General features: G+C 41.8%; 2 protein-coding genes across 8 annotated transcripts; one reads left to right on the top strand and one right to left on the bottom strand.

Moving 5' to 3' along the window:
* Nucleotides 1–394: 394 nt before the first annotated feature.
* Nucleotides 395–45835, top strand: DZIP1 (DAZ interacting zinc finger protein 1). 6 transcript variants are annotated; one of them, XR_005256684.1, is made up of 22 exons: nucleotides 395–528; nucleotides 2175–2246; nucleotides 3613–3682; nucleotides 3755–4249; nucleotides 8923–9007; nucleotides 10535–10659; nucleotides 12795–12956; nucleotides 13633–13770; nucleotides 14780–14842; nucleotides 16077–16217; nucleotides 18486–18534; nucleotides 19857–19916; nucleotides 28868–29013; nucleotides 29301–29496; nucleotides 32052–32181; nucleotides 32369–32419; nucleotides 33233–33435; nucleotides 33778–33908; nucleotides 37416–37587; nucleotides 38312–38452; nucleotides 42441–42588; nucleotides 42767–45835. XR_005256684.1 is itself a non-coding variant. In XM_038134697.1 (20 exons), the coding sequence occupies exons 3-20, from the start codon at nucleotides 3680–3682 to the stop codon at nucleotides 38392–38394; spliced, it is 2433 nt and encodes an 810-aa protein (XP_037990625.1). In that variant the 5' UTR covers nucleotides 395–528; nucleotides 2175–2246; nucleotides 3613–3679; the 3' UTR covers nucleotides 38395–40263. The 6 variants fall into 6 exon arrangements, 4 of the variants coding, with proteins under 4 accessions (XP_037990625.1, XP_037990651.1, XP_037990641.1 ...); XR_005256682.1 differs by having other exon boundaries at nucleotides 42441–45835; XM_038134697.1 differs by lacking the exons at nucleotides 42441–42588; nucleotides 42767–45835 and having other exon boundaries at nucleotides 38312–40263.
* On the bottom strand, nucleotides 40137–96476 carry CLDN10 (claudin 10). Of its 2 annotated transcripts, none has more exons than XM_038134746.1 (5): nucleotides 96209–96476; nucleotides 46093–46254; nucleotides 45847–45928; nucleotides 41209–41316; nucleotides 40137–40508 (listed from the first exon to the last, which is right to left on the bottom strand). In XM_038134746.1, the coding sequence occupies exons 1-5, from the start codon at nucleotides 96420–96422 to the stop codon at nucleotides 40394–40396; spliced, it is 681 nt and encodes a 226-aa protein (XP_037990674.1). In that variant the 5' UTR covers nucleotides 96423–96476; the 3' UTR covers nucleotides 40137–40393. The 2 variants fall into 2 exon arrangements, with proteins under 2 accessions (XP_037990674.1, XP_037990665.1); XM_038134737.1 differs by lacking the exon at nucleotides 96209–96476 and adding an exon at nucleotides 52982–53326.
* Nucleotides 96477–103851: the final 7375 nt, after the last annotated feature.

The raw sequence follows: 103851 nt of genomic DNA, 5'->3' as shown, positions 1-103851 counted from the left end.
CTGCCCCCGCCCCACCGCTGCCCTGGCCCTGCGGCGCCGCCCGCCCCGCGCCGGCGGGGACTCCCCATCGCGCTGAGAAGTTCGCTGCTCCACAGGTTTAAACGTGTCGTGTTCGGCGACTGCGTGGCAAAACGTGCCTTGAATTTCCAAAGACAGCTTTTCCAAAGCTTCTTGTAACTTCCCTTACACTTTACAAAAAGGGAGAGAAAAGGCTGCTTGTCGGTCGGAGAGGCTCGAGACCAAGACAAAGCACATCCCGCCTGGGCATCAACATCTGCCGGGCAGGTTTTCAAGGAGCGAGAGTCGGCGGGCAGCGGGGGAGCCCTCGCCTGCCTCGGCCGCCGACCCCTCCGCAGCCGCCCCCCGCGAGCGGCCTTGGGGCCGCGGGCCGGCGCGGGACGGGCCCGGCGGAGGCCGGGGGGCGCAGCCGCGGCACCGCCGGTAACGGCCGGGGCGGGAGCGGCCGCAGCCCCGCCGCCCCTCCGCGCCCTGCGGCGCCCCCCGAGACCCGCGGAGCTGCAGCCGGAGGTGAGCGCGGGGCTCTCTCTTTCTGCCCCCCACCCCGGGCGCGGGAGGGTGGCGGGAGGCAGAGTCGAGAGGGGCTTCTCTCCTGGGGCAGGCGGGAGGGAGCGGCGAGGCGGCCGCGCTCCGAAGCGGAGCCGGAGGTTTTGGCAGGCAGATGGAGCCCGGCTCAGGGCCTCCCGCAGGCCCGACCGTGCTCGGCCGCCTCCCGAAGCGCCGGATCCGGGCCTGGCCCGCGGACACCGCCGCGGGGAAGCGCCGCTTTTCCCCCGTGCCGCCCGTCCCGGAGAGGAGGGGTGGCCGGGGGCGCAAGCGGTGCCACCCTTGACAGAAGAGGCCTCGAGGGTGGGTGATGACCCTAAATTCCTCATGGGCACAACTCCCAGAACAGAGTGAATCCGGCAGAAAGAAAAGGGAAAAAAGATCGAAAAGGACCGGCTCCGTCTTTCTGTCTCCATCGAGATGCCTGGGCGGCTTGTGCCTCTTTTCAACTTCGTGGTGCCCCTCCCATCCCTGGCAGTGTTCGAGGCCGGGTTACATGGAGCTCCGAGTGACCTGGTCTACTAGAAGGTGACCCTGCCCATGGCAGCTGGTTGGAACTAGATGGTCTTTAAGGTGCATTCCAGTAAAGACCATTATATGATGGACAGATGATGTACCACTGCAAGGTCACATTCAGTTAAAGACATGCATCTGTCAGTGAAAGGCCCTTATTTAATGTGTGCTTTTTCGGGCTGCTTCTGCTTGACACACGAAGTGGTAGCTTTCAAAATTCACATTTTTTTTATGTGAAGAAATTTCTCCTATGTCAAATAGATGGAGCACATATTGGGCTTAGATCTTTGGGAGTTAGATTTCATTATATGTAATATGGCAGATCTATATTTGATATATATAAAAAAAGTTAAATATATTTCTTTGAAGATTTGCTGGAGACTCTGCTAGTGGAAAAGGAGGTGGCAAAAATGTCATTCTTGCAGGAGAAGACTGCAATGTTGCAAACACACAGTATCTTTTCTAAATTAAAAACAAGTGGCGTGGTAAGTGATGGAAGAATCTAAATGGAACTGAACCTTGGGTGTAAGTGTGACCAGTAGGCTTAAGGTTCAAGGTCCAAAAAGCAACAACCAACATAGAAATCTACATTAAACGAAGAGCTTGTAATTTGTGAGGGTGCTTGTGTTGGTGCATGTAACAACATTGCTGGTATTTTTGTGGAAGTAGTTCTATATTGTGATAACTGGTAGACATGTTACTGTTTATATTGGAGAGGGCAATATCAAAGTGCAGATGAGAGGTGCGGTTCATTACAAGTCCCTAGGAGGCAAATACTAAGAGGGAGTATGACAATGTGGAGGAGCTGAAAGGGAACAGAAGAGGCCTAACATAATTAGGGTCTACATGGTCTGTGAAAAGAAGGTGAGGGAACTGGGCTTATTTAGTGTGGTGAAGAGAAGGAAAAGGGGCCCTCTAGTAGTGGCCTACAGTTACTTGAACAATAGTGGCAAAAATATTCAAACCATTTTTAATCTTGGTAATAGCAGATACTCGGCGAGACATTAAGAAAAATGTTTTCATCGGGAGGAGAGCACAGACATGCAACAGGTTGTACAGGGAGGTCATGGATTATCTGTTCATCTTAAATGCTACAGGTGATGTGAACTAGTGTGCGGCAGAAATTTGGACTGGACGATGATCACCAGAGGTCCCTTGAGAACATCTCTGTGAGTCTATAATGCATGGTGGAGAGGAATCTATGAATGGACTGTATGATCAGATATATATATTGTGTGGCTGTTCTTGGAGAGGTATGTATCTAGGAATGACCAAGAGGATGAAAAACTAAAATATGTGTGGAAGGGATGGAAAAGTTAGGGAGATATAAATGTGGAACATGGCAGTAAGGCAGATGTAGCTAGGGCACTGAAATATTAAGAAATGGTAACTGGAAGAGCAGGTTTTTGGAGAAGAGTGGAATAGGGAATTTTGTGTGATGGAGGAGAAAGATGCTGCTGCTTAGAAACAGTGTTTGAAGCAACTGAGTAGGAGCAAGGGAAACACCAAACTGGGGAGCACTGGGGATTGAGGTGGGGCAGGGATATAGGCAGAAGGTGTTGGTTGCATTGAAGAAAACTATTTTACCATATGGATGGTAAAATAGGTGATGTACGCAAGGCATGAGGTGCTTCACAGGGCTGAAGTGTTTGGGCTCAGTAGAATGAGACAGGAACGACAGATGTGGTGAGGTTGTAGGGTTGTGTGGTTGCAGGAGTGGGTCTGGTGTGTGCTGATACCAGGCAGAGGTGTGTTGATGTGATGAATGACAAAAGAGGGTGGAAGCAGCCTGCAAAGTGTGTGACCGTGTTAAGGTGAGGAAGGTGTTTGAAAAGCACCCGACAGGTGTGTGGGCATTGGGAGGGGTATGGAGTTGCACTGGGCAGATTGCATAGAGCTACCAGCTGAGGCAGATGAGGGTGCAGCAGCATGAAGATGTACAGAGAAACGACATATCTATGAATGCTGATGGTGGGGAGGTGACAGGTGTTGTCACATCTGGGAGAAGGTTGAGTAGGCGAGGCTGGAGAAGGGCACAGGACAGCACAGGGGTAGAGGAGTGTAAGTCGGGACAGCACAGGGGTGGAGGAGTGACAAGGGTTGGAGTCAGGAGCGGCACGGAGAAGGCACAGGATAGGGAGGCACGTTGATGCAGTGAACGTGCGAGAAGGGTGGCATGTACAGACTTCAAAGAAGTGAAGGGAATGTGGAGGGAGAAAGCGTATGCTGTGTAGCTGTGTCAAAGATGCATAAACATAAGAGCGGAGCCGAGGATACATTTGTTGATGCGAGTAGCGTGTGAAGATGGTAAAGGATGCGCTGCGTGCGGGGCAGCGGGAGCACCGGGACCCGCGGGAGAGAGCCCCCTAGCGCGGCGCTGCCAGGAGGCTGTGGAGGCGTCGCGGGAGGAGGATGCCGGGAGGGAGAAGGATGGGGTTTGTACCGAGCACGGAGACGGAGGGCCGTGGGGCGGGGAGCGGCGGGGCGGGCGGGAGGTGGCGCAGCCCGGCGTCACTGCCGCCTCCCTTCGAGCAGGCCGGGGCTGCTATAGCGACGCGGAGGACGCCGGCGCCGAGCGGAGCCGCAGGGACGGAGCCCGGACATGGTGAGCGCCGGGACGGGCGGGCGGAGGGGCGGGGAGCGCCGGCCGGGGCTGAGCCGTGTCTCTCTCCCGCAGCCCTTCTCCCAGCGTACCTATCACCCGCCGGGAACCGGGCCCGGCGCGGGGCCGGCGGCGTTTCCCGCATTCCAGTTCCGCGCGCGGCACGAGAACCCGGACTGGCGGCGGCTGAGCACCGTGGACGTGGAGCGGGTGTCGCGGGAGGGGGACGTGGCGGTCCTGCAGGCGCACCTGGAGCATGTCACCTTCTGCAACGCCGAGCGGGAGTGCTGCCCGCACTGCCAGGGCCCCGCAGACCCGCTGCTGCTGAAGCTGCTGCGCCTGGCGCAGCTCTCTACCGAGTACCTGCTGCACTCCCAGGAGTACCTCAGCGCCCAGCTCGGCAGCCTGGAGGAGGCCTTGAGAGAGACACAGGCCCAGCGTGACCAGCTGAGCAAGGAGGTGGCCCAGCGCTTGCATGAGATCCAGGGGCTTAAGGAGGAATGCCGGCGGAGGAAGAAGATGATCAGCACCCAGCAGATGATGCTGGAGGCACGAGCCAACTACCACCAGGTGAGAGGAGGGGGCCTGGTGGCCCAGTCACCCCCACCTTGTCAGCTCTGAGCCTGCTGGGATGGGCGACAGAGCTGCCCCACTCTGCTGGCGTGCAGTTGCTTGCTGGGTGAAAGGCTGGAACTGCAAGGACCAGTGCCCTTGCAAAAGGAAGTGCATTGCTGGCACTTGTTTTCCACCTGTGTTTCAAAGACTCTTGGGAGAATGCTACATCATCTTTAACAAATCCTCTTTTTACTAACAGGTGCTCTTTACTCTTGGATTCACTTTAGATGCATTTGAAATGTCAGATACACACACATACAAAACCTATGATAAACATGTTACTGCTTTGTTGTGTTGCTGTCTTTCCTTGTCTGTCAGCTGCATGGTCAGAAAACACCCAGGGCAAATGCATTGGAACTGATGCTGAGCAGTAATGCACTCTCTGCGAGAAGTCACTGTCCTGCACTGATGTTCTCCAGGCACAAAGTTTCTGCTTGTGTGTGTGACTCAGAGGTGACTCAGGCAAGATGGTAAAGAGCTTCAGTGAGTTAGCTCAGTCTGATTCCACAACAATCTGTTCCTAAAGGGTCTTCCTTAAGAACCTTAATACACAGCTGTTGTGACTGACAGTGTCATGGCGCTCTGTTTATATTGGGAGGGGTTTTCTGTCTCACTACAATGGTGTGGTAGTTTGATCTAAGTATTTTTCAGTGTCAGCATTTTCAGGTTTCAGGAATGCAAATTTTGGCTTCAAATGTAATCTGAAGTCTAAAGGGTACACTGGACACAGACTTGACATGATTTCAGACTAGCCCTGTATGTTTAAAGTTACAGGCAAAGTTCAATATTTAAGACATCAACTAAGTTGGCTCGAATGTTTCTGTAAGGGAAAAGGTACCTTATGCCCCAAGAGTAGAACTATACATGAGGCAAGGTTCATGCATTCAAGTGTTAGTCTCGAGGACAAGCTGCTGATATGGTATTATTTAAAAAAAACCTTTGTACAACTCACAAAGGAATTTGTCCTGTGTTGCAAAAGAGAAATGTGTCATTTTATGTGTAAACTTTAATAGTTCTCATACTATTTTTAGTATGAACTTTAATAGTTCTCATACTGTGATTGCCAAATATTATCAAAATTTCTGGAAATATTTGTAGTGTGCACCTGTCTCTGTGGAAGCTGAAAAACGTGGTAGTGAACTTGTCTCATTGCTAATCTGTTCAATGACATTTGCAGTAAAACAGAGATGGAAATCTATTTCCCATTTGTAATTTGATTTCATATGAAGTAAACTTCTGATCTCACCTCCCCCCTTTCATTCTTCTATTTCTTTTGTCTAGAAGTTTTTTAAGTTCACATGAGAAAAATGAGTTTAGGGAATGATGTTGAACAATACCTGAAGTTCCTACAGTGTTTTCAGGATTCTGAGTTTGAATGCCAAAATAAATTATACTCTTCCCAGTTTTTGCAAATGCGGGGTAGCAGTGTGATCAGTAAACAATAGCTCTGTGATATTTATCTGTGCCATGATCTTCGTTGCCAGATAATAGGGGCTTTTCTGAGAGGTGTTCCTGAGAGGGTGTTCCTGAAAGGGTAGTTCAGATTCCATCCCCTCAAAATCTTGGATGTTTTGCAAATAAGCCTGTTACTTGTTTACAAATAAGGCTTTTCTAGTGGAGGTGCACTTTAGAGCTAATGTAAATGTTTTGGAATTCAAATGTAATGCCTTTAATCCAAGATCAATGTAAGTTTAACCATAAAATGCTACTATAAAATGGTACTGATACCTACAAGTCATAAATTTAAGTCTTGTTGGTCAGTACCTTCATGTGAGTAATATAAATTTAATTTTAAATAATATTTTTCACTTTTTTGATACTTTTTTCAGAAATCTTGCATTCTCATGTACAATGTGGGCATAAAGTGCATGTTGTAGTTAACACTGAAAAGTAGTTGCAAGAAAAGTGTTGCATAATTCAAAACCTAACTATCCCCTGTGTTAATCCTGTCTCCTGCAGTAAGAGCTTTCTTTCACTACTAGCAAGTCAAACTGACATGAAGTTTGTGCTTGAATGGATAACATTATTTCACAGCCAATTTAGTTCTGTAAATCATGTGCAATCTGTTACACTGTAAGCTCCCTCTTGGTTGGCAGTAATGCTTTGCTGCCATATTATATCACTTTATTTTGGTTTTATATTAGGTCTTGCATTTGCTCAACAAAACTTGTCTCAATTATTCATGACTTTAGTGTTTGCTGAAAAGTGTATTTTATAGGATACCCGACTACCAGTGGCAGCATTTTAAATATAATATGAAATTTAGGAATCTCACATAATCATAGCATCATTTAGCTTGGAAAAGACCTCTGAGATCATCAAGTCCAACCTTTGACTGATCAACATCTTGTTAACTAGACCATGGCACTAAGTGTAGTGTTCATTAATTTCTTGAACACCTCCAGGGTGGTGACTCCACCACCTCCCTTGGCAGTCCATGCCAATGTTTAACCACCCTTTTAATGAAGAAATTCCTTCTGATGTGCAGCCTGAACCTTTCCTGTCACAGCTTGAGGCTAAGTCCTCTTGTCCTGTCATTTGTTGCCTGGGAGGAGGCTGACCCCTATGTAATTACACCCTCCTTTCAGGCAGTTGCAAAGAGTGATAAGAACTGAGCTTCCTTCTCTGCAGGCTGAACACCTCCAGCCCCCTCAGCTGTTCCTGGTAGGTCTTACCCTCCAGACCTTTCACCAGTTCCATTGCCCTTCTCTGGACATGCTCCAGCAGCCTAATGTCCTTCTTGTAGTGAGGGGCCCAGAGCTGGACGCAGGATTTGACGTGTGGCCTCACCAAGGCTGGGTATAGAGGGACAATCAGTGCTCTGCTCCTGCTGGCCACACTACTGCTGATACAAGCCAGTATGACACCGGCCTTCTTGGCCACCTGGGCACACACTGGCTCACGTTCAGCAGCTGTTGACCAGCAGCACCCTGTGGTCCTTTTCCACTGAGCAGCTTTACAGACACTGTCCCAAGCCTGTAATGCTGCAGGGGGTTTTGTTGTTGAAGTGAAGGACCGGGTGCTTGGTCTCGCTGTACCTCATAAAGCTGGCCTCTGTCCGTCAATCCATCCTATCCAGATCCTTCTGCAGAGCATTCCTACCCTCCAGCAGATCAACATTCCTGTTCAATAGGTATTGTCTGCAAAAGTACTTAAGGTGCACTCAGTCCCCTCATCCAAATCATCAATAAACATATTAAACTGGGCTGTCCTCAGCACTGATCCCTGGGGACATGACAGGGACCAGATGCCAACTGGATGTGACACCACCGCACTCTCTGGGCCTGGACATCCAGCCAGTTCTTAACCCAGAGAACAGTGCACCTGTCCAAGCCATGAGCTGCCAGCTTTTCCAGGAGAATGCTGTGGTAGATGGTGCCGAAGACTTTGCTGAAGTCCAGTAGGCAATATCCACAGCCTTTCCCTCACCCACTAGGCAGGTCACCTGGTAATAAAAGGATCAGGTTAGTCAGGCAGGACCTGCCTTTCCTAAACCCGTGCTGGCTGGGTCTGATTGTCTGGTTGTCCTGTATGTGATCACTCTGAAAATGATCTCTTCCAGAACATTGCCAGGCACCAAGGCTGGGCTCACACGCTTGTAGCTCCCCAGATCCTCCTTCTGGCATTGATTATGGTGACAAGATCTTGAACCTGTTAAGCTGGTTTCTTAGTGTTATATCACACTGATAAGTAAAAATGACTTTTTTGAGTGTCTGTGGTTTGTTAAAATGTATTTATTTGAAAAAAAGTATGAGACAGAGGTAATGAATGACCCTAAAGTGATGAGGGGCCCTCATGCATAGTCCTAAAGTATGTTACAGCTTCTGTCCTTGTACTACCCATCTATTTTTACTATATTCTGAACATTAGTAGAATGTATTTTGAAGGTGAACAAAAAGGATATTTCAAAAAGGGTGGGATCCAAATTTGACTTCAAGTTTATACTCAGAACTAGTAGGTTAATTATAGAAACAGTAATTGAAAGAACTTGGTGCTTCAGAAGGATTCTAGGTGGCATACTAATGTAGTTACATACCTTTTCTTACAAAATTGTGCACAGCTACTTTACCTTGGTTGAAATGTCTGAGTATTTTACATGTCCTTTGAGTAGTGCCATCTTACAACTCATATAGTCAAACCCATCTTTATTGTTTTTTCCAGCTGTGTGGTGCTCTACTTTGTGATGTTGCATGAATCTTAACATCTGAGCTACTAGTTGGCTGGAGTCGGTGTATTGTGTTGAAGAGGGTTGCCATGCCTTTTCTTTGTAGTTCTCTACGTACATATATATGAATCATTATCTCTGATTTATACCTGAATTTGAACTTGCTTGGCCAGAGTCTGTTCTGTTCAGTTTATACAGTGCCTAGGACAATCAGATTCTTGCTCATGACCGTCACTGTGAAATGTTAAATAGCATTAATATATACTAATGACTTTACAGTAATTTGGTACCATGAGAATTTTTGTTCTTATTTCTTGTTAGATGGAACTTGTTAACGTTACCTTTTTTATGCATATGAACAAAATGTAATAACCTGTTAAAAACCTTTACCACTGTATTTACCAAAAAGATGTTACTAATGTGTTTTGAACTGTTTGTTTGTTTTGTTTTGTTTTTTTTGTAGTGTCCATTTTGTGAAAAGGCTTTTATGACCTATTCCTTTTTACAAAGTCACATTCAAAGGCGTCACCCAGGAGAGTCTGAGATTGGTATGTACTTTAATGTTATCAAAAAAATTGAGAGAGGTGGTTTAGAGAAGTGTAAATACAGTGAGGATGTGCAGTCCATGATTTTGTGTAACTTGGAAGAAAAGTTTTTACTTTTCATTTCTGAGTGGCAGATCCCAGTTTGTGTGAATGCAAGTACCACTGACTGTTACAATGTATTGGGCAACGTATGTTTCAGTCTCTGGAAAAGAGTTAACAAAAACCTGTGTGCCGTTTCTGCAGCATCTTTTCAAACTAGCATTTCTGTTGAATATTTTAGCCAGTAGCACATTTCAGAACACAGTTTCTCTTTAAGTATGTGTGTTATGAAGGTGTGGGTAAAATGTACAAGCTGCATTAAGGAAAATAAATTTTGTAAATATATAATAATTGTTAATACAAAAATAGTCCACTCCACCTGAAATCAGTTTGAATAGGATCAGGCTCTCCTGAAATAAACTGACTGTAAAATGTAGTGAGAAAGAGAAACTGTTAAGAACAGTCTAACTTCATCTATCTGTGATACTTAAGGTTGCGTTACCATTAACTTGCATACTTTTTTCTCTCTTCACTAAAAGATGTTTAGTTTGAAAAACAATGATCTCAAAGTTTCCTTCATTCATATCTAATTCCTCTCCTTCCTGATAGGCTGCATGCTTATGGTTTATTACTAAGGTCTAACAAGTATTGACAAGTAACAGTGATTAGAAACAAGTTAGGAAAAAAGGAGCATTTCGGAGGAGAAAAAGTGGAAAGAGTATAATGAGGTCTGAAGTGTAGCTTGTCAGGCAAATGAAATTGCAGCAAGAGTGAGAGGGGTCTGAATAAGCAGCTGAGGAAATGTGAATATATTGGAAGAAGAAAGAAGCTCTTGTGCGCCTTACGCTTGATAAAAATGATAGTGTAAGTTGCTGTGGAAACAGTTGAAGTAATTGTTGTATAAAATCCTGAAGTGGCTCTCTAGGGAATATATCCCATTCAGTTATTTCTGAAATAATATTCCAATTCCCAGATGATGAGCAAGTAAATAATTGGTAAATTGATAAAATGTTTCACAGTTGAAGATTGCTGTGATTTTTGCACATTTTAACATTTTTTGTTTGATATTCCCCCAATTCTTTCCACATAAATAATTTGCTGTGTTCCAACTGGACTCCTTACAAAAGTTATTTAGAATAAACTTAACCTAAGTGATTGAATAACTGAGGATCACTTAGTCCTTTGTACATCCTTTTTACGAGTCTGTGTTGCTTAGATTCCTTTGAAATAAGGTTATAGAATACTTTTTCATGTAAATGTTTCATAAACTATTTCACATGTCAGTGGTACAAGTATTTGAGGATAAGTTAGCAGTCCAGAGAACAGATGTATTTAAAAGCATCTATGAAAAATCGTGATAGTGGGAGGGGAAATGGTCTAAGGCACACTTTGTGAAAATGTTACTGAAACACTAGAAATGTATTTGCAGTAAGTATTACAGTTCCAGAAATTGCAACAAACTTTCTTAAAATCTGTGTTTCTTTTAAACAGAACAGAAGAAGAAAGGGAATATAGAAAAATTGCAGGATGAGATTGAAAAACTGAAGGAGCAGTTGCAGCTCACCAAGTCCCAGTTAGAGTTTGAACAAAAGGCTAATTTGGCCAGGTTGTCTAAGGTAATACTTACTAAGTAATGTGAATGTCTGAAAAGAATTAGCACTTTGAACTGTGTTCACTCAATCCACAGAAGTACTGGATTTCCCAAAGTTGAATACTTTCAACATTCAGCTGGCCAAGGTCCTGGGCCACCTTGTCTAGTTTGTGCTGTTGTTAAGAAAGGCTGGATCAGATTATCCTAGAGGATAATCCAATTTGATCCTTCCAACCTGATAGTCTACGATGGATGATTATTTTCTTCCTTGTTTTCAGAGGAAACCCTGATCTTCTGTAAAACATGGAGTGTTGCTTTCCATGAACTCAGCTTCAGACTTCTCTTTTTTCAGTCCTTTTGTTTCCCCTTTCTTGGAAGTGTTCAGCTTCCATTTTCAAAAGTCCTGAACGACCAAATCAAAAGCTGCTAGAGTTTCACTTAGGAGTGCAGGCACTGCCAGAATAATGGGTCTTGGCCCTATGTGGACATGTGGAAGGTATTCTACTCATTCATTCTGTGCCTAGCTTTTGAGAAATACATCTATAACATATTTCTCCTGCCCCCGAAGCATTGTTTTGTTTATGAGATATTCATAACAGTGCAATGGAGATTTTTTGGTGCCTTAGGGGCCTCTTTTTAAGTCACTTCTCTTAGCTGAGACTCCTAACTGCAAGGGGACTACCTGAAATGTCCTGAAGCTACAGTCTGCAGTGTTACACAACAAGAAGCTTTCAAAACTTCTCTGTTTTTCTGGGATGTCAGGGAAGATAGAAATGTGTGATGTGACTGGTTACAGTTTGTCTGCCATGACTGACATCCACTGTCAATTCAGGTGGCACAATGTTACTGTCTTTTGATTGAAAGAGCAGAAGATCTTATCCTTGATTGAAGGACACAGATGATCCCATTCTTCCTAGTTGTACGATGATTGCATGTTACAGAGAACAAATTCAGAGTGAATGCTGTGATGGAAAAATGTTGGTGTTTCCTAAAAGATATATATGTCCTGGGCAGTGAAATTCAGGACTTTAGGCAATTTGAGAACTATACATAAATTCATCACTGTGTAGTGGAATGGTTGAAGTAATCTGATGGATGAAGTGGGGTAAAGGCATATAGGGATAAAATAGTTCTAATTTCATCTATGAAACAGTGGATTCTGAGCTGAGTGCTGTTACTGAAGGGCAAGATCTTAAGCTTGTGATACATAGCCCTGGGGAAACGTTAGTAGCAGCTAGCAAAGAAAATCAAATATTACCAATTATTTGAAAAAAATCACTGTGCAAACCACAGCCTAAATATGTTGTGTGAGTCTAGTCCCTTCATCTCAAAAAGGGTAGGATAGAGCTATAAAAGTTATGGAGATGGGCTACAAAGATGATCAGTCAGTATTTAGAATGACTGAGCATGCCGAGAGTTGTCAGTCTGAAAAAGAGACAAATGCCTGATGAAGATGGAGGGTAAGATAATGATACCTGTGAAGTCATGAGTTACACAGTGGGAATAGTGATGAACCATTTTCTCTGTTCTCCAGTTCAGGGCTCAGAATCCATCAAATGTACCTAGCAGGAGCCAGATCCAAACTTAACTACAAAAAGAAAAGTGCAGGGCTCTTCATGCAGCTTGTGGAGCTCATTGGCAAAAGGCGTTGCAGTTGCTAAAGCTGATGCAGCCACAGGGGATGACTGCAAAGTGTATGAGGAGAAACATATTGAAGTTTATGCAGTTAATGAAGTTCACAGGACTGTATCAGGCTCCAGAAGTCCTCTGAGCTGAAAACAGCTGGCAACTTAGAGAATGTGAAGGAGAACATGCATGTTTGCTTGCCCCAGTATTAGCCTTTCTTACTTACATGCTTTGTGAGAAACAGGATGCTGAACTAAGTGGATCTTTGATATGACCAAGTAAGGTAATTTGTGTGTTTTTCAGTGAAAAATAATGAACTGCCAAAATGAACTGTTTTGAAGCATACTTGTTTAGCTGGCAAAATGTATAGTTTGCTACCCTAAAATTCTTAAAAAAACCCTGATGTTATGTTTTTTGATGTCACAGGATTTCCCAAATGTTGAAAGTGACTGCATTCCACATGTAGCTTGGGAGCTTGAATTTGTATTGAACGTGAGGAAAAATCACCAATAATTTTTTTTTTTTTAATTTCAGGAATGCGAGCAGCAAAAATCGAAAGAAGAAGAGTTTCTACAATCATTTCATAAATGGAAAGACGAGGAAAGAGAGAAATTTGCTGATCAAATAGAAAAAGTGAAAGATATGTTTACAAAAGAGCTTAAGGATTTACATTCAAGAAATTCAACCTTAGAAAATGTAGGCAATTTAAATTTTCGAACATTTTAAAGCATGAAGCATCCCTTACAGTAGATAGCAGTGAATTTCACATATTTGAAATGTGATATAGTCATTGTAAAGCTCTTCCTACAGAACTCTTAAAAATAATGATTGAATGGTAGCTATAATTGTATCTTTGTATACAGGTATTTTATTACCATAATTTCAGGTTACAGGTTTTTTATTTTAAGGATTGCTTTGTATGAATGAATGATCCATTCAGCAGTTATGTCAGTTTTTTTTTCTGTACTCCTCAGCCTTTGAATGCCTGTTTATAGGTTAGTAGATATTGTTGTGGATGCTACATTTTAAGTATCCTTATGTTAATATTTCCATAAGTGGTGTGAAGGACACTAACCTTTGCATTACAGTCCTGACAGAATTCATTTGTTTTCAATGCATGCTTTGGAAAGCCATAAAAGTATGGCTGGGTCGGAAATCAAATCTGCATGGCATTAGCAGAGCAGCTTACATTTTGTAGCTGCTAGGTCCTGTGTACTTTTACAAGTCATATTTATTTTAGATGTAGATATTATTGATGACGTGAAATTTGATAAATGCTGACCTCACGAGAAATGGGAGAAGTATCTGATGCAATAACTCTCTGCATAACTGTGTTTAAAGAAAATTTTGTATTCCTCCTCCCTCCTATTAGCAACTGTTAGAATTACAAAAGTCCAATATGCAGCAAAAATCCAATTTAGGAGTACTGAAAGACAGCCATGAGTTTACAGAGGAGACACCTCATCATCTTCGGGATCATCCATATGTGGTTAGACTTCTGGAAAAACAGGTAACACTGTAACTTAATGTATTGCTTTTGACAGATTACTTGCTTTCTTTTTATCTTTCTTCATCTTTGAGTAGGATATGAAATACCTAAGTAAAATTTTCATTATTTTTAATGCCAAAACCAGCTGGTTTAAAAGATTTAATATATTTAATACTATCCATATAATGGCAAACAAGGATTTATTTTCTTTGTCTTTTATAAATGAAGTAATTCTTGCTTATTTATTGATATTCTCTTATTCTTTATGATTAAGTATATCTGTCTTTGCCAAGTGTGGTGGCAGTTCAATTCCAGAAGGCTCTAATAAAGCATTTATGTTTTCTCATCCATGAGGCCACTTACAGAAAAATTGGAATATTCCATTTCCCAAAATGAAAAAGAAAATTAGGAAACTTTCTGACAGGATTTTCCAACCTGTGCCTTTTGTTTTCATTCATGGTTTTTGGGATGTAAAGAGCTTTGTTTACTGCTGGTATTACACAGAAGTTTGATCACTTCTGTGCAAAGATGTGCAAAACTTAGTTTTGCTTTATGGAGTTTTTTTTTTATTTCATCAAAGAAAATTGGCTTCAGTCTAAAACTCATATGTTAATTCTTTGGTTTTGTCATTTTTATGCAAAATACAATGTTAATGAGTGCTCAAAATTACATTCTTTAGAGGGAAACCCCCCTACTCTTACTACTCTTTTTGTTAATACACAGAGATGTATCAAAATGCTTGTGTATTTCTCACTCACAGTGACTGCATATACAAATCAGAGAGGAAATACAGTTTCTGGAGTGATTGATAAGAAAACCACACTCAGATGTATAAATCAGCTGTTCTAGGCATTAAATACTGGGTTACTCAATTTTCATCAAATCTGTCATCTTTTTGGTATTTATGCTTTTTTTAGAAAAATGAAGCTGCATGTATCAAACTAAATGCTCGTGTGCTATTAACAAGAAACAAAGCTGCATATTTCAAACTAAATGTTTGCACGAATTAACATGGATTTCCTCTATGCAGGAAAAGAAGTGGGTGTCTTGTATGCAAGCCAAGTGTCAGGACCATGAGACAGAAACATCCCTGGTAAGTGGCACAGCAGACCACTTACACCTAAAGGAGACTTTTTTTTAAAAATTTTCTCTTTCAGTAGGTCTTGAAATGCTCTAGTAATCTGCCAATATCAAGAGTTAATAGGAGCGTGTCCTCTTAGCTGTGTTTATCTCTGTGTTTCTGTTATGGTAGGATCTTAGTGTTTCAGTTAAGGCAAGGGTTGAAAATGAATTTATCATTTCAGAGTCTGACAGAAAACTGAAATTGTATCTGTCTTTTGAAGTGCTTACAGCTGGTTCTGTGAGCACTGCATTATACAGTATTTTCTATGTTATGTGGCTGAATAGTTGAGGTATGACTTGCCAACATGTAGCTTTCATCTACCCTGTACCTGCTGCTACCATGGACCTGTGGCATATGTCTCAGTCTTTTTTTTCTCCTTCCTATCACTTCTCTATTGCTTTTTCTGTTGTAGCTTTCTAATTCAGAATCTGTTCAGCTTTTCCAGGAGAAAACACCATGGGATTTTATTTTGCATCAGTTTATATATTTTACTATACAAAGCTTTTTTCCCCTCAGATTTCTTTTTACATCTGCATTTCTTTTTAATATCTTTGCTGCTTTGTTTCTCTTGCTTCTTTTCCTTTCGTTTTCCTTTCATCTGCGTGACCATGTAAGAACTGAGCAGATCATAGTGGTCTGACCAATGCTTCTCCTCTGGCAAGAAAACATTGGGGATGAACCATGGAACAGTCCCCAAAAAGGACGTAGTTAAAGATACACCCACATACAGTGCAAGAATAGAATAAGGGAGAAGTAATGTAAGTATTACTTTTGGGATGGTGCACCTAAATAATGTTCCATTTCTTCCACATTTGGAGGTAATATATTAGGTTTATTATACAAATTCACAAATCACCTCCTTAAAGTATCATTGCTGGACAATATTTATAATTAAAACATTTTTATAGACCTATACACTTTTTCCTGCAATCTTATTTTTAGGCAATCTCAGCAATGTGTTTGTATGTCCTTTTCTTTATATTGAGATTCAGGTAGTCTTCCTTCTGTAATTCAAAAGTGATCCAGACAACCGTTCTATAATATATACTAGTCCTAGTGAAGTTGCAGAAGACATCAGGTTTTTACTGAGAAAATAAAATGTTAAAAGTATCTAAGCATGAAGCTTGCTTGTTTAGACTTTATAGCATTAAAATATTTTGTATAGTTTTTTTATGATGTTACTTTTCTTCTGATTGCTTTCTAGTTACGGTCAGAGGTTGAGAACACCAAAACATCAGCGAGGGAAGACCTGAACAGAAATAACATCTTTTACAGGAAGAGGATAGAAGAATTGGAGAAGAGGCTTCAGGAGCAGAATGATCTGATTAATAGTCAGAGGAGGCAGGTCTGTTTTGTGAAACGCTCTGTTTCAGAGAGCACAGGACACAGAGAAACACTATACTAGCATCTGGGTTTTGATATTTCTCTGGCTGCATTTTCAATATTCGCAGTTTGCAATAGTATTGCTGGAGTGTTTTGGTCATGCTTTGGAAATTATGTTGATAAATAAGAATAGGTCTGGAAAAGAGATACAGGAATGTACCAGGAATTAAAACACATTTGATAAAGAAAGGCTTAATAAACCAAAAATTTTTGATAGTCAAAAAGATTTAATCATAACAAGATCTAGTGTTTGAAATCTGAAAATACATTACTTCTCACACTAAAAATAAAGTATCATTAGTGTGAGAAAAATTATTTGAAATATTACCATGTGAAATGTAACAAGACCAAGTGCCAGATTCTCCACCTGAGATGGGGTAACCCTGGTTATACCCACGTATTGGGGAACAAGAGGCTGGAGAGAAGTCCTGCAGAAAGAGATCTGGGGGTTTGAGGTGATATCAAGTGGAATATGAGTCAGCAGTGCCCTGGCAGCCACGAGGGCCAGCCATGTCCTGGGGTGCCTCAGGCATAGCATCTGCAGCTGCTTGAGGGAGGGGATTGTCCTGCTCTGCTCTGTGTTGGTGCTGCATCACCTCAAGTCCTGCGTGCAGTTTCAGGTGCCTCTGTATAAGAAGGGCACCAGACTATTTCAGCACATCCAGAGGAGAGCAAACAAGATGATCAAAGCTCTTGAGGGCATTTTAGTAGGAGCAGCTGTTGTTACCTGGCTTGTTCAGCTTGGAGAAGAGAAGGCTGAGAGGTGATCTCATCACAGCCTCAAGGGGGGCAGTGGAGAAGGAGGTTCTGATCTCTCTGATGATCAGTGATAGGACACAAGGAAATGGAATGAAGCAGGGGAGGTTCAGATTGGACATTAGGAAAGGGTTCCTCACCCTGAGGGTGGTTGGGCACTGGAACAGGCTCCCCAGGGAAGTGATTGTGGCACTAAGGCTGTCAGAGCTCTTGATGTGTCTGGACAATGCTCTTAGATCTAAGTTTTAGGTAGTCCAATGAGGGAATTGGACTTGATCCTTGTAGGTCCCATCTGGCGTGAGATAGTCTGTGATTCTATGTTTGGAAATGAATTGGTTTTGCGTAAAATAAGGTTTTGTTGAAAAATAACTATAGATTTTTAGAGGTGATTGGTGGGGGAGGATCTGGGTAGTCTGGAGTTTAGACTATGGCATGATTATGTGGCCTATTCCTCTATTAGATGGTGCATTCTCTGTAAATCTGATTTTACACATTTTGCTTGAGATTAATGTTAAACCTATACTTGAATGCTTAAAGAATAGAAAGACAAATAGCTTTTACACCTCCACCTTCACAAATTTTATAGCTGGAAAAATGGAGCACGATCATAGATGAATTTCCTTCAATAAAGTGACCTTTGGAAAGATAACAGTATGACCACAGATGTATAATAGGTTCAGAGGAGTCCAAGTTTGGTGTTTGTGAAATACAGTTGCGCAGATCTACATTCGCAATCCCTGGAAAATAGAAGGGCTTGAGAAATAGCTAACACTTTTGCAGAATCCAAACTTAAAGGACAGTGAATAGGGCAACTACTGGCTATAACCAAAATGATAAATAAAAGAGGATCAGGGTTCAATATCTTGTGCCAGTTCCATCTGACAGTGGCTATGTATTTGAATGAATTGTGTTCTTCTCTTTGGGGAATTGGAGTGCAGAACATTGTTTTAGTGATATAGGATTCACAAGTTTCCTGTTTTCTTTAGATCACGTTACAGACAGAATGTTTCCTTTACTCTGTTAGTTCAGTGCTTGTCCCGGGGTGTCAAATAGGTGAACCTGTAAAGCATAGAGGAGAACTGTTCATGCATTTAAAATCAATGTGCAATTAAAGACTCCAGTGTTTCCCTGTAGTGGAAGCCAGGCTTGCAAAATGGGGTATGAATTGCTGAGGAAGAAAGTATTGAAACTCTTAAGTGCTGAAGTAGCCCCTAAGTCTGCTCTCATTTCACTTTATAACTTGCAATAACAGAATGTACAAAGCATGAGTGCACATTAAGACAGCACAAAAACATTCATTAAGCATGAACAAAATATATATTGGGCACAGAAGTAGTATTTTTCTTCCCAAATAATAACCAATAATTTCTCTTATGGAATAATACTGAAACTAGGTATTTCATGCTAAATGTTCATTCTAGATATTGATTGTTTACATTTGTATCTCTTCATGTATCTGTGTTTTCTCCTTTAGATAAGAGAATTGTCTGTGAAACCAGCTCCAAGTGTTAAAACATATGATGGTGAGTACAAACTGTAAGAAAAAACAGATTTAGTTTCTGATTTCTGCAGCCTGGCTGAAAAAAATACAGACATCAACTTGACTAACAAAATACTGAAATAAAATCAGAACAGGAAATGTATTTGTTTTTCACAGGATACCTACCTGTTTCCATGTCATGATTTACAAAGATCATGCTTTGTATCTGTAAAGACTTCTAATGTACAAAGTTGATTGCTTGAGTAGTGAAGAGATGTGAAATAGAACAACTTTATTTTGTATTATGTAAATAATACAGATTTGCTTTATGAAGTATAATTTTAATTGATTTTTTTCATACTTGACTGTCCTTAGGCTGCAGAACTCACAAAAGGGAAAATACTGAAAGAATAAACAAAACTGATTAACTTGTCAATTAGGACACAGATGTTCAAAGAATGTTCAGAAATCATATTTTTGTCTGTGCAATACTTTTAGCTTCTGAAGTCTATTACAAATAGCTAAACCTGATAATAGTGTTTCAGGATATTGTCCTGCACGTCAAACACCCATATGGTTAGTGCTGTAGTTGCAGTGACTTGAAGTTGATTGCAATAGGTGAAGACTGATGGATTAATTTTGATCCCAGTTTGGAAACCATTTTGCTGTATTAACAAGACACTGGCTTGAACTGAGTAAAAGAGCAGGGAGTAGGCATAGATTGAGGAAGGCCTAGTGAGAGCGTGGCCGTGTGGCTTTTCAGCTCTAGCTGGTCATATTCATTCGCACTGCAGCACTGACAAGTAAAAGTCCATGGCACACAGACAGATTTGCTTCTAGCCCCAAGCTGATCTGAGGAATGTAGGATTGAAGTGCTAATTCACTCCAAGGCTACACCCTATAGTTGATCTATAGATGTATGAGTGTTTGCACTCATTGATGTCACTTGTGGATGCTGCAGATCCTCTCTGGGGAATACAAGCCCTGGTCAGGCTGATCTTGACTAAGTAGCTTTGGGCCAAGACTTCTTCCCTGTGACACAAAGGCATCATGCACTCTTGACCAAAAAAATGATCACATTCTAGTCCAGTGATGATTTAGTTAGTAGTTTCTTTTCCTTATTCTAGAAGTGTTAAAAATGCTAAGCATACATAGAGATGTACTTTTATGTTGTGAAGGAACAGTTTTTACTTTGTAAATGTTTTGTTTATTTTTTGTCCATTCATATGAAAACCTGATTTGTAAATATTATTAAATATTGCTGTATTTAAGAATCTGTATTTGTCTGCTACTGTTTACAATAATACAATTTTTTTATTATATTATTTTATTATAATACTATTTTTTTATTATTATGTTTTTTAGTGAACACTCCTGTAGAGCGTCTTCAAGAATCTAAACCAAGTCCATCAATTCCCCCACCTGGTAAGTTTTTTTCATAGGTCCAGATCCAGTACTTTCAAATCTAACCCTTGCTCTTCTCAGATATGTTGCTTGTCAAATCATAGGTCTAAGAGTAGTTACATTGAAAGAACATAATTTCTATGTCAGAGTTGAGAATTTCTATGAAATAATTATAAGGATGCATTACTGAGAAGAATAAATTAAGAACAAATTAAAATAATCTGAGAATATTTCCAAGAATAGTTATATTATTGAATCACTTAGATGAAACTTATTGAGAAAGAAATTTGTGTTTTCTAATGGAAAATATGCTTATACTGGATAGGTACATTATATGCATATACTGGATAGGTGCATGCATCTGCATGGAATTTTTATAGGGAAACATGTGGAGCTGTTTGTTTGGAAGTCTTGAAATACTGTATTTTCCATGTGACTTCAAATGGCAAGGAGTAAAAATAGAGAAGAAATAATCAAAATAGACAGTTATCCTGTCCTAGTTCTTCCACAGTATACCTGTGGTTACATATAGATTTTTATTTAGGTATTTTAACTTGTGGCACTGTGGTATCCTTTAGAAGGGGAGGGGGACAAGGGAGCTAGATTTACATTTGTTTTGTACTTTGTGAAAATAATTTTGTTTTTTTAATCAGTATTATTTTGGTTTTTTAATCAGTATGCAAATTAATGGAGAATTTTGTTACTATACGAATATTCTGTGATCAACTAATTTTTTATTTTCCTTTTAAGTAATGAAAAACAAGCAAGCAAAATGTTTAAAAACAGTTTATTGATTTGAATTATAGTTAAATAATGCTTTTTTTCTAATTATTTATCTTAGTTTTTAAGCCCGTCACAGGGAGACTAAATGGAATTTGTCTGTGAAAAATGTAGATAATTTTTCTTTTTCACCAAATACAAAAAGTTCTGAAAATGCCTCTGTGCAGAAGGGGCATTGTGTATGAAGCTTTCAATAAATTGATGAGGAATGAAAAACTCATGTAGTGCTCATTTTCAGCTATGTGTTATGACAAGAATTAGTTAAAAAGGAAAACTGATTGTATTATTGCTAATTATTCTATGGTAACATTATTTGAATAATATAGAGATTTCTTTTTAAACTATGCAAGGTTTAGTAGTTCATTGCTTATAGCTTCCTGAGTTAAACTATATGGATGAATATTGTGCAGACAAAAGTAATAGTATATAAAGTACAGAGAATTAGGAATAGCATTTTGAACAATTAATTCTTTTTCATTTAAGCCAGCCTCATTACACCAAAACAGTAGCTCTGGTTCTGGCTAAAAAGTCTCACAGCATGTAGCTTAGCAATTGCTCTGAATTTAAGATTTAAGTTTTTTGAAGATTATTGCTGCTAAGGACTTAGCCACCAAGCTTGTCAAGCATTAGTTCCTTTGTACATTTGCTTTCATTTGTACTGAGCACAGTTCCTAAGAAACAGTCCTGTGAACATTAGTATTTTTTGTACTCTGACAATTTAAATCAGCTCATTCAGATCTTTCATAATTTCTTGCTGCTTCAAATACGAAGTTTGTGACATCTTGTGAAACTTCTCAAGATAGAAAAGGCTATCCCTGCCACTGATACACAAAAGATTCACCATCAGTTTATTATGAAGCCTCAAAGAAGGTGTTCCTTTCAGATTCCTTTGCTGATTACTATTTTATTTATCTCTGCAGGTCTCTCTGTCTGTCCCCTTTCTTCCCTTCTGGATTGTTTTTTAAACTTGCCTTACCTAATTTTCTGGAGGTTAGCAGAAGTTATGGTGTCTTTCCCGAAGTTTTCAGGACTCCTCAAGGGATTGACTTACTGAATTAAGACATCATGGCTGCATCTCATGCCTTTATGAAAAGGAAAGCACTTCCTGGTAACTTCTGTAGACAAATCTATTTAGCACAGATCATCTAATAATTGCCTACATATAAAATATCTTCTTTTTTTTTAATTCATTCTAGAAAAGGTTCTCTAATGTGAACTTGAGTACACTTTTCAAAGCCACTCAGGTGCTTTTGCATCCTAGTATTCATTCTGCACATCTTAAATCTGTGTTTTGAAAAGATAACCAAGTTGCAAATGTGAGTTATCCTAGGTGTAAGGTAGGAAGGAGAATGTCTATGTTAGTCTGGTGTTTTTGTGTTAATATTCCTGACTTCTTGTGAGAGCTAGTAGAGCTCCTTGAATGCCATTCTGGCAGAACATTCTTCTATCCATTTCTGAGCTACCTGTAGGGTTTTGTGCAGGTATAGCTTAGGTCTTACTTTCAAAGATTACTTCAGTCTCACAAAAAGGCAACAGATTAATTACAATTTTTTAAAATAATATTTTAAAATTAGGCTTTGGCTTCTATATACTTGAAATGTTGATACTTGTTCAATATTTAGTCTTTGTTAGGTCAATAATATTAGATGGAATTGAAGACAGTAGTTAAAAAGCACAGCTACCAATTAGATTGTTCATTAAAACCTGTGTCTCAGTCTACAAACATGGTGTGGACACCAAGGCTCAGCTATCACTAGGGACATAGCTGAAGCATCTGAGGAAAATTGGTTAAAGTACTTACTCTTCCTAGACAGTAAACAGAGAAAAGGGGCACCTTCAGAGTTTGGTTCAGCTGAACTAAGATCTGAATGCTCTTTGAAGTTGCCTGTGTCCCTTCGATGACTGTAGAAGGAGTCTGAGGTGACTGGGCTCCTAACTTAGGGGCCTCAGGTAAGTGTCATGCTTAGGAATATTGGTTTAAAATTAATTTCTGCTGCTTATGTACAGTATGTGGCTTTCTATTGGTCAGTTAGGAGAAAATATATATTAACTGCATTAATTGAAAAACAATGGTCCAAATTACAGATATCACAGATTAGGTCTGGCACCTCTTTGTATGTGTAATTTCAGTATAAATTAAAGGAGCATGAATTAAATGTAGCCATGGCTTACATTTTACATTTTTTCCCAGGCTGTTACATTGCAAATGCGAAGTGCTTACTGTAGATGACACTACACCATAGATGATTTTATTGCTTCTGTTCAGGCTAAAAGTTTTTTAGCATTTCATATTTCAACATAAATAGATGTGATTTTTTCTTTAAATTTTGGCCAGAAGACTGCTTTTCCAATAATACTATCAGAATATTGGGGTTTTTTAAGCTAGTAGATAAGAGCAGACAAAAATATATGGTATGCATGAAACATACACAGCCTGAATCCTTCATTATTGTTAAATATATTTTCCTGTTCCCCCTGTGTAGAAATTGTCTTCAAATACTCTTTAAAACAGATGTTTAATTGTTTCTTAAAGTATGCTGGGCACATAATTTTTCAGTAGTATAATTATCCACTAAGAAATTAAGGTAACCTGTCCTTTTGATACATCTCATCTGTGTCTCCACACATACTAGCTGGCAGAAGAGATACTCTGGAAGATATGGGATGATAGACACACCTCTGCTGGCCTTAATGATGGCTAGAATTAATATTTGATGATCAGATGGCCAGAAGAGGCACATCTCTGGTAAACATAAGGAGAGGACTCCTTAAGGGGGGTCATCTCCACACCTGTCTGTAAACCAGAGTAATGGTTTTTCTTAAATGTGATTCCATTGTGATGTTTAATAGATAACTCTTAGAATATCTGTAGAGTGACGAGAAAGAAAAGGCTTGTTTACATAAGGGAAGTTGGTAATTTCAGGTGTTGCACTCTCTCTTGCCTTAGCATTTGATCTCTTCTGTTACCATGCAGTGAACAACATTATTACACATAACAGTAATGCATCTTAGCTCATGCACCTGTTCTTAGTAATTCCTAGTTTTTCATTTCCTCTGTTTCTGGTACACTGAGGAAGAGAAGCATGTACTTTTATGCCTGATCAGCAGACTATTTCCAGGTCTGAGTTCTGGGGACTGGGATTTTCCTGTTACATTATGTCACTTGGCAAGGGCTTGTGCAGAGATGAGTCAGCCCCTTTAAGCAGAGAGCATTTGAGTAAAGTACAGGTAAAACAAGCATATATTAAATCCAACTACACAGCAACTGCCTTACTCATTGGTAAGCTCAGCCAAGAAACTCAGAGGCCTCAGTGCCCATGCAGCTTAATTAAATCTTCCCAGAAAATTTCATCTGTGCTTCAGGCTCTGTCTGTCCTTCTAAACAGACACATTTCAGGCTTTTGGGAATGATTCCAAACTGTGTCTGAACACTGTTCAGGAGAATCTTATTTGGTGAAGGGCAGCAGTGTGCCAGGAGCAGTAGTGTGGAGGATCATGTTCCAGTGGCCAGAACATTTACATGCCAGAGCATGTAAATTTTACAGCCTTAGAGATTGAAAGACCAGAAGGCTATTTATCTCTCAGAGTTTTGCTTTTAAATGTTTTCCTAAGATATCTTGGTATTTGCATCTTGGTAATAACTTGTGACGGTATAAGAAGCATTTTAAAAAAACTTCTTATTTAGTGCAAATTCTGTGGGAGCAAATCTTAAGTCTGGTAATTGGCTTGGAAAAGCAGGTGAGAAGCTGAATATCACCACAGGCATGGAAAGCATGGAGACACCAGCTCCCATGCCCAAGCATTTATGCCACCAGATTTAATCCCCTTTACTTGGGGAATATTGGAGATATGGCAGTGTCACTTAGCCCCAGATGCTCATTTCACTGTGATTACCTGTCACAGAGCATCCATGTTTGTACCTGGTGTACAAGAAATGCCAAAGAACATCTTCATGCAACATCATTCCTCCCTTTCTACCCAAAGAGCGTAACAACCATTTGTGGTGGAAGAGTTTTTTTTTCTGAAGGATGGGGAAAATGCATGTAGGCCCAAAATACTGACCAATAAATTGTTTTCTCTTATAATGCCAGTAGTTGAATGCTGGAAGTACAGTTTGCACACCTGTTTTTATTGTAAACCCTACAAGACACTCAAGCTCTAGTTTTCATTGATAGCAATTAATTTGCAGAAGGTGAATATTAACATTTTAAAAACCTGAATTGGTCTACATATAATCATTTTCAAGCATGCCTTATAAGTTTATAAAGTTGTAAATAAACTGTAGTCTGACTTACTTTTTGTGAAGCAAATTGTACCTGACAGCCTATAGAATTATAAATTCATTGTGTTTAGGAAGCTGTTTGCAGCACAGACATTTTAAGAATTCTTTAAAACACATGATAATACTGAATCTTACTCAACTGGAGTGATTGAAGATTTTTTAAATTGGTTTATTGGGAATTATCTCATATATATATATATATATATATATATATATATATATGAGATATATATATGTATATATGTATACATACACATATGTTAAATCTCAGTCTTGCACATATGGACTCAGTACTTAACAACTCTCTGGAATAGTGAGTTAATATATTTTTCTATATATTTTTGAGGTTTACTTTGTCCATTTCACTTGGCTTTTTTAAACTTTTAGTATAAAATTGCACATAAATAATATTTTAAATGCATCTTAAAAAATTCTTCTTATGAGAAATGAACATCAATATTGATTTATGTATTCTGGGTGGCCCTATCATTGTAGCTGTCTAAAACTACCCTACCTGGCCTACCTGGTGCCATTCCAGAAGTTGTGTGATGTATCAGTCAACCTTGCACCGATGTCTTAAAACTCTGATGTATCTGGGATGACTCCATACACCTGTGTTTCGACAGCAGAATCACTCCTGAAGTGACTATTCTATTAGGGTCTCCTCTACAAAAATGTACCCCCGAGGCAGTGAAGAGTCATATTGCAGTGGGTTTGTGATGGTTAAGCAGGTTGTCAGCATTCAAGAAAGTTGACATCGGTGTGGTGGGTTTTTTCTGACTTTCCCTCTCTGGACCTTGACCTTTTTCTGTCCTTTTTGTCTGGTGTTCCTGTTCTTCCTCATTATTAGAGCAGGCACCCTTGGTGCATATGCTGGAGCCCATAGAGGAGCTTTCAGAAGAGGAAAAAGGTAATGATTGATTCAGCTCAAAATATGCTGGCATGTGTTTCTTGAAAACAAAAAATATTATTTGATACCTACAGTATTTTTCATTGTATTTCATTATATTTTTGTGATTTGGGTGGGTATATTGTTTGTGTCAGTCTCCTGTTTGCTATTGCTTATAAATATTATGATTTCCTTATCCAAGTTCAATGTTTTTATGAAAATCTGGCTAATTTCTTTAAAGCAGTCACATTCCATATGTCTAAAGGGATTTGAACTAAGCAGAGCAAAAAATGATGGGGAAAAGCCCCTGACTAGGGAATTTTTGGTGCTGACACTATTGCAATATGAGATCACTCCCTTTTTAAACTCTGCATAAGAGGATAAAGAGTTCAGGTGGAAGGAAGTTGATGGTGCAGGTTGGAGCTGCCAGCTTTCATGAATATATCACAGATACTTTTACAAGTAACCTGATTTGCACTTACCCATAAGGAGCCACAGCTCCAGCCAGGGTTGTGCAATTCAGAGTAAAGTTACATAGCCCAGCATGGGCAGCTGTTGTGCCTCTTCTGAGGAGACCTTGGAGAAGGCCACATTCACAATGACAGAACAGAAATCACTGGTTCATCCTGCATGGTGTTCTTCTCCTGGAGGCAGCTAATAGTACCTTAGGTGAAACACCAAATAGCTGAGTAACGTAAAAATCTCTTCTGTGTGTGAAAATCAAAATCAGTTTGAACCCTACAGCCAGTGAGTTTAAATGTCAAAGGAATGATGCTGTTTTGAAAACAAAATCATTGTTTGAATATGTCTGTGTGTTGGGAGGTTTCCCCAGGGAAAATCCAGTGACTCTGAACAACCTGAAATAAAGACTGTTTGCATTTTTGCCGTTCCTTCTGCTGTTTCTCTTGCTTGCCATCTTCTCTCTTGATGGATTGTCTTTGTTTCTTCTGCTGTGCCTAAAGGCATGGCCTGAAGTGCAGAAGAGAAAAAGAAAGAATGCAGTCTGAAAAGATAGACCAAGATTTTTTTGTTTTGATGACGGTCATTTGTAAGGGAGAGTGTGAAAATTCTTGACTCAGAACATCATTTTCTAGAGAGAAACAGTGGACCAGATGTAAGGTCCCTTATCTCAAAAGGTAAATCTAGTATTTGGGGATTAATAAGAAAACACTTCCTTAAATAGTTGCTCTGGCAAAGAGGATTTGGCTTGAGTTAACTAGCAAGAATTAATATTGTCATTAATTAGGATAATGCTGGATAGTCTTGTTACCCTTATTAGTGTTTAGTAATTAGGAATTTTAAAATTAATTTAAATGTATTTATTTTATTGTAAGGATTAACATTGGAAAGAGATAGGATTTTCAGAAGGCTCCTGGGAGCCTTCCACTTTAAAATGTCTCATATATGGCTTTCGGGGAGGATTTTGTTCTGCATAATGCCCTCTTGTCCTGAATGGGGATAGTCAGACAGCCCTGTGTTTCCTCAAGACCAATTGTTTGCCCTTCTAGGACTCAGTTCTCCAGATAAATCAGTTTTAATATCATCTCTGTCAGGGACTGAGTTGTCCACACAGTTCCCAAAACCAGATGAGATTTCAGCCTGATTATGTGCTCTTCAACACATATCTAATAGTATGGCAGATGGACTCTCTTTCAGTTTTCATTACTTATAGTTCTTTCCAGGACCCCATGGGAAGCCAGCTTCTCAAAACTGTGTAATATTCCATTTGTGCATCTTGAGGCTTTTTTGTCTCCTCTTTAGTGTGCTTGTCTTTCCCTTAAAGAAAAATGAAAAGTAAATGGAACTACTTTCTAATAAGCTGTCATTCTTTACAAATAGAAAAAGTTGCATATTTGTTTAAAAATATAATGTTTGAAAGTCGCAATATGGAATTATGCCTTCATTCCTGTCCTCGTTCATTGGGTGGCAGGTGACTTTGCTGCCCTGTAAGGCATACTGGGAAGAGACAAACTCCTGCCCAAGATTTTCCTGTTACTTCAGGGGAGTTGGGAGTGTGGTTTACAGCATGCTTTTCTGGGATGTTTTATACCCTTTGCCAGCTTTGCTGACCACTGCCAGACAGAAGCAGCCACACGTTATCATTTAATTTAGTTTAAGTGGCATTCAGTAAAATTTTGTCTTGCCAGTGACAGTTTACAGACAGGTTCTAAATGGGTGTGTTTTGCTTCTTTACTTTCCTGTATGACCCAATAATACTTTGGCCTAACTTAAATGTCAGTCTTCATTTTAGAGTGAAGAATCTGTCTAGAGGATTCTGTATTGCTTGCATAAGAGTTTTTTATTGACATAAGTGTCATTGTTGACACTTAAAGCAAGGGACAGAGATAGGAACTTCTTTGTCTGCTTTTAAGTATGTATGATATCACAGACTTGCATAGAAGAAAACATGACACTGAACTTTGTCCTTGAAAGATTTTTGAAGATGGCTATTATCCATCATGTATTTTCTGTGAAACAGTCTGCCCCAGACAAGGTTTTGTCTTTACCAAGACTTTTGAAAGTGTTACAGCTTTGCAGAGGTTTAATTTCAATAGATGATTTTATCAGAGAATGTCACGTTGCTTGAAGCTTTTCTTAAGAAATAGTTTGTAGTATTCTTGTTCTGATTCCTGCAAGAATTCAGCTTTTCTTTGAAATACCACGTTTAGAGAACGTAAATACAGAAGATAATCTTTCTTTATCAGAAGTTTTCAAGTACAATGCTAAAAGTAAAGATCTTTGTTTCCAAATATTCAGTGCTGTATCTTTACAGTGATTCTGTAATGAGCAATAAGATACTTGTGATGGTGAGTACAAGATGCAGAGGTACAGATTCCAAGTGAGCTGGCTTTTGTAAGCTATCCCAGTATTTTGAAAATTACACATTCCAGATAGATAAAAAGTGCACATACATGTCTATGTTGTTTCTAAAGAATGCATGCTTCAGTGCAGTTTTTAACTGTCTCATGTACTGTAGATTTTAAAAATATCTTTTAACAGCATTTTTCCTTCTTATTTCAGAAACTGAGAAAAGTGATCTAAAACCAGACAGAAGTAAGAACTATTTAATAAATGCTCTGAAGTCTGATCCTTCTTTAACTAAAGAATTGCGAGTTGTTTTGGAGCAAGCTCTGGAGGAGAAGCTGGAATCCTTGGGAATTAAAGCAGTAAGATATTGAGTTATTTAAAAGCAGGGTAATCTTTGTACCACTTTTCTTCTGTTCTTTTTCACTCCTGTACTACTGTTCTCAATCTATAAAATCCAAAGCCACATTTCCATGTATTAAATAACTGTAATTCCTTAACAAGTAATCTGAGGGGATGGCCATCAAATTACAGCTGTGGAGGATATGGCTACATTTGTGAGCAATGTTACCAACTTCTGTGATTTTTCTACAAGCTTTGTGATATCTGAAGTCTAAAAGAGTGTTTACAATACAATTTGTTTCCTTAGGGTGTTCGTGGAATATCAAGTGATCGCTTAAATAAAATTTTGCGAGCTATTGAATATGCCAGAGAACGCAAAGGGAGGCAAGAGCCCGCCATTCAGGGAATTCGAGAGCGCCTTGAACGTCAAGTTGGCCTTCGGGTGGAAGAGAGATCATTATCTTCTAGCAGAGCTGATTCCTGTGTTCAGCTTCCTGGCGAAGGTTACAGTGGATTTTGGGGCTTATTTCATTGTCTTACATTTTAGAACTGCTGTTTAAAGTTTTATTTGACAACATTTCTGTATAGCTGCTTTCCTGCTTTTCCATATCAACATTCAGTTACGGACAACTAAACTGTTTACTTCAAAGGGTTCTTGACATGGTGTTTAACAGCAAATATCTTAGCTCCGGCAAGAGCTAAGTGTTGAGTGTAAGAGCAACGACATAGTGTTGTGTTGGGAGTGTAGCACTTTGGCAGCAAATAAACCCCCTTGCTTTCCAGCTGGTCCTCACAGATCTAAAGGGCTGAGTATGGCTGCACTTAATTTCTGATTTTAACCAATTCAGCATTTTGAGTCTGATCATGTTCCCAGATGCATCGGTAATGTGGGTCACAGTCTGAGTCTGGTTTCGCTTTGTGATCCCATATTCGCCAACAGTGACACCTTAGCCTCAGTCTCTCTTCCCTGGCTGACTGCAGTGATAAGGATCATCCAGCCTCTGCCTGACAAGCTACCACCTCCTCAGCATGCTATCATGGCCACATAATCCCTTAGCTACACATCTCATGGCATATCTCATGGAAGTCCCTTCATCATATATCTCATCACTGAAGGCCTCATTCCTACAATATCCACCCTGTGACTGCAGTCACACCTTCAATTTAGTGCTCCTGTCACACCTGTTTAATGGATTTTTGGGGGGGGTCTCTGTCGAGCAATTGTTCATACCTCTCCCCCTCACCTTTCCTTGTACCACACCCAGACCTTATGTGTTTCTGACAGATCATTACCCAGATTTTTACATACATGTCCATGATCAAAGCAAAACATATTAGAGAGTCAGGATTAACATAGCAACAACAGGATAAAGTAGTTTATGGAAAATTCCTCTAGCTGTGGGTGAGCATCTGAAGAGGGAGTCTGACTACTGTTGCTGTCTATCTTCCTTCTTACTGTATTCTTAACGAGGTCCTAAGTAAAATTGATTAGATGCTACCAGGACTGAAATTCCCTGTCAAATTCAGTGACATTGAGGTTACCTTTCTAATTTCAGTGGGCAAAGTGCCCTCATCTCCTTCCCTTATATTTGCTGCCGCAGTAAATTTCACAAGTGAGAAGTGTGTGTGGTACAGAATGTACTCTAGATACCATATTGATTAGCTTCCATAGATAGAAGTGAGGTTCTCCACCCTGGAGGTCAACCTTGTTGATGTGTGAACCAAATTTGGTTCATGATGGCAATAGTTGCTTCTACAACAAGGATAACTTGATTATTAATTTGATCTTCAGTGAAGATGTGCTGGCATCATTCTCAATATCATTCCTGGAAAAGGAAAGCAATGCAGCTTTCATTGGGGTTTGTCCAGACAGGTTATCCCTTAGTGGCTCAACTTGTTTAACTGCTTGGATTAAATGATTAAAGTCCCTTTTCCAGCTCAGAAAATCTCTATTCTGTCTCTTTCAATGCAGTTGAGCTGAATCTCTCTGATCCATAAGGGCCAGTGTGAAACAGGCTGCAGTGGCATGTTCTCAACAGAATCCCATTTTTCTGTAATAGGGTCACTGGGGGGGAGTTGCTCCGGAGTTGCTTCATGTGTTGCTTAGTCCACTCCCATGACTTTCCTTTTTTGAGCAAACTGTACAAGGGATGGGCAATAATAGAGTAACCAGGGATGTTTGCACCAACATCCTAAAATTCCCATTAACTGTTGTAATTCTTCTAACTAGACAGATTCTACCTATGCTCTATTTTTCCAGGGTATCAAAAGCAACTCCATTAATCTATCGGGCTCTGAGGAACTTAACCTCCTTTGTGCCCTTGACACTTGGATGTAGGAATGTCTAAACCTAAGGCTGTTAACCCATTCTTCCGCTTTTCTGCTGCTGAACACAACCTCCATGAAGCCTTCTCCGCCTGGTATTGTATCGCTGTGTTGCAAAAGTGTAACTACAGGCCCCACACCGGGTGCATGAACAGTCTGTTAACCATAGGTCTGGTCACATTCCAAAGAACCAGTCTATCAAAATATGTGGTTCTTTTGGATTGCCAGAAGTATATATACACACATATTACACATACATATATGTATACATACATACATCTGTGTGTGTATATATATATATATATATATATATATATATATATATATATATATATATATATATATGTGTGTGTGTGTGTGTGTGTGTATGTATATATATATATATATATATATAAACTTGAGGGTAGTTGTTTATAGCAGTAACGATACAATTGCAATCAATCACAAGCTTAATTTCCTGGGTGAAAACACTTGGCATGGCCAGGGATTCAATTCTGAAAGGTGTCTGATCTCTGAAGATCAGCTGTAAAGCAAGGGGGGTTATTTTCTTCCAAATTGCTATACTTTTTAACCCAAACCATGGTAACTCTGAACTGCTTGGAAGAAAAGAATTGCAATTTTTCTTCTTTTTTGTGAAACTAAACTGCAGCAGACACATCTTTAATTGTAGAAATTAAATGTGAAAGGTACTGAATGTTGATTGCATGAATGACATAGATAACTTCTCTTGTAGAAAAACACAGGTGCAACCCATTGGGAATTTCCTTGCTTGCTATACCTCAAAAACCATCCAAGTGGTCTCCATCAGCTGTCCGCCCACCTGGACAAAGAACAATCATCCCTGACTATAGTTCTACACCAAGGTAAGAGATGCCATTCTAAACACACTCATACCTCAGATAACAGTCCTGTGGGTTTGGGTTTTTGTGGCTGATGTGAACATTTCCTCAATTGTAAGAATTGAGGAAAGAATTCACAAAACTTCCACAAAGCTTCCACAAGCTTTATGCTTGCTATCAGTCTTGAAATAACTTGACTCATTATTTTTAGACCCGGGAAGATTCTTGGAAGTGGAGTTTCCAGAAAGACATCTAGCACCACGTATGTTTTGTTTCCTTGCCTTTTTGAAGACGACATTTTTGTTGACCTGTTTGCCACACAAAAACTATTATTAGGCTAAATTCATAAACATGCAGTCTGGGCTGCGTACTTCATTTTTTGGTTTAAAGTGTTACTCCATGTGAGTGTGTTATTATAATCCCTGAAAGCTAGCATGTTGTTCTTTCAGCATATGTATTCTTTGTTGTGGTTGAGAAAGAGATATTCAATAAGATCAATAGCTTCCTTTAGTTTCTCTCTTAGATGGTTTTTCTGACTGTGTTAATAGCATTTAGAGACTTTGGGGACCTATTTTTCTTTAGTTTATTGATATTTTCATACTGCAGCCAAAATGAAATACAATATTCCATGTTCGGTTCACATCAGGTGCGTTACTTTGACACTTCCTGCACTGAAAAATTCCCACATCTAACTGTTGTCACAGGAGACTTTCTGTGGCACAGATTCCTTGACCCTGAAATTTGCTCTACCTGCTGATCCATGAAAGCCCATCTGTGTTTGCCTGGCAAGACTTGTTTTATATTGGTCTCTTGTTTTGTAAAGATGGTTGCGTAAATGGAAAGAGTCATGTGTGTCTAAGAGAACATTTTGGGATAACTTTCTGAATTTAATTAGCAGCATGATTTCTTTTATTTTTTTCTTTTAAATAGTTAAAATTTAGGGGAGATTCTATTATTTTGCACTAAGAAAAATGCACATTATTGGAAAGGAAAACACAAGGAAGCTTAAATGTGTATGCATTGATACACACACTGAAACCCAGTAAGTGCTCATGTTGTATGTGGTTTTCTTTAGAACACCACCATTCAGTTCAGAGGAAGAAGCTGATGAAGATGATACGAAACAGCCTTATGTAACACCAGAGGCATTGCAAAAACAGTCAAAACCATCAAGCAGCATAGTCCATGCTTTTCAGAAGCCTTTTGGCAAAAGCAATGGGGATGGGATGGAGGAAAATGGACCTCAGGAAACTGGAACACCTGCCAAAACTTTGAAAGGTTTTTCACTGCATTTGTATATAGATGTTCTAACAGCTGTGCATGATTTTGCATTTCATGGTAATATTTCTGTGTTAGAAAACATAGTGAAGGTAGACTACCTAGTCTTGAGTGTGCATATATAGGTAAACACTTCATGTTTTTGCTAAAGTGTTTCTGTTAATGTATTACTTAGAGATATGTATCATTCTCTTCTATATAAATGGAGGAAAAGACACAATCTTTGTCTCAGAGAGACATCTTTTACTTATTTTTACTTTGGGGAAGAGTTCTAGAGGGTTTACAGTAAAGTCCCTCCTTGCGAATGGGAACTGTAAATTTATTTTTTTTTCTGAATTTTAGGTACAGTTATTCAAAAACTGACCAAACAAGTTGGAGAGAGTCTTTCTAACCATGGAATTAAGAACAAACCTGCTGGAGGAATTAATGTTGCACAGGCATTTATTAAGAAACAAGGAGTGAAAGAACCAAAGGTATCACTTTTAATATGCAGCATTATTACATTCAGTAATTGAACTATATGTATGTTGAATTTTTTTTCATGCTGAAATCATCTTGATGCATCAAAAAACTTAATTCTCCAAGACAGCTTTGGAATTACAGCTAAGTAGTCTTTTTGGATACACCTACACTGGTGTACAGAAAAGTGCTAGCAAGGGACCAGTGGCAAGTTATTTCATCCACACTGCTTATTTAGCTTATACCTTGATTGGTTTGGATCACTACAGCTCAAAATTTGGGCATGATACCATTCTTGTCTTCTATCCCAGCAGCGTAGAGAGTCCTCCTTTACTTGTTTTCCTAGTGTCTTGTTTTGATGGAGGAAAAAAGGAATTTCCTTATCTAATTTTAAAAACATTATTTCTAGAGCTTTATCTAATATGGGTCTCTTAAATACATTTGAATGAGAGGACAAATTCCATTGGTCTTTGTTCTGCATCAATTCACAATCACTTACTGCTTTCAAACTACATCAGATCTGTTGCTGTCCATTGAGTATGGCCTGTGTTCACCAGCAGAATACTAACACAATGGATTCTCTACCCCTCAGGCTCCTAAGGTCCTGGTCTTCTCAGTTTAGAGTTCTATAATTGGTAAACCATTTTGCTGCAATTTGGGGTCTTTGCCTGGACAGTTTTTAAAAGGAACAAAAGTTACTCCAAATGAGAAGTCAACAGCAGACAGTGATTTTATTTCAGTTTGAGTAGTTGTTACTAGATTGAAGTAGACAGACAGGTGCTAGTTCTAGCATCCAATACAATATTTTTCCACTAAATTAGCAAATAATAATTACTGAGAATCCTGTTATCCATAATAAAACCTATACCCTAGGGCTTCCTGATTGTGAGTTAAATCTGAAACTCATCAGTCCCCCCAGAAACAGTGACACTTCTGTTTCATTTTCCAGAAAGGAATGATTGTCCTCATCAACTTTGGCCATGAGGGTAGCATAATCACATTTAGCCTTTGTCCTTGTAATTGCCATTGATGACACCTAAGTTGTCCATTGACTGTGTGGGAGCTGCAAATTGCACCAGACTCAAAATTATCAATGCAGACATGACTATTACAGTACAATTTTCTATCTAGCATTATTTCCAAATTCTTTGTAATGTCAGATTTTTCAAGACCATAAAATGTTCACAGTTAAATTGACAGGATGATTTTGTAAGGATCTTTAGATGGTGAGCCACTGTGTTCAGGAATCTGGGCTTCAAGGCCAAAGACCTGTGGCAAAATAAATCTCAAAACTTATGTTTAAAAAATGCCATGGTTTTCACTGATAATCTCCCTTCCCACATGTCTCAAGCCCCTGAACCTTAAGGCAAGTATTGGGGGAATGAAATCCCTCCTATTGTGGTAGAAGTTTGAGACCCCCAGAGTAGCCTGAATTTATATAAATCCATGGGACCCAGTGAGATCCTTCCCAGGGTCCTAAGGAAACCTAAAAAACCTAAAAAAAGGTTGATATAGTTGCCAAGCCATTCTTCCATAATAATTGAAAAGTCATCACAGCTGAGTGTAGTCTCTGATTGAAAAAAGGAAAATAAATCCATTTTTTAAAAAAGTAAGAAGGAGAACCCTGGGATTAACATCTTACTTCTGTGCCCAGAGAGATCATGGAACAGATTCTTCTGGACTGAAAATTAGACTATAATGAGAAGCCAGTGGGTTTCGATTAGATATTAGGAAGAAATTCTTTACTGTGAGGATGGTGAGGTACTGGAACAGGCTACCCATAGAAACTGTGGATGCCTCATTCCTGAAGTGTTCAAGGTCAGGTTGGAGGGGTCTTTGACCAACCTGGTCTAGTGGAAGATTTTCCTAGCTATCATGGGGGAGTTCAACTGCATGATCTTTGAAGTCTCTTCCAACCCACATTTTTCCATCATTTTATGAAAAATATTGTTGCTATGATTCATTTAGAATACATTGTGTCCCTGATATATCCTGTTGAGTTCAGAATCTGATATATCCGTGATATATCTGATGAGTTCAGAATAAGCTTATGAAACCAGGGCAGCACTACTACTTTTTTTCTGCAGACTTTACAGAAGAACACACCATCTTGTATGCTTTGGTAATTATATGCATATATTCATGCCCATATTTATATGTTTAATAAAGACATGTTTATATAAGTCTTTGAGTTAATAAAACTGTTTAGCACTTGTGATTGGTGCCATGTATTTGCACTCAATCAAAACTGAATTCTGTTGGAAGTTGACATGTTTATCTCTATTTTTTTACTTTAACAATCATTTGGGACTTCTTGAATGTTCGAGGAAACTCTTCCTCCAGGATTTCTCAATATATGTGACTGACTTTCCCATTACCACACCCTCCAAATGCAGATAATTTGAAACAGTGCAATAATGAATTCTGGTATGTTAATAATACAGCACACTGAGCAGATCTGTCAGTTCTTGAAAAACAGTTTGCAATGTTAAAATGGAGTTATGTTGCAAGATAAGCATTACTGCAGTCTCTTACCCACTTTCAAGACACACAGCATGTTCAAATTTGTAGATTTTTCTCTAGTGTATACATACCTGACATTGCTTCCTAATAGCATCTGAACCTTCTTTCTATGCGATGGGAGCACCGTCTAGGTCCTTACTGTAATACTGGAGACTCCAGTGAAATAAGGTTTTAGCTTTGGGAGAAAACATTGTTTGCTTTTCACAGTTAAGCTCTCTAAAAACAGCTCAAATCCATCGACCTACATTTGACTGAAAAATAGGGAAATTCTGTAGCTCTTCTCAATAAAGCTGAATGCAGATATTTAGTTCTCAGGCAGATGAGGCAAGAGGGACCATGGACTCATTGCCTTCAGGTTCATCTCTCTGAATTGACTCTCATTTTGTAAACTTAGTATACAAATCCACCACTTAATTAAAATATGTTTGTACCTGCTGGCACTGAGTCTTGAGGGGAATGTATATTTAAAGTTTGAGCACCATGTGGTTTTTAAAATGTTCATTATTTAATTTTCTCTTTAAATAAATTAGGTTTAAATTGAAAAGGCCTTTACTGCAATATTTTTCCTAGTTTGACTACAGAATGCTTGCCACCTCGCATGTCATATATTAATTTTTATGTAAGTTATCTACATTCTAATGCTTAAAGGACTTTCATCTCGCTGGAATACCACAGAAAAAATAATCCTATTTTAAGGCTGGCATATAATACCTGAAAACAGAGGTTTATGTCAGATACAGAACTGGCAGAACTTTATGTTTGCAGTTCCTGACTTAAAAAAACCAACCAACTCTTTTAGTTTTGGAAAGATAACAGTGATTTAATATCATTTAGGTAATTGAATTAATGTGGATTTTAAAATGGTGATGATAGATTTCATAAAGGCCATGTGCCAGTGCATTCTTCTTTAGCAGTTTCACATTGCTGAGTTTCGGAAAGAACTCAGCACAGCTTGAACAGATAAAGGAAAAATACCTGTTTTTTCTTGTCCCTGTTAGCTCGCAGAAGCTAGTAAAGATGATTGGGATATTTCATCAGAAGAAGAAAACATTTTATTGATGGAAGTTGACAGAGATCAGAAGGCAATGACAGTTCAGAAAAACGAGCCCAGTGCTGCATCTGTGGTTCATGCATGGGGCCTTCCCAAGAAAAGTGCGCCAAAGGAGGAAGGTAACGTATTCATAAGTGACTGACCCACCTAGAGGAGGATTAAGTACAGTGTATTACACACTGTAATTCAATAGATGGTGTTTTGTAAGAAAAGAACAAGAAAACCTTTGTGTTTGGTTTCTTGCTATATAAATATCATGTTTTTATGATACTTAGTGGTACATAAACCACACACACACATAAATAGAGATGCCAACTTAAATTTGAGATTTTAAACCATAATATTGTCAGACTTCAGCCTCCTCTTAAAAATTAATCATCTGAGGTTTTTTTTTCTTCCCAAATTTAAGAGAGAAGGGAACTCACTTTTTCTTGAGAATAATAACATTTCAGGTTTGTTCAAAGTATCTAACTGACTAACCAGGCTGAGATAAATATTTGAACTAGTGCTAAAGCAAAAGCCTCAATCTTATATATAATTTATATATTAATTTCTAACCTTAACATTTCAAGGTATGTAAAGGTTAAAGCTGTTCCAGTTACATAAAGATACTACTGGTTGTTTTTGAAGGGAAAGTAAGGTTGACACTGACTGCTTGTACTGTGCTTTATCTTCTGTGAGAGAAACAATCTACATATTATCAACACTTGTCATTTGCTTCCTGAAGTCCATGAGTGTTTGCTCACATAGCATGTCATTTTATTTTATAGACAAATACAAAGTAAAAATACCCCCAAAAGAATATTAATAACTATTAATTGTTCTGTCTGTTTGTTTTAAAAGGCCTTCATGAAGCTGATAATACAAGCACGTTAAAAAGCAGCTTAGTCTCTGTAACAGAGTGGAGTGATTCTTCAGACACATAATTGTTCCATTCCTGATTGGAGGTCCTGCTTTTGGGTCCTGCTGGAGTTCAAAATGCAGGTGAAAACATCAAGTGTTTCCCAGTAACTTCTCTCGTTGGTCCTGTAATAACAAGGAATACTGTTTACAGAGCTCTCGTGTCTTTCAGTCTGACTCTAAAAAAGGATATTGAAATATGCATTACTGGCCATTTCTATTTGGAAACAAAGCAATTCTTCTTTCTTTTTGTGGTAGTTTAACCCCAGCCAAGCCGCACGCAGCCAGTCACTCACTCCCTCACCTGTGGGACTGGGGAAAGACTTGAAAGAACAAAAGTGAGAAAACTCGTGGGTTGAGATCAAGGCAGTTTGATAAGGAGAGCAAAAGCCACACACACAAGCAAAGCAAAACAAGGAATTAATTCACTGCTCACCAAGGGCAGACAAGTGTTCAGCCATCCCAGGAGAGCAGGGCCCCATCACATGTAGTGGTGGCTTGGGAAGACTAAAAGACACTCCAAATGTCTTCCTCTTCCTCCTTTTTCCCCCACTATATATACTGTGCATGATGTCACATGGTCTGGAATATCTCTTTGGTCAGTTTGAGTCATCTGTCCCACCTGTATCCTCTCCAAACCTGTGCACCCCCAATCCTCGCCGATGTGGTGGTATGAAACACAAAAAATGCTCTGTGCAAGCCCTGCTCAGCAATACCAAAAACATCTCTATTATCAACTCTGTGCCCAGCACAAATCCAAGGCACAGCCCCATACCAGCCACGGTGAAGAAAATTACCTCTATCCCAGCCAAAACCAGCACACTCATGAGTTCAGTGGTGAAAGTCTCTTTCATTTCTCTGAGGTGAAGATTTTGCCTCTAATGTTTACATTAAAGATTGAAACTGGTCTTGCAAGATAGCCTGTTAACCAATGAACAGAATATACTGCAGAGTATTACTTTATACAATCTTTAATGCATATTTTTTTATATTTTATCATGAACTTTATATAAAATTGTCAACCTTTTAAAGAAAATATGTCCATGTATTAAACTATTAAGTTTCTACCATGGTTTACAATAAACACTAAATGAAAAGAAAAAAGCCTCAGCTCTAAAACTAATCATCATTAAATGCCTCCTATATGGGGAAGTTGGTTTGTTGTGGGTTTTTTTGTATTGGAGTTCAATCTTTGTTAGCATAAAAGGAAAACAACTGGAAAAAAATTACAATGTCAAGCCACAGTAAGGAAAACACTAACCTGCCATTGCAGAAGTACTTGACATTTCTGCTTTGTCCATATTGGCTGCCTTCTTTAAAAAAACGTAGTAGTGTTTCTACTTAAATGAAGTACAAAAATAACATAAAACAAAAAGAACCTTGACTTTGCAGTTCTAATGTAATTTAGATAATATCAGATACAAAACTTTTTCTATACTGTGCCATTGTTAAATAGGACTATTCATTTTTTATATTTACACTGTTGTCCCAAAATAACCAACTTTTATTGAAATTCCACAGGTCCATCAGTTTTAACATCACAAAAAAAAACTGAGTTTGGGTCTGATTTTAGGGACTCAGTCTAGAAAGTATTTTGTAATTATTTGTAATCTCTGTTCTCATTTATTGACTCGTACAAATTCTCCCTCAAAAGTCATCACGTGTCCATGGACAGACAAAGAAAAAACACTAGCTGAAAGTCTGAACTGCAATATGCCAATACAGTGTGTGATGCCATTCCCATAAGCAGCTGACATGACAAACTGAATTAGTAAATACCTCGTTTATTTTTTTCAAGAATGCAACATCAGCTCATGATTTCCAGGTATAAACTTTACAATACCAACATCAATCTTAAAATATTATATAATAAAATTTACACCAATATGTAAAAAGCTGCAAGTTAATATTTTTAAAAGTCATTGTCTTAGTGGTAAGAACATTGGGCTTGGGGTGGGGGGAATCACTCTGTATGAACCGTACAAAATCATGTTTAAAAACGCTTTGAGTCTTCCAACAGTGCAACTAAACATAAGCGTTCTTGTCAAAGTGCTTGGGTGGGGTTTTGTCAGGGACGCTGTTGTGGACCTTTGTACGAGAAGACATGACAGATGTGGCTCCATTATAGGCATACCCCCTCCTGCAGAGAAAAAAAAAAAACATTTACAGCTTGTCCCACAGACAGGAGGCATCTCTGCATCCAGGCATTCCAGTAATAAAGCCAGAAGAAATGTATGGGAATGTACCTACAAATTTCAGGGGAGGTAGCACATTCCTTCTCTGTGTGGTCCCATTCTAGTTAAACATTGCCACTCCAGCTATCTCTTTGCATCTGTCTTTACACTTTCCTGTAACACATATCTCTCGTTCACAGCTAAGTAAATTAGGGCCTAATAATGAAATAATGTAAATTGTTGCAGATTCTAGATGAACAGTTGCTCTCTACAGCTGTTCCTCTTTGTTATCACCCCTCTTCAGCTGCTGGAGGTCCCAGTGCCACCACTGCTAGCTTTTGATCTGATGATTTGGGATCAAAGAAACATATCTATTTATGCCTGTAAAGCCACCTGACCATTTTTCCTACATCAGTGAATGCACTGTTTTGCAGCTGTAGTAAATTTATTATATGTATCACAAGTATTTGTTCTGAGCCAATAGCTTTTCTTAATTACATTGTGGACAAAACATTATCCTTACATCCCCTTATTTTCTTTTATCCACACAATCTTTTTCAGAATCTCATTACAAAGTGTTTTGGAACCGTAATCAAACTGCATACATATAGCAGGTAAAAATGCAGAGCTATTGATTTCTTTCAGTAAGTGAAACTTGTGTTTTACCTTGCAGAATTACTGTTTTCACCTATTGAGAAGCAGAATATAATGCCACCAATTATGCAGAGTGATGCTCCAGCCCATCCAATGAACAAAGCTGCTCCTAATTCATACCTACAAGAAGTCAATAAATGTATTTAACAAAAGAGAGCATGGATTTAACAGTGTTATTTCCAGAATAAAATAACTAAATATTATATTTTCCTTGAATAACTTTCCATTGACACATAAATTATTCGCCACAAAATCAGCAGCTCTGCCATTCACCAATGTTCTTTTCATTATATCCCTCTGATTCGGGAGGCAAACTCTGTCCCTGCAGTACAGTTGGGCAATGCTTCTCTCCCTGCTCAGCCAGGGTTAGGGTTAGGGTTAGGGTTAGGGGAAGGCCTGGCCTTTGTGCATCTCCTCCTGCATTGCTTTGCTGTGGGGTTATGTCATTCTGTGGCCTGTTTACTGCACCAGCTCCTTCATTTCACTTTTGTTCTTGTTGGCTCCCAAACCAAACTGGACTGGGGCCTTTTTGCTGGGCCAGGGACTACAAATTCTGCCTACAACTCTCCTTAAGTTTCCCCTCTGGCTCTCAGGATCTGTCTGCCTCCATCCCTCACCATCCACACACCAGCCTGCTTAAAATATGAGGGTTTGTACATACGCATAATATGCATATAGAATATACATGCAATGTATGTGTATGCAACATATGTGTATACATACACAGGCGTGTCTGGTATAAGCATTCGCACACACAGGTGCATGTTCCAGCATCTTTCTCCTTCTCTAGTCCCTGTGGCTGGATTCCATCTGGAAGAAACTGCTCCCCAGCACCTTCATGGACAGAGCTCCCAGTCACCAGCAATGCTGGTGCCTCTGCTGCCTCAGCCAGCCACAAACTGTTTGCTGCCAGGAACTGCTCCCTTTGTCTCTGAGAGGAGACAGTGGTGCTTTAGGAGCATTATCCCACTAAGTCTATGTTTCTAAAGCAACAGTAGTAAATAAAGGGAAAGAAGGACATTGGGAAGAGATTCTTTTCTTTCCCCTAAGTGCTGAAGCTTCAAGACAAGCAGCAAACCATGGATGCTCCTTGTCTGCTCCATTCCCCAGCTCTCTGCCTGAGTACCACTCTTAAAGCACGTTAAGGATGACCTGCATTAGGCTGCAGCCCAACAGTCTCCAGAGTCTCCTAATCCTCACCTTTAGAAAACACTAATGTGTCTCTTGCTCTTTCTCTGCTGCAGTTTCCCCTTAAGGAGACCTTTATCTTCTCCAGACTTCTGGGATCCTGCACGGAAACACAGGCCCCTGTCCCCCATCCAGCCACAATTACCAACCAGGAGTCTGTGCTGTTCAAGCAGATGCTACTAAATTGATTTGTTGTAAACTGTGGTGAGTAGCCAAATAAAAGCCCCTGCTTGACAGCCTGCCTGTGCAACTGCAACACTGTGTAGTTGCACTTCTCAGCTAGTTGTGAACATTTCCATGTGCACAGGCCCTAATTCCACATTACCAAAATAACTAGCTGAAAATACCTGTCAACTGTTCTGAAAAACTTGTATCTTTACAGAAGGGCACTGGAGAAACACTCAAAAAGAATCCAGTGAGGTGTTAGAAGACTCCAGACCATAAATCATCACTGGACAAGGAGGCACATGCAAGATCTGTGAAGAGCACACGGGGATCAGGTGCACGGACTGTGAGGGGATAAAGACCCAAGAATTTCTTTGTTCAGGCTCCCTCTCTGGAGACACCAAGCTCAAGCTGAAATAAACTGACTTTGCCTCAGAACCCTTCCTCAACACCAGCATGGAGCTTACAGACCCAACCCCCAATTTAAACTGCTGGGAACCACAGCTCCTTCCACCCTGGAAAACTCTCCACCCAATCCTATTTCACTTCAAAATCTGCCAAACCTGTAAAATTTTAATTGTACTTATGCTCACATTTCCAACCACCTTGCTACGGATTTCACGTGACTCAAGGAGATTTGTGTCTCTCCGAGGACAGGGGGTTCTCTGATTAGAAACAGAAATCTACATCAGAGCTCATCACCTAAGATCCCGTTATATTCAACAGGCAAGAAATACACACAAAGTGCACCTCTAAAACACATTCAAGGCACTTCTTTCATTGACCTGTAAAAGCAGATCAGAGGGACTAGCTCAGATGTGAGGTAAGCCCCCTCATGGGGATCCCTCCATCCCTCCAGGACTGCCAGACCACACCTAGGGTACAAGGACCAGGATTAGGCTCCCCACAGAGGTCGATGCAGATCACCACACTGCTGGAGATCAGAGCTGGAACAAGATGCAGGATGGCTGTTGCAGTAACAACTTATTTGCCAAGACCATTTGCCTAAACAGTGGGAAACAAAAGTTTCCATATTTTTATCAAACAACATGAAATGGTTGACCAGAGGCTGAGGGATTTAAGGAGACCAAGTGCTATCTTCCCTTCCTGAAACTCTTCAATTGTACAGAAAAGAAATCATGGCTATAGTTGATAGAATTGGGTAGAAAAGGGGTACCTGAGTGTTACCTACTAGTTGGGACAGAAGACATGGGGTTCAGCCTTTGTAGTTGGGATTATTTGACCTTTTGAAGCAACACTTGTTACTATACCATGATTGAACAGATTGGATGTATGGCCCTGCTTGGGGGACTGCCACACCGCCAGGTTAACGAGTTGCAGAGCTGTCCTGATAGGGCTTTCTTCCACATCTTCAAACAGAGAAAACAACCTTTCTGATTTATACTGGTACTTAGGAGGAAAACTCAAGATTTTCAGTTGCATATCAATGCCTATATGGGAAGTTAATCAGATAATTTCAATTAAAAATAGTAAAGAAGGCTGGAGGGAAATCCTGATGGTTGACACACGGTGCTGAACATTTTGTGTCATTTGTTTCCAACTAACGGTATCTCAAGCCTGTCTTTGACACAGCCAGAACAACTTCAGGGAGAAATGTGCAGTAAAAGGCAAAAGGTTGAAACCCTCCCTCAGTGAAGAGACAATTCCAAATTTCCACGATATAACAGCAAACATTTTAAATGTGCCTGCAATGCATAACAAAGTAAGGGCTCGGAAATGGCAACAAAATGGAAATTTTGCATCAGTTGAGAGAGGAAGGAGCTGAATGCCGCCATTAGCTCAATCTGATGCAAGGTCATTGCATGAGCTACATGCATTGTGCACAACTCAAATCAAAATTTCAGGATTTCCTCTCTGCCTTTATCTTTGCAATCATGATTATGTATGCCCACAGCTGAGCTATGCTGGTTGTCCACAAAAAAAGGTAATTTCTGGAGAGGATGTTTTACTACCATTATTTCAATATTTAAACTGGATTTCTCATTCCTTCACAGTAAAATTCCACCGTGAGGTCTGCCTGCATTGTTGCAGCAGACAAGGGTAGGAATACAGTGTAGGAAAAGGACTTCTGGCAGCAATCATGATATTTTTCACTAAGAACAGTAAGCCTGATAAATAACTAATTTCTGTCTATATAGCCAGGCTCCATTTTCTTCAAAGAACCTCACATCCTTCTTTCTTTTGGTGGCCTTTCAAGCCCATCTTCACTACATCAAATAAGCAGAAGCTATAGGGGAATTATGGAGAAAACGAATACCGTTTCAAGATGGGAAAAGCAGTGCCAGCCCTACTGCAAATGTAGATCCCTTTAGTGTTATTTATTCAGACTATTTTCTTTCTGTCAAAGTGAAACATAAAGGCTCAGGCTTCCTTACTGATCCCTTACTTGGGTCTCAGGGAAATGTACACCCAATGTTTGGCATATTCTGGAATCACTGCCAAGAAAACTTTAAAATCCTTGCCTTTAAAAAAAGAGTTTACATCATGTATGGAGGTAAAACAGGAAAGTCTATGATACTATAATTTACAGCCAACATTATCAGACTTGGTAGTTAAGAACGTCAATCCAAAATCCAAGCATTGGTTTGTGGATTGCTGCTTTTGCAGGTCCTGAGAATTCGCACAGCTTTAAAGGGAGTCTTCAGGGATGATCATTATCTCTGATGTGGATCCCAAAATTCTATAAATACTTACTCTCTTAAATCTAATTACAGGTATAGGCAAAGTATTTATGTTAGTGCTTAAAAGATTGTGGGTTTTGGTAAGGTTTATGATCCAAATTTCAGTCACCTGGATTTGAAAATCTGTCAGCAGAATTGCACCAAGCCTGAAGAAACCTCTCCTCAAGAAGAATCAAGACTGCATGGTGCTCGACACCTTTATCAAAGCCACCTTTTATCAAAGGCTCAAGGAAATACTTTTCTCCCTTCCCTACCGAATGATGCACCTAATGAGCCCCTGTGTCTTGTGCAATCCTTTTGCTGCCCCTCTGGCATCCAGGCAGGCTCCATTCCCAATGAACCCCAGCTGCCCTGCCAGCCCTTGGCAGAGCTGGGCACATGGATTGCAGAGCCATCACTGTGCAGCAAAGTGTTCGTTGAATTTCAGCACCTGGTTGCTCCAGTTAGAAATTGTGGTTAAGGATAACTGCAGCCCACTCTCCTCCTCTGCCCAAGGGGAGAAGCAGCTGCTCTCTGTCTAAACAGGCTCTGGTGTGCAGTAGGGAACCTAAGGTCTACTTGTTTGAGAGATTTATGGGTATAGGAAAGTACTTACTTTTGTGCAACAAAAGAAGGGTCAAAGAACTCAGACGTAATCCTGTTTGCATACAGGGAACAACTAGTCATAGAGCACAACCCTGAAAAGCATAAGACAAACCATTCAGTGGAGCTGGCAGCAGAGCTTTGGGCCTGGCCCTGAAGTCAACGAAGTCATGGATGATTGTGCACAGGTTTCTGCGGAAAAGAAGCGGCTCCGGTATGACTTCAAATATGCAAACTGATAAAAATAAAGTATATTTACCAGAGAGTATGAAAATCAGTCCAGCTAAACAAGCTATTTTTGCTTTAGTCTGATCAGAGCCTCCAACTTTTGTACATTTCATCCCAACCAGTCCAAAAACGGCACCGAAGAAGCCCAGGCAGACAGCGGAGATCATCAATCCTCTGCAGGCCTGGATGTAACCTGTGAGAAAAAGAGCAAGGCTAATATGAGAACTGGGACCATGACAAGTTTTGCCATAGTTTCCCTCCCTCTGTGCAGCATCAGGCACTCACTGTTGCAAATGGAATCAGGCTTTGGCTGGAACAGTATCACTTTACCCACTGCGTGTGTTCCTCCAGGTGACGTGTGCCCTTCACAGGGCATCATCACCCGTGCCCAGCTCATAAGAATCATACTGTGTCACTCAGGGCTCCAAAACATTATCCCATGGCAACACCCATGAGGTTTAGAAGAGCAACTCCACGTAGTCTGATCAGGTCGTAAGTTGCAGAGCCACCCTTTGAGAGCAGTGCACTCAAAGCAAGTCTTACATCAGTCCAGGTGTGTGTGTGTGCTGCGGTTGCAATATGGCTGGCAGTGAGGCTGGCAGCAGTGACCCAGGCTGGGGTCCTGGGCCTGCCTGGGCCTGCCTGGATGTGCCACTGATTTGATTTGGATCTGCCCAGAAGGCCCTCATTCTGCAAGGAAGTCAGCCACGCACTCAGCTCCATGGACAGCAGTAGTCCCTTGGGATAAGGCAAATCACTGCCATATTTAAACCTGGACAAACAGCTTGCACCTGGCTTCACCACAAACAATTTGGCTGTGCTGCCCGAGACTGCTCCCAGAGGGACCTCCCAGGGCAGGACCCTTCAACAGGACAATGGGCTGCTTGGCCTCTTCTCCTTCCGAGAATATCTTGTAATTGAAGGACTGTGATAATCTCATATCGCTGCTTACGGGGTGGAACGCTGCAATCTTACACAGCTGAATAACCATCACAAGATGTTTTTCTTCATAACCTGTTGTTACATCTCATTTAAAATGAAAATGAACTCCCACTATTAGGGCATTCATTCTTTTTGCTTTGATCTCCAGTGGGTGGAAATGTTGAGAGCTAAACCACATTGTCATTGCCTATTACACCAAATTTTATGTAATAACAAATAAACAAAAAACCCCCACCAAACCCTGCATAAAAGTTTTAGTATGTAAGAAAACAATATACTAAAGCAGGACCTAGAGGACATCTGATGAAAACAGAAGGCAGCAGATTCAAAACAAAAGGTATGCTTGTTTGTAAAATGAAGCTGTGGAATTCCTTTCCACAGGATGTGTGGACACTAAGGGTTTACTGAGACTCAAAAAGAGACTGGATACATTCCTGATGGTGAGGTCTGTGTTGGGCTAGCAGGGCTTTGAGATGCATGTGGCTACCACAGACACTTGGCCACCTTCTGCTATCCTTAGTGCCACCTCCTTTAACCACTGCTGAAGGTTTATCAGCTCTAGGATGACTGCCCCGTGCTTGAACAATGTTTTAAATCCCACACTGATTCACAGCTTTGAGCAACAAAGCAATTTGTAGCACGTAACACCAGATTTTAGCAGGCCTGCTGAACCTGGGAGCTGTGCTGCCCATCTGTGAACACAACCTATTAGCATTTATCTACCTCTGCTGGCACACAGACAGACTTGTTTCATTTGCAACAGGCTTCTGCAGCCCACCTGCTCAAGAAAGACACAGTCAAAGACATAAGTGTGACTGTCACATGGCTCACATGTTGGAATGTAAGAGAGAGTGCTTTGTGCAAGACTCAGGTTTGAAGACAGCAGCCTTGCTTTGTTAATTTTTGCTATAGGCATGGAAAACTTGGCTTATGCTGCTTTAGGTGGTGCGTAATGTATTTCTTGTAGCAGACAGGTAAAGCACGAGATGAAGACTGGAAAGGAAGCTATTATTTCTGACAGGTCCAATTTATTGACAGTGTTAGTTAGCTAATTGACACATTAAAGTGCTGAACCATGAACACGTTTACCCGGAGGTCCTCTAAACTTTTATTTATGTCTGAACCTCCTAGGAAAACCAGTAAATATTCACCCCAACTAAAATATCCAACATTTGCTAGTAACCACAGGGCTGAAATTCAGTTTTTCCTGAAGGTCAATACCCAGTTTTAAAATAGGTAGAGGGTAGCGAGACAGCAAGAAATAATTAACTCACTCACTCAGAAATCATTTTCAATTATAAACAGCATGAACTGGAGGACTGCTCAGTTCTGCTGAATGAATAACCTTTCTCACTAAATAATTCACCGAATTGGGCAGGCCAGCTATAGTAGGGCTTGTTTCAGTTCACCAGAGCAATCAGCCAACTGGCACACATTTTAAAACAAAATACAGGAAAAAAAATCCCAATTTACATCAGTACTGTGGAAAAGCAGAAGGCTCTAGCAGTCCCACGAGGCTGACTGGAACATTAGGAAGCATGAAAGGTTGAAATCAACCTTTTCACCAAATCAAACCTCTTATTGCTTAGATCCTAGATTCAAGCTCTGTATAACACTTGGCTGTAAGAGGAACTAAACCTCTTTTTTTGCTTTCAAGAAAGCAAGATTATATCGGGCACCAAGACTGATAGAGCTTGTTCAGATTGAACAAGAAGAGGATCTGGGGCGACCTTACAGCAGTCTTCCAGAACCTAAAGTGGGCCTGCTGGAAAGCTGGAGAAGGACTTTTTATAAGAGTGTGTAGTGACAGGACAAGGAGAAATGCCTTTAAATTGCAAAAGGGCAGATTTAGGTTAGATATTAGGAAGATATTAGATATCAGGAAGTATTTCTTTACTGTGAGGGTGGTGAGACACTGGAACAGGTTACCCAGAGAAGCTGTGGATGCCCCCTCCCTGGAAGTGCTGAAGTTTGGATGCAGTTTTGAGCAATCATTACTAGTGGGAAGTGTCCCTACCTGTGGCAGGCAGGTTGGAGCTAGGTGGTCTTTAATGTCCTTTCTAACCCAAAACATTCTGTGATTCTATGATAATGAAGAGGAGTGTAAAAGGGAGCTGTCTATTTTTTCACAGTCCTCCACTCAAGACTAAAACCTGTCCTTTTCCAAATGTTTATTGTCTGTATTTGCACCAGCTCCTGTAGGAAACTTGTCATGTACGTACCAGCCACCCAAATGAAGCTCCCAAGCAGCAAAAAGCCATGTGTTTTAAACAGACAAGCAGACAAACATGCATTGCTCATAAAGTCATGTTTAGCAGCATTCCAAGAGAAACCTATTTCAAGGTGGGTTGGTTTTTTTTGTTTGGTTTTTTTTCTTTTTTTTTGTTTCAAACAAATGTGTTTTGTCTTGCATTGAAATTAATCTTGTTAGAGCTTCATCTTTCTTGCCTCGCTGCTCTCACACTTGCCTCATGCTTACAAAGACTTAGAAGGCATTCATGTACTCATATCATATGACACTATGGAAAAAATATATATGCAAAGTTCTGGGGATTGCCACTTTCACAATAAATGCCTCTGGTGGCATTTTGCAGTCTACATCACGTGAAGTGTAAGAGGTTGCCTTACAGATACAGCACAGATTCTTTCCAAAAGTACACACCCATTGCTTTTGTATGTCTTTCTAAGCTCTAATACCCTCTTTTAGCTCATAATTGAATTTTTGTTCAGCTCTGTTCTTGCAAAAGGTCATCAGATCCACTGTAGGAAACATGGAAACTGATACGTCCTCTTTTGGGGAGGTGGTTTCATCAGTAAATTTCCACCTATGACCAGTGGCTGAAAAAGTAAACCCAAAATGACTTTAAGCCCCACAGACAGGAAGAGCATTTTTGCTTGCATAAAGAATGTGGGGCTCCGCACTTAATGAGGGCTGGTCAAATTGGTTTCTTCTATAGGAATGCATAAAGGTGGAAGGGGACCACAAGTAATTTTCTCTGGAAGCCATTTGTGTGGAGTGATGGCATGAAAGCCATCAGGGCAGCCCTACTGCTGTGCCATCCCACAGCAAGCTGGGCAGGACAGTCCAGGCCCACTCCATGATAGAAACCAAAACAAGGGTGAAGAGGAACCACCTCCTGAGCACCCCTGACCTGAACTATGACACTGCTTCTGAAGAAGGAAGGACTTCTCCTGCACTGCACAGGAGAGCTCCAGCAACTGGCATAGAATCATAGAGTCATCGAGGTTTGGGTAGGGAGGGACCTCAGAGGTCATCTGGTTCTTGCCCCCTGCCATGGGCAGGGACACCTCACACAGACCAGTTTTCTCAAAGCATGGTCATACTGATTTCTTTCTCCCTCATTTTGCCTCTGATCCCCTGAAAGACCTGAGCAGTCTCTTGGGATAAGAAGTCCAGCTTACTTAGAGGTTTCCAATTTGACCAAAAAAAAAAAAAAACTCGGTACAAGAGGAACTGCTCTGAGAGGCAGATCCTCTCTATCTGTGTGACGAAGGAGTGGAGCCGAGCCACATTTCCCTGTGACAGCAGAAATATTTTTAGGAATTTTCCAGTCATCCTCTACCATTTTGAGGAGAGCAACATATTGTCACTACATGCATCTTTACAGGATTATTGTTTCTGCTCACAAACACTTCCCTGAGAACAGAAACCAGATCTGCCCTGCTTGTGTATTCTGAGTCCCCCACCTGAGGATGGAGTCAGGAAGTTTCCACATTGCCAGTCACAGGGAATGGGATCCACCTTGGACATGTAAGTCTGGGCAAAGGGGAAGAGGAGGGAAAGAAGAGGCTAGACAAGGGCTGAGGCAGACTTGTCTACTTGCTGAGACACAAATTCTTTAAGCCACGAGTGACACACCGCAGCCCTGAAGTGCACTCCCCCAAGAGGGAAGGGTTAGGGTGAAGAGGGGACATACACACCCACAGTCAGCTGCTGACAGGTTCCCTGCAGAGCCTGTAACCACAAGGAAGGGAGTCTGGGCTAGGCTACCTACTGAAAGCACCTCTGACTGCAGCGGCTGCCCCTCTGACCCCACCCAGCTTGCCTGGTCTGTGCTGGGGGGAAAGAGGTACATCACTCTCCCTCCAGCCTGCCTTTCATTCATGTTGTGCCTGGGTACCAGAATCTGGCCCCACAGCATTTAAAGATGCTGTTGAGAAACACTGAAGCCAAGAAGTCTCCACTACTGACAAACAACCTGGCCAGAAGGGTTGGGACAGGGCCCTTCCAGACGTGCATTTCAGATTCACTTCTGTCCGAAATGAGCTGGTGGCTCCTTCACTGTGCACAAGGCACCTCAGAAACTCATTCTTTGGCCAAGTGGAACATGCTACCCAACACTCAAGGTTTCAATGCACGAGCATCTGGGGGAAAGGAGGGAAAGGATCTTGCTGTCAAGTGTTGTATTCTTTTTGAAAATTTAAATGTTCCAAATTCTTCATACTTTGTAACTATGCTTTTCTTTCTTTAAAAACAGATCACTCCATGCCTGCCTGCATAGAGACCCCTGCTCCTTGCCCAGTCCTGGAAATTACACTCTCAGCTGCTACACTTGGCCACAGAGTGACTGATGTCAATGGAGGCCAGCCAGCTCTCCTATCCCTCCGGAGGAACTGGCAAATTCCCCTGCTGCCACAGGGCTGGGTCAAAATAAATTCTGGGAACAGCATTTCTGCCCCCAAGGGAAGCATCCTGCAGTAGTGGTGCTTCAGGGTTGCCTGTGTTGCCTTGTTCTGGTATCTTGGCCTCTTTCAGCCTTTTCTACACACAGAGGTTAAAGGTTTTCTGATATTGGTATGAACGTCACGTTCATGCGAATCCCTGTTACAATTACTATTAATCTCTGTTAGTGATTAGATTCACAGACCTTCTTTTTCTCTTAAACAGAGCTTTTACACCAAAATACCTGCTTGGACTCCAGTGCAAAGGGAATGTCTTGCCAGACTGTGAACAGTAGGCATGATCTTTTGTGAGTATCAAAGCCATTGGCACACTGCATATTGCATTCATTTATAACTACAAAAACTCAGAAAAGGTGCCATAATCTTAGAAGCCTTTCCTCCCTTTCTTTGCAACCACTTCTGAAGCTATAAACCAATACCACACACACTTCTTCTGTTTCTACCAGCCATGATCAACTAAAAGTTTAGTTGTAAAGATTTTCCACAGTGAACCAGTTTCCCAGTACAGCTTCCTGAAAGGGCAAAAATGTTTCCCCTTAACGAGGGAAGAAATGCAGCACCAACTCAATCTTTGGTTTCAAGCCCTATAGCAAAACTCTCCGCTTTGCTTCAAAATAACACTGCCCTAAAGCTGAGCAAAGCTATGCATCCCTTCTGCATACCTTTGCATCCCTGACTGCCCCGAGCTTTCACACTGTCATTTATCAATGAAGCAATTACATCTGAGTTAATAACCACTTAGCAAAACCAGCAAAGGAACATTAATTAAAACATAAACGACGCCAAGGCTTGTTCTTCTCCACCGACCGTTGCACGGCTGGCAAAACCATAAAAAAGAGGAATGTCACGACAGTCGGAAAATAGATCGGCAAGAAAAATCTGCCCGCATTCTTCTTGTGTCAAATCTACACACACACTCTTCTGATGGGGGAAAAAAAGGCAGGAAGTTACAGTACAAGAGGCCAAACCGGACACTTGGGCACCAAATATAATCTCAACGAATGGGTTTTGGGGAGGAAAGAACCCGCTTCCACAGGTGTGAACAAGCAGCACGCTGCCACCCGCCTGGGGACAGGGGGGCACCTGTCCATGAACCCGCGGGGGAGCCGCTTTCCTGCGGGTCCCCGCCGCCCCCGGCCCGGCTCGGCGCGCCCCGACCGCCCCGCTGCCCGCCCGCCCCGCCGAGCCCGGCCCGGGAGCGGCCCCGGAGCTCCCGCAGAGCGGCGCAGGGGACACCGGGGAGGTGTCGGGGTGGGGGTCAGCGGGAGCCTGACCGTCCAGAGCCAGCATGGATGGGAAGTCCTTGCAGTTGGAGACGCCGGTGGAGTCGGTCACGCAGGTCTTCCAGAGGTTGGCCCAAAAGGTGGCGGTGGTGATGACCGTGCCATCGATGGTGGACACCTTCCAGTAGTCGGTGGGCAGCGTGGAGGACACCAGCACCCATCCCGAGATGGTCAGCAGGAACGCGATGATCTCCGCCGACGTGCTCGCCATGGGCCCGGCAGCAGGCGGCGGGCGGCGCGGAGCCGCGGCGATCCCGGCGGGGCCCGGGCGGCGGATCCCGGCGGCAGCGGGCGGAGCGGAGCCGAGCCAAGCCAAACCGAGCCGAGCCGAGCCGAGCCGAGCCGAGCCGAGCCGAGCCGAGCCGAGCCGAGCCGAGCCGAGCCGAGCCGAGCGCGGCGGGGCGGGGGCGGCGGCCGCGGCCGCGCAGCCCAATCAGCACCGGCGGCTCCCGGCATCGCCCCGGGACCGGCCCCGCCCCGCCCGGCCCCGGCATCGCCCCGGGGCCCGCCGAACGGAGCCCAGCGCGGCCCCGCGGGGTGCTGCTCCCCGGGCTGGCGAAACGAACCAGACCCGAAAGCAGCGCGACCTGTAATTTGGGGTTAGAGTCCCCTTCCCCCGCAGGCGTCGGGAGGGGATGGCAGCAGCGGGACAGGTGCGTCCTTCGCATCGCCTTCCCAGCTGCAGGTTTGACCCCGCGCCATCCTCCCCACGAACAGCCTCGCCAGGAGGGTGGCTTCGAGGAGTACTTGTGGAATACAGGTGTGCCGACCGTGAGCGCTCCATATTCCTACAGGGACATAAGCTTCTGAAACGCGTAATAGGTTTTTTTTTAATCCTCTGAGTTTCAGCTGGCCCCTGATATTATCCAGCCGCAGGTGACACAGCGTTTGATACCTGTTATTGCAATGTGAGGTGATGAACTTGGGATTTTCTACCTCAGTTTTCATGCAGTGGCATTCGAGCCTGCAGCTCACAGGTGGAGGGTTATCCACAGTGGTTTCTCCTCGTTTGAAGCTGTTTACTTTCCACATCAGTAGTATATTTGCCATTGATGTGGAAAGTACACTGCCGGTCTTTACTTTCCTCCTATTTATGTCAAAACTATTGTTACATTTTCTAAACCTTTTTGCCAGATGGGCAATCACTGGAGGATATGAAGCCATATTTGCATCATTATTCTTCTGATGAATGCTCTTTGGTTTTGCCGTGTGGACACAAACCCGGATGTAATCACCTCACAGACATACATTTTTTTTAAAAAAAAGAAAAAGAAAAAGGAGAAAAACCTCAGAGTTGGGTGTACCTTCGGATGTGTGTCAGAGCTCAGTGGGAACAGGGTGTTTGTTGATCTGTTAATGCCCCAGCAGGATAAAAGGGGGTCCACAGACGCATTTACTGACGCAGTGGCTCTCTGCCTGCTCTCTGCCTCCTTGGTACCCTCTGACTTTCAGGTGACGCACAGCAGCACTGGCAGGGAAGAGGGAGAGGGAAAAGCAGGCAGGAGGCTTGTTTGCACAGCAGCACTGGGCATGGGGCATGCTGCAGCTCCATTCAACCTCTGTGCCAAGATGCCTTCCTCTCCCCCCAGGAGGGAAAAGAAACAGGGTCCTGAAGAAGGTGAGCCAGCCTCCTGTGTGGTGTCAGGCTGTAGCCAGAGCTCACTTTAGAACACCGGGATGACTATGCATCCAAGTCCCATCTCCATGATATTATGATCTAGTTAGCATAGGGCATGGCAGCAGAAGGGAAAAAGGAAAGTTTTTTTCAATATTTCCTCCCATCATAGTGCTTTGAGATCTTGCAGACTGGAATTATGTTGGTAGTGGTAAAGTAGATCAATCCAAGCTATCAACTAGGATCTAATCAAGTCTGAGGTAGGAGACTCGAATCCAAACTTGGGTCATCGTGTTTCTCAACATGGGAAGCTCACCTATTGTTTTGTTGATAACACTGCTTTGCTTGGTGAATCCAGGGAACAGCATTTGGGCAAATTTTGGCCAGGGCCCATCAGAACATTTTGGTGTGCTGTCTTGCAATAACCAGAGAGCTGGAATGAGTGTTGAAGGATGGGAACACAGCCAGGACACCTCTAGCCTGAGTCTGAGCTCCTGATTCTGGGAAGGAGAGGAAGAGGGTCTTCCTGAAGAGCATAGGCACCACTCCCCAGAGGGCCAGCAGAAGTGGCAGGCTGGTGAGTGACCCTGATGAGGGTGGGGAGTCCTGCTGAAGCTGCTGTGGCCTCTGGCTGTGATGTCCAACAACCATTTGTGCTGTCCCAGACCATGCTGCTTTCAACAGAGCCAGACTTGGCTGCCATGGACAGTGTGGATCCACATCTCTCTGAGGGCCACCTGTCTGCTGCCAGGGACTTCAGGGTGAGCCAATGCAGGTGGCTTAGGACAAATGAAATGATTTCGACCTCAAACACACTCTCTGCCTGCCCATAAGGACTCTTCAAGCAGGGCTAATTTATATGTTCCTTCCCTTGTAAGCCCTGTTTTATCCAGAATGTTGTAAAGTGGCCTGAGTGTACATGAGAACCAGACTTGCTTTGGCTTCAGGGAAAGAAAGCTCCTCCTTTCATCTTCTGACACTGCTGCTTCTGAGGATCTTTTATGTCACTAGTCCAGCTGTTACCATATTTCTCATCTAAATTCAGAGCAAGATGTTGCACTTCTGATCTCAACTTTGGTGATGTAAACCCAAAATGACATAGTGCACAGCTGAGTGTTCCCCCCAGGCTGAAGAGTAAGGGAAGTTGCAAGAAAATACTCTTCCATGGTGACATTTTCTTCATGCTGGCTGGAATCAGTAAGGATAAGACATTGGAAAGCATTCATCTGGGAGGCTGTGTTTCTCCCCTGTATATTTTTTTCTGCTTCTTTCTTTTGTGCAACTGCAAGTCCCTTTACTGTCAGCTTAACTCATGCATCTTCCCGTTTTCCAAGATACTGTGGCCTGTTGATGTGGTAGGAGCTTTAACATCCATATGAAGACATTTCTATATCTTTCTTCAGCCTCTGTCTTCCTGCTACCATAGCTCTGGCATTGGATTTGCTTACTTGCTTTCTTAGCTCTTTGTACTTTATGTAGTAGAGCAAAAGACTCAGCCTCTTTTTTTTGTTGTGGTTTTTTTTTTTTGTTTTGTTTTGTTTTTTGTTGGTTTTTTTTTTTTGGTTTTTGTTGGGTTTTTTTTGGTTTTTTTGTTTTTTTGTTTTTTTGTTTTTTTTTTTTTTTTTTTTTTTTGTTGGATTGCTTTTTTGGATTTTTTTTTTTTTTTTTTTTTTTTTTGTTCCTGTGTTTTGGGACAAGTTGTCACTTGGGAAGTTTTTGAAAGTTCCTCAGGCCACTGTGGGACTGGTTTCTGTTTTCTTCTGTTCATAAGCTGATCATGTCAATACAATAGCACAGTTTTGTGCTGGGTCATTTGACTGAGTATGGGGTTTATTCCCTTGGACTGAGGACTGGCTTGATTCCCTTGGACTTAAGAAAGGTGCTCATGTTTTTTTTTAAGAAAAACAACCCTTGTGGTTCATTTTTTTGTGGCAAGTTTCATTGACTCTTGGGCATAAAAGTGGCATTTAGGGGAGAAATATTAGTATGTATTTAGAATTAGTATGTATTTAGAATCCCTTCATTTGGAAGGGACCTGTGTTGTTCATCTAGTCCAGCTGCCTGACACTTCAGAACTGACCCAAAATTAAAGCATATTATTAAAGGTATGTCCAAATGCCTTTTAAATGCTGGCAGGTTTGGGGCATCAACCACCTCTCTAGGAAGCCTCTTCCAGGGTTTGACCATGCTCTCAGTGATGAAATGCTTTTGCTAATGTCCAGTCTGAACCTTCCATGGCACAGCTTTGAACCATTCCCACGCATCCTATTGCTGGATTCCGGAGAGATCACCTTCACCTTCCCCTCCTCAGGAAGCTGCAAAGAGCAATGAGATCACCCCTCAGCCTCCTTTTCTCCAAACAAGACAAGCCCAGAGCACACAGCCACTCCTCACAGGACATGATTTCCAGCCCTCTCACCAGCTGTCATCCTCCTATTGATGCATTCAAAGGCCTCAACATCCATCTTAAATTGTGGACCTAGCACTGCACACAGCACTCAGGGTGAGGCCATACCAGTGTTAAAAAGAAAGGGATAATCCCCTCTCTTGACAGGCTGATGATGCTCTGTTTTATACACCCCTGGAGGGGATTTGCCCTCCTGGCTGCCAGGACAGTTGGCTGACTCTGATCCTGCTGCTGATCCTGCAGCTGACCAGCTGCAGGATCACTCTGATCCTGCTGCTGACCAGCACCCCCAGATCCCGTTCTGCAGGGCTGCTCTCCAGCTGCTCCTCTCCCAGTTTATACTTATTCCCAGCATTACTCTGTCCTAGGTACAGAAACCAGCATATGGACTTGTTACATTTAATCCCATTAATCATTGCCCAATGCTCCAATGTATTGAGATCTCTCTGCAAAACCTTTTGTCCCCCAAGAGTGTCAACAGCACCTCCCAGGCTGGTGTCATCAGCTAATGGTGTGTTCAAGTCCTGCATCCAGATTGCTGATCTGGCTCCCAGGAATGAGGTGTGAGGAGCACCACTGGTGACCATTGACCATCCAGATGTAGCCCCACTACAACCCTTTGGGCTTTGTCCTTCAGCCAGCACACGGTGGATCCATTCATCCCACAGCTGGAGAACTTGTGTGGAAGGATGCTATAAGGGACAAGTATGAAATCTCTGACTGAAATCCAGAAAAACTCCATCCCCCACCTTCCCTTCATCCACCAGGCAGGTGACCTTATAATAGAAGGATATGAAATTAGTTAAACAGGATTTTCCCTTTGTGAGCCCATGTTGACTGTGCCTGGGGATTGCATTGTTCTTTAAATGCCTTTTGACAGTACCCAGTGTGATCTTCTCTGCAACTTTTCCAGGAACTGAAGTTAGACTAACAGGTCTGTAGTTCCCTGGGCCTTCCCTCACATCCTTCTTGTAGATTGGAATAACATTGGCTAGCTTCCACTCAGCAGAGACCAACCCCAGGCTGCTGAGGTTTTTGAACTACACACATTTTACAAATCAAGCTGGAATATTAATAAACAGTTGAATTTTTATAATGTACAAACTCTTATTATATTGCCATGCACAGAAGAACCCTTCAGAGACAGTTTTGCTCTCAAATCTGAAATACAGGATATTATTTTAGCTCTTGCAGGCCCAAAATTACAAGTAATCATTATTGCCTCATAAGTTAAACACTGGATGACAACAGCATTTGTTCTGCAGCCAGGATAAGCAGGCTAGGGTCGTCATGCCTTTGTCCTGGAGTAATTTTTCTTGTAATTTTACCATGCATAGGTTGGGCAACTTGAGACTCTTTCCTGGCTTTGCCATATTATGATTTCCAGGGTGCCTAGAGCACTTGTGCAAAAGGAAAAAGTCCCAACTTTATTTTTCTTCGGCTAAAGGACAGCTTCCTTGTCTGCTAGGGTTTTCCTGAGAGTCTGAATATTGAAAAAGTAAGGCAGACCTGAGAATAAGAATGTCATCACCTGTGTCTGTTGGCAGTGCTAGATCTGGGGAGGGCACCCCAAACTGGCATGTACGTTAGAGGGATTAACACAACGGCAAGTGAGGAGCTTGCACGGTGCTCTGCATTGTGCAGAACAAAGTGCCGCCTTAAAAATGAGCAACCAGATCCTCTTCCTCAAAAGAGAGCAAACAAAGGAATGTTTCTGTCTCACCTAAAAAAAAAAAATCCATCAGATTGGGAACATCAGTTAATAATCACCAGTCCTAGCTGGGGGTGCTATCGTTGTTTTTCTTAAGCGGTGGAAGAAGGAATTAAATTAAATTACTGCATGTCTTTTGTGAACTGCCAGGACAAGAATGATTTTTAGCTATGCAGTTCATATATTACATAACAAAAAGTAAAAAATTAATAGGAGCTGACAATCCAAAGCATTTTAAAGGAGTGAAAAATTGCATTCCGCAAGCCATAAACTTTCCCCTCTCCCTCTGTCTGTTCAGTGCATTCGGACATTACCAACTTTGTTTCTTGACACTGTGATTAATGCTTTGTTTCTTTCTTTCTTTCTTTCTTTTTTTCAGCTTGCCTTAATTTTGTTGAGAAAAGCCTGTGTTGTTCCCTGAAAGTTTGTAATACAATCTTTTAAAAATAGATATAACCTGTTTAACAAACTCAGCAGGAAATGTGAAGAAGTGCATCTCCTACTTTCCTGGAGGTGCATTCCTCCTGGCCAACAGCACAGGTGCAGCTCTTGTCTGTCAGAAGTGGCCGCCACATCAAATTAAGTTTTGCTAAGCACAGGCAAGTTGCTGTGGAAAGGCAGGAAACCTCCAGAGAGATTTGAAGAACATGCAGCCCTATGTGATGCAATGTAGAAAGTTTGCAAAATTTTAGAATTTTTTTTTTTTTAATATTGTATCTAATGGACTTTAAAAGGATTTAACAGAGGTGGCAAATGAGAGGCAAATGGTTTCCCAGAGCAGCTGGGGTTCAGAAGTGATTCTTGCCAGTGAGCCATAAAGACAAGAAGTTGAATCCTGACCAGTGTCTGAGCAGCAGGACAGTATTTGGATATCAGTGTCCCTGCAGTGGGAATGCCTTCCCACCGAGCATGTCCTCTGCCTGCGTGTGCCACAGCTGTTTCTGCTGTTTCCTGAGCACCTGGCAGATCTGGGCATGAGGAGTCTGTCATTTTTTACAGGCACCAGGATAGCTCCCAGCCAGAGGACACGCAGAAGCAGGAGCTGACCCTCTATAGAGAGCACAGCAACAGGACAAGGGGCACGAGTTGGAAGGCGGGAAATACCCTTTAGGTATAAATTGTTTAGCAGGAGGATGGTCAAGCACTGGGAGCGGGCTGCCCGGAGGGGCATCTCCCTCCTTGGAGGTGCTCAACACTTAACTGGTCATGGCCCTGAACAAGCCCATCTGATTAGATGTATTTTGGACTAGATGACCCCTGGAGGTCCCTCCTAACCTGACTTTATTACCCTGTGATTTTGTTACCTCTCTGGAGCAGATGGAGGAGCACTGGGCTGCATTTGACTTATTATCACTCTAAGTGGCACCCAGGTGCACTAATGATCACAGATTATATGTTATGCCCAGAACATGATTCCATGTGGTCCCTGCTACCCTGTTATTTAGCACACATGCTGAAGTCTTCTTTTCACAGATGGGTGCATTTCAGTTCATAACAGCAGTGCATTTAACTACTTTTTCAGTTGTTTACACATAGGGAAATTTTCCATGGTCATCCTCTTTTTTTATTTATTTCTGTAGGATGCCTCTGGACATGCTAGAGAAAACCCCAAGAGGGGCATGTGACACAGAGACCTTTAGCTCTGCCAGTGTAATACCCTTCCTGAGACAGCAGAGCAGGAATGAAGAGACGAGCTCCCGGACAAGAGGGACTCATTTCCTGTGTGGATGCAGGAGCAAAGATGTTCAGTGTGTGCTTCAGCTGACAGGGTGGCAGCAACTGGAGAGAGTGATTGAGGAGATGTGAGGTGACTGGCAAGGGCCCTGGAGGAGGCAGAAATAAGCTGCAGCAGAGCATGAGTGAGGTGATAATTTACACTGTGCACTTTACCTAGCCCTGCTTAGGTGTAGCCTGGCCCTCAGCATGCATTTATCCCAGTTTCCAATTTGAAGGAAGAGGTGACAGGTGAAGGTGAGTTTCTGCCTTATACCTTCCCACCAGCATCTCTCTCTGCTAGGAGGCTCTTCCACGTGCCTTCCTCTGGTTCATCACCCCAGTTTCCACAGGGGCTCCTTTTTCACTCAGGGAATGGTTGTGCCATGAAGAGGTTGTTGTGGTTTGCTGTCCCTGGCCCCACTGTTTGTCAAGCACCAGTTGTCCCAGCTTGTGGCATAGAAAGATTTAATTTAACTGAGAACCTGAAAACCACAACCTGGTGCAAAGCAGCTTCTGCAGTGTAATTAATTTTAGAGCAAACGGACTGGGATCAAAAAAGGTCACGGTGACAAAGCAGAGTTAAAAGCTGTCTTAGATCAACACGCTCAAGCAATTCAGAAACAAAAGGAATAAGGAAATAATATGTGACAGGTTCAAAAATCAATAAACCGGTTATGATTAGTGTGCATTTGATCCATCATCAATACTGCTCCTTTTGATCCTTCTGGATTGATTTGGTTTCTGACGTGGTGTGTGCATTTGAAAGAGAAGTGGATAAAACCCTTCAGTGAAAGGGGGATTGCCTCCAGGTGTAGAGGCTCTTAGATAAAGAGGACAGATTTAAAATCCACTTTAAATTTTCTGAGCTTAAGAAATCACAAATAAAAGTGGCAGTAATGAGACATGAGGAGAAAGAAAACCAAACATCTTAAAACATAGGTGTCAATGTCAGTGTGTTTGTGCTGGGGGACATGATCAAGTTCCCTCATCTTCCCATCTACTGAGAGCGCTGCCTACTCAAAAATTGACTGGATCAAATGGACTTGGAAGTTTTTTAGTGTTCCAAGCAAAACTTCAGCTCATTTTTGTGTGCAATCTGTGTGCAGCACCATGTTTTTCCCATTTCTTCAGCGCAATGTTCGGCCAGCCTCCATGCTGACTCTTGAGGAAACAGTCCACTACTGTGTGTAGTAAATGAAGCAGTATATTACCTAGGAGAAAATTCATTTGGACTGCTTATTTTTGCTGGGTCACAGTCCAGAGTAGCCAGCAAGACATTTGCCAAGGGCAGGACATAATGTGCTTTGCCTGTTATGTTAATGCTTTCATGGTCCCATACGGAAAGTATTTTTCTTCCATTACATTGCAGTAGCTCTACCTTGCCATTGCCCTTGCAAAGAAATAAAGCCTTTTCCACTGATAATAGAGATTCAGGTATGCACTGTGGGGTTTTCTTCTGTTTTCCTCTTTGCTTTCCTCTTTGTTCAAGTGTCTTTTCTCAGCTGACTGTTTATTTCATGTATGTGCTCATTGCAGCTTTTTTAATTCACTTTAGCTGCAAGCCGGGTGAAGAAGGGCAGAATCACTTTCGAAAATTCATTATTAAAACTGTGCAAAGTGTCTTTTTTTTCACATCAGAAATGCTTTTTGTCTTTTAGAAAAGGAGAAATTCTTAAACAGTTTTGACTTAAGTTGCAGTTTGTAAGGTGGGAAACTGAGCATGTTTCTGATTTTGGTGGCATTATGCGGATTTAAATATTGCACTGCACTTTTTATTTTCAACCAAGTTGTATAGTGGGAGACAATGGGATGATGCAGAAATCTCTTTACTTGGTTCTAGCTCTGGGAAAGTTCAGTTTCCTTTTCCTTTTCAGTGTTTGTTGTAGTTATTTTATGTGGACGGGAATCAGAAAATCTTTCAACAGCAAATTCATGTTTCAGAAGTCTCCAGGAGACAAAACAGTGGATTTTGATTGTAAATTGCTTGACAAATACCAGCAAAATAAAAATGCCAGCGGATGCCAAACATTGAGACTGGAGACACCAGTGTGTTTGGTTTTCTTTAATGACTGCTCTTTGTTTTTCTACTGGATTGCGCACTATTGACAAAAATTACTTTCAGTGATGTCTGAGGATTAAGGATTTATTTGGAAGGATGGCCCAGAGCATTTTGTTCATGTGGTATTCTGGGAACTGTTAACTTTTCTATATACATACAAGAAAAACCTGATTTTGTAAGAGAGAGTTAGGACATGGTATGCAAAAGCTACAGGCTTACTGCATCCATTAGAGAACTGGACACAAACATTAAAATTTAGCTGGAGGAAGTGTTCGTGCAATTGCTGAATACATTGTTAGTGTGAAGTTCTATGCTTTAGTATGAAATGCAAACATAAAAATGCAAGAAATTCTATTGCCAGGCAGAAATCCCACCCTCTCCCCTCCAGTGCCATTAAATACAGGACATTTCTGGAAAGTGTGCGGTTTTATGTCAGGAATTTTCCTGCCCATAAAGGAAATGTAGAGGCATGGGCTGTAGGCACCAGCTCACGGATGCCTGTGTGCAGGCTGGTTGGTGACTGGAGCTGTGTGGAGCTGCAGTTCTGTGCCAGCCATTGTCCTCACCAGGCACCTTCCAGTGACACGTCACAGGCCCTGAGCTGTGAAAATATTGATTCTGGGATCACATGCCTGAACAAGTCTCAATTTTCTTCCCATCCCAAACAGGATCTAAGCTCAGGCTGGGATCCTCGTTGAGCAGGTGCATGCCCTGGAGGTTGCTCCAAGCCCTTTGCCTGCCTATTCTTTGCAGAAGGTTTTATCCACCTCTGCCACAACTGTTCTCCAACTCTGGCAGCACAAGCCCCTGCAGTCTGCACATTTCTGCAGACTGAGGATGGCTTAAGCATGACCAAAAGCACAAATGCCTCTCTCCTGCCTGCAGGCTCCCTCTGTGTCAATCCACCACTTCTGTGGGAATGATGGCCACAGGTTGCCAGCCTCAGGCATGGGTCACTCCCCAGCTCTGTACAGGGAGACCAGAGAAATGGAAGACATGACGGGTTTTGAGGACTGAGTTTAAAGTACAGAAATGAAAAACCACAGTTAAATCAAAGGGAAAATGCAATCCTCCCCTGTGCTCAACAGAAGTTAATTCTTGTGTTTTTCCAGCAAATCTCATGCCTGGAGAGCTGACTGAGCAGCCTCTGCTCACCCACTCCAGCAGCTCAATATTGTCCTGGGTTCTTCAAAGGCTCCCACCTAACTTGTTACACATTGGCTGCCTGTTCTCATCCCAGTGAATCACAGCATGAGTGGCTCAGCACATGAGCCACTCAGGTTTGGGGCACTCATCCCTCTGCCCCTCTCACATCAGCAGTGGCTCCCACAATGAGTGTCTTGTGCAAGCAGAAGCTGCCCAGTTGCCCCAAGAACCTCACAAGTGCCAATGTGTTTCTTGGCTTTTGGCAGGGAGCAGCAGCATCCTTGGATGCATGCCTGACAGGCTCCTTCCCAGATGCATTTCAGTGATTAACCTGCTGCTTCTGTCTGTCATCTTAGGGGTTTCCATGCCACACAAGAAAAGACAGGAAGGTTAGATCTGCCTGAACTCCCTGGGACTGTTATGGTGTCCCAAGGGTGGGCATCCTTCTGGATATTCAGATCAGTATCTACCATGTGGTTGGAGTGATGCAGAGCACTGTAAATGAGGCGTGTAACAGCTTGTGTTGCAGACTTGCTCTCCAGACAAGGCTTGGAGAAGTCAAGGGGCTCTGTTTTCCAAGGCAGGACTGTAAGAGGTCACTCTCCTGTTTGTGCTGCCCCTGAACTCAACCTCTCTTCTGTGAGACATTTCTCAGCACTCTGGTGGTCTGTTGGCTTGTGGGAATGGCCCCTGCCAAGTTCTTCAGGCGTGGAATAGGTCGTTCCCTTCTCATTTGTAAAGTGTTAGGTTAATTTCTAATCAGAAGTGCCTTTGAACTTCTGAACTTTGAACTCAGCGAAAGAAGCCTTCTCTTGAGTACATCAAAGCTTGTCACTGCACTTAGGGAAATGATTTATGCTACAAACTCATCATGCCAAGAAATTATCGCAAGTCCTTTATGTGGCACAGGCATAATTGAATATATTAATATGCACAAGTAAATAAAATAAAGCCATTAGTCTAGGATGCACACCCCTGAGAGCAGAATTTGCTCTGCAGGTTTTCAAGGACGCTGAAATACCAACCACTGATCTTTCACAAAGAAAATCTCTCATGTGTTAGAACACAGCAAACAAGAACACTCATATGCATATTTATTAATTTATATTGAAAAGATGTGATACAAATAATTTTATATATCCCTGCCTTATACTATGTCTCAGAAGAGATCAGGCTCTTATCAAAGCTATTAATTCCTAGATATTGGAGAAAAATTATTTGGCAACAACCCCACCAACCACAGTTTCATGTTTTCTTAATGACATGAAACACATACACATCTCCATAAGTAAGCATTACCATTACAAACTGATGAAACCAATTCATAAAACAGCAAGAGAGGACTAATGGTTTAGGATAAGCAGAGGAGACTGAAACAACCCAGCACACACACCATCCCTTCTCTTAGCAGATGAAAATGTTCTTTTCCCTTTCCTTACAGAAATCTATCACAGGGCACTACAAATGGTGTCTATGACAGGGCCTCTCTTTATCCAGGGAATTTCTTCTGCAACTGATATTCTTAACATACTACTGCACACTACCCATATATCCCTAGGATAACTCATTACTAGAAGTGGGATGGGCATGTAATAATTACAGCTGTTCATTAGCCTTATCAGGAATTATCTAGATTTACTTACCAAACAGAGAGGTTCTTCCTTTGTAATTCCTTTGTAGCTTTGCTTTGAAGGCCTAAAAATGCCCACCAGGACAATAGTTTCATTAGGATTTTGCTTTTCATCCTTTTTTTTTTCCCCTTTACACTGTCTGGGTTTAGAACTTGCTTTAGTGTGTAATCCATGACAGAAGAGTTCCCAAATGCGTTGGTTGTGAATCTCAGGTCACCATCATTCCTCAGCTCCATTCAAACAGCAGTTTACAGCAAAGTATGACATTCTGTGTTGGTTTGTTTGTGCAACAGCTGAGATCTTTTTGCAATAGGGAAGTAAAGTACTTGAGGCATGTCCACTTGTTTTTGATAGGGCTCCAGTGGTATTGAACTGAGAGGTGTTTCTGAGGCATTTTCCCTAATGACTTCCAGCATTTGGTGCTGATTTCACTTTTTTTCTTGTATGGCAGCAGTCACACCTGGTGAGATAAGCCATCTTAAGCCATTCCTGATCCTCAGATGAGCACTGAGCATATTATTTAGCACTTCTGTGGGCATGCTCTGTACTGTTGCAACACAATACTTTTCACTTTAGTGTTCCATCACCTTCAGTGTCTTGGCTCTATTGTCCCAAAATATTTGCAAGCTTGGGAATACACCAGTATGATGGTGGCCCTGTATAATCACCCTCTCATGCGATTAATTTTGGAGTAATTTGTACTCATCAGTAGAGCTTGCCAGATTTTCTATTAGAAGGATGAAATTGCCAGGTCAAGTCAATGAGCTCTAGTCCTGTTCTGCCTTGTGTTTCCCTTCAGAACAGCCAGGCACTGGTTCACACAATTATTTCTACACTGTGCATCCAGAGACTTGCAGTCTTATTTAAATTATGTCTGCTCATGACCAGCTCCCTAAATGGTTTGCATAAAAAACTAACTGCCAGTAGAACTTTCTTCACAAGGGGAAGTGGAGGGGAGGGTACCGATCTCCTCTCTCATGACCAGAGACAGGACCCAAGGGAATGGCATAAAGCAGAGTCAGGGGAGGTATAGGTTGGATATCAGGTGATGTTCTTCACCCAGAGGGTGTTTGGGCACTGGAACCGGGCCCCCAGGGAAGTGGTCTCAGCACCAGCCTGACAGAGTTCCAGAAGTATTTGGACAATGCTCTCAGGCACACGGTGTGACTCTTGGGGATGGTGCTGAGCAGGGCCAGGAGTTGGACTTGATGACCCTGATGGGTCCCTTCCAACTCAGAATAGTCTGTGATTCTATGATTATGAGCCCATTCTGGTGGCTTTTATTTATTACTATTATTATTATTATTATTATTATTATCATTATTATTGTTATAGCAGTGAAGGATCAACACCAGAAGAGGTAAATCAGTGAGGGATTTACTTTCTTAATATTGGAGTCTTTTATTGAAGGTGTGAAGCAGCTGTGAGCACTGTTTCTCCAGCTCCTAAACCACTTTCTGATGCCCAGGTCAGAAAGGATATCTAAATGGTGATGGTAAGGGTTGACCTTGCCTTCTGTATTAGTATGCTCATGTATTTTTTTTAGACTCTTGTTGCTTCTTAAATTAAGACAATACTACTACATTAGCTATCCCTGCCTGCTGGGAGAGAGGGTGAGGCTGAGATGCCTTTGTGCTTAGGAAGCAATTTTCATACCAGAGATTCCAGAGAAATGCAAAATTGTGCCCGCTTTTGTAGGCTGAGACCACAAAGGGCACACTGTGTAACCTCCCCATTTGGCTGAACCATGGCTAGAAATGTGACACTGGCTTTGCACCTGAGCATGCAGAGACACCTTTAGTGAAGAGTTTTTGTGTGATGATTGTTTCATATGCGCTTAACGGGCAGGGTTATGTCTTTGAGCTGAAAGAAACTCCTTGGGAGTGCATAAATCACAGAAGAACTATGTTTGAAGATTGTATCATATCCAGTGGAGGTGATACAATCTCCACAGCATTTGTATCCTTGAAATGAGCCATTATTTTGAAAAATGATCCATGATTGCTCATTTTCATGTGAACAGTTATGAGGAAAGCTTAGCATGAAGGATTTACTTCAAGCTTTCAAACTCTTCCTCAAGATCCACTGGCCTGTGAAGTTTAAAGATCACCAGCTAAGGCCATGTGAAGTGGTAACAGGGATAGATGACGCTTGAATAAAGAGAGTTATCGATCTGTGTTACAGCTGCCATCGGTAACAATGTGGTCTAACCACAGTGACACCTCTCTTCCTCTCCCTTTCCTTGCCAGCCAAGACTACTTCAATGCCTCTGCAAATGAGCCTTCATTCTGATCTGTATTGCAACATTGATGGTAGCCGCACAAACAAAGTAATGAGAGCTTCCCACAAGTTCGTTTACATTTTAAGTGACTGTGATGCAATATGACAGTGGTGTTTGGCAATAAGCACAGTATAGGTAACCCTGTTCCACTCTGTCACTGTAGAGCATTTCCTGGCAAATGCAAGAGGTGGGATTCTGTTTAACTCGGATGGCCAAAGCACAGATGTCCACATCTGGGCTAGTCATCAGAGCTCCATGTACCATAAGCAAAGGAGTCTGCAGACCTACTCAGATGATAAATATAGGGCGAAATGGGAGAACTGTGGGCCTGAGTGCCTAATTCATTTTATTGACTGTAAAAGGAAGCAAAATGGGCAGATTCTTATGGAGTCATCTGTATTACAAATGTCATGGGATGAGATTTTTTACTGTGAAATATTTTAACATCAAATCCCATATTTACAAACTGAGATATTAACAACCTGAAAAGGTTTTGTCATTCACAAATACAGGCTGGCAGGAATGCAGTGCTTTTGTATTGCTGGAGATGAATTTTGCACCCTCTACTGGAAAATATGTTTGGTGCATATAAAACATGGAAAAGGGATATAGATACAATAAAGTCCTCTCCTCATTGTCCTAGAGCAGAGTTGTTATATGCTGACTAATCCTTAATTTCTGATCACTTATGAGTACTGGCACACGTGGCTCTTGATTTGTGAATTTACCTGCTGCCAAAGTTAATAATCAGACTGCGGCCCCTTGTGAAATATAATTTCCAAGTGAATACACTGAAGCTCAAAGGAAATAAAGATTTTTATTATTTTAAAAATTTCCATTGGTATGTATTCACCTGGAAAATCCAGAGCACAAAACAATATGGAAAGCCTGAATATAAGCTCAACTATGCCAGTTTTGTCGCGATATTGCTCGATTAGTGTTAAGATCTATGCAGCTCTGAGTTCGCAATCAGATCCTCTACCCAATCACAGGAAAGGAAACAGCAATTATTATTTCACTTGTAAGAAGAAAAAGCTCTTTTCAGGGTTACATCATACGCCTTATCTCCCTGAACAAGCAAATGTGGCAGGCGGATCATGCAAGTGAAAGAAACGGTTGGTCCTAGAGAGTCTGACCTTGGAAGAATGGTAATTTCGGCTATCAAAAAAAAGGGAGATGTGATAGTTTACCCTCTAAATGAGAGGTTCATTGTCTGAAACTTAAAATGTGTGAAAAGGGGTGTGGGTGTGAAAGGAGTGTGGACAGCTTTCCAGGTGGGATGTGGACATTCCTGTTTCATCCAATTCAGCTGAATGCCACTTCTTCCAATCTTCTGATTTAAGCAGGATACAGCAAAATGGAGCAGGTAGTTACCAGAGTCTGATACAATGAGTCTGTACACTCTCAGCAGAAGAGTTTCATGGAATGTGCTTTCCATTGATATGATATGGTCACATGCTGGAGTTGTGTGATACCCGGAATCTCACTGGATCCAGTAAGCAAATAGCAAATAAAACACATCATCAGGTGGATTTACTGAGTTAAATTTGCAAAGATCACAAACTACTCTTTGCACTGCTGACAGACCCTGGTCATAACATCTTTGGCAGTCTTAGCCAAGGGTGTGAAAAGGATCAGTAAAATAATCAGTTCCCTCCAGGCATTCTGAGAAAGAAAAGGCACTTTGCCAGGAATAAGAAATGAGATCTGTTTTGTGAAATGAGCTGTTCTTCAGGCCAGTTATTCTCCCCAGCTTGGATAAGGCAGAATCAAGTCAGACATGCTACTGACAGCTAGCCTCGCTCTGCTGAGCTGTCAGGTATTACCTTTGCTAACTGTCCTTGAAAAGGGAAGAGCAATGGGGCAGCACATAGACATGAAAAGATGTAGACCCACTTCTTCTGGGGAGAAGGACTAACACTGGAACATATATAAACATTTAGTGTCCAACCCTTTTGCCATTCCACAAAGAGCAGGCTGGGTCTCAGCTGCTCTTAACCACAACTACAAAAATTACTATAGACATGCTCAAAGTTTTTGCATCAGTAAAAATCTGGGGTCCTAGATGCAGCTCCTGCTCCCTATTGGGTAGTACAGCAACCACCAGCATTCCACGTGTGATGGACTGAGTTCAGTACAGAGCTCCCATAGCCCTCAGCTATCCCCAGAAGCATAATTTGTTCCCCTGACATGGAGAACTTGCAGGTCTGGCTGCAAGGAGCCTTGACTGCTCCCCACTGCCAACCATGCCTGTATGAATTAGTGGTGGGTCCCATCTCCTGCCAACTTGAAAGGCAGCATGGCTTCCTGCACTACAGCTGATCTTGGAATTGGACAAATTTTGCTGCCGGCATCTCGCAGCAGCAGGGCCTGTAGGCTTCCTAAGGATGGGAAAAATCTGTTCTTTGGGGACTGAATTTCCTGTGAGCTCCCAAACCCTGCAGAGTGACAGAGGAATAGTTCTGTTGACACTTTGATACTCCATGCAAGCAACATGAAAACGTGGGGATGCACAGCCTGCAACAGGAGTGGACAGTGAAAAAAGTGAGAAAGGAGAAGAGAGAAACCAACCTGTCTCAAACCTGTGGACCTGAGAGACATGGAAATGTCTAGCACTTCAGAATATGCTGCCTGTGGGCAGGGAAAACAGGTGTGAGGAGAAAGTAGTAAGCCCTGAGGAAGTGTCTCTCAGCTCTTAGGAGTGTTCTGGCATGAAGGTAGGAAGGCACAGCAAAATAAGAGATATGGTCATTTTATAAGAAAGACTTACTCTTCAATAACACAGCTATGGACAGGGAAGAATTAATGAGGAATTTGTATTACAAACATGGGTCTCACCTATGAAGCTCAAGCCTGAGCTATTTACTGATTTTGAGTGGAATCTGTCTGTCTTAACACAGTTGTCTCAAGTTTAGGATTTAGCCTAAGCCTAAGCCACTGACTCTAAACCCCATGTCTAGTAGACAGACACTTCCAGTGCGTGATCCTGCTCATTGACCTAATACACATTTCTCTGGGGATTCCTGTCTCCTTTCACTTATTGCAGAAGAGCTTTGAGATGATTACCTTAGACATCCTCTTTAGACTGCTAAAATTAGTGATGGGAGCCCCGCCTTCTAAATGTTGCTCAACACAAGAGGTAGTGCTGTTGAAATAAGTGACCAGCTGTGCATCTCTGGAAAAGCAACTTTCTAGACCAGTGATGAACTGCACACAGGACCCACAATTTGGCAACTGTCTGTGTCATCTCCTGTCTGTGAACAGCCCCAGTGGTCACACTTGGGAAGGATTTCTCTCTTTTTAGACGATGCCTGTTCTATCCATGGATGATTGAACCTGATTGTTGACAAATAAGGTATAGACACAAACAAAAAATTCTGCTTTCATCATACCAAGTGGGTTGGCTTTCATGCCTGTGGTAGGGTATGGCCTCAAATTGTGGTGAAATCGAGTTATCGTACTGTGGACAGCTAGAACACAGTGAAAAGGTCACATCAGGAAAGAGGAAGGCATACAACTTTGTTCATTGTCTTCCCAGGTATTTGTGTACTGAGTGTGCCCTGAGAGCCAGAGTGCAAGGCTTTTGAAGCATCCTCCTTTACCCCAGAGGCAGCAGGTAGGATGAGTGGATAACGTCGTCATCCTTGCTGCAGGAATCAATCTGATCTGTCTTTCAGGGCTAAGGAGCAACAGTGATATGTTTCCTTCATGTCTGCTCTTTAGGGAAAAGGTTGTGTCTTACCAGTACTTTGGGAAATGCAACATTCACATTTACTGTGTTATTTATGGTGGGGTGAAATTTCACACGGTGTTGCAAGTCACCTGGAATGTGTTTGCCTTGGCATGGCCTCTTACTGCCCTCAACTGAATTACAGGCCTCTCTTCAGGTATCTATTCAGGCAGATCTTGTTCACTGAATCATTTACTACCCCTGGGAGGGAGAGCTGTTGGGATGCTGCTGCTCTGGTCTGTGGTACAGGGCTGTTCTGACACTCAGCAGGAGGTGAGGGAGGTGGGCGAGTGAGAACTTTACTGCTCGGCACTTGCAGAACTGGCAGCTAATTAACACGGACTTCTAAGGTGCCCACTGGGAGTAGCTTTGGATCTGTTCTTGTTACAAGACTGCAACGCTTTAGACTGTGGAATGGGAGGAGTTGGTGGAAATTTTTTGAGGCAAATATATTCTGTCTAAAGTGATCTGTATAGAAATGTCTTTTCTGTTCTGTTCTTTGGCATTTGGTGAGGGGTGGTGGGGTGGTAGCAGGGAAATTCCAGTGTGAATGGTTTTGTCCTAAAAATAATGCTTTTCCCAGGCAAGGTGCACTGCAAATTTGCCATGTGAGTAGACCTCAGCATATGTTGGTCAAACCATGATGATGCTCCTCAGATGAGATATCTGATGGGCTTTTACATGTATTCTTCTGTACTTCATGGCATCTCTATGGGGGAGGGAGAGGTTTTTCACCTGCTTAACTTCCTACCTTTGCCACACTTTAATCTTCTGCCATTGCTTTTGTTTTCTTGTATTATATTTTTTTTCCTTTTCACTGGTTGAAGTAAGAAATGGATCACTTCTTTCCCCTTTACTGCTTCATTCAACTTTACCCCACCTACTTACTCTTGATTTTTTTCTCTTTTAGATGCCTCATCTGTGTTCTGTTGAAGAGTTTCAGATGTTATGGGGCAAATTAAATGATCTCTCTAATAGTACACCTTATATTTCAAGGAACAGTGTTTTCCTCTTTGAGGATTCACATATCTCAACTGCCCCACAATTGTGAATTACTGCAGATTTTTGGATGTGGAGGGAGGGACACAGGAGCAAGCGTGTTGGCAACAGCATAAAATGGCCATTGGCTTCCCTCTCACAATGTCCCATAAAGCTGTCCTTCCTAGAGCAAGTGCCATTCCCAGTGACAGTCAGTAGTGCATTTTTTCCTGGGCAGGAGCTTCATCTTCACTTTCACAGGTTAGAGACCTGTGTATGTGGGAGATGTCCCGCCACTTTCCCCGGCCTTTATAAAAAAATGAACCAACATGGTACTGATTTGTTACACATTTTATAATGCTCATTCTTCCCTGTAGATTTGCCCAATCCCCTTGACAGGACACTGCAACCTCCTCTGGTATGATTTGGAATTGTGGAATGAGTCTATTTGGCTTTCCAAGCATCAGTTCTCCAGATACTATTAAATTTTCAGCCTTTCAGGAGAACTAAATGTGAATCACAGTAAGTGACCTGGTTGGTGGTGCTTTTGAGTACACAAAAGCATTTGTTTTCCTCATACCATTTCATTTTGTTTTTCACATCTGAGCCTTGCAATGGCAACTGTACAAGCTTTATAGTTTGGGGCTGACCTTGGAAAGAGTGAGGTGTGTGGCAGCACTCTTGTTTATGGCAGGCACTGGGCAGAATATTGCAGGGCAGGCTGCATGGTTACATCACAGAGAGGTGAGCCCAGTACCACAGTCTTAAGAAACACTAAAACTGTATTTAGGATCAGGTTGAAGATAAAAAAAAGGTGCTGTCTGTCGGGTCTCCTGCCCACCCAGGGACGCCAGATGTGGGGTTCCCAGCCCCGGATTGGGGTGACCCCAAAAGATGGAAAAGTCTCTCCTCCAACCCGTGCCTTCGAAGAAAGACTCAGTAGTCTTCTGTTGTCTGTTCTTTAGGTTGTTTATTGTTGGTTATCTAAAAGATTCTTCTCCCTGAGCTGCTGTGGCCCGTTCAGCAGCTCAGACAAAGGCACACTGCCCTCCCAGGGGGCTGGTGCCATCTTTTATATCACACATTACGTGTTACATGTTTATACTTTTTCCCCAATGCCTACTATCTATATTGTATGGTGACTTTCTACTCTAGACCAATCTGTGAGTGCCAACATCACCAAAGACATGGAGGTTAGGAAGGAGAAAGAAGGAGGACAGGGCACACCCAAATCCCTCTATCTTAGGACTCCTTACCCCCATGTACAAAACTTGGACCCCTGCGTACAAGGCTTAAACCCCCCTGTACAGCACTCAGAAATCCTTCCTTTCACTTCGTGACTACTTCTACTACAATACCTAACTTGTGTGTGTGGCTTGTAATTCTTCATACAGAGTTGGTAATTTGCTCCACAGGCTAAGATCCAAACCCCACGTGTGTCTTTGGCTGCATGCCAGGGTCTCAGAGCCCCCTGCCAGCAGCTCTGGCCATCCAGGGCACCCAGAGGGATGTCCTGGATTCCCACAGCTGTCTATTGGCAAGGCTGATGTGTGGAGCCTGCTGTCCTCAGAAACACATGCCAGTTTATGTTTTGGTCAAATTAATTCATTGCCACCAAAACAGATGCTGTAAGTGAAATAAATTACATATGTGAGTGAACAATGATGGTGGGGATGATGAAGGGCCTGGTGATGACCCAGTCAGTGTGGGCAAATGCACCTGGAGACTTCAGTTGGTAAAAACCAACCCCAAATAGCTAGGAGCCACATGGATTCATATTACACCTGGAGGGGGCTAACACATTTAAGGACCCCTACTGCTACTTCTTTATATCTTGATATCAGAGCAGGATGATAAAAATACATCTTTATATCAGGGCAAGATGCAGCTTAGCCAGCTTTAGCTAAAAGATTTGCCTCAAATTTGTTGTGCAGATTTTTATAGTTTGCAGAGAGAGAAGGGGCAGTCCCAAAGGACAATTTCTTCTCTGCTTAGGGCACTTAAAATAGACTAAAAAAAGAGCTAAGGAGCAACTTAAGTACATAAGCATATAAGGCTAGTGCCATTTTAATGGTCCTAAAGCACTTTCCAGTGCCCTAACTGGGGGATGTGCATGTTCTCTACCATATTTTCCAGGCCTGCAGAAAGTTTCAGGTATTTAAAGGACTTTTAGGATGTCCTGTGTTTAAATACCTCAATTCTTCCCTTCTGTCTAAGTTGTATGAACCTTTATTTCAGGCCCTGATTCATTCAATTTAATTCAGGAGTGTAGCTTCCTGTGCTCCTTCTGCAGAGAGGTATTCCATTTACCTAAAATTTGATCCCCTCTTCTCCAGAAATGCCTATACAGTGCTGAAGCTGTGCAAAAATGCTGGTTGACAATGATTATTACTCAGATTACTAGTATACTTAGGGATTATCCTATTTCCCACTGCCTGCCCAAATAACAAACAGGTATCCCCTTTAAATGTCTCTTTTTTTTTTTTCCTCTTAACCAAGCAGGCAAAATGACCAATTTCTTAGCAGGCCACTGCAGCTTGTGATTATCTTTATCCACTGAGTTCAATGGAAGTCCAACACCTCAATTAAAGGTCTCAGTTTCATGGCACATCTCAGCTGAAGGAGCAATTCACTTTTTGATAGAAGACACAGTCTGCCCAAGCTCTACAGCACCACAAAACTCCTCACCTGGGATCACACGAAACTGCAGCACTACTGCAGCTCTGCCTGAGAGGTCAAATGCCTCAGCCCATCAGGAAAGAACCACTTGCCCCTCTGAGCATGGGATTGGGAGCAAGGATGGCCAGATCCCAATTTCTTCTTGGGACAAACCAGTTCGCTTTTGTGGCTCACTTTTGTGTGCAACAAGGAACTACAAAAGCACTCATTTTTAGATAGAATTTTATCATGAAAACCACTGCTTGCTGATATAAATCTCTGCCTTTACTGCTTCATTATTTCTTTTAAGATATCTTACAACAAGAAATAACCCTGAAAGTATTTATTTCTCTCCTTCATCGAGCTCAAACACCTCTCCAGATAAGGAATACTTCTGAGAACTGATTTCACGTTAAGACTTGATTGACATTCAGGACAATACAATAATTCACTGAATGGCCTTTAGAGGGAAGCATATCCAAAGAATCCATGGAGAGATCGAGAGCAAGCTTTTTGCAAAAACAGGCTGCCAGATCTTGTTAAGCAAAACCTGAAGCTGAGACACTTGGCTCATTCTCTATGTCTCTGTCAAGTACTGGGTGAGATTTGAACACCTCTCCCATTATTCCAGTCTGAAACCTCTCACACAGTGAAGGACACCAGGGCTATTTTGTCTTAATCTGCTCATGTCAGGAGACCTTGCTGCTTTGTTTCCTGGGGAATCTTCCTTTAGCCCTCAAAAGCTACCTTGAAAGTAGGGGTTGGGCATGAGGGAGAACCAGGGGAGAATCTGGGACACAATGCAAGGGGTGGTCAGCAAGTCTGGAAAGAGATATCTTCCTGTCTGATCTTATAAGCTATGAGTTGAAGTAAATATGTGACCTGATGCTTCCTGGCTTCTGTCTGCTCTCTTGTGAGTGATCAGACAAAAATGTTGTCTGAGAAATACCTACATACGGACACAGAGCCAAAATCTCAGAGGGTGATTTCTAAATACTACATATTTGAAGAGCTTGGTATGTGTGACCTTGAAATTCCACCTGTTTGAAGCAATTTTTTTACATGAAAACGTGTTTTAAAGGCAGAAAAGTATTTTAAAGATCTTTGCAGATCAGAAATGGCAGCAAATTCTCTATGGGTAAAGTTCTCTGCCCTTGCCATGTTCTCTTTATATCTTAGGGACATGTTGATGGGGCAGGAATTACTCAGTGGGCAACTTGCCAAGGCAGCTGGCCTGTGTGCTGCACTTCTGGCTGTTGTTTTATGAGGACAAGGCAGATGTGCTATATATAGCCTGGAATGAGATAATGAGTCTGAAGCAGCCTGAAAGAAGTTCATGCAATTTTCGGTACGTGCATACTTCTGTTTACAGAAGGTCCAAGCAAGAAGCTCAAGCATTGGACTTTGGTTGCCAGTTGTAAAACTTCATGGCTCAGTTTGAGACAGTTTGAGACCAACTGTCTCTCCCCAGCATAAATCTGCTCTGGAGTGTGCCCTGAGCAACCTCAATCACCAGCCTGCCCTGCTCTGCTTTGGGCCACAGATGGAGCCTTCACAGATTTGTGGAGGATTTTGAAATGGCAGAAGCCTAGAGAAAGACAAACAGGGCCATAAAACAAATAATACCCCCAAAATTAAAAGTACCCCCAAACCAGCAAGCATCAATTATTGGACTTTCTTTTAACAGGTAGTGAAATTAGCTACTTGTTAACGGGTAGTGAAATGAACTGCTTGTAAGTACCTTTAAAACAATGAACAGACATGTAACAGTACAGATTAGCTATATCAAATCAATCAAATTTCTTTCCTAAAAGGTTAGAAGGACAGTTAGGTAGAAAAGTGTACTTTAATGTTGTACAACTTGAGTTTTCACCCTCAATACAAACAATATGAGGTTTGCTGAAAACATTCTAAGGCAGGATGCCAAATAGTCACTGAATCATCAGTACCTTCCTGGCCATGATGCCCTCAGAGGGATCTGCAGGGATCTGTGCTGAACCTGCTGCTTTTCCTCCTTCCTTAGCACAGCAAGCAAATGGGAACCCTGTTACTGCTGGCAGAGCTACAGTACATGCTATTGAAACAATGTGCTTGTAAATTGAACTATTCCCAATTCGGTCACATTACTTGGGAGACGATTTTTCAAGTTGCACCTAGCACCCCTGCATGCCCCTTCTGAGAGCAGGTGCTGCCCCAGGACATGATGGGTCACAGTGCTCTAAGGAAGGCTCCTCTGGAGCTCCCAGGCATATAAAAGGAGGTACATCCCCCTTTTAAACAAGATGTTATACTCCAAACTTACATAAACAGGTTAATTGTACCAGGTTTGGTGCATACCTTTTCACTGATATTGCTGAGGGAAGCTCTAAGCAGATAAATGAGTTCTGGGTGTAAGTTTAAACTTTATTCACATACATTATTAGCATCCAAGGGTTATGCAACACCATGTTTCAAATGAAACATGTAAAGAAACTTTCATAACCTTTTACACGTTGTGGAAACCTTACCAGGTCTGTATACTCTTACATGTCTTATTCATAAGCCTAATAATATGATTTTAGGCTTTCACCAGTGAACTTTTGAATCTCTAGAAATAGGAATAAAGCCATAGAAAAAAGCCCCCACAGATAAACAACAAGGTTCTCAGGCTTTTCAAGGACAAAAAGGATTATCCACTGTAAAACCTCTCCTCTTTCCAAATAAAGTCTAATTGATCATGCCAGCATAAACAGCAAGAAGACCAGGAGAAAGAAGAAACACCTGTGCCTGAGTAAAGTAACACTTCCCTCTCCTTTTTCCCCATAGGTGAGAAAAGTTTTATTTTCTGTGTGGGCAGTAATTTGTGGATCCCCAAATCAAATTTTCAGGAATGCTTACCCTAGAGGACCACATCAAACTTATTAATCCTGCCATCAGGCCAATTCTTGATGTATTTACATAAAGTTCTTCCCCTAACAGTTGTTTCTTGGACCCTAGTTTCTGCTGGAACTGGCTATATAAGAGCTTCTGTCATATACCTGTAATGGATGATGATGAAAGTTGAAGATTGGACTTGATGAGCACTCGTGGAGTACTTTTCCAACCCAAATAATTCTATGACTCTATAAATTAATTATGAGTAGAAAGGCAACATACAAACTCAAAGAAATAATCTGCTTCTTCCTAGGTATATCACAGAAGCTTGGATAAGTGGCTAACTCATCTCATTCCTAGTCAGATAATTAGGACCAAACTCGTGTATACATCAAAACATGCTCTCCAAAAGAGAAAAGAACAGTGTGAGATGCATGAACTGTACCAAAGGGGGAAATCCATATTGGTTTATGGTATAGAGGTCTTGAAATATGCAATTAAGAGCACATTATTGATGAGGACAACTATCTTTATTACTTCCTCAGTTGTACCAACTGACAGCCTCCTGAATTATTTTGGAATGGACAGCATGAGGAATCTCCTCCACTGAGACTTTTTGCCTTTGTGATGGTTACTGAGAATCTGTATGATCAAGACAGTTTTTATACAGTTACAAAAATATTCTCTACACAAATTCTTCTCAGCCTTAGATTTGTTTGAATAGAATAAAGTGTAAAGACATCTTTCTCCTAGAAAATCTCTGTTGTCTAATGAACTTGCCTCAAGAAACTCACAGTAAAGAATTTCTTCTTTAGATTTATCTAAACCTGCCCTCTGTCAGAAGCCAGGGCGTCTCTCTGACGTTCCTGGATGATCCGAACCCTGGCTGGGGTCGGAGACCCTGGCGTGCAGCCAAAGACCCCTGTGGCTTTGAGTTTGACCCATGGGATCAGTTACCAACTTTATATGAAGAATTAAATGTCACAAAGGTTTAGATAACACAGCAGTAATGATCACAGGGTGAAGGGAAAAATTTTAAGATTTTGTACATGAGGGTTTGGGACTTTGTACATGGGGGTCTGAGGCTCCAAGATGGAGGAATCAGGGCGTGCCATGTCCTTTCTTCTTCTTCTTCCTAGCCTCCATGATTTGGGTGGTATTGGCACTTTCAGATTGGTCTAGAGTAGAAATTCACTGTCTAACATAGGTGATAGGTATTGGAACATAACTGTAAATATCAAATACGTATCTTATAGTATAAAAGACAACACCAGCCTCTTGGGCGAGCAGTGTGCCTTGGACTGACCTGCTGAACAGATCTCAGCAGGCCAGAAAGAAAGTGCTCTAGATAACAATTAATAAACAACCTTGAGAACAACAGCCGAAGACCTCTGACTCCTTCTTGGACAGCCGGGTTGGAAGAAGGACTTTCTAACACAATCTTGGGATCGCTCTGAGAGCAGCGACCGGCACAGCCCTCCATCAGCTTAAAGCCATTCCTCTTCTTACTATCACAGCATGCTCTCATGAAAAGACCCTCTCCAGCTTTCCTGTAAGCATCCTTTAGGTACTGGAAAGCTCCTGTAAGGCCTAGCTGGAGCCTTCCCTTTTCCAGGCTGAATGACCCCAACTGTTTCATCCAGTCTTCATAGCAGAGGTGCTTCAGCCTTCTGATCAACTTAGTGGCCCTGCTCTGGACTCATTCCAGTAGGTCCACAAGTCCCATGGGCACTGGAGAGAAGTGGGTTCACCCAGCCCCCAGCTGCTGCTGTCAGATGTGGTTTCCTGTTCTGTGGTCCAGCTGTGACAAAGGGCTCTGGCTTCTGCCTCATCTCTGAGTGCACTCTGACTGGACATTTTTCATCCTTTTCCTCAAGATGACAAAGTGCTATATGCATATGCATATGCACTTGAGCTATATGCACTTGAAATGCATAAAGCACTTGAAGTAGAGAGGAGGGGCGCTGTACCTTCTTGATTTTGACAGAAATTATTCCGAGCTAAGAAATGCAGCAGTGGCTGGTGGAGTAACTCCCAGTGCCCTGGAGGAGCAAACTTGCCAAGAGCCTGCAAACCCCACCAGTCCAAAAGAATTTTTTTTTTTTTTTTTTTTTTTTTTTTTTTTTTTTTTTTTTTTGTGAAGCAGGGTGATCAAACAAGCTTGGTTGTTTTCTTCTACCTCCTCCTTCATTTTGCCATAAACCTACCCACTTCTTTTGAAGTTTGCTCCCTAGATTATAAATACTCTAGGACAGAGCTGCTTTGTGCTTTGTGTTTGCACAGTGCCAATTACAGACTAGAAGCCAATAATAGGCAATTAGCTTTTGTTCAGGTTTCACTGGTTCCTGATAAGTGCAAATAGAGCACAATGCCTCTGGTGGGTTCCTTTGCATAGCACTGCATCAGAGAAATGTATTGCCCCAAATATGTGAATATAGATGACAGCTGAGCAGTGAAAAGATCTCATGAAGCAGAATCAGATTCACAAATGTCTTAAACACCCTACAGAGCTATACTTTCCTTCCAGTCCTTGTCAGTTCTAAAATCTCCGTGGTTTACAGTAAAAATGAAAGCAGCACAGATTTTCCAATGCAAATACAGTTTTATCCTTCAAGAGAAAGGATGTAACTTCATAGCTGGAATTAAAACTTAGAGATGGAATTCAATAGTATATGAACTACTGTAAAAAAGAAGCCAAACTTAAAAAACTACTATTGGTCACATTGCCAGATCTCAGTGCAGACAATCGAAGCCCATGAAAATTGAATCCTCTATGCAACAAGGCCACTTAATCTGCTTATTTATCTGACATTAGGCACCCAAAGCGTAGGATTTTAGGCTGAAATAGCAGCTATTGGGAAACAAACACTAAGTAGATAAGAAAAGCTTTCTCACAACATTTTTAACTTCCTCAATCCAATTAAAAGCAGTGCTTCTTCTCTCCCACAAGCTGCTGCCCAGTTGCAATGCTTGTTTTTCACATGCCCTGATTCTTCCCTTCCAGGACTTGTGACCTTCGTCAGAGTAACGGGCACTCCTCTGAGTGGTGTAAGGTAAAAGAAGTAACTTTTAAAAATATTTCATATTACAATAATGATTAATATATGAGCTAATCACAAGAAGAGGTGGACCAATAAGAACATCACTGTTATTACTTTGTCTGTATTTTAGGACAAGAAAAATTTAAAAGAGTTCAACCGTTTGCGTGTTTTAGACTAGTGAGATAGATTAATTAAGGCAGCATGTTTGGGATAAAGCACCTGTATTACCTTATCCCAACTGATGTTGCCATATGTTGCACATCCCCCAAATTTTGTTCTTGTACCAGTAGAACATAATTTCCATAAACTTTTTCTGACATTTTCTTTTTAAAGTATTTGGCAATCTGTTTCTATAAGGAGGAAGTTGTGTTGGCCTCATGAAGTCTGAGTCTGATGTAATTCCACCAAAATCTGTGGAGTTTCCCTGGCATTGAAACTGCAGTAATTTAGGAATTACTCAGGCTTTGCATTTCTTGAATTTTGCCAGTAGGAACTTGGAACTAGCAACTCAAAAATTACTTTTAATTGCATCCGGATATCCCCATTTACTTTCAAAGATACAATCTGCATCGTCACACACTCTGGATCAGCACACTTGCATTCATGTTTAGAAGCTTAATTACGCATCAATTAGATGGGGGAATTTTAAATAAGATTTGCTGTTCCTTTTGCTTTGTGGATTTGACTAAAACATTCTGTTTATTTTGGTGTCACTCTCATAGCTGGCATGACTGATTTATCTGATGACTAATTTATTTGACTCCAGCCAGACATACTGCCAACATCTCAACAAAGGGCTCCTTTGGAAAGGGTTTATAGAGTTTCAGTTCCCTCTAACTATTAAGCACTTTATGATAATGTCCATTGATTCCTAAGAGCTGCCTGGTAATGATATAGCTTTCAAAACTGAGCTTAACCAGTCCTTCCTCTTGATTAGCCTTTTTTCCCACTGTAATTACTTCTCCACCAGTCTGGGATTCGTGGAGGACCTTTCAAGAAGTGAAGCATCTTTAATAAGGGAAACAAAGGACAACTTGAATTTGTGTGCACACATGAGCAGCACAAGAAATGTTTTATGTAAAATCTTGCTCAAAGGAATACATGGCAGGCTGTTTTTGAAATAGCTGGCACTACCTCTTGCTTGAGTGAGATGCAGGCTCTCAGCAAGTGCCTATCAGAGACTTGATTTCCATACACTTATCACCACACTATAGCTAAAGAAGAACATGGATTTCAGTGGGGCACCCGAGCTGTGTGGAAAGAGGGCATGACAAGGCTTTTCACATCAGGGACAGCCTGAGTCCTGGTGAGATAAAGGTCTATTCAGTGAAGACTGAATGACGTGCAGTGAAGAGGGGCTCCTTGATTTGAGGTGACAATTTAAAGGCTGCAGTGCTTTGCTCCTGCAGCAGCTTTTGGTGAAAGTGTTGCTCCCTTCAGGGAAAGACTAGGAGAGAGGAGATATGTGAAATATGGGAAAAATTAGCTGCAGAAGGACAGAAGGAAGTTGCTTTCCATGTGCTCTCATGTTTGGATTGAAAGTTCTAGGAATGAATTACATCCAACTGATCTGAGGTATGGGGATCCACCTGTAGGTATCTTCTGAGTCAGGATGGGATTCAGTTTAACCCTGCCTAGTATGTCCATACCTTCACTAATCATCCATCTGCTTTACTGTCAATTGGCACATCTAGACTGCTCCTCTGACCTGCTGTAGGCATGTCCCAGGGATAAGACAGAACCTCTCCCAGCAGGTTCCCTTTTCCTGTTGCCTATAAACAGGGTGATTAGCTAACTCTCAATGTTTTACAGCACTGATATCTAAAGTGGTCTGGGATAAATCCTAAACCTCTGTTTAAGATCCAGTGCTGCAATTTTAACACCTCATCTATATCCAGCTTCAGGTGCCTGATGAACCAGCATAACATCTCCCAGGCAGGAAAAAAAGAGAACTGTAGGACTCACACCATCCAAGATTCTTATATGCGATAGAAGAAGGATAATATATAGCTTGAGTACTTCAAGAAGTTTGGCCTATATTGTCTTTCCCTGCCCCCTGGACCCCCCTTCTGTTTTGGACTCTTTCAGATATGCCAGGAGAATAGAATAAAAAATGTTTGGCAGTAAAAATAGCATGGAGAAGTGAAACAGAATGAATGTGAGTTTGCTGCCTTTGTTTAGGGCTGTTGATCTCAGCAGCGTCTAGGCCAAAATCATGGGCATCAAATGCATTGCACAGAGCTCAGTGCTCTGTAATCACAGAGCAAATCACAGTCCTCTCCAAATTCAGAAAAAAAGTAGGAAATACCTCTAAAAAAAGTGTCGGAGGATTTAATACCAACTGGCCTTTGCAGATCAGAAGTTCACCAAAAGATCTTCATAGGCCAAAGGCTACTGGCAAGTGGACACTAGCTGCTCTATAAACTGTATTTTCTGAATTATGGCTTTCCACCTTAACAGGCTGTATGAGGGAGTCCCACAGAGAGAAGAGGTGAGGACATCAAGAGGCACATTTCACTCCTGGCAGCTGGAACTGAACATGGGGTATAAGGGTGAGCTGATTCAGGTATCTCAGATATCATAGATATCACAGATATTGGAGGTAATCACAGAGTGAAACAACTGCAGAGTAACAAAAGTAAGCTAAGGGTTAGAGGCAGGCTGCCCATAAAAACATGCAGTTGCTTTTAGGACAGAATGATAAAACTGCTAATTTTTAATTCTCTGTAGTAATCCACTCTCACCATTTCCTGTGGTATTACCACTGGACATGGGGAACTGGTTATACTCTTCCTGTTTTCAGCCACTTATTACGTACTTGAAGACTATCTCTGTGCCTACAGCTAGTCTATTTTAGACTAAACAGTCTCAACTCTCCCAGTCTTTCGTCACAGAGCATGTTTCATAAACTTGAGGGATTCTAGTTGCTTTTATCTGTGTGCCCTTCCAAGGTCTTCTGCACCCTGCTTCAAGTGTAGTACCCAAAGTGGACACACAACAGCAGCAGAGGCTTTGTTTGGGCCAAACAGAAGCCATCTCCCATCTTACAGACAAACAAATTTTAAAAAGGCTCATTGTTTGTTTTTTTCTTTTGCAAAACAGTACAATCTATATTCATTAACTGATTTCAACGGAGAGGATCCTGGTGTTGGATTGATCCCTGCTAGTCCATCTACACACTGACGAGAAACTTGAGGGAATTCTTGTTCTGCTGAGTTTCCAGTAAGTTATTTAGAAAGGAGAAGGTAGATGTTTTGAGGCAAAGGAGAGGATAGGTTATAAACACTTAAAATTACCTAAGCAACTACCAGGTCAGACATAGCACTGACCTAATTTATGGTCCTGTCTCTGCTAGCAGCATGAAGGAGACAGTAAGGCTGCAGGGATGTTGAGAGAAAAGGAAAACAAAAAGAAATAAACTCATTTCAAAAATATTGCTGTTGATAGAATTGAGTGAAAGCAGATATAACCCAGTGAACTTCAGACCCTGAAGTAATGTTATTTCTTTCAATTAGTGAGAAAAGTGAGCAAGCCAGTGAAAAAAAATCTCTGGCTTTAAATCCACTTTGAATGACTCATGCATAGTATAAATAAATCTTGGTTGGGAGCAGACTTTTCCTCATCATCCCTTCTTCTTTTAAAAATCTTTTCAGGAGTCTTGCAGGTCTCAAATACATTTCTTTGCTTCCTAGTTCCTGTCCCTTGTTCAGCAGTGCTTTCCCTTCAGTATTAAGGGCTATAACCATGTGCTGTGAATGTGTGTGAGCAAGGGCATATAACATGGATTTCTGTTGCTAGATACAGATTCATGATATTATCCAAGGTTCAAAACTGTAAAGAACAGGCGGCTGAAAGCACTCAGAGTCCTTGGACAAGAGCTCTCACTCACTGTGTTGCTTAAAATGCTAGAAATTTTTGGAAATCATCAAATTTCTCCCAGTTGAGCATGTAGATTTTGCTGAAATTGAGAACTTGGCTCCAGTCCCCCTTGTACTAAAAGTAGTGGCCACATTGTCACTATTAGGTCAAGGCAGAGCCTGGCATCTTGCAAGCTCACTTTCTGCTCTCCTAATGATCTGATGTGTTTTGGATGGCTGTATTTTTTCAGGAGTTCTCTTCCTGCCCCATGGCCCAGCTGTTGTACGCCAGACTCGCTTTCCCTGTCTGCAGGTGTTTTATCTCCTTGCAAACTGTTCTCCAGGAGAAAGCCATTCCTATCTCCCAGACTCTCCTTTCACCAGGCTGTATCTGAGTCTTGCACACATAGACCTTGCTGATAGGTGAAAATCTTATCAGCTGCCCTTGACAACCTGTCGTGTCCTAGGCTGCCTTGGGCTTGCCCTTAGGCCTCTGCAGTAACCAGAGCAATCACCACGCTGCAGCACAAGTAGTGAGTGACCTTAGGAAGCACTCAAACATTTGCATATTATTGCATACATAAAAATAATAATAAGTGTTAGTGGGATGTGGAGTGGTGCGGAGCCTTATCAACAGGCTCCACAAAAGCTCCTTCATTTGTTTATAAGGAACTGCAGACCAGAGATGCCTGAATTTGTAGACAGGAAGGGTGAGGGGGAAAACACCTCCACTTGTTTTCTCCTTTAAACAACAGCATTTCTCCTAACCTTAACCAAAGAAGGTAGTGCAGCCACTTGGCACACAGACCTGAGTGAAGTACCTTGGCTGGAAATGGGCTTGTTTCTGTTAACACACAAGAGTGTTCTGCTCCGTGCGTGCTGAGGGCAGAGAGGGGAAGGACTCCCCACACTGCAGCCCTCTGAACCCCTCAGACACAAGTCTGGGCAGCAGTTTGCCCGCAGACACGCACTGCTGGCTTCAGCTGCCATCCCTCCTCCTGCTTCCCTCCTGGTCTCCCAAGCACAGCCCCGCAAGAGGGGCTGTAGCAGGCGCAGGCCCTGCAAACCTGCCTTGGCGTTCAGAGGCAGAATGCTGAGTCAGGATGACTGAACAATAGGAGCCCCTCTCTCCCGCTCTCGGACCATTGCTTATCTCTCTGTAAGGCTATAGGTCACTTTCCTTTAACCCTTACCATTGGACAATTCTCAATCCTCCCTTGCCCTATCTATATAAACCCCTGTTTCTGCCCGGCTCGGCGGAGCCGCTGTCCCTGAGACCCTTCGAGACACTCCGTGGAAGAGCTACGAAGAAGAGCAATGAAGACACCGTCTTGGAAACTCACACAGCGCTCTCCTCTCTTTCCGAATGCCTGCTGCACGCCCCAGCCGAGCCTAGCAAGCTCAAGAGCTGAAATCACTCATAAGCTGAGAATCACTAAAGCTGAATATCACTAAAGGCCTGCTAAGGCACAGGCTGGAGGCGCTGCTAGAGCTTGGGCTGACTAGCCCCCCTCAGAGCTGAGCTATCCGGCTTTGATGCAGCTCCTGGGTACACCCCGTAGCCCAGCCAGCGGCATTAAGGGGCCAGGACCAGCAGCCAGGGCAGGGGAGCTTTACTGCTCTGAAGGATTAGCTGAGCCATGGGCTGCGGGTGCTGCACCCTCAGTGAAACCCAGGCCAAAGAATGGCTATGGCAGTGCAGGATGTCCTGGCCCTGGAGGGAATCAGATCCTTGAGGCACAAGAGGCACCGACGCTTGAAAATGCTGCATCTGTGCAAAGAACTGAGTTTCTAGGGACTATATTAGGTAAGCACAATATTGGAGGTTTTGTAATAGCCACTGAATAAAACAAAATCACGTGTGGCTTGAGGATGTTGAAAGGTGGTGTAGATTAAAGTTGTCCATTGCATTAATTTTGCTGGAATATAGTTTATCATCTGTTTTGTTAGGTGGAACATTTCCATTAAAAATATGATATGGAAAAGCCAGATGCCATTAATGATTAGTTAGTTAATTATATTACCTCTTTTCCCTACTTTGTGAGATAACTATTTCTGTTATTACCAAAAGGTGGCTGACTCAGGGCCCAGTATGTGGTGTGATGTTTGCTGGGATGAGATGCCAGCCTGGGGCAGCAGCTTGGGCACGTGGTGAGCTTGCAATGGAGAAGTTGTTTATATATCCCAAGAGGCCTCTTCTCCTGGTGGCCCAATAAGTACCACACAAAGATATGGACAAGAAGTCACTTTCACTGCTTCTTACTGGCTGTGGTTTGGTTTCTGCTTTTGCTGCTTACAGGATGAAATATCAATAGAAAGGCTTTTATGTCACATTCTTTGTTATTGTTTAGAAATTCATTTGTGAAGAAGGAAAAGGCAGTCTTCAAAAAAACATAAGATTTTGGCAGATTTCCATCTACAGAGGAAATTTAGAACTTCAGAGCTCTGGTTTCCTTCGGAAATATGATTCAGTGAGCATTGCCCTGAATATGAGCCCTAGACACATCTTTGTTGCTGACTGATATCTGCAGCCTCATGTCTTAGCTGGATACAAAAGTAACAGCAGCTATAAAAATTGTTAGAGTGGACCTGGTAGAAAACCAGCATATATTATTCTGAAAGCACATGAATGAGAATCTTCAAGTATTTAGTTTTGCTTCTCATTTTGACTGTCAGGTTATGGAATTGTACTCTTTCAAACACCAGTAGAGTCTGTATGATTAACTTCTGGTGGGGGCTAGAAGTAAAAATTTGGAGTCTATCAAAAAAAATCTTATAAAATAATATTAATGACACATCCAGTTGGTGGTGTACAGTTTTAAAATCTACCACATGGAAGCCTTGGTCACGGAAAACTGTTCAATAGTACAACATAGCTCAGGATGTACAGTTTAAAAATTCTGCCTTTACGCAGGTTAATCCTCGGGAGGTGTTTTACTAGAGCTTCATTAATTACCTCCAGATTAACACACATTTTCTTTAGAAAAGCTAACAGTAAAAAAGAAACATAACTTGAATGTTCAAATAAATGTGTCAGTAGATTTGAGCATGGTCCTCAGAAGTGTTTGGTACCTCTGCTTTTTCAACTGTTTCAGGTAATTTTTTAGAAAAGTAAGTGGCAAATGTCTGGGTGATCAGCACAAGATATTTAAGGGGGGATATGAATGAAATGTTCTCAGGGGACTTTGCATGTGCCTGAATTTCAGCATGTGCTTTGCCAAATTGAAAATATAAATGTTTTCCATTCTACAACTGAGAAGTGCTCTGGCACTTAAGAATGTCCTACATTAAAGCACAGAAGTCTGAGGTGATGTGCTCTCTCCTGTTTTAGGAAATATGTCCCTGAAGAGGAAAGTCATACAGGAGACCCAGGCTTCAGTGTCATCTGTGGAGAGAAGACTGGGTGGATTATGGGAATCCACTGGACACAGCCAGAGGTCCCTCACAGTACTGGCACCAGGACTGAGTCAAGTACTCTGAAAAAGTGGGGTTCTGAAGCCCTGAGTTGCCCCTGACAACACCTCAACTCCAAGCATTTGATTTAATTTGAGTCAGTGAAAAACTGAAGGGAAGACATTGACCAGCCTCTAACCCAGCAGAGTGTCCCATGGCACCCTCTCCAGGGAAAGCTCGTAAGGATAACTGGACACTGTAGGACTTGATTATGGGGAGGAATCCCATGTGAATAGGTCTAATAAAATGGCTGTGCTCATCTGGCATTATGCTCTACATTGCAAAACTACGTGTAAGTACTATGCGAGATAGGGTAACACGTGCATTAGGGGATTTACTGACTTTGGAGGGATTTGTTTTCTCTACCAATGCCAATGTGACTCTTACTTGCTCAGACAACTCCATATAATAACTGTAGGAGAGATTTTTATGTACACGCATTTTCCCCCTACATTTCCCCATACTCGTTCTCAAGGTATTTGCTTAGCTTCTCTCCTCTGCCTTGTACTACTCCATGATGGAAAAATAAATATTCAAGAGCTTAAATCTCAGTAGTGTGAATTTCAAAGTCATCAGCTTTAATGATTTACAAATTCAGCACTTCAGTCTCCTTTTCTCACCCTCTGCCTATCACAGCTGGTTTTGCCAGGCTACTTTTCCCTCCTGCTGCAGGGACTTGTGAAAATGAAATGGATTGTATCTCTGAACTTTGAATGAAGCTCTGGTTGTAGCATGACTGCTAAAAAGATAAGAAGAGGTACATTGGCCTTCAGCTCCTCAACATATGCCAGAGGGAAGCTCCCCTCACCCACCTCAGTGCTCACAAGGCAGACCAAGGTACAAAACCTGTTTGAACAGAGATATTTTAAGACATTGGCTGCATACCAATTACTGCTGAGTCCTATTCATTTTGCAGTACACTCTCTGCTGCTATGTAGCAGTAATCAAAGAAAGCTAAAAGCAAAGTGGAGATAACAATCTATCCTGATGTGAATATTAGAAGATGAAAGAGCTTTGTTATTAATGCCCCAATAACAAGCTTTGCATTCCTGTCCTTGCACCAGCTGCACCACACTAACTAATAGCAGCACTTTCTACTTTTCATGTTTCCTTAGCGATTTTCTTCAATTGAAGACCACTCTGAGTGGCAAAAATCTGTAAAATTTAGTAAAGAGAAGCAAAAGCAACATTACTCTTGTCTAGATACCAGATTTAGACAAAAGAGAAAAAAAACCTCAGCGCTGTAACTTCTGTCCTTGTCCAGTGAGAAGACAGAAGGCTCAGAGCACAAAAAGAGGATTGCAGAGATGCCGTTAAATTGTCAGGTGTAAATGAGCTAAAAAGGAGGACTGGTCTGCAAGGTCTTGTGTTTTCCTGAAACTCTGAAGATTTTAAAGCAGTGTCAGAATCTGTCTTTTGTAACCTGCCACCACCTCCTGCAAAACTGGCAGCAGTCTCTGAAGGCTCCACCCTCAGTGTTTTCCATCTGGCCCCATGCAGTCTTGTCCTGCAGTTCTTGGACTCCCTTTCTATATCTTTCTGGCTGCAGATTCCCCAGCAGGCACATCCCTTTCCAGTCTGCCCACAGCTCTGGACTACTCTGGTTCAAATAATTGGCCAGAGCCAGACAGTCTGCATAGCAAACAGCAGTAAATAGTGATTCATTGTGGTTCATGGATTTTCAGAGCATGTAGATTAAAATCGTGAAATCAAAGAGCTCAAACTGAAGACAATATTCAGCAGCAGGGATCCTTGAAAACCACTTCAAAATCTTTAACCTATATGTCATCTCTGAGATCCACAAATCCAGGTTTCACAGGGTTGTTCTGCCTCTGGGGGGGTTTCCTCTGGAACTTACCATCCCATTGAAAACCCTGGATTTTGCTCTATATCTACTGCAAAGCTGCTGCTGGAGCTCCCTGTGGGAAAAATGTCTTGGATACATGGGAGCAAGCCACTTCCTTCAGTTCATATCTGTTCTGCCAGAGGCTACTTTGTGAATGGCTCTGCTGCATATGAATCAATTCATTTTCTAACTTGAAACCAGCCTAATAACAAGGCATGGCATGGCTCTGACTAACCATTACCTAGGCTGAACTGTTTCATTTACTTTATTCATTAATTTTTGGTGTGGGGGCAATGATATGCAATAGAAGAGATTCCAAAAGTAGTTGCTGTACAGAGTAACGATGTTTCATGACCTCTAGTGCATTACCAGACTTCTCTAGAAACCAAATGTGTTTCAGGCTATATTGTTTGAATGGAGAGCAGACTCAGTTATCTAATGTCAGAAGAGAGGCCATGAGCTTGGAAATAACCATGCTACAATGGAGATGCAAACTGTGAGAGTAGAGGACCTTTTATTACCAGGATTTGGCATCCTATCCATATGCATATACAAAAGACCCCATGCTGAAATCAGCATTTCAGTCAGTCCAAATGGTGATCCTTCTGTCTGCAGAAAAATGGCCAGAACTTTAAGAAATTAAACCACAGGAATTAAACCATTAATAAAAGTGTGAGAGGAATTCTGTCTGTTCACGGCCATCTTTCCCAGATTTGAGCTTTGATCCTACTGTATATTTCCTTTCATATTGACACAACTTTGCCAATGCTGTTTTGACTTGGGTTTTCTAAGGAACCAAATGGATGCTGTACTTATTGAACAGAAAAGCTCAACAGACGGGGGGCTCAGCCTGACGAATGTGGATCAATCATACCTCCCCTCAGTTTGCACTTTTCCTAGAGGGATTTGCTCACTACTGGAAAGTTCTTTGGCACAGTTATCCTCTAACCTTAATATTGGATCCCGTGTTCTGGTTTTGGCTGTGGCAGAGTTACTTTTTTCCCTAGTAGCTGGTACTGAGCTGTGTTCTGTATTCAGAATGAAAATAATGTTGACAACCCGCTGATGTTCTAGTTGTGGCTAAGTAGTGTTTATCAAAGACTTTTCTGTTTCCCATGCTTTGCCAGTAAGGAAGTGCACAAGAAGTTGGAAGAAAACAGAGATGAACCAAAATAGCCAAAGGGACCTTCCATACCACAGACATGTTCAGCATATAAACTGGGGGGGGATGGGGGGCATTGTATGTGAGGGACTGATTGCTGCTTGGAGATGAACTGGGCATTGGTCAGTGGGTAATGAGCATTTATACTGTCCATCTCTTCTTTGTCTTGGGTTTTACTCGTCTCTCTCTTTTTCCTATTGTTATTATTGTCACTGCTATTGTTATTGTTTTGTTTTATTTCAATTATTAAATTGTTCCTACCTCAGCCTATGGGTGTCACCTTTTCCTGATTCTCCTCCCCATCCCACCGAGGGCGTTTGGAGAGTGAGTGACCAGCTGCTCGCTTACCAGCTGGGGTAAGCAAGTCCCCCGTGACTCTGTCCCTTTGACTACAGGGAGGATCCTCCGGCAGAGTCCCCTGTGGCTGCTCATCAGCCAGGGGAAAGCCGTGCCGGTGCATTTCTCCCTTCCTGATGACAGCTGAAGCAATCACCCCTGGCCGACAGCCCGGCCCCTTCCCTTGCGATGCCCCCAAAGCGCACGCACAGCTGCGGCTGGCCCGGGCTCTGGGCACAGCTAAACCTCTCCTCTCCTGTGGCTGCTCCCCCGGGGGCAGCCGGGGCGAGGCACGCCGCCTTTCCAGGGAGCTGGGCAGCTGGCTGTCCCCAACCGGGCTGGCGACACCACCCCCGGGCACGGCCGGCGCTTCCCGGGGCCGCTCCTGCAGCACCATGGAGAGAGAAGCGCGCCCGCCTCCCCCCGGCCCCGGCGGGACCGGGCAGGACAGGGCAGGACAGGACAGGACAGGACAGGGCGCTGGGATGTGCCAAGCAGCAGGGAGCAGAAGCGCAGTCTCTATCCCCAGTGCTCACGCAGCCTGACCCCACTCAGGATGGGTGTAAGGCCGTGGTGTTGGCTTCTTTGGGCTTTAGCACTAAATGCCCTCTTCTGAGGCTGAGGAGAAGCCTGGCCTTGGCTGCCGTGTGTATATCTGGCTGGCCTGTCGACTCGCACAAACAAATGCATAGCGTGCTTTCCCTGGCAGTAAGTTTCTGTCAAGTAAGGGGCACTCTCATGTCAGTCCTTTCCTGCTCTAGAGGCTGAATTCTCTGGCAAAATCGCTGGTGTCACCCTGAAGCCCAGCTAGAATTGCCCCCCACACCCTGATGAACCCAAATGGTGTTTGACTATGCAAGGTTGCTCTGGGTGCAGGTGCTGCAATAGCAGTTGTCTTTTATCAACTTCCTTCTGCTGCTTATCTGCATTGCAGTGGCCGTATCATCATCATCATTCAGCAAACCTGAACTGGTTTGCTGATGGGACCCAGAACAGCTGGGCACTGCCTGCTCCATATTGGCTGCCATCAGGATAGCACTATTTGCCTCATCAGGCTCTGCCAAAACAGGCACTGACAAGATGCCAGCAGGAGATCTGAGGCTCAAAAAAGCAAGGTTCAAGGAAGCAGATTTCTCCTAGTTTCTTGTACACCTCCCTGAACTCATGGTATAGAAAACCAGAACATATGGGAGTCATGAAGCAGTGCCATAGGCAAGGCATGCAAAATGCCAAACCAATTGTTTGAAGAAGCATAGTAGCTGTCCTGACGGACTGAGGAAGTGTCATAGAAAATGGATGTAGACACAGCTCAGTTGGCTCGTAACAATTCTTTACTTTATGTGAATGAAACAGCCCAGTGTAACATCATCAAAGTCAAAATACACAAATAAAGCGTCTAAGCCATGCTTGATAGCTAAAAGATGGTTCTTGTCAAATCTGAGTAATTCTGTCATTGTAATAATTCAGAATTATATACATGAGAAGAATGAAAAAAGAGGTTAACTATTACCTGTGGAGCACTGGGGAATTAGCAGGAGGCAGGCTGGGTGCAAACTCTGCCATAAAATGTCAGTATCTTTCTGGAGTTCATGACTCCAGAGTTTCGATTCTCAAGTTCATGCTTTGAAGGCTCTTCATGTATCTTTCTTGCTGATAAGGCCTGAGTGGTTAATCAAAGGTTACTCTTTTAGAAAAAATGTTGTCTCACTGCTAGTTTTAATTTCTGGCATTTATTGGCTGCGTGAGTTTATGCTTATGAGTAATGGTCTCTTGGTTTTAGTCATACAATTTCCATGGGTGTACCTGATGCTCTGATAATCATAACCAACTGAAGAGACAATGTTCCCAGATAATATTTAGCTTGAAGCTTGTTGTATTTATGTCAAATCTGATGAATGACTTTGTTGCATACTTCTCCCAAAGCAATTGATTTAATAAAAGATATTGCTTCTTTCCACAAACATTGCCTGAAATGGCTGTTGCTACAATGCTATTACTATTCAGGATCTCCTTCTAAGATCTTTCATCCGAATGTTTCAGTCACTGCAGCAGAGCACACCGTGGCTGGACATGTGAATGCACACGTACATTTGGCAACAGCCCAGCTAGCCTTGGATACTGTTAGCAGTGTGGCCCTGCTAACCCAGACTTCCAGAAACATGAACCCTTCAACATCTGTACCTGGGCTGGGTTGCAGAAGCTGAGCTCTCACTGCCTTGCCCATGCTCCTATCAGCACAACTAGTCCTCAAGCTGAAAGTCAGTTCTCACAAATATCTGCATCCTGCCTATGACTGCAGGGTAATCCTGCTCATTGCAAGACCTCTGGAATTTGATTGTTTCTTTTTTTTTTTCCCTCTGTGAAAAACAGAAAAAAAAAATAACCCCTTAAAACTTCATAGACCCCATTTAGAAGTGTCCCCTGCAAAATCCTCAGAAAAATTGCAATGAAACATTGAATGATCAAATGAATCTGCTTTGGAGTAGGAGTGACTTACTACACTAACATTATACTGTTGCTGCTACTGTTGCTGTTACTGCTAATACTTTCTGTAGGGTAACCTGAAAATGGAAAGATAGGAATGGAATGAGGAACTTGTGTAAATTGTCTTTGGCTATAGGAAAAATTCCAAATAGATACACTAAAAAGATGAACGTGCAGAACAAAAGTTATATTGCCAGCCCTCCGTGGCCTCAGTCTGTAAGTTATAACGATATATTGAAGCTGTGAGGACAGAGAGTTCATTACTTCTTTAATCTGAGCATTTTATCGTTTTACAATCCATGACAGAGTGACAGTGCAAAGCCCTTTCCCTGTTGAACTCTTGTTTTCCTTGGATTATCAGGAGTTTATGTTTAGCAGGTTTTCCAAACTGAATACCTCACTCTTTCCCAGTAGTGTTTGTGCTACATGTAACATTATCCTTTGCTGGTGCATGCACTGGCAAGTTAAAATTAGACTTCCTAAATGTCATTACATCAGCTTGTTACTCTCTTACTTGAACAAGAGTGTGCAACTTCAATTAATCAATTGCTACTCTATATTCCTCTAAAAAACAAACATGCAAAATCTTACTCGGATGCTTAAGTATATATTTATACAATGCATGCATAACATGCATTTTCTGTTTGTTCAAATTTCAATCTGCCAGTGATGAAAATAATAGTAACAATACAAAGTGGCAAATAGATTACATCTGATTATATTGAAAGCAGATTTCTATTGCTTCTAACAATAGTAATAATGGTACTTTCTAGTTACTTTACATTGCTTTAAACAATGCCTGAGAAGAAGAGCTGATTGTCTTCCTTTAAATCTTGGCAGAAATAATGCATAAATGGTTATTTACAAAACATAATATTCACTTTTCAAAAAGATGTGTGAGTTTCTGTGCCTTTTAAGTTGTTTTTTATTAACAGCATTATTTAAAAGAAGTAAAACCTTTCTTATCCATTCACATTGCTCATGGGAGATGTGTGATGATTTGAAACAGGGCATCACGAAATATGTAGAGAAATTATGCTGAGTTTTGTCTCAAAATTGTCTGTATGTGCGAGAGTTGATCTGTGTGTCACAGCACGTAGCCTGTGTGTCAGGGGCATGAAAGGCAAAAAAAGGTAAGGATCTGGAACATCCCCAAGATTCCATGCTTCCATATATGTGTGAGTCTACCACCCTGTCTATGTAATATACCGTATGGTAACAACCATGCAATGTTACATTTTCTACTTCATTTAGCCACTGGCTGTTATTATCTAAACAGAATTATGCTTCTTTCTGCATTGGGAGACTGGTTCTGCCTAGCCTGGGTTTATTTTCTGGCTCCCTAAAATACTGTGTCTTAATGCATTTTCTCCTACTCTAGTCTGACTCCATCTTGCTTGTGGGCTGTCCACCCCAGGGAGAGCAGTCCTTCTGCCAAGACCCTCACGAGTGCTTACACACAGTTTCACTGCAAACACAACTTGGCCTACTATCGCAAGGCTTAACAGCAAGCAAAACCAAACCTTTTCATTTACTGCTTTACACATAGAGAGAAACACAAAACACATTGCATGGTACACTTACAGCTAGCCCCTATCTCTGAGAAAAGCTGTTTCTGACATAAGGCAACATGTCTCCATTCGTTTCTACGCTCTGATAGATGGCTTACAAATCTAGCACTTTCCATTAAAATGGACATTCTGAAACAGCACCCCTTTTATCTTTAAAGTTAAAATATTAGCCCGTTATACAAGCAAGTCTCATACACTAGTACTTAATTCCTAGTATATGAGTATTTACACAGGATGCAGTATTCGTGAATGTGGTTATTTGCTCTCTGATTTTTTCAGATACTAAAAAGAGCACTGATAACTGTCACAGACCTTGCTATCTTACCCCCCCCCACCCATCCAGCAAGCACAATGCTCACTTTGGCATGGAAATTAAGTAAGACTGTTTAGTCCATTTCTCTGCTAACAGTGGTTTGATACTGACAGTTTATTACTGGCACTATGTCCAGTATACTCCTCACATATTACCAACCATAGAGATGAGCTTACTGTCTTTCTTGGAATACACGTCATTCTTACAAAGTTGTTTCTGAAATTCTGCCTACAAGATCGTTTACTCATATTCATCACAATGCTTTAAACATAATCTCTTGCACAAGCCAAAATAATCTCTTACTCCTCAGGCTCACATCTTGCAATACACACGGCTTTCCATAAGTTCCAGTTCAATTATGCTTCCTTACCTTCTACTTTGAAGATGGTAAGGTGAGGTCTGCAGTGAAAAGCCCCCAGTGCGTTGCCAGCACAGTTCATCCAAAGACCCTGGAAGACCCAGGTTGCAGTGATAACAGATGATGCTCGACTAGTGACTTTCCATTCATTTGATGCAGTAGCAGCAATAGCAGCTCCCAGCCCACAGAAACAAAATATGAAAGCTATAATCTGTATTGCCAGCATGTTTCTCTGTAAACCAGGGACTTACTAATGCCACTGTGTGGAGGGAAAAGCACTTCAGTCACGTGTGTAAGCAAAAAGGCATAACATAAGCAAATTATACTTGAACAAGTTCAGTACCACTTGCTACAGAAAGTTAATGTGGCTGAAAGAAATTTTCATGGTTGAGTGATTTAAGAAAGGCCCTGGGCATTACGAATATTTAGAAAGAAAGTCAACGTACAACTTTATAGGAACTAATTACTAGTACTTACTTACTAATTTCTAATTGTGAAAATTAATAGTTTTCTTTTTTTTTTCCAATAAAGTATTCCAGTTAATGCTTAATTTTTAGTTAATTGGAAACTTACAACCATTCCATCTAGCAAAATAGGTTCAGAGTCCAAACTGTACAGCGCTATTTAACGGATTACCACAACATTTTAGGAGGATCACACAACACTTGAAAAATAACTCATTGAAAGGCTGTGAAATTAATTCAGGCATAACCAGCCACCATGCAAGCAGCTCTAAAACTGGAAGAGGTAGTGTCTGTGGGTGTATTTGTAGAATAGCAGATCTAGAGCAACAAGAGAAACGGCAAGTGGTCCCTGAGCAGTGACGCAGCTGCAGCAGTCAGCAGAATGAGCCTCATGCAGCCCCACTGAGACTTTTCACTTGGTCATTGTAGAAAAGGTACTGCTTCTTACACTCTGCATGAAATACCTAGTGCAGGAACATCTGTCCCACCACTGACTGAGATCCTGCAACCTCATGCCATGAAGAAACCTCAAGTATGCAACTGACTTAACAAAGTGTCATCTCTAAAGCAGCAGGCACTGACAGCACCACACAGCAACAGCTATTCTAATTCAGTTCCCGAGTATACAATCATTACTGGCATGGGACATAACACACAATTTTGCAGACATGTGTGGCCTTCATTCTTTTAAAATTCCAACTTCCAGCTCTATTTATACCTTTCCTGGTACTTTTGGCCTCCTCCCTAAAGAAGGAGCAAACTCCTTTTCTCTTTGGTGCCAGTGTATGCCATTTGGTGACATGAAATTACCCTCAATATTGGCTGTACACCTTCATTTTTGACAATAACAGTGGCCTATATTTTTCCCTTTGGGTACTTCTAAATGTTGATTATTCCTGTTACTGCTGTGATAAAATCCCACACTGAACACTGGCATTGGAATTTTTCTGTAGACTTTTCACAGTTCATAGAAGGGTTAAACTAGGATGCTGAAACATCACTAACACTCCATGTAAAGGGCAAGAGGAGTTTCACTGGCACTGTCCTGTTGAACCATCATCTGGTACTCCCACTTTAACCAGCCTTTGGCTTAGCACTGAGAAGGAGGACCCAAAAGGTTGATTGTGCAGACCAGAAAATTGCACCACAAGAAGGAATTTCTTTTCAGACTAATTAGTAGGCTCACATCCCATACATATAGAGTGAATAGAAATTTTTCTGTAAACATAGACAACTTGAAAGACACAAAAAGTGGGTTTGCTACAGAGCGTTGTTATAGTATAGTAGGTTGTTTTAATGTTGAGGACACAGGAAGGAAGGAATTTTGCATTGCTGTTAAATAATAGAGTAACATTTTTCTTATGTTAGGTGTCAAACTTCATGCAATATTTCACATATATTTCACTAAATTTGAAAGGGCATAGAGGAGAATACATAAATGGGTCCAGCTTTGAAGCAGACTCCTGAGAACTGAGATGATTTTTTGTTCTATATCTACCATACAGAAAGTTTGTTTTGGGTTTGCTTTTTTTGTTTGTCAAAGACTATGCAAATTCACACAGAATACTGAAAAGACATTCCATTAGGTATCTTTTTTCTTTTTTAAACCCTCTGAGTGACACGAATGTTGGCTGAGCACTCGGAGTAGCTCAAAGACATATTTTACATCTGATGCTAAATTCAGGCCTAGTTCTGGACTTTCCTTGAGTGTTCTCACTGACAAAAAAAGCCTTCAAAACTAAAAAAACCAAACCAGCCAAACAGAACAATGAAAAAGCCCTGCAAACTCAGAAGCTGCTCATTTGGACTGGAAAAGCAAGGATGGCTGTATGCAAACACTCTCTCATCCCTCCCTACTCCTCCTTTTTGCTTTTCACAGCAGTGTGCCTTATCAACATAGCCTGTGAGGAGCTACCCAGGCTCAGCAGGACGGGTCTATTTCTTAGTGACCTGGGTCTAAGGCAGAGGTAGCTTCTCAGTAAGACCTTGCTCTTTTAAACCCATTATCATGCTATTATCATGGGAAGGGTTTTCACATTTCTATTTCTAGATAAACTGCAATACATACTCCTAAGTCTCTTCTCCTCACTCTTAGATCATTTTCTACCAACATCCCGTCCAGTACAAACTCATTACTGTTTTATGCTGGTGGGACACTAAAGGCTGCTTACTTCAGTGGAAAGTGCCTGTAGACACCAATTGAACTGTAGACTGCACTTTCATGGCTTAAGGAGGACTTAGTGGTTTCTTGGCCTTTATCTTCCTTGTTTTCTAGTGCATGACTGTGGAATTCATGGTCACAAGCACTTCACCCTGCATTGTTTCTAGAGAGTTAGTGTGTGAGTGATGAATAAATTAAACAGATACTTAAGTGATAAGAAAGAAGTAAGCAGTCCTGTTTACAACCCTCATTTCTTCTATAAACTGTAAGAAGTAAGTTAATCAGTCATTTAAGAAGTTCAAGGCGAAGTTGAAAGTTAACCTGTTAGTACTGTTTTTCATTATATCAAAACTTTTTTCTCTGTTACTGAACAGACAAAAAGTTGGAAAACAGCCAGGAGTTTAAGGACTGTTCAAATACGAAGTTGGAAAAGGGAAAACATTTTGCTGCGGGCCTTTGTTGAATCATTTTCCCCAAACTCCACAAATACAGTAACTGATTATGTGACATATTGCTGTCTCTGTTAAACTGGACACTGTGCCAGTAACATGCAGTATTTCTTTTACTGCTGATATTATCTTCTTAAATGTCCAGTGCCAGTTCTTAAACACAGTTGACACCTCTGCAGCAGGACAAGAATGCTTACACAGGTAAGCTGTAGCTTTCAGTCTGTGAATTGTATCTACTTCAGCCTATGTCAGTTGTTGTACATTTTTAATTGAATGAATTCCCAATGCTGATACAGATCTGGCTGCTGACAGCATATATTTCGCTCATGAAGACAAACACAGCTAGAGCAAACACTTAGCTAACTGAATCAGTTGTGGAGAAAATTATGGTAAATAAAAAGAACCAAGTGCGAATCAATCCTGATCTTATCTAGATAAGAGAAAAGAGAGCTCTGCAAAAAAGGTATCTAAGGTAACATGGAGACAACAATGTATGAGATAGATAATCAGTTATACTGAAGAAATTCTATGCAGAGTGGGTGGAACATGCAAATTGATCCTGAGCACTGCCAGGAAGTTATGAGAGGCCTAAACAACTAGAAGTTGGACAAGCAGTACAACTAGAAGTTACAAAGACAGAATCAGTTACTCAAGACTTCTGGAGAAGTCAAAGTGAAAATAGTGTGTAAAGAAATCAAATGCCCAGAGACATCTCTACTAAATTCAGTCAGGCATGGCACCAGCTGTATGGTAATATGACTGGTCCTATTACACAAACACAAAAAGAATTCCTGAGAACTGGCAGTGAAGTATGAGGTGGTGTTGAAAGAAGAAAGGGTGCATTCCAGATGAGCACCAAGTTCTGCTGTCTCTGCCAGATGCATGCAACCTAGAAATCAAGCAAGCAGGGTAGCAGGCATAGGCTGAAGGTGTACCACCTAGAGAGGAATATCAAGGAGCAATGAAATCAGTGGAAGTGGGAAAGTTAAGGAAAAAGACAATTTCATAGTTTACTATATCAAAAGGAGAACATAATTTCAACATTATAGTGGTATGCAGCAGTTGCTGTTTGAGATGTTTGTTGTTTAACTTGTTAATCATGAAGTGCTGGGTGACATAAACAGAGAAGGAAAACTCAGTTCAATGTTCATCCCAAATGTATTGCTTTTTATTGAGCATTGCAGTCACAATACTAATATGATTATATTAGTGTTATGTAGTATAATATAATCCCATTATTAATAGTACAATTTTTATATTCCCATTCCTGTAAATATTTCAGTCAGGGTCAATGGGGTTCTTAGTAATCTGCTCTAATGGAATATGTTCTACACATTGCAGAGAATTTGGACTTAGGTAGTTTTTAAAAGGACCCTTCAAAGTCAAACTATTACATGATTCTATGATATTGCTGTAGAAGAGAAAGAAAAACTTCATATCCTTATCACTAGGAGAATTGCTTTGCAAATATCTGGATACAGCAGGTAACTCAATTCAGGGTTTACACTGAATTTATACAATCTAGGTGTACACATGTTTAAGAAAATACATAACTACACATGTAGTTTGGATTACATATATGTAGGTATGTCTTTAATACCTATGCAGGTACAAGCTATGCTTTATTACATTTTAAAGCATTTTCTGTTCATTGTTTAAAGGGCAAACTGCTCACTCGTGCATTATTTATATGAGCACTTCTTGAATATTTGTCCAAGAATGTGTGGGATTTTGAACAACTGATTCAAATCAGTGTTTGGTATGAAGATAAAAACACATGGGATTAACTTTTTTTTCTCATCATGTTCCTTAACTGGGCATTAAAGATAAGAGATGAATTTGAAAACGCTACTTAAGGATGATAGACCATTATGTTTCTTATTTTATGCTGTTGACACTAGGCACTAGCAAACTTATTTGGATAAAAGACATTTGCTGTCACTAAGTGCATTGTTGCTGCTGGCACTCAACCAAGACTTGCAGTAAGTGGCAAAAAGCCCAAATGGCTTTGTCTACATAAAAATATGAAATGCGAAGAGCTAAAATGCAGTGAAGTTAGTATGACAGGACAAACCATGTGTTTGATCAGTGCTGAAAGCTGGGGTGAAATTCAAAGTTGTCGTGCTTTGCTGAGAACTTCCAAATGATTATAGATGAAGTGATATGCTCAATAAAGAGATCATGGTTTTTATAGAATGAACTGATCAAACCCAGCCTCTATTAGGATAAGCCGTGCTACAGTATACTGATAGCATTAGTGGAAGCTGTAGTGTTAGACATGAACAAGCTCCAGGGTGTTGTGGATAGAAGAGTTCAGTGCTTTGAATGATGATAGATGCCAAGTGAAAAGATTGCAACACACATAAAGAAGTGAGGAGGCTGGGAAAGAGGGTAGTAACAGAAATATTGTGATATAAGTGCCACAGACACATGCAAACACTGAAGAAAAACAGCACAGTGCTGAAAAAACAATGAGTTTGTCATACAAGTGAACTCAGCCCTGTGTAAGTGCCTTGAGTGCCTCCACATCCACTGTTCCAGAGGTTCAGCTGCCAGGGCTTAAGACAAGCTTATAAACGGTGCAGCTGAGGGTGCACATCTCCCTTCCTGCTGGAGATATGGGAAGAGACTCCCAGCCAGCACAGTGCTGTGGAAAAGCCATGGCAGGTGTCCCTCTCTGCCTTGTGGGATCTGCTTTTAAGCTTGGTCCTTGATGGAGCTACAGGGCTTAGTGCCTGGCAGCCCAGGCTGTCCTGGGCCATGGGCCACTGATCCAGAGCTGGACCCTGTCCCTGACCTGCAGTCTTGACTTGCCAGCTTGACCTTGGACCCTAGCGATCACTGGGCTGTGTCTGACATTGGGTGCTGTCACTCCTGGGGCTGTCCCATTAGGCAAGAAGGAAAAAGTGTTGTTGCCCTCCTGCAGCAGATTCATCTCCCCTCCTCCTTCAAGAAGGCGCTTCCAGGCATGTCCCATACTGGTGTGGTGGGGAAGAGACCCCTCTGCTTAATTACAAATTTTTTTGGGTATCTGCCAGTGTGCAGTCCTCACGACTTGCTATGCTGCTAGTCATTCTTTCCATAAAGGCAGCAGAAATGCACCTGCTCATAAGCACACATATGTACACCTCCTTCTGTCTTAAACAACTGAGGCACTGAACATGCTATGCAAGTTCCTGTGAGCAATGCCAACCTGCCCTGCTCACATAAGCACTTCAATACCAACGACTGGGTGATATCCCTTAGAGCTGATGCACAAAATGCAGAAGTACGCGTACATGTCCACATAGCAATTCCTGTCACCTCCTCATATTTTGAAACCAGAATTTAGTAGAGTTCAGCAGTTTTATGTCATAGAGAAATTACCTTCAATAAGGCCATTAACACATTTGCTTGTCACCAGTGACATCCCAAATCCATGACATGTCAGACATACCTGTTCCGAGGCCTAACACTAGGATTGGTATAGGTTCTTCCTGCAATTTCTTTGTATTGCTTCTGGGAGCAGTGCAAAGTGCTTCATTCTTGCTCTAGCTGTGTTTGTCTCAGAGCATTTCCTCTAGAGCAGAAAAAGACTATCTTCTACTTTTCCTTCTCAACTCCTAACAATGCTGCTTACCCTGTCAGAAAGCCCAAACCTGGTGTTTTCTATAGCACATATGGATTAGCTTTCGGGTCTGGCTGGTCTTCAACCTTCCCTTCAATGGGAAACTTCCTGAAATATTCAAGAAATCCTTTACCTCTTCTGTTTTCAGGTGGGAGTGCATGTTTGACTAAGTGGGTTTGAGTGCAGATGACACTGTTCTCAGTATTGTGTCAAACTGAAAGAGAGCCCAGGTTTGTAAAACCAGAGAAGGACAGTATTGTTCTGACAGTGTTTCTGAATGTTTTAGCCAATTAAGACAACATCATCATGTTTTTCAAGAGCAATGAGATGATTACTGAGATCTGTCTCACACTTCCAAATGGACCAGGTGTAAAGTACGTGTGAGGAGCTAAAGGTGGGGCACAGCTCTTTGTTTGCTAGTGTTTTTCTAGCTTACCACCCAGCTAGACTTAGGCCCAGCAGCTACAGCCCTTTTCTTAAATCCAGCCCTTACTGCTAATTAAAAGCACGCCCGGGCAATCCATCAGCCGTGACACACACCTGACTGAGAACTGCTAACCACCTTAATGTCATCCAAAGTTATCAGGAGCTGATAAAGCATGATTACAGCCTGCCACAGGCCAAGTCCAGTTTCATCTGTCTTGTAAAAGCCAGCAGATGAATGCAGCTTCAGGGTAGGCAGGAAGCTGTTCAGTAGGATCTAAGCCCTTCTCAGCTCTCTGTTCATGGCAGGGCAAGCACTGAAGAGGAGGGGAATTAATCACAATGCTGCATCTTGCTCATCACTTACTATCTGCCTCTCAAATAGATCACTAGCTCTTGATATTGCAGTGCCTTAAGGGAAAGAGGAACCTTTAACACATTTCTTCTTTCTGTATGTCACAGCATGGGTTAGATTTCAACAATTTCACCTTTTTAGTATGACTAAAGTCTATCTTTGGAGAAGGCATTTGCTTCTGATTTAATGGATGAAG

This window comes from Motacilla alba, chromosome 1 (assembly GCF_015832195.1).
Source record: "Motacilla alba alba isolate MOTALB_02 chromosome 1, Motacilla_alba_V1.0_pri, whole genome shotgun sequence".
Taxonomy (NCBI): domain Eukaryota; kingdom Metazoa; phylum Chordata; class Aves; order Passeriformes; family Motacillidae; genus Motacilla; species Motacilla alba.
The sequence above is the reverse complement of the archived record's forward strand: the minus strand, read 5'-3'. Positions and strand labels throughout refer to the sequence as shown.

Excerpts from the sequence above, each read along its gene's own strand:
- CLDN10 (XM_038134737.1), bottom strand. The coding sequence starts at position 53,201 with ATGGCGAGCACGTCGGCGGAGATCATCGCGTTCCTGCTGACCATCTCG. Across the intron at positions 46,255-52,981 it reads ATCCATGCTGGCTCTGGACG|GTTACATCCAGGCCTGCAGA; the intron begins GTCAGGCTCCCG and ends TTTTTCTCACAG. Across the intron at positions 41,317-45,846 it reads CCTTCTTTTGTTGCACAAAA|GTATGAATTAGGAGCAGCTT; the intron begins GTAAGTACTTTC and ends GACTTCTTGTAG.
- DZIP1 (XM_038134697.1), top strand. Across the intron at positions 4,250-8,922 it reads CACGAGCCAACTACCACCAG|TGTCCATTTTGTGAAAAGGC; the intron begins GTGAGAGGAGGG and ends TTTTTTTTGTAG. Across the intron at positions 9,008-10,534 it reads CCCAGGAGAGTCTGAGATTG|AACAGAAGAAGAAAGGGAAT; the intron begins GTATGTACTTTA and ends TCTTTTAAACAG.